This window comes from Amphiura filiformis, chromosome 12 (assembly GCF_039555335.1).
Source record: "Amphiura filiformis chromosome 12, Afil_fr2py, whole genome shotgun sequence".
NCBI lineage: Eukaryota > Metazoa > Echinodermata > Ophiuroidea > Amphilepidida > Amphiuridae > Amphiura > Amphiura filiformis.
The window spans coordinates 13,004,128-13,141,460 of NC_092639.1; the positions used below are offsets into that span (position 1 = coordinate 13,004,128).

The window sequence follows — 137,333 nt, forward strand, 5'->3', positions numbered from 1 at the left end:
CAGGGATACTAGTCCACTTTTGACAAAAAGCCAGAAAAACAGCATGAAAACGACCAGAATGGCCCTAAAACGGGCCAAAATTAAAAGAAATTGCGTAAATCTGGACTACAAAAAAGAGATAATCAAGGGCACAACACAATGGCGTCGCCGGGGCTCAAACCCGCAACCTTCCGATCAAAGCATGTTCCGCTTGGCCACCATGCTCCAATTAAGAATCCGTGGCAGATCAGATCTTCAAACACATAATAGCACAAAAAAACAAATTGTGTGTCATTTTCAAGTTTATGTTCTCATATTTACAGGTACAGCATAATCTCATATCGCATAAAGTAAATTGTTGACATGTTCTTGCATCGGGTTATATTGGTAAACAAATTAACATTTACAATTTTACACATCTAACAATAAGACATTTGGCTTACACTCTGAATAGTTTTGAAGAGAAAAAAATATTAGGCCTGCTTTTTTCAAAGTATTATGACACCCTGCCTTAGAACTTGGGAGGCTTTTGTCTCATGTCGCTCATCGAGTTAAAATACTGTACCTCTTCTTGATTGTGTGCCATGCGTGGTGGCTTACTTAATATTTAAAGTGTAGGCTTGTTTTTAATGCTATACCGTCAAGATTCTCCTCCTAATAATGCACATGGGCTCCATTATCTTGGGATAACTTTCACGTACAAATAGAGAGCGCCCTCCTCTGTAAAAGAATTAAGGGTCTGTGCACTTAGGGACTGTTCACAAACACTTGTAAGGGGGGGCCTGATGCAAAAAAAAATTATCGCGAACATTTTTCGGGGCCTCCCCTTTACAGACCTCATAAATTTCAGGGCCCCCTTTTTGACATGAAAATTATGGGTCAACCCCATAGAAAAGAATATAAACTCAATTTTCCCAGGAAAATTTTTGGTTATTTTTTCAGGGCCCCTTAGGAGGATCAAAATTTTCAGAGCCCCCCTTTTTGCATCAGGCCCCCTCCCCCCCAACAAGTGTTTGTGAACGGTCCCTTATTTGCTGGTAGGAATTTGACAGGAGGGTACTTTTAGTTTGTACCTAAAATAATATTCTAGTTTGATATGTCAAGGAGCCCACATGCACCTAGGGAATCTTTACAGCTTTTGAAGTTAAATTGTGTTTATTTTCTACTTTTAAAAACGTTACAAAACATAAACACACCGCATGAGGGAGCTATACCATAACATTTTGCGCCCAGACAGGGTGGGCGTGAGACAAAGATTAAAGGGACGTAAAGATCGGTCAATGGAACAAAAACAAATGATGGTACCCTTTTTGGGTTTTGCAGCTCCGAAATTGGAAAGTTCCAGCTCTTAATAAAATTCTGGGCCTTCAATAAAAACATGCCAAAGACAAATAAGGTACACCTCTGTTTAGGTCTCCATGCTTATAGTCCAGGCCCTAGCTAGAACCCGGCCTACACCGGATAGGGCAGAGATTTTGACACTTGATTTGGGTTATTGGACCTTTGAGGTTAAAGAATCACGGAGGTGCTTTTGCGAAAGCGGCTGCGAATTCGAGAAATCAAGATGGCCGCCGGCGGCCATTTTGAAAATTTTAAATTTTAGTTTTCACTCAATATTCATGTGTAATACATCATTCCATAGGTTTTTGCATACAAGGAATCAATTTCTGACATTATTTTTATGATTGAAGGTCAATATAACATGTTTACATTCAAAATGGCCGCCAAATGGTTGCCAAAAGATGGGGTTTTCATTAAAATGTATTTAGAATTCAACATTTTACTGGGTTATTTGATGTTAAAAATAACCATGGGTTGCTGATATTATGGTGACAACAAAGCACAAGTCGTCTATGTCATTTCTGTCATCTCCTGGATATGTTTAAAAATCAAAATGGCTGCCAAAATGGCCGCCAAAATCGTCTTTTTCATTAAAATGTGTTACAGGAGCATTATAAAGTACCAGATTTACAAGGAAATGGTGCCAAACATTGTGTTCTTTTGTATTCAAAGTATCTCTCTGGTAAAGGGGTAACAATATGACATCGGCATCAATTAATATCATCTCATGGGCATGTAAACATTCAAAATGGCCGCCAAAATGGCTGCAAAAACATGATTTTTTCATTAAAATGGTATTTAAAACAGTATTTTAATAGATGTTGTGTTAAATATTTCCATGGAACGCTGATATAATGTTAAAGGGGTATTTCTATCCAAATTTCTTCCTGCTCATGTGTTTTTACATTCATGAAAGAAGCTTAAATCCAAAATTTCATGTAAATCGGACATTCCGTTGGCGAATTATGGACTATAACATATATTTCAATAGTCCATAGGATTGTGTGTTATACTTTCGTTGGCGACAGAATAAAATTCAAAATCGAACATTTTGGCCGGTTTCTCTGGAAAGGGAATGATATATTTGCAAGATTCCTTTTGCACATGATCATTGTGCACCTAGTATATAAGGGGTCCCGTTGGTACGAGCATGTCGGCAAGATCATTTTATGACAGAATGTTAACCATATGCCATGAAGCTGAAGAAATGACATCATCTCCTAGAAAATACTGGTATCTTGTATGTTGGTGTAACAGTCATTTAAAAGAATATATTTTGGTGGCCAAGTTGAATTTTAAACATGCCCAATTGCCCATAAGTCCATGCTGTTTTCCTATTACTGCTATGCTATAATGATTATGTGGGAAAATACTCTCCTCTTATGGCACCATCCCCTTGAAAACCAGATACCTAGTGTTGCTGTAACAGATTTTGATGAAAAAATAATATTTTGGTGGCCATTTTGGGAGTCATTTTTAATTCCTTGAACTTGCCCATGGGATAATTTTGAATGACATATTTTACCCCTCTGCCACAAAGATACTTTTGGATCTCGAAGAAAGCACTCATGTGGCGCCATTTCCTTGAAAATCAGATAAATTACATGTTGTTGAGACATAATATTATCAATTTAAAACTATTTGCATGGTCATTTTGAAAAAAAAAGAAAGGAAAGAAAGCACTATTGTTGCAAATAATACATTAGGTAAATTGTAAGTTGCTGGATATCTTTAATTGAAAACAAATACCTATATTTTTGGGGCCATTTTGGCAGTTTTTTAAATGTCAAGCATGGAAATGGCATAATATTCTATGTTTTTAAAACATGAAGTTTATTGCAGCCATCTTTAATTTGAGCTTTGTTGTTAAAGGGCCATTTCGCGAACCTTTGTCCGACCCCCACTTCACACCAAGCTTTTTGAGATTTTCACCAACAGGACCCCTTATATAGGGAGACCGGGGCAGGTTGGCCCACCTTGTGTTTCTGGGTATTTTTGTAGGTGTTGATATGGAATTATTGGGGTGTTAAAAAGTTATCCATGTCATGTAAAATATACATATAAAATTTTATGATCATACTCCTTTTAGTTCGGATTTATCAAGGAAAACGATTATTTCGCATGTAAAGGGAACTTTTTTGGTTTCAGAAAATATCGCATTTCCTCAACATATTAATACGCTGCACGGTGATAGTTTAATTCTAACATGATTAATTGGAAGGTGTGGGTCTTGCCTAAAATGCCATATAGTTGAAAGCTGTCCATCCTGTTTCTGTTCTGCGGAATTTGATGGAAAAACGAAAAATAGACTATGGGGTACCACCGGTAGGTTGGCCCACTGCGCTGGGACAGGTTGGTCCCCTTTGCGTTTATGGGCAAGAACTATGCATACTTTCTCAATTTTTCACCCATTTCGTGTCAAATGAAGCAAAATACAATTTACACAAAAAATCTATGTTGTCGTCCTATTTGAGCACTTTTTGACTAGAAATACCAATTTTTCAATATCATATTTTTTTTATAATTGGGAATTTGTAAAAAAAAAAGTAATTCATCACTCAGAATAGTTAATAAAAAAAAAAAAAGACAATTATAATTGTTGTCCACAGCCTTTCAATTTCTCGTTATGGGTTTTTTATAAGATGATTGGTTAACGTTATTTCCTTGATTTTAGCTATTTCCTCAAGAATGACCCATGATGGCGCAAAATGAATTTCATTTGTTGACAGATAATGTCTTGGAACTATAATAGGTATTATCTTACTGCAGTTGTAAATTTATAATGTTTCATTGGAAAGAAATATGGCAATAACACACGGTAAATTGTGCATAGAAGCCAACCTGCCCCGTGTGGTGGGCCAACCTTCCCCGTCCTGGTTAATTTTCATTTCGCTCTCTCCTACAACTACCATAAGTCACAGAGCCATATAAATTCGTTAGCATTTACCTAGAGTTAACAGTTCTCAAGTATCAAATTGAGAGCCTCCTAACCCACAAACTGAGCTCTCCAGACGAGTGGGAAAAAAGGGGGCCAACCTGCCCCGGTCTCCCTTACTAGGTGCATAATGATCATGTGCAAAAGGAATCTTGCAAATTTATTTTATAAATTTATAATTTATATCTAGAGAAACCGGCCGAAATGTTCGATTTTGAATTTCATTCTGTCGCCAACACAATCCTATGGACCATTGAAATATATGTTATAGCCCACAATTCGCCAACTGAATGTCCGATTTGGATTTAAGTTTCTTTCATGAATGTAAAAACACATGAGCAGGAAGAAATTTGGATAGAAATACCACTTTAACATTATATCAGCGTTCCATGAAAATATTTAACACAACATCTATTAAAATGCTGTTTTAAATAACATTTTAATGAAAAAAATCTTGTTTTTGGAGCCATTTTGGCGGCCATTTTGAATGTTTACATGCCCATGAGATAATATTAATTGATGCCGATGTCATATTGTTACCCCTTTACCAGAGAGATACTTTGAATACAAAAGAACACAATGTTTGACACCATTTCCTTGTCAATCTGGTACTTTATATGCTCCTGTAACACATTTTAATGAAAAAGACTATTTTGGCGGCCATTTTGATTTTCAAAACATATCCAGGAGATGATAGAAATGACATAGACGACTTGTGCTTTGTTGTCACCATAATATCAGCAACCCATGGTTATTTTTAACATCAAGTAACTTAAAATGTTGAATTCTAAATACATTTTAATGAAAACCCCATCTTTTGGCAACCATTTGGCGGCCATTTTGAATGTAAAATGTTATACTGACCTTCAATCATAAAAATAATGTCAGAAATTGATTCCTTGTATGCAAAAACCTATAGAATGATGTATTACACATGAATATTGAGTGAAAACTAAAATTTAAAATTTTCAAAATGGCCGCCGGCTGCCATCTTGGATTTCTCGAATTCGCAGCCGCTTTACATAAAAGCACCTCCGTGATTCTTTAACCTCAAAGGTCCAATAACCCAAATCAAGTGTCAAAATCTCTGCCCTATCCGGTGTAGGCCGGGTTCTAGCTAGGGCCAGGACTATTATCCCCTCCCAAGATTTGTGCAGAAATACTACATATTTAGTGTTCCAAAAGATCAAAACTACTTCAGAATGAGCAACTTTATGAGCTTAAAACATCAAGATGTTTAAATCAAAACTTCTAGAATAATTGTGTTGTTTCCCCCTCCTTCATCTAACCCAAACCCTTTAAGGGGTCCCTGAAATTTCCCCCTTTGAAATATTTTAAAATAAAAAAAGTAGGAAGTAATTGCATATGGTCCAGCTGATTTTGCATCATTGCATCACATTTGATCATCAAATCAAGGGTATATAGAATGTCTTATCCGTGATAGCTGCCCCATAAACATTTGGATAATTTATGCATTCTATATTGTACAGATCTAAAAGTATGACACCTGGCAGCTATTGCAGTTAGGGCTTTTTTTCCCTAAACCCCCTGATGGTTACTTCATCTCCTACATACATAATATTTTATGCTAAAATACATGATGAGGGTTTAGGGAAAGGAAGCCCTATCTGCAAAAGCTGCCAGTTGCCATATTTTTAAATTGTGTACAATATAGAATGCAGAAATTGCCTATAAGTCTATAAATGTCTATAAGGCAGCTATTGCAGATAGGATCTTCTGGCACCAATAGCTGGAAGACCCCTATGCTCAGTCGAACCCGTTTCAATATTTTCATTAATGCAGATGCATAATACTTTACTATTCCAGTGGCCCTAGGAGTCATTATACACTATATTCAAGTGACATGTTGGGACCAAATGACCCATTGGAACACTATATGCATGGCAAACTTTCTTCATGGTTTATCTATAATTTAATGTAAATGTTACAATAAATTTATTACCTAATCATAATCTATATATGAAAGAACATAATAATCAATATTTGTTAACAAATTTCAGTAAATAAATAAGTACTTCATGCATGCATACATTCATATAGACATTCAAATACATGGGATACAATTATATCACAACTTGCATATTTTATACATATTTTACTTACTTTAACAAAAAAACAACAACAACAATTTCATGAAAAACATGGATGGATGCATATTGGATAAAAAAACAAAAGCAAAATATTATATTGCTAGAATTGAGCCAACTCAAGTTTGTTTGACTTATAATTGAAAAAACAATGAGATTCATAACATTGTTGATTTTCACCAATTTTAAGCTGAACAAACTCTCAGCAATTGAGAGAAAAATCGCGAGTGATTAAACACTTGTTTAGTTCATGTAATGTGTAAACACAACTATATTCTGATCAGCTCGTAATAGGCAGGACTCATATTGAACAACATGGATTGATACAGAATGGCATACACATTACACACAGCTGGGTGCAGGACCTACCAGAATCATGCTTTGCATATTGACTTTATTGACTCGCGCACTAACAAAAACCGAATAATTCTTGTCTTATTATAAGCTGATCTTAGCATAGGAATGCAACATTTTTAGAAGTTACACCTTAACCCTAACACGCCCGAGTACTACAAAATACTACTTGATAAATGCGCTGTTCGTGCGTGCATCTCACGTGGTGTGATGACGCATAATCGCCTCTAAGTGATATATAGGCACGGTTTCAGCTGGCCAGTGAAGCCCAAGACCCATGGCAAAGTGTCGCCGACCCAATGCCTTGCATGCGAGGGGTCTCGGGTTCGAATCCCACCCAAAGCAAACAACTTCTTTCTTTCTTTTCTCTTTATTCCTTCCTTCTTTCCCTTCACGTCACCAAAAAGCCCCTGGCGGCAGTGTTCGATTTACCTGGATTAGCGTAGCAAAATGCTACTCACAATTTTGTAATTGCTACTCAAATCTGAAAGTGAGTAGCATTTTTTGCTACACATAAAAATATACGAAAATCGATCACTGGCCACTGACTTGAACTGAAAATGGAACATTCAGGATTAGCATGTTGCAAAATGCTACTCACAATTTTGTAATTGCTACTCAAATCTGAAAGTGAGTAGCATTTTTTGCTACACATAAAAATATACGAAAATCGATCACTGGCCACTGACTTGAACTGAAAATGGAACATTCAGGATTAGCATGTTGCAAATTGCTACTCACAATTTTGGAATTGCTACTCAAATCTGAAAGTGAGTAGCATTCTTTGCTACACAAAAAAATATACGAAAATCGATCACTGCCTGGCGGGTTAGGGTTAACAACATTTCATCTTTTAGTCCATATCATATTAGCAGTTACAATAACTGAGAGACAAATCACTTGCAACATGTCATCAAACTCTAGAAGCGATGACTGAAGAGGTTTATAAGGTCTGTCGATTAATCAGGCCAACAAAAAACTTACTTTGTGACAGTTTGCCAGAAACCTTCTGGCTTTCTCAAAGCGATGACATTATTGATCCATCTGCTTGGAGCGGGAATCTTGACAGGACGTCAAGAAGCTCCCTCCAAGCAGATGGATCAATATCATCATCAATTGATGCTTTGAGAATTCTGGCGAAACTATCAGCAGAAATATGCAAGATTTTCCTTTGGTCTTGACAAAGAACTTTCCAATCACCTGGAAGTGATGATTGTCATAGGCTAGTGGCAATTCAGTCATTTCTAGTGTCTATCATTTGTGTTTGCTTTATGTCACTTTCAAGTGCTCTCATTTTCTGACACAATTTGCAGTCTCTGTACTCAAGAATTTAAACTTGCAGAAGTTATGTTCAGCTGTGATAATTAGTACAAATACAAGCTGTATGAAAATGACATGTACCCATCAGTTTTCTGTGATTATTGACAAGACTGCCTCATCAAGATGCAACATAAGATCCACCAATTTTTGTTAGATTACTGTGATAAAAGGTTATAAACTATAAATTCTTGCCATTCCAAGAGGATCCAATGTTGTATTTGGAAGAAGCAGGCTTCTCAATCAACACCAAAACCAATGGGTACCAATCTTTTTGATACAACCTGTAGATAAGTCACAGTCATACCATCCACAATATGCATAATTACACTAGATAAGTTAAGTATAGCTGTCACTTTCAGATGCAAGTATTACTGTATAAAGTGACAAAAAAAACCCCATGTTCTACGAGCGGACAGACCTTTCAAGTAGGGTCGGTCGGCCCGTAAAACAGGTTTTTTGTGTCGCCTAAGTGGTAATTTTTGCAAGCATTATAATTGATAACTTACGAATTTCAAGAAAATATCAACACTCACAAAAGTCTTTTGTGTTGGAAATCGCGCAAATATCTGTATGCAAAAATTATCATGTATACAGTAAATTTTATCCTGCATAATCTTTGCCACATGGCCCTTCTTATTGCACATTGACCTTGCTATAGAAAAATTATTTAATTTGTGTAAATCGTAGAACATTCAACTACGCTTGTTACTCCGCGACTATTTTAATCATGCTATGAGCGTACAACACTACTCTACATGTCCATATTAGCGAGGCTATCTGCGTACAACAGCTTACTACACACAGCCACGCAAAGAGTATGTTCCACGATGTACATGAATTAAATAATTTTTCTATCGTATGATTATATAGTCTACACATATATATATCAATTCTCGCTATTCGCAATAAGGGCGCCGCCAGCGGTTTGCGATGTAATCGTAATGTATCATGGGAAAAGGTCGACATCAAGTCCAGCAATCGAATATTACCATGCTATTACATAGGAACACGTGACAATATTTTTTAGTTTGTCAAAATAAAGGTGTTACACGCGAATCGATACTCAATAATACTTAATAATGTGATTTGAAATGTGCACAATTAATTTTTTCTCTATCGATTTGCGTGTAATACCGTTATATTGACAAACTAAAAATATTGTCACGTGTTCCTATGTAATAGCATGGTAATATTCAGTATTATGCGGACTTGGATGTCGACCTTTTCCCATGATACATCACGATTTTCCCATGATACATCACGATTACATCGCAAACCGCTGGCGGCGCCATTATTGCGAATAGCGAGAATTCATTTGCAGTCTCACCATTGGTATTACCGTATTGGTCCGAGTATAGTCCAACCCGTTTTTTATGTGAAAATTTTTCACAATTGGGGGTGGGATTATACTCAATTTCAAAAATTTTTTTTTTTTTTTTTTTTTTTTTTAAAGTTTATTTTTTCCGGTTTTGGAGTGTCCCTGGACCTAGACCTAGATGCTAGGATCATTCATGGTTGACCTAAAAAATTTAAAAAAAAAAAAAAAAATTCAAGATATTTTGTATTTTTAATATGAAAATTGATACTTTGTTTTCATGTCATACTCTATTAATGATTTCAAAATGCTTTCAAATTCAATACATTTTGAAATCATTAATAGAGTATGACATAAATACAAATTATCAATTTTCATATTAAAAATACAAAATATCTTGAAAATTTTTTTTTTTTTTTTAGGTCAACCATGAATGATCCTAGGTCTAGGTCTAGGTCCATGGACACTCCAAAACCGAAAAAATAAACTTAAAAAAATTTTTTTTTTTTTTTTTTTTACAATTTCTGAAATTTTTCGAAAAATGGGGGGTGGGATTATACTCGAGCGTGGGACTATACTCGGATGAATACGGTAGTTGAAAAGGAAAGCAATTTTTTGCCCTTTGTTGAATCTATTAGGCTAATGAAAGTTGATTCCAAGTTTCCCGTTACCTGCCTGCATCACTTTTCATTTTGGCCAAAACTTTCATTAATTTCATGAAAGTCAATTATCTGACAATTGAGATAAAAATAATCAAAAATTTAAACTTTCAAAATGTCAGACATGCAGTACTGATGATTTCAGCAGTTTGTCTTAGTTGTTCAGGTAGAGGATGTTGTCAATAAGATTTGTCAATAATGAACATTTAAGGGTTCCCTCATCATGATCCTGGTGATTACAAAAGTTGCAAATTTCTTTTCAATTTACTAAAAACAAACTTTTATCTTTTCTCAATCTGTTCCAAAATGTATGTAAAGATAATCTAAAGCATTAATTCCTGTTTTGACATGGTCCTACGTCAACAGTATATAAGTAATAATGAAATACAGTCAAATAATGAATAATGAAAAAGAGTCACCCACAGAATTAGAGAAGGAGAACCAGGACTCCATATACCGCCACATACAATCGTGCCGTCAGCTATGGGGAGAAAATTGGGGGTATTCAGGTCCTTGCCAATGGTGCACAGAGACAAACTCTGCCCACCATCCAAGTCACACTTGCATGACAATGATTGCCTCGAGCGCATTCCCAGGGAAACCGAATACCCCCAATTTTTGCTCCATGCCTGTATCAAGATGGCGAACAAGTCCTGGTTCTCCTTCTCTAATTCTGTGGAGTCACCTCATCATTTGACAAAAATATGTCTGATAGGAAACATCAACTTTGATTAGCCTTATATGAGGAAAGATGCCTCTAATACAATGACATAGTTACTACTGCTGTCACAATATTTTGCCAATGTAGCATGTAAGTGTATGCGGATCACATTAATATGCAATATCAGCATGATTAGTGCTTTCATTTGGCTAATCAGCGAAGTCACACTGCCTGACCCTGCTTTTACTATACCAGTATTTTATAATCAGGGTGTGCATACCACCCATATGCAAAATATCTGAAACATAGATTATAGAATTGTATATCAGCTTCTCAGTTTGTTCCAGTTTCACCACATCAGGGTGTGCATCAGACAGGGTCTAATTCTGCATAAAACCGGGCAACGTTATTTCTATAGATCTGCTGCGCATTTAAATTGCATTGTATTGCATCGTAATTTCATTTGTGTCTATGCTAATTATGTTTACACAACATGAACTCACATGTTTTCAAGCAAATTCGCCGATAATAGGTGATCAAAAGCGATCGGAATGTTACAAAAGTACAGATCGCATTCAGCTTACTTCATATGAGATGATCTTTGGAAAAATACGGCATAATTTGTCTTGGTGTTTGCGGAATGCCATGCAGTAAAATATTAATACGTTGCTGCAATTCATGATTGACAACTAACGATCGGCGTGTGCATCGTATCCTCCACTGTCAATTTCTTCTCCACTCAATAATACTCACAGAAGCTTTGTGTTGATTACGTAATTTGTGGAGGCAAATTGCAATAAGTACAATGAAATAATGAGTAGGGCGGGCTCGGTAGGCGGGTTTCTTCTTCATCTTACGTAACAGTATTGTTCTCCAAAAAACCGGAAGCTTGTCGTTTGGAGCTCTAGCTGAAATACAGCAAGATAATGTAAGATAGTAAATGTAAACCTGTATTTTAGCTAGAGTATCTCGAGCTAGTGTGCATACCAACCATGATGTAAACAATAGATTCCAGAATTGCATTTCAGCTTTTTGGTGGTGGTTTCATGCTGAATGGTTCTAATCGTTCTCCTTCAGGCAAGATGCTATTCAACCTGTCCATCAGTGGTACTAACTGATCAATGTTCATTTGCACCCGTTTCAGTGTGCTTGACATCTTGTTGATTTTACCGATCTGTTCGGCGTATTTGGCAAACGCGAGCGTTATATTTTTACAAACTTCACGAATCCGGGTTATATCATGAATTTAACATTTAACACATGAAATGTTGCTATATGATAACATTGCTAAGGCATGAATTATTGAATTTTGCTAAAATATCAACACACACACTCTTCTGTGTTGGAAATCATGAATATATCACCACGCGAAAATACCACTTATACGAGCCGTACAGTAAGATTTATCCTGCTTAAGCTTTGCCACATGGTCCTTCATATTGCACACTGACCTTGCTAGTATTATTACGTAGTCTACACAATATACAGTTCATTCAGTCTCACCATTTGTATTAGCTGAGAAGGAAAGTAATTTATATGTTATTTGTTAAATCTCTCATATGTGATGTGATCAAGCAAAATCAGTCAGTAGTCAGGTACGTTGATTTTCTGATATAGCCAAACAAAGACAATAGCGTAACTATCAGCAGAAAAATGTAAGTTTTTCCTTTGATCTTCACAATGTAACAATAGATTCCAGAATTGCATTTCAGCTTTTTGGTGGTGGTTTCATGCTGAATGGTTCTAATCGTTCTCCTTCAGGCAAGATGCTATTCAACCTGTCCATCAGTGGTACTAACTGATCAATGTTCATTTGCACCCGTTTCAGTGTGCTTGACATCTCGTTGATTTTACCGATTTGTTCGGCGTATTTGGCAAACTTGCGCTGCCTCTCGGCGAGGCCTGCTGTTATCGATGTCATCTCCGCATCCACCTGCATAATTGACAGAAAGGAATAGTTGCGATCAAAATATCGTAATATAACTTCTTAATACAGACAATACAAATCAGGGTTCAAATTACAATAGTTTTTATAGTAAACAACAATTAAAAGAAACTGACCATACTGTAAAGGTTCACCTAATGGCTTTACAGGCTAGGCTTGTTATCGACACATGATTTCTAATTCAACACTTCGTTGGGGGAAAAAAATACGACAATCGACACGGGTCGAAACTCGTAATGAGATTTAAAATGCTGAAAAAAGTTAATAGATAAGCTTAAAATCACACGGATTTGAGTTATGATTGCTGATTGCCGACTTCCGGTGTAAACATACTTCCTGGTTCGTTCTACTTCCGGGGTCGGGTCAACTTTGGGAGGTAATTTTTGACTTTCCGATGAAAACATGATCGTACGGTAAGCTTATTCGAACAAAATAGCATGGAAATTTTTTTTTTTTTTTTGATATGTGTCGTAAAGTGTCGAAAAAGGACAATTTATTTTGACATGTCGGATTTAGGGTTATATCGACGATAATACGACACATACGACAGTCGATATCAGGCCTACTACAGGCTCCCTTGACATAAGTGGCAATTCAGACACAACCTAAAAGTGCCCTCCCATAAAATTCCCACAAGCAAATAAGGACACAGAACCTTTCATTCTACATGTAGTTAGGATATCAGAGGAGGGAGCTCTCTATTTGCACATGAAATGCAAAGGAGCTCAAGTGCGCCATTAGGCGAATCCTTACGGTATAATAATAATAATGAAGAAGGGGGGTGACAAAATTTGGCTCAACAGGATTCAAACATGCAACCTCTGGGCTATCAAGTTCTAATGATGGACAGCGACCCCAAATACCAGTATTGAATGCTGGTGTGAACCATAAAACCTTGATGCTGTACAGACGATGACCACGCCCACTTTGCAATACAATCCGCAAAGTGGCAGTAGAAGGGATGAGCGAAGATACAGTGTTTACTTATATTTTACTTATAGTATACAGAGAAACTGACCAGGTAAAAATAACAAAGAAGAAGAGGAGCAAAGGATGTTTGGCTAGATATTGGTAAATACATGTAGGATTACCATCCATCAATGGGCTGGATACCTCAGATGGTAGAGCACTGGACTCACAATCCAGAGGTTGCCTGCTCTAATCCTGCTTCAACCAGATCTTCTTTGCCCCCTTCTTCATATGATCTTATTAAGGGCTGGGGTATGAGCGTTTGGACAGTATTTATTGTGGGACATTAGAGCACATCAGACATATCGAATTGCATTCTGAATACGAAGAATGTCATTCTGATATCAAATAATTTTGATTTTTTGAAATTCGCAATTTAATACACATTTTATGGCAAATCATTAAAAATTGATATTTTTGATATTTAACAGTACTTGAGTAAACTTTATAAATCTGATGATTTATACTTAAAGTGTATGTAGGTGGGATGAAAAGCCGACGATCAATTGAAAATTTTGACCTTTCAGTATTGAAGATATGGATTTTTTCCCAAAACACCAAAAAAAATATGGTCTTTTTGGGAAAAAATCCATATCTTCAATATGAAAGGTCAAAATTTTCAATTGACCGTCGGCTTTTCCTCCCTGCTACATACACTTTAAAATATGTCATTAGATTTATATAATTTACCGAGGACTGTTATATATCAAAATTTGAAAAATATCAAATTTTTATAATTTGTCATAAAATTTGTATTATATTGTGATTTTCAAAAATGAAAATTGTTTGATATCAGAAAGACATGCTTCAGTATTCAGAATGCAATTCGACAGGTCTGAGGTGCTCTCATGTCCCACAAAAAATACTGTCAAATAATAAACGCTCATTTTAGATCCCTTAACAATCTGCTTATTTGATAAGAGGGGATCAATTCTCCTTTTCATCAGGATCATGGTGATGAAAGTCCAGCCTGTGTCAATAACACAAGTCAAATTTTACACAAATCCCTCTACATTGGACCAGATACAGGGGTGTGTCAAAATGACTGGTACCCATCGATATCCAGCTAGCATGGCCAAGATGCCCTTATCAAAGTACAGCATAACATCCATCCAATTTGTAGATTTGTGTAATAAAAGGTCATAAATCTATCAATTGTAGTCATCTCAAGAGGATCTAATGTTTAATTGGGAAGAAGTAGGTGTTTCATGAGATGATAAAGCTGATGGGTAGCAATCATTTTGATACCCCCTGTATAAATGTGTAGCATAGTCCCATGCATTACACTCGCACATACCTCTTTTATCCTGCTGGAAAGAACACTCTGATCAAAAGAGACTGCTTCAGCACACTGCTTGAGATGTTGTTGATATCTTAAACACATGAATAACAGTTGACTGAAACAAAATTAAAAACATTTCATTAATACATGGTGGCTGGAAATTTAATGTTTGTGACTTTCTGTAAATTTGCAACTGTTGATGAATGGAAAAGTCAATTTCAACATTCATAAAGTATGTGAAAGTTGATTAATCAGTTAGATTTAGTAAAGCACATGATTTTCCTGCATGTCCCATTGTTTGTTTGTTTGTTTGTTTAAACAGCTGCTCCGTGTGGAGACACACTTGGGTCCTGATGGAACCAGACTCTAACAAAATGCTCAAACCAGGCTAAACAGCATATATTAGCATACTAGCCTATATCGTGTATATGGAAATAGAAGTGAAAAACAGGTTTGAAGACAAGATTTTAGTTCTCAGATAGAGTATACAATGTAGTTTAATATTCATACCCACCCTGTATTTACAGATCTACATTAGTACAATAATCCACATTTGAAAACTAATAAAAGAGAGATCGGATTATCCTATCTACAGATTTGATTTAAAATGGCGTCCTCTTACAAAGAACTAAATTTATGCACTTTCACTGTAGTCTTTAATTTTTGATTATAATTGATTCCATAACACATTGGATTGTCTTAATTTAGATAACCGAGACATGGATCCAAGTTCGGATTCTATGTTGTATATTAATGTATGCACACTTGCATGAGAGATCCGAGAGGATATTCGTATGCGGTTTGATTTCACGGAATCAAATTAAGTGTTCAACATGACCATATATAGCTATACTACTATTGAATTCAGAAGATATAAGTGGTATATTTTGTGAAACACGTATACTTTCCTTAAACATGTTGAAGAAAGTAGTGTTTTTGTTTTGTATCAAGATTCGTTTAAATTAGTTTCACAAGGTGAGACATATTTTGGATATTTTCTTTTATAATTTACCCCTTTGTGGTTCTGATTTTGGACTGGAGGCAGGTTTCTTCCAGGGCCCGTAATTCTTCTAATTTAAAAAGGTTAAAGGTCATTGGACCTCGACAATTGTCTGAAATAGGTAACGGAATTAAGTATTATTGATCTCTTCCTAACTGCATAGAGTGGAGTCAGTGAGCCTGTCAAATGATAATAATACCTGCACAAAATGAAAGTAACTCCAAACAAATGTGGAACATATAACAATAAATAAATAAATGTAGATATTTATATATAGCGCTTTATGCCGTAAACAGCCTCAAAGCGCTTTACATTTATTCCGCCATTATTAGAATATGTCGGAACCACGTTTGCTGCCTACAAATGGCGAGAGTTCATCAGTACAACGACTGTGACTACCCCTAACAGCTTCCCATTGCACCTGGGTGGGTGAGGCAAAGCGTGACAAAGCGCCTTGCCCAAGGCGCAACACGGTGGCGGGGACGGGACTCGAACCCACGCACGTCAAGCAAGCTCTCAGATTATGAGTCCAAGGCCGTAACCACTGAGCCACCGTGCCCTCTAGCTTGTATCCTATATTTTACATCTGAATCATGTGTTCAAAGAGCTACAGCCTGAATTTGAACCAAACTATAATCTGAAACACTATTAAAAAGACCAGTTTGCATCTGACATCACTGTCAATCAAACTCCCCATGACCCCTGACTGGTTAGTAGCGTGTGAAAGGAAGGTTGATTCAACTGGTGCCAATATGAGAAAAAGAATTGCAGAAAATGGCAAACAATTACGGTACTTTTACAAACCAAAAAGTGACTTTTCTACATGTTGGCATTGTTGACAAGTTTGACTGACAGACATCCTCAGATGCAAAATAGTATTTTTGATTATGTCTTTGATTATATGCACTAAATGTAAGGGTTACTGATTGTGTAGCAATCAACCTCCCATCAGACAAGCAATGTGTACTAATTCATATTGTGTACTGATGAGAGTACACATTCTCAAAATTCACTGATAAATGTTACAAAGTAAAAATAAAAACCCACTAACCGGTGTTCCATCTTGTCCATCATGGTAGGATCATCCATGTTAACATTGCCAATGTTAACCATGCCTTTAATGATGGGTAAAAAGGTGGGTATATCTCTCATCTTTTGCAGCTCCGACTCTAAAGCTTGGTCTTCTTGACTGGCACCCTCTGAGACAACAACAATGTTATGTGCTGGGCTGTTCTCTGGTACTTTAGGGGTAGGCTTTCCTGGTGAGGGTTGACTAGGCATATGCTGCTTATCTGATTGGTATATGAAAATAGAAAAAGTCAAAATATTACTGATAGACAGAACAAACAGTTTCAACACTTGTTTGGTTGTACAATTAACTTTGGGTTCATTGTTATTTAAGTATGTCCAAAATTATGCTGGGCTTCATAAAACCATGATCATTCCTAGTGGTATGATATTAACATCATGAAATATCAAAAATGATTTCCTGATTTTGTCAGAGTGGATCACATAAACTGCATGCATGACTGTCTTCTTTAGGGCTCATATTGAAATACCCCTACCTCTACCTCTACCTCTACGTCTACGTAAATACTTGGCAAGGTCCATAAGTTTGGATGTAGTGCCAAGGAAGAGAGAAGGCAGGATTCCCCTCGCTAAGCGCGCGCCTCAGGAAAGCTCGGTCATAAAACGGATTTTAACAAAAGAAGGCTAGCACAGGAAAGCTGCAGGATGGCGCACACCTTCCTGTGTAAGGGAATTTCAATATGAGCCCTTACAGATATTTTTTGTTCGCTAAAGATCCAGGAAACTGTCTTCAAGATTCAGGTATCAGCTTTTTCCATCAAAGATCTGAAAAAGATTGATATGGTCTGCAGACTGTCTACTGGTGAAGAACACCAGACTCCAAATATGAAAGTATCAGCTGCAGGCATTGAAATAAGCCAACATTTTGTTCTTTGTTAAAGTTGATACAGTTGCATTCAAAATAATAAAGGGCCCTCACATATTTTCAAGGGCATTAAAAAAAAGTTCAATGATTTAGAATGCGCTACACACATGCATAAACTCACAAACCTCAGCATACTTTACAAGAATTTGCTGACCACTGTGGCACAAATCACACTATATAAACCATTTAAAAAACCAATAATCAGAGATTTGCAGCTAAAAAGCACACACCAACTATACATACCACAATAAACCATCACAGCCAGGATCAGCTCCCCGAGTTTTCGTATGGATAACCGAGACAAGCAAGTAGTTACATGTAGTTTCCTTGTCCAGGGGAATTTTTAAGTTTGCTCATTTATGCACACGAACGAACAAAGACTGTGTCAGGGCTTAAGCTCATATGGTCTAAATGCCTTACATTGTACCTATTGAGCTAACTTCACTGATTTGGTCTAAGGGCCTGCATTATTTTGAGGACTGATCAGCTTTGAGTATCAACTTACCTTTGAGGACCTGTCTCTCAATAGAGTATGATGTGTAGGGAATGTCTTCACTGGATATTGGTTTCCCATATGGATCAAATCCACTAGAACTGCTCTGTGATTGTCCCATGGTTGGTATACTGGGTCTGGTCTAATCTTCAGAATAACTTAAGTCTGTGTGAACACCACAAAGAAGTCATATTATAATAAAATGAATGCAACATCCAGTCTAGAAGTTGCTTGTAGTTAGCTCGAGATACTCTAGCTAAAATACAGGTTTACATTTACTATCTTACATTATCTTGCTGTATTTCAGCTAGAGCTCCAAACGACAAGCTTCCGGGTTTTTTTGGAGAACAATACTGTTACGTAAGATGAAGAAGAAACCCGCCTGGAGCCCGCCCTACTCATTATTTCATTGTACTTATTGCAATTTGCCTCCACACATTACGTAATCAACACAAAGCTTTTGTGAGGATTAGTGAGTGGATAAGAAATTGACAGTGGAGGATACGAAGGACACGCCGATTGTTAGCTGTCAATCATGAATTGCCGCAACGTATTAATATTTTACTGCATGGCATTCCGCAAACACCAAGACAAATTATGCCGTATTTTTCCAAAGATCATCTCATATGAAGTAAGCTGAATGCGATCTGTACTTTTGTAACATTCCGATCGCTTTTGATCACCTATTATCGGCGAATTTACTTGAAAACATGTGAGTTCATGTTTTGTAAACATAATTAGCATAGACACAAATGAAATTACGATGCAATACAATGCAATTTGAATGCGCAGCAGATCTATAATAGAAATAACATTGCCCAGTTTTATGCAGAATTAGACCCTGTCTGCTTGTAGTAGGGAGGACCAATAATAGAGCAGATAATCCCATGAGACAATACCCTATTCCCCTGCAAAGCCACACAGAGCGCTCTGATAAAACACAGTTTTTAAATTGTTGCTATTTTTTAATTTTTTACTCTATTTCCCGAGAATTTCAGATTACGTAGACAAATATTATATCAACAATTCCCGTTGATATAAACAACTCCTGTTGTGATAGCCCCTGTCGTTTTCTGTCCAGCGATTCGCAAACTTGCCTCAGGACTGCCTTCGAAAATCTGTCCAGAAACTAAGTCCAGCAGCAATTACCTTGGGAAGCCAGGAGACCTTGCAAATTTTAAAGATGGTGCCTAGCGCGGATGTAAACATTCAAACTTTGACACGCCCTTTTGCATACATCCGGGATACCTACCTAGCTCTCTGCCAGCGTTCCAGAAATTTTTGTATCTTGCTGTATGCCGAAGTTACAAATTATTTACTTGATTTTGAAGCCGTTTGATCGAATTTGAAAGTTTCTAAGTAGTATGATATTCAGTAATATTATCGTCAATTAAATGTGAAGTTTCAGTCCATTTCGATTTAGTTTACACCCAGAACGATGCGCTCAAACATTCATAGTATACCCCATTTTCTAACTTTCTCAGCAGAGCTATGTCAAAATTCATTTTTTTTTTTTTTTGCATTTGAAATTTTGTTTATGCTAATTTAACAACCCAATAGTCCAAAATACTTGGAAAAAAATATTGGAAATTTTTTTTTTTCTGATTTTTGGAGTGTCCCAAGTCGGCCATCTTGGATTTTTATGTATAAATTTTGCTTAATTCTGCTATTTTGAGGCCCGATATGTAATATGCGTGCATGTTGTTGGTGTCCCCTCCCCTAAAAAGGATCTCGCGACCAAGTGAGAAGAGGGAGGAATGGTGTGGCACTTCATGTAAGTTCATGTAAGTTCTTGTCTCATGAATCACGATATATAGAAATTTCAAAAATTCACAATACATCAACCATTTGACCAATTTTAACCATTCAAACCAATATTCTAGTTGTCACCAGTTCTTTCATTCACACTTAGTATGAAAGGAGTAGGATAAGAAGATTAAAATTTTGATGGTCCTCCCTACTTGTAGTACCGGTACGGTACCGTACATGTAGTTAAGATTAGTCCTGCCAGCAAGACTTCAGTCTTTATCATAAACATAATGACATCTACGGACCTGAAGTCTTGCAGCGGTACATAGGGATGCACTGTACGTTTAAGAAATCCAAACTTCAAGCATCAAGAAATATACCCTGTATTTGTCAGTTTTACCTCAGAGATGCTGTAGACCTTCTCTACACAGTGTAGAAACATCACAAGTAGAATGCTGCTCAATATAATAAATCCAAATCATGAAAATCAAGACATTTTGCAGAGCAATATTTTGATCACTTTTGCACTAAGTAAATTACTCCCAGGAAGATTGCAGGTTTTACCAACTCAAGGAATTTTGAACCCACCCAAAAGATGAGATCAATGATGATCAATTACCTCAACTTTGTGAGTATAGACTAGTACAGTGGGATTAAAATCATCCACGCACGCCCAAACCCTGGTACAATGGGATTAAAATCATCAGTGCATGCCCAAACTGTCCTTGAGAGAGTTCCTCAGCTACATCCTTAGTCTAGAGCCCAAAATGAGCCCACATATTGTGATGTTTCTTATTTGTGGAATAGATAGCAGTAGAGTGAACTGTAACTCTAGGTATGACAAGTTACAGTTACTGGAACTAAGTTAAGATGTGATCTAAACTTCAGAATAAATCAAGTCTGTGTGAACACCACAAAGTAATTATTAGTCAGGCAAAACTTGGCTTGTGAGTTTAAAGTCGGGTATGACTAACATGTTTTGCTTTAATATTGACATCTGAGGTGTATTGAGAAAGAATATTTACGGATGCCCAGTGGGTACCCTTTAATCCACCCAATTGGGCAGTCACAACACTAGTTTGAACTTAATTCTGACCATCACTTGGCTTGTGGGATTCGTCTATATACGAATATAAAATCCAATACTGTGTACCCTGGACCAGATTGGCTCAGGAGCCTCGGACCTTCGTACAGAGAAGGCCAGTAGAAATCGTAGTGACGGAGGTGCGAGTACCTCGGGCTAAATTGTCAAATGTCAACACATCAACTACCATCACTCAGATAGGTATAATACAAAAAAATTGAACTTTTTTTGATTCTCATCAAAGTAATCTCATATTAAAGAGCTAAATGAAAGAAAACTGATGAGGCATAAATGAATGTCATACGACATGTGGTTGCGGAGATATGCTAATTTGAATGTCTCAATTTTTCAGCCAATTTCCTGTACAAACTTTTTGTGCATGCACATATTAAAATGCTTATAGGCCTATACTGTGCATTGTTTGTGAGTACACAATTTTAAGAAACAAGCACTTGCTATTTACCGGTACTGAACTGTAAATGTAATCCTAGATTGATTGAATTTGTATTGATGTGAACATAAGGGCCTATCATTTTCTTTGGAAGGGGGGGCTCCCAAATATACAGGGGGGGCCATAATTTTTTGGAAAGAAAAATAGGGGGGGTCATAAAATTTTGATGACCAAAATGTAGGGAGTCGCAAGATGACCACAGATAGTGTGTTTATCTTATTCAAAAAGACTGAATACAATTTTAGCCTCTTCAGGGGTACATGTAAGGTGTATCAGTGGGTGGTGGGGAGGGGTCATAAAATTTTGTTGCGAAATAGGGGGGGTTGCAATTTTATTGATGCTGACTTTTTGTAAATTTGGGAGCCCCGCAGCAAATGATAGCCCCCTAATATACAAATGAACATGACTTTTTGTATGAGTAACATTTTGTTTTATTTCTGTTTTCTGATGCAGATTCCAGCTTTGACAGAGGATGGAAACCAGGGACTGTCTTTTGGAATTTGCAGGAGAGCATTAAATAGCTCTTCTAGAGCCTTCAAGAGCTGTTTAGAACATTTACAATAAAATGTAACGAGAGAATGGTCAACTAAGGAAAGCTAAAAATCACTCTCCTATATATCCGATTTAAGGAGAGCAGTAGAGAGCGATTGCTCTCGCTCTCCTCAAAAGGCAGTCCCTGGGAAACCACAGTGAGGGCCAACAGCAAATGCAAAAATAAAGAAAAACTTATTCAAAAAGATGAAATTTGTGTTGAAGTGTCTATTTATTTTTTTTGTCATTGAAAAACTCACGGTTTTGATACTACCCACCCAAGTACACCTTTCACTGATACAAGAGGGGGGGTAATTTGTTTGAGGGGGCCCCCTTTAAAATGTTTAATTATTATAAGCACTAGCTGATGCATTCACCCCTCCCCAGGAAAATGTTTTTGAGCAGGCACCCTTTGGAGCACTGGCTGGCGATGCTCCCTATTCAAGATCATTGTGGAAACTCGAGGGCCAGTTCACTTGATCATCAGAATGGGGTCACTCCTACTCAAGTTATGAACCCCCCACCCCTTCCCCCAGCTTAAGTTTTGTCTTTGAGCAGGCACCCTTTGGAGTACTGGCTGGCGATGCTCCCTATTCAAGATCATTGCGGAAACTCGAGGGCCAGTTCACTTGATCATCAGAATGGGGTCACTCCTGCACAAGTATGAACCCCCTGCCCCTTCCCCCAGCTTAAGTTTTGTCTTTGAGCAGGCACCCTTTGGAGCACTGGCTGGCGTGGCGCATGCTCCCTATTCCAAGATCATTATGAAACTCGAGGGCCAGTTCACTTGATTATCAGAATGGGGTCACTCCTGCTCAAGTATGAACCCCCCTGCCCCCTTCCCCCAGCTTGAGTTTTGTCTTTGAGCAGGCACCCTTTGGAGCACTGGCTGGCGCATGCTCCCTATTCGAAGATCATTGCGGAAACTCGAGAGCCAGTTCACTTGATCATCAGAATGGGGTCACTCCTGCTCAAGTATGAACCCCCCCACCCCTTCCCCAGCGTAAGTTTTGTCTTTGAGCAGGCACCCTTTGGAGCACTGGCTGGCGCATGCTCCCTATTCCAAAGATCATTGCGGAAACTCGAGGGCCAGTTCACTTGATCATCAGAATGGGGTCACATCTGCTCAAGTTAACCCCCCATGACGTAGCATCATAGGAGTACGTCCCCCCCCCCCCAATCAATTTGAACATTTAGAAAATCAAATAGGAAAATGGCCAAAAAACGGCCTGTGCCCCCAACCCCGGCCATCATACCCGATGTGCCCACAGTCATTCATGCATCTATCATAGCAAAAATCTGCTAGCGCTATGCATGATGGGATAGGAATAGGAATAGGAAAGGTCCAAATTTGCTTCTTCACCCGACTCAGAATGAGAATCTATCCCAGCATCCACAGCATGAGCCCATTCAATTAGTATACGCAAACCATGCCGGGTTAAACATGTTCACTCACTGGCAAAAGTCGCCAATTGCAGTACTACACAAAGTCCCCAGTTCACTCACTTTTTGCGCAAGGCATCCATCCAATCTCATCAAACCAAACATTTGTATGTACAAGAAACTACCTTTTTTCACCGCGTGCTCCATTTAACTTACCGCTCAACTCCGTTATTTACATATTTGGAGAGTAATTTCCGAAAAAAATTAGATCGAAATCGTCACTTTCAAACCCACTAGAAAGTCGCCAAAATTTGCCGCGACCACGTGCAAATCATCTGACCTCTTCCGGGTTATGATCAAGTTCAACCTTTTGACTTGACCTTGTAAGCTTTGGAACTGTTTTTAACTCGATCTAATTCCCCCCAAATTTTTTTCAAAAACATCGCCGTAAAATTTACTACCGGTAATGAATTTCCAAAATGGCGCCGGGTGCGCGATTTCCCTATGCTGAGAGAGGCTGAATATTGCGCATGCTCAGGTAAGGAATGCTCACATACCTAACTCAGACAGTACGGGTGCATACTTTGGCTGAATTGAGCACTGAAGAGTAAAAACAAAGAAGAAGTAGAAGAGTTTATACTCAGGCTGAGGCAAATTATGAAATGAAAGAAAAAAATTCCATTAACATTTATTCCTGTCATTTCAGCAACACAACACAAACACTCATGCACTACAAAATAAACATGTTAAATGTTCACTTTAAACTTACACTATAGACAGCAATGATGTGAGCATTTGTTTGATCTTCAGATTGTCCACTTCTGGGGCATCCTTACTACTATATGAGGTTCATGGTTTTTACCTCAAATATTTGATTTTTGAATATAAAAAAAGGAAAATATTATGTGTACTATTTTCACTCTGGATTTTTTTTGATGGGCTACAAGCTGGCGTTAGTGATTTTATAGCCTGAAGTATTTCTGAAAAGAAACTCGACCAAAAACAGTAGAATTCAACATTAAAGTCTATTTTTGCTATTTGATTCGACAGTTGTAATCTTTTTTTTATTTATTAAAAAATTTATTGACTTAAAATGTGGTTTAACTTAAGGCCTGATACAAAAGAAATCTCCAAGATTTTTCACTTTCAGAAGTCCTGGATTAATTGTTTTGACCCCTGACCTTGTTGTTATTGCGTTCGGTCCAGGGAATTCCCGAATTTTTAGTAGCTTATGAAATCCACCTTTTGCGTGATACTGAGGTGCTTTGAAGAAAAGTCTTTTTCGTCACTGTAAAGAAGGTACATGTATATTATATTTTTTGTTTTGATTTCGTTTACAATTCATGATCATGTCAATTATCATGCACGAGTTGTCTGACTGAGTGGCATTAGTACTGGCAATTTTTTTTGGTAATTAAAGCTTACGTTACGCCTTTGCCCCCACACGCCATGCATCCTTAGCCTTGACAGTATATGAACCTTCTGAACCTTCTGAAGTTGTAGTCAGCAGGGCGAAAACCGCAAATCGCTAACTATATGGTTGTTCTATTTTGTGCATCTAATTTTATATTTTGTACAATTGTACAGCTATCTACCTAGCTAGGCTATGACGTTTGGAAGTTACCTGTTTATCAAAGTGTCCACACCACAGTCTGGGCTAGTCGGGATTATGCACTTTCAGTTTCTCACGCGTTTGAACGGGAATTGGATTGCGTACTCTTTCGATGTCTAGTGAGCAAATTTCTTCAATATTTTGAGAAAATGATGTCAAATTTTCTATTCTATATTGTTTGGTAATAATGTCTTTTGCCAATAGTTTGTTTAAAGTTGTAATTTTGTGGTTTTGATCGCAAAGATCGGATATTTTCGTTCCGATTCAATTCTGAACCCTTCATAAGGGTGCCGATTTCGCAGAACTTTGACGATAATTTTGCCTTTTTGACACTAAAATGCATTCGATCCTTAATTTTGTTTCAACCGAGTCTTAAATTAGCAAGCACAATAAGGTTGGTACCACTTTTATATATACATTGATAAAATTTTTAAGATTTTTTTTCAAGTTTCTAACTGGCGCAAATCGTTAAGTGTGTATTTCCCATTGACATCCAAAATGGGAAATACGAGTCTGATGGACATAGGAACGGCGTCCATGAGACTCAGCGAGTCTAGTCTGGGCACAGAAAACTGGTCATTGGAATCGCTATAGCATCTTTGATGAAGAAAACTAAAAATATCTTCATCATTTCATGGCGGAACAGGTCGAAAACCTCACCTCGATCATAATATCAACCCGACGCATGTCATAACAAAGCCATTAGGCCAAGGAAAGTCGATTTTGAGTTTCCCGTCACCCGTCCTCTCTTCATTTTCTGACCTCACTTGAATTCATTATTGTGATTTTCCAAAAATACCGATAAAAAATGGTTATATTTGCAAAACAAATTATGAATATCCCTTTATTTTTTGTGGAAAAATCAAAATCAAAACATACATTTTGCTGTCAACCTTGCAGACTCTTTTTACTTTTGAATCTCATTTGGGCTATAAACATCCATCTTCAAGTGAGTGAGCGGCAAATTACAACACATTTTACATGCGTGTTGGTCATATAATGAAAGGCAGAAAAATAATGAATAATGAATAATGAAAAAGTTACGTCACTTGTTTTCAGAAATTATGTGGCAGGAAACTCAAAATTGATTGTTAGTGGCCTTATATTCATTATGTAAATGTCAGTGATTGTCTCCATTGTTCGTGCACCTGGGAAACGAGATGTCAAGCTGAATTTATACTCGATCGCTATATCATGATATCACCATGTGAAATCACCTTTCGAAAACCTCAACATGGTTCTTAAGAATCAAGGCCACTGACTGGCTTAGCAATTGTCCTAGTGGTTAAAATTTAAACCAATCAGGTTAGACGTACATTCGATTTTCGGAGTCCCATTAATTGTTTTTATAAAACCAAAGAAGTCTAGAAGATTGTCGTGTTCATTGATTGGCTTATGATAGCGGAAACTGGTTTATGCAACCAATCACAAAACGGGTTATGGCTTATGTCGGAATTCAGTATATCCGGTCCGCTGAGCATGCGTGGGAATAACTTTTCTGCAAAATGATCGATTGGTATAAATTCAGCTTCAGATTGACGCTACACGTTTGCCCACCTGTGATTTACTGAACCATGTTTGATGTTACTTTGTAAATTTTGCAATTCTTGGCAATGCAGGGTCAGAATTTTGTTTCACAGTGCGAGAATCAATCTTGATTCTTGCAGAATAAATTTGCGGGAATCATTTGATTCTCGCAAATCAACTTCTGTGTAAACTATAAACGTTTGCGTGAATCAAAGTTAAATCTGTTTACGAGAATCTTTGCGAGAATCGATTCTTGCCAAAATTCTGACCCTGCAATGGGATTCCATGAAATTGCCAATATTGTAAGTAAATCTGAAGGATCGGTAATAATGAATATATGTTTTATTTTGTCGGAAGTGCAAGTTGAAGTTAGCGGTTTTGGGTGATCCTGACTTATAGACCACCCTCGTTTTATACTAGGACTTAATTTTTACTTTTGCATCAAGGTTTAGTTTTTCATCATGGTTAAAAAGTTGCCAGACACTTTGAAGTCAATGGTCCTAAATGGCTTCGTGGTTGGATTTAATTAATTGTCACATTGATGTGCTTTGTATTTTTTTTTCTCTCTATCATTTGTTTTTGTATTCTAATGATCAATGCCGAATAAATAAGAAACAAACAAATTACCGTACACATGGCACATCTAGCAGAAGATTTTAGTTTTATTTCATAAGCATAAAGCATTTCTATATAAAATTTGTTGATTTCATTTGTGAAATATATGCATCAGGAGAAATGCTTTGTCAAACATAGTAGCAAAATTAGGCTATTCCATTTAAAATCCACACTACCCCTGTGGAAGATTTTGGAAATATCTTCCTCTGGGGATAATGAATTTCAAATGGAATGAACAAAGGCAATGAAACTCACCCTCCTTCAGTGAAAGATTCAGGTTGAATCTTTCTTAGATGGTGTACCGGTATGAAATTCAAATTAAATTGAGCTGCCTGATTCCATTTGAAATTCATACTTCCCCTGTGGAAGATATTTCCAAAGTCTTCCACAGGGGTAGTGTGGATTTTAAATGGAAAAGCCCATTGTGTGAGTGGAAGAACAACTTGTGAACCAGTCATTTTAGAATGAATTGAAGATCGAAAGTGCTATTGCAAAACTTGCTTGGTCCGCACCATCATGTTGCTCTCACATTTCTTTTAGCCTTGTACATTATTCTACCTTGATAATTGGTAAATGATGTATCAATGTACATTTATTCACTAAATCTTTTTCATTTTGACCTCTTATATGCAGCATTGTGTGCCATCTTCAATACCTTATGCCCCTAGAGTAGTGTGAACTCCTGTAACCATGGCCGCCAAAACTGGTTTTGTAGAAAATAAAGACAAGCGACGAAATAAACGCGTACAGGGTGGCTGGTCAAGTGGAGGGGGAGGACAGAGTCGAGGAGGTAGAGGAGCAGGAAGAGGAGGTCCAGGTCAAGGAAGAGAAGGACTAGGAAGAGGAAATGGTGGAACTAAAAAAGATTTGCCACACATAAGTGCCTATGGACAATTTCAACAATGTCCACCATCCGAAACACAACAAAGGAGCTATCAACAACCAATGTATAATAGTACAGGCTATGATGTGGACTATAGGGGGATTGGCCAGCCAAACGATGTTGGTAGGTCTGGCTTTGTATATCAAACTCCTCAAGAAGTGTTCATAGAAAAGGTAGAATTACCCAAGGAGAAAGAATTGAGGTAAGCATTATCTGAATTACATTTTGAATAAACATGAGTGCTCATTGTAACTATTGTTTGATCAGTTGGTAATCGACGGGTATTGTTAGGTTTTTACCACTGCGCCAAAAAAAATGGACCCAAGCTAAGAGTGATATAGTTGGCCTGTATGGTCTATAATGTGTGTGTTGAAGAAAGTAGACAAAGTATAGGACTTGAATGAATAATTTGTGATGTTTCTGGTGAGATGTCACAAGGATATTCTTGAAATAGAATATGTGACATGATCAAGGGGAATGAGTCACATGTCGGCCCTGGTCGAAAAAATGAGTTTTACACATGTTTCTAAAGCGGACATTTAGGGCTTTCAGAAACTGAAAACCCCATGTTGATACGAATTTCTTTTGTGAAGTTACGTCAATTTATCAATCGCTGAAAACAATATAAAACAAAAGAATTTTAACACTTTCTTTGCCAATATCTCAAAATCAATATTAGCGACATCCGACTCATTTCCCTTGATCGTGTCACATATAGTGATATCCATTTTGACAGTTTCACCGTTAGTGACATATAAATGTATATTACTTTGGACAAGTATCATGCATTGTTACAAATGAAGGTTACTGGGTTAAATAAATGCAAGTTATTTATTCCAGAGGTATTTTATATTTGTCCTGTATACATGTAGGTGACATATATTGTAATGTGTCAAATTCTTTTACCTCTCTTATGCATCATATGTATACACATTAACTTTCACAAATGTGTAGATAATTTAATAAATTTCTGTATTTATTTTGATACATGTCTCATTACAGCAAAGATAATCAATACACATTGAGCTGTACAGATGATCATGGCGAATCTAGGTAGGCACATATATACTCTATTTTATAAAATACACTATACATGTACTTTGTTTCGCCTCAAATTTGGTAGTGGCATTAGTGCTTGTAAGAGTGCACACCACAATTACTGCAGAAAATGGCAACCACTCAAATGCAATTTTCTCAGCTCTTTTTTTTTTGCTTGAAATTTACATTTTCTGTTTCTAGGTAGAAGTTGATGCAGGCTGCGTCAGTACCACATCAATGAGCATTAATTGAATGTACTCATTGTGTTAGATAGCATTATTAGGCATAAAACTAATTGTTGTATTGGTGTAACACAACCTACCCTTAAAATAGGCCATAGGCATGCCCTAGACTTTTAAAAATTTGTGGCCTAAACAAAATCACACCATGGTGCTAAGGCTGAAACAAGGGAACTATATAAACAACATAATGGCAGCGCAACATTTTCTCTGTCAATGCTCGGAAAATACTAATGTTAAAGTCATTTTAATGCAATGAAATACGGTGGTCAATGATTGTTGATGTTGTGCAAGATGTCTATACAGGGATTCAAATTTGAGGAGAACCAAAGAACCGGTTCTCCTGAAGGTTCTCGCTGGATTACAACTAGGAGAACCAAAAGTGGTTCTCGTAAGCTTCCAAGTCTCAGATCGCATATTATGTTATATTTTATCTTTCTGCAACGGAAATATGATTTAATCTAAAAATATAATTCTGAAATGTTAGGGAAAAGGTAAAGTTTTCTTCATTTTTATTTAGCTGTAAATTTTTTATTGTATGATCACGAACGGGAATCCATGGCCCATGCCTGCATGTACTTTTAATGTTTATATTACTCGACCATCCCATAATAATAGATGTGATCTCGCTAGCGTAGTAATGAAATAGTCTCCTTTGTTTGTAGAATTAACAGGATTAACTACCATAGCAATTGATGAATACAACTTTTGAATATATTGCCCTGCGCTACAATGTTCACGCGAACCGAAGGTTCTCGCAAAAGCCCTTTGCGAGAACCTAAACAGGTTCCCGCAATTGATTTAAAAAAACAAAAACGTTCCAGCACCTCTATGAACACATGTGGTGGAAAATTTAATGTTTGAACGAGCTTTAAAATACACCCTTACCTACCTACCCTACTTATGTTCATTCTGTTATGTCAATACATCAATTTATTATTTTGGGCCTTATATCCTCTCATTATTTATGAAATTAGTAGGCAAAATTGCATCTCCTTCTTATATTCTCTCATTTTAGAATACGGCTATTCAGTAAGTTTATAGCAGAGGATGAGGCTGCCTGGATATTTCAGAAGCTAGAGGCAGAAGTCAACTGGAACAGGAGGATGATTAAAAACCAAGTGGTGAGTGTGTATTTGAATGTATGACTGGTTATCATCATGAATAAACAAAAATTCTACATACAGATGCATCTGAGCACTGGTGGTAAGCACTTGTCTTCCGAGGTGAACATCATGTAGTTGTGCTTGTTCAAACAAATATAAAGGATAGGTTTTCACAGGCAAGCGATGCATGCAAGTACATCTTTTAGGGTGTCAAAAAGAAAGGTTTGTTCGACAAGACCTGGAACATGAAGCATCAAAAAATCAATCTGTATTCAATTTGTTTGCATTAATTTTTTTTACAGGGGGTGAATATGCTGAGCCCAGAAAAACTTTCTGGTTTGGAGAGCTTCCGTATTCATATTCTAAAGTCACTATGGCATCTTGTAATGAGGTATGATGATAATGTTTAGTAGTTGCTCACCCATAGACCAGTATATGCTGGAAGGGGGAGGGGAGGGGAGAGTGGAAATGTCGGTACCAGGATGTTTGGTAGACTCTGATAGCATTTTGTAGCTCTTAGGGCTCTTAGCTATGGCATCTTTTAATGAGGTATGATGATAATGTTAATAGTGGTCCACCCATCGAAGAGTATTATGCTAGTGGAGGAGGGGGAGTAGAAATGTAGGTACGGGGATGTGTGGTAGACTTTTATGGATCTTAGCTATGGCATCTTTTAATGAGGTATGATGATAATGTAACTAGGAATAGAGAGTAGAAATGTAAGTATAAGGGTGTGTGGTACGACTTGGATAGCATTTTCTGGCTCTTAGCTGTGGCATCTTGTAATGAGGTATGATGAGAATGTTAATAGTGGTCCACCCATCAAAGGGTATTATGCTGGTGGGGAGGGGAGTAGAAATGTAGGTATGAGGATGTGTGGTAGACTCTGATAGCATTTTCTGGCTCTTAGCTGTGGCATCTTCTAGTGAGGTATGATGATAATATAATATAAATAGTGGTCCACCCATCAAAGAGTATATATGCTGGTGGGGGAGGGGGGAGTAGAAATGTAGGTACGAGGATGTGTGGTAGACTTGGATAGCATTATAAAATAAATAAATAAATGTAGATATTTATATAGCATTTTCTGGCTCTTAGTTATGGCATCTTGTAATGAGGTATGATGATAATGTTAGTATGGTCCACCCATCAAACAGTATAGGCTGGAGTGGGAGGGGAGAGTAGAAATGTAGGTACAAGGATGTTTGGTAGACTCTGATAGCATTTTCTGGCGCTTAGCTGTGACATCTTGTAATGAGGTATGATGATAATGTTAATAGTGGTCCACCCATCGAAGAGTAAATTGTGAAGTGGGAGGCGGAGAGTTGAAATGTAGGTACCAGGATGTGTGGTAGACTCTGATAGCATTTTCTAGCTCTTAGCTATGGCATCTTGTTATGAGGTATGATGATAATATGATAATGTTAGTCATGGGGGGTAATGGTCCACCTATCCAATAGTATATATGCTGGAATGGGGGGGGGGGGGAAGTAGAAATGTAGGTACAAGGATGTGTGGTAGACTCTGAAAGCATTTTCTGGCTCTTACATGTAGCTATACCTCACAGCATTTCAGAAAACTGGTTTAGCTTTTCTACATTTTAAACATTTCTATATTTCAAAAAATCTTTAAACTTTGCTTTCCATATTTGCTTGTTTTTCATATTTATTTAAAGATTTATCTTAGAAAAAAATAGATGCAATTTGATATAAAACCAAACTGATATTTTTGTTTTGTTTACCTCTGCACAGTGGCACCCAATACTGTTAGATCTAAAACAGCGCATAGAATCCAACACTGGGAAGACATTCAACTCTGTGCTGTGTAATCTCTATGAAGGTTGCAAGGACGGGGTACAGTGGCATAGCGATGATGAGTACTCACTGGGAGATAAACCTACTATTGCATCCGTCTCACTTGGAGCAACAAGGAGGTTTCAATTGAGGGACAAGAATGGACAGGTATGTTTAAATCATTCAGCATCCAATGTGCATTAGGGAACAAACCAAAAGATCGATGACGTCCTATAAACGAAACTAGTTTCGTTTAGGGGAGGGGTAAAAATACTCGATTACGTTTGTACAAAAACATCGGTCAGAAGAATGTGTCTTTATTATTATTATGTCAAAATTTTCAACATTTCATTATTACGTTTCTGGTAGGGAGGGAGGGAGTTGGCTGAGAAACGAAACTAGTTACGTTTATAGGACGTCATCGATCTTTTGGTTTGTTCCCTTAGGGCTCATATTGAAATACCCTACCACGTTTTCACACAGAAAGAAGGCAGGATTCCCCTCGCTAAGCGCGCGCCTCAGGAAAGCTCGGTCATAAAACGGATGGATTATATGCATCAGTGATACACCCTGCCCAGGATTTTAACAAAGAAGGCTAGCACAGGAAAGCTGCAGGATGGCGCACACCTTCCTGTGTAAGGGAATTTCAATATGAGCCCTTAGTTGCTTTTATTTCAGTCCTAAACCTGAGACGAATATACCTAAAGGTATATTCGTCTCAGTCCTAAACCACCTCATATGTGGTTCTGATAAGCAACTCTTCTATCTAACAGTATGATCATGTATTTATATTTTGATCAGCTCGTAATCTGCGGGAAATTTTAAGCTTTTACCACTACTTCGAAAAAATAGATCCACATTAAGAATGATATATAGTTGACCTGTTTGGTCTTTATTGTGTGTGTTAAATAAAGCAGGCAAAGTATAGGACTTGAATTGATAGTTTGTGATACTTCCGATGAGTTGTCACAAGACAATTCTAAAAATATTGATAATTATATGCGATGTTATAAGCTTGATTACGAGCTGATCACACTGTGTATGTCAATTTTGTTCATTCCTTACATGATGAGCCTTGTTCACCCAATTTACGTTCTAATAGATGTATGGTATGTTAAATTGTGTGTTGATCAATATATTATACTTACCATAAAAACTCGATAGAGTTAGCATATGTGCTTACTATCGAGTGCTTTTGAGAACATGAAATTGTACGCTTTACCAACTAAGCTATTGGGCTTGAGACATAAATTTGCAGGTTTACTTGTTCATATATAGCTATGTGTATCGATGATTTGCTCAAAACCCTTTACGTTTTTGTGGATGGGGCACTTCATGTTTGCATGTTTTAAAAGTGCTCAATAATAAACACATCTGCTTACTATCAAGTTTTTATGCTATATCATTTCAGTTTGCTGATAATCCTGAGCGAGGAGAGTATGTTATTCATCTTACTAGTGGTAGTTTACTCATGATGATGGGAGCAACACAAGATGACTGGCATGTAAGCATACATGATCCACAACATGCTCATCTATCAGGGCACATTTCTTTAACCCCAATACAGTGCACATTCATTGAATGGCCTTTGTAAATTTGGGTACACAAACTCATACTCTGCAATTTGAGGTCAAATTTTGCTCTATGATTGTTTAATTGAGGTTATTGAACTATGGCACTGGGATGAGGCCATTGTGGTCCATAGTGATAGAGGTTTTGAACTCAATATAATAATAGCACTGTAGACATGGACATTTTGCACATGGTACATAACACTGAATTTGAGGCTATATAATATTTTCCTACACTGCAAGGCCATAAAGCAGTGTAAATTCACTTCGACAATGTTCTTGTAGTCCATTTTATAAAAATAAATGAAAATATTCCTTTTGATTTGTGGATACTGAATTTTATGGCATAAAACATTTCGAATATTGCCCTGATATTTAGTGGCAACGAAAAAAGTTCCCCTAAAATGTTACCATTGACCGGTGTTGATGTGATTGATGTCATCGCCAGTTAATAGTCCCTTGTTATGGGAACTTTTTGCCCTGCTTAACATCGCAACCTCAGTGGATCACTCTGATACTGATACAGGCTGTATCAAAATGATTGGTACCCATCAATTTTCAGTGATATGAACATGACTGCCACATCAAAATGCAACATAGGATCAACATAATTTGTTGATTAATGTGATAAACAGGCATATAACTTTAAGTTATGGTCATTTCAAAAAGATCCTATGTTGCATTTTGAAAAAGCAATAACCATAATTATTATTTATATCAGGCTTTTGAGCGATACAATAAAACTGTATATTGTACAATATTTGCAAAATACCGGATGCAATACAATATTTTTTTAATATCGTACGCGTATCTCGTATGCGTCACACGTTACCATGGTGACAGCACTAACACGCGTCATGATACAACAGCACAACAATACAGACACCGTAACGGCTCACAGGAGATTTCGTACTGTATAAACAAGTAAAATCACAAACTTAGTTCGCGGCAATTCTGGATGATGATTAAACCTTAGGAAATATAATCCACATCTACAAATAAACCTATATAGTTTATATATAATTATTCCGAAATTGTCTTTGGAGAGTAAAGAGCAGAAAACAAGAAGGTCAAAAGGTAAGCCTACATTACAATACACATTGGTTAAACCCGGTGGCTAGGTAAGCTTAAATTTTAATTTTACCGCCTAACAAAAGCCTGATATAAATAATAATAATAATATTGAATGGCTTATTTTCGTGTGATACAAGAATATATTGCACTCGATAGAAAAAATATTGCACTCGTCTTCGACTCGATCATGCAATATTTTTCTATCTCGTGCAATATATTCTTGTATCACACTCAAAGCCATTATCAATATTATATAAATACTGATGGGTACCAATCACTTTGATACAGCCTGTACTTGAAGATCAGATTGTCTGCTCCTTCCATACTTTGTAAGGCTCTTAAGCTGAATTTATACTCAACCGCTTTTGCAGAAAAGCGATTTTCATGCATGCTCAATGTTTACTTACATTTCCAGAGCGTCAAGCCGATCAATCGATTCAAATCGCGGAGGCAAAAACGACGTCGCTTTTGCAAGTTGAAGAAATCCCAACTTCCCAGCGATATCGCTTGACACGTGAATGCGTCAACCAATCATATACAACCAACTGGATCTATTATTTTGCTAATTAATTTACCTTTCTCGATTTTTAACTTTTGATGATGAATTAATTCAAAGCAATAATTATTGACAGCAACTGATGTTTTAAAAATGTATTTTGTGGCATTTAGAATATTTTAATTGTCGTCTGCAATCGCTATCGCCGTGATAAGTATAAATGCAAAAGCGACGGGCGATGCATCGCAAAATTCGGCGATTTCAAATCGCTTTTTCAAAAGCGATTAATCGCATCGCTCGGCGATCGAGTATAAATTCAGCTTTACAGTATGAATATTTTCATACTTCATAGGAAACAAATACCGTAAAACCTCCTCTACGGGTTGATAATCAGTCCGTGTAAGAGATGGATATTACTTCCAGGGCAAAGTTGGTTGGGTCGCAATTTTTTAAGCCACAGATGACAACATTGCATTGGTATTGGTACAAAAACACGGAAAGAAAGCAGGATTAAATATAAGAAGAAACGTTACGATAATGGCCGAATCTGAAAATATACAAGAGATTGTCGATGGAGCGATGACAGCAATATGAGGTACATAAGACAAATATTGACTGCTTTATTCAGGTCATGGACGTCATGGTTAAAATTATAGGCCTGTGGTTATCTCAAAACCATGCTATGACTGGGCTGCGCCTCGGGTCATAGCATGATTTTGAGATCACTTTGGGCACTTTTTTACCATGACCCTCATAGCAGTCAATAGTTGTATATTATGAAATCTGATATAACCTTGATAAGATTATAGCAACACAGAAATGACATTGACCTGTATTTTTTAAACTTCCTTACAGCATCGGGTGCCCAAAGAGTATCATGACAGAGGGCCTAGAATCAACCTGACCTTTCGTACCATTTATCCCGATGATCGTCGTGACCCAGTCTACCCTGAGGAGGAGTGGTGATACAAGGTGTGTAATGGACAATGGGATTTGAGCCTCCCTTGGTAAAAATTTAATTGATATTATGTCACCTACATGTATCGTGTGTCTCATCTGAATTTGAGAGTAACGCCATGTTGGATTTCGCTATGGCAGATTTGAATCATGTGCTCTAACCTAATCCCGCAGGGCATATACACATGTGTAGAAGGGCAATTTGTCAGTACGCTGGTGACACAACTGCGTAAACGCACTGATTTGAATCTGCTACTAAACAAACAATTGTTGTTTAAGGGATCATCCGGGATAGTGGCATTTGCACTGTATTTTTTGTGGGACCTGAGAGCACATCAGACACACCAAATTGCAAATTCTGAATACGAGGAATGTCCTTCTGATATCAAATTTTTGATATATTGAAATTTGCAATATGATGCAAATTTTATGGCAAATCATTGAAAATTGGTAGTTAGCCAAACAATGGTTGGCTTTTCCTCCCAGTTACATACACTTTAATACATATCATTAGATTCATAAAGTTAACTTTGAGGACTGTTAAATGTCCATTTTTAAAAATTTGCTATAAAATTTGTATTATATCGCAAATTTCAAAAATCAAAATCATTTGATTTCAGAAGGACATACTCGTATTCAGAAAGCAATTTGGTGTGTTTAATGTGCTCCCAGGTACCAAAAAAAATACTGTGCAAACGTCGCTATCCGATCCCTTAAGTTTTTTAATTTGTTGACATTTTAAAACTGAGATTGAAATGTTTCCATTTTTTTATATAGGGGGTACTAGGTTTTGTGTGCATTTCTTTTAGAGAGGGCACTAGGTGATCCACAGCCTCATCCCCAACTCAATCGGAGCAAATTAAGATTTTTACACCATCAGTTACCTAGTACTACACTAATATTTGTATTCATAAACTTTCTTGCAGATTCAGTTGTTGACAAAGATATTGTCCAATTTGTATTTTCCGTCTGTTGACAGATAGAAATTACAGCAAAGTAGCCTATGGGGGGGCCTTAAAATATGTAATAACCCATAACTTTGCAAATTTAATGTCTAAATCAACTGAAAGTTTAGAAATTGGCTTTTTTACACATATATCTGTTGAATCCAACCCTAAAAAGAAGATGCTAAAATCATAAATTGCCCCTTTAATGGAGCTTAAGAGAGATACAGGTGCCTTTTTATTTTAGCCGCAAATTAAGGTCCGTTCATACTACCACCGCATTTGTGATGCGTTGTTTTGCGATGCGGTGTGTTGCCGCACTGCATCGTACTGCAAACTACTGCATTGCGATATCGCAATAAAGTTAAATACATTTTTACTTGGAAATGCGATGAGTTGCGTTGAGTTGCGGCAAAAAGTAATCGATATATATCGGCATCGCAAAGCAACGCATCACAAATGTGGTGGTAGTATGAACGGACCTTTTGTGTCAAATTGTCGCAGCAAGTGGATCTTTTTGCCGACGTTTCCTGTTGTAAATGCACACTTCTCAATGGTATCCTTACATTTTAAAGAAAACAATCACAAGTTAATGATATTAGCAAAGGCCTAATGGAAGATCCAAGGAGGTTGTTGCTATTGAACTTAAAAACCAACTACCAAAGTATTTGTGTTCCCACCATGTAAAATTATTTAAAATAATGTACGCCACCCACGAGCTGTGCTTTATTCCGTGAGTATGCACTGTTTTCAAAATAGTCAGAGGGTGAAAATTAAGGCCATAATATGTATGCAGTGGCATGGCTAGGGGTCGTGGCACCTGGGTTGAACTGAACTGAACTGACACTATGTATGATATGATCCCATATACTCAGGCCAAAGTCAGCAAATTGTGAATTTCAAATTAGCAAAACTAAGGAGGAAAATGTAGAAAACATTAAGGAAAAGATTTTCACAGTAACTGAGCTGGCAATATCGTGTTTCAACATTACAAAGCTTACTATATGAGCAATCAATCATACTTCAAAGATAGCTGAAGTATCACTATTGCCAACTTTGTCCTGATTGGATAAGATTGTGTCACATGTGTAAAGAATTTGACAGGGTCTTCAACACAATTCGGGACATTGTGTATTGGTTTGGCTGTTCTGAAGTTTGTATATACAAGACTGGGTATTAAAATAGATTATAGTCTTCCTACTAAATTATTAATAATCGATAATATGTATGCAAAATGTTGATTTTGATAAAATTCCAATTTTTAAATATAAATGTGAACAGCTGCCATGCCATAGAGCCTGTAATGGCTCAAATTGGGTGATGAAAATTTTATTTAAATTAATATCTCCAAACTGGAGTCATTACGGAATCAGAAATTATACCGTAAACGTTTGCCTAATGGTGCACCTGGGCTCCATTGCCTTGGGGTAAATTTCATGTACAAATAGAGAGCTCCCTCCTCTAAAAACCCCAACAAGAATTAAGGGTATGTGCCCTTATTTGCTGGTGGGATTTTTATGGGAGGGCACTTTAGTTTGTGTCTAAAATTCCAGTTATGTCAAGGGAGCCCATAGCGCCATTAGGCGAACGTTTACGGTATGTAATGTGGAATATGATGTACTGAAACGTTGTCTGCTGAATGAACAAGTTGTTATTGTATATGAAAATATTTTAAAATATGAGAAGATTTATAAAGTTGTTTAAATGTATTAAATCGTCAAACCTCAACTTATGTTTATTTACTTTTTATTAACTTAATGTTATAAAATATTAATAGAACAGGGAGTGTTTTAAAGAATAATCATGTACACTGTTAGACTCTCACTTATATTTTAATTAAGAAACAAATAAACAAAATGTTCTCGCTATTTTCCCCTATTTATCTGTCTTTGCATGTGTCTGTCTGTCTGTCTGTCTGTGTGTCGGGGTGTCTGTCTGTTGGGGTGTCGGTGGGGTGTCTGTCTGTCTTACTCCCCTTTAATTGATAACATTTGCCCAATGTAAACACGTATGCTTAAAATGTGATGAAATCAGTTAATTCAACAGCAACATCTATATGTTATGATTCTTAGGGCCAATTTCTTGAAGCATGGCTAGTGGTTAGGCTTCCTAGGCTATCAGGCATAAGCCCAATTAGTCCTATATACCATCATACATCACCTAGAAAAATTAAATCAATAAAATAGGTCCACATTGGTAGGGCTATAATAGCCTGCTGGCTTAGGAAGCCTGGCTACTTTTAGCAAAGTTTTGAGAACTCTGGCCTAAGGTCTGCAGTATGAGGAAATATTAATTGATGTAACACAAAGAGAACAAATGGTACATTTTGTCTCTCTTAAGGGGTGGGGTGTGAACGTTTGGACAGTATTTATTGTGGGACATTAGAGCACATCAGACATATCAAATTGCATTCTGAATACTGAAGAATGTCCTTCTGATATCAAATAATTTTGATTTTTGAAATTCGCAATGTAATACACATTTTATGGCAAATCATTAAAATTGATATTTTTGATATTTAACAGTACTTGAAGTAAACTTTATAAATCTGATGATTTATACTTAAAGTGTATGTAGGTGGGATGAAAAGCCGACGATCAATTGAAAATTTTGACCTTTCATTATTGAAGATATGGATTTTTTTCCCAAAACACACAAAAAATAGGTCTTTTGGGGAAAAAAATCCATATCTTCAATATAAAAGGTCAAAATTTTCAATTGATCGTCGGCTTTTCCTCCCAGCTACATACACTTTAAGAATATATCATTGGATTTATAAAATTTATTTCGAGGACTGTTATATATCAAAAAGTTGAAAATATCAAATTTTAATAATTTGTCATAAAATTTGTATTATATCGTGAATTTCAAAAATGAAAATTATTTGATATCAGAAAGACATGCTTCAGTATTCAGAATGCAATTCGACACGTCTGAGGTGCTCTCATGTCCCACAAAAATACTGTCGAAACGCTCATAAACGCTCATTCTACATGTAGATCCCTTAAGAAATTGTGGCAATATAATTGTAAATGTAATAATTGTAATAACTTTGCTTCTGAAGCTTTAATTTGTAAATACATATTTTTATTCTCTGTACTTATATTTGATACTGAAAATAGTAACATTTTATGTAATTTTGGAAAGTCTATTTTGAGGGCTCAGTACCACAAGATCTGAACTTGTAGTTTTAACAAAAAGATTTTAGTGTGAAATTAAACTGGCAGTCTAATCTACCCGAAATCTGCAAACTGTTACCTCCAGTAATATTTACAAAAAAGGAACAACATGTATGTTAACAAGCTCACAATGTATGTCTCCTTATACTTCTGCTTCTACACGGATTCTCATCAAAGCCTGTTTAGCATTGGGACGAGGCCTATTTTTACAATAGTGTGGTATTGAGCCCTCAATGTCAATTTGAAACTCTGAAGCAAAGGCTGATTTAGCTGTAAGTAATTACTATAAAAAAGTGGTGAGAAATTTTTTTTTCGAACAAATCATTGTACTATCTATGTGGTGGTCTTAAAACACAGATGTGATTATACAATGGACAACCGGTTTTAATATGGTTCAAGAATCAAACCCTACTGGGTTTTAAATAAACAGGCTGATTTCTTGAAACCCGTTTACACAGAGCCTGAAGTCAACTTTAGTCAACTTTGAACTAAACTTCATTTGTGTGTAAACTGAGTCGCCCCGTTTTGAGCTTGACTTCTGAAGGCGACTTCAAATGACGACCCAGAGCTACATTTGTTGAATTTAAAGTTGACATTTGCAGTGTAAACGAACATGTAATTAGAAGTCGACTTCGTTTGAAGCATGAGCAAGTGATGGCATAAAAGTTGAATTCACAATTTATTTTGAAGTCAACTGCCGTGTAAACACCCCATCAAGAAATAATTTATGCTAATCCTTAGTTGCAATCGCAATAATTGGTGAAAGTACATGTACTTAGACTATTAGAAGCGATCTGTAGCATTTCAAGTGATGGAAAGTAGCAAATTCCTTATCACAGCTTGAGTGTAAAATTTATCTTGAATCTCCAGTACAAATATAATATATGCATGTAGTCAAAGGTGCAATAAAATGTAAAAGAAATAAACTCATAAATGTTTTATGATATGATTTTGTTCTTGTTTGTTCATTATGATTATCTTTTTAGTTGTTTTAGAAATAATTTACACTTCCACAGCATGGTAAATTGTGACACGATCATCAAGGGAAATGAGTCTGATGTCATTAATATTGATTTTGAGATATTTATATAATATTGAATGGCTTTGAGTGTGATACAAGAATATGAGTGCAATATATTCTTGTATCACACGTAAATAAGCCATTCAATATTATTATTATTATTTATATCTGGCTTTCTCTCTGCAGTAAAATGAAAAAACCTAAGCTTACCTTTTGACCTTCTTGTTTTCTGCTCTTTCCTTCCCCAAAGACAAATTCAGAAAATATACAGGTTTATTTGTAGATGTGGAATATATTTCCTAGGTTATTCATCATCCAGAATTGCCACAAATTAGTTTGTGATTTTACTTGTTTATAAAATCTCCTGTGCCGGTGGCCGTGTTGTTGTATTGTGATGCGTGTTGGTGATATCCGAGACGTGACCATGGTTGTGCGCGATAGCAAACGCGATCCTCGTACAATATTATAAACAATATTGTATTGCATCCGGGTATTTTGTAAAAACTATACAATATCTAGTTTTGTTGTATCGCTCGAAAGCCTGATATAAATAATAATGGTAATTCTTGTTTTTCTATTGTTTTCAGCGATTGATAAATTGATGTAACTATGCAAAGAAAAGTTGTATCAACATGGGGTTTTCAGTTTCTGAAAGCCTAAATGTCCTCTTTAGAAACATAATTTTGTAAAATATATTTTCAACCAGGATCGACATGTAACTCATTCCCCTTGATCATGTTACAGTTATACTACTGCTGTGGCTGTTCCAAGGAGGATATTTCGACTGCTAAGAGCCAGAAGTGAATAAGTGCAATAGCTGCCCTGTGAACATTTAGCAATTTACATACAGTGTAATGTACTCATCTACATATGGCAGCCATTGCACTTACCCACTTCTGGCACTGAGCAGTTGAGTTACTCCAAATTGTAGAAAATAAGAAATTTGATGATTTTCATCTTTATAGGCCAAAAAATGACAAATCTTTGGAATATTTTCCCCTCTAAAAATGTTTGCCCCAAACAAAAAAACCCAATCCTGATTTGCTCAGGGTGGGAGGCTGTATCAAAATGATTGGTACCCATTCAGTTGTTGGTGTTGGCAAAATGAGCCACTGTTGGTTCTTTGTTTTAGAAATAATTTACACTTCCACAGACAAAAAAACCCAATCCTGATTTGCTCAGGGTGGGAGGCTGTATCAAAATGATTGGTACCCATTCAGTTGTTGGTGTTGGCAAAATGAGCCACTGTTGGTTCTTTTTAGCCCAATTTTGACAATTCAACCACCCCCACATTTTCAAAACGGTGTGACGGAGCTGCCCCATTCTCCACTTGACGTTACACCAGATGGGTAGGCCCTATCTTTCTTTTTTTCTTAATCTTTCCAGGAATATACAGTGTGCAAAACAATTACGGTACCAGTTACTTACCCCTGTATCCTACATAAAGATATGTCATTATTAGAACCAGCAGCGAATATCAGCATCTTTTAGCTCGGATTTAAGACCTCGCTTGTTGAAATTGTTCAGACAATAAAGGCACAATGATCCAAAAACCCAAGGATGATGCAAATTCAAAAGTTGTATCTTGCTCCATTGTATGCTGTATTGATTTGTACAAAGTTTGTACAAAGTGTTCTCAAACAGAACTAGCACATCAAAACTAGCGTTGTGCTTTCATTGATTAGTACAACTTTTGATTTTGTTTCTTCCTTAGGTTTTTGATCAAGGGGGGGGGGGTACTTGGTACAAATGACCATATGGATACATGCCACAAATATGACCACAATAGCATTTTCAGCCTTTTGATATATCAATGACCCCTTTTTCTAGGCCAATTTTGGTATATGAATGGATCCTTTTTTCAAAAATTTTCAGAAAAAAACCTAATTTTGTCTCACTGTAGACAACATTTTTGAAATTTCCCCAATATATAGACGAAAATGTGTAAAAATTAAGACAATTTGTGTTAAATTTGGCTGAAAATTTGGAATGTTAGTGTTATCAATGGGTCCAAATTTCTTGACAAAGATCGATCACACCCCTACCCAAACCAAACTTGAGTTTGCAGGCTATGTTAGCACATCTAAGATCCTCCAGATGAGCAAATCAATTGGACTTCAATTGATTTAAAGTTGCAAAATAAATTCCCATCCGCTTATTCGTATCAGTCAACAACAGAAAATCCCAGAACCTAAAAAATTTGTCACACACATCATCTGGTTCTATGTGCAAATTTCAACATGGTTTCTAATAATCTGCTATTTGTCAGTTTGTGAAAATATCAAGATAAAAGATGACACAGCCACACACTATAATCTATTCATTTCAAATTTGATATATAACAATTTATTCTCATTCACTTGGTTTGGTTGTACAAGTAACCCAGAGGTTGTGTTCACCTGAACATTGCTTGCTATATATATGAAATATTGAAATAGTAAAAATTTAACAATAAACACTTTATATTTTTATTGGATTATGTAACACTTTATTATCACCCATTTGAAATATTGCAAAAATAGAAACTGAACAATAAATACTGCCATAATTTAATTTGTTTACAAAAGGTCTGTTCAGTAGGCACTAACAATTCGAGGGGTCAATGACACAAAGACGTAACTCCATTTTGGCCATTCTGAGAAAAATGAGTTTAAAGGCAATGGTCCACATTGACTTATGTAGTTAAGTCTATGTTACACTGGCCATTGATTTCAATGGTGTGCTAAATGGGGTCACTTTTATGTGTTTATCGGAAAGTGCTCATGTTTCTGAAAATTTTGATATCAATATCTCAATTTTGCAAAAATGGGAGTTACGTCCTTGTGTCACTGACCCCTTGATGTAACAATTTATTCTCATTCATTTGGTTTGGCTGTACAAGTAACCCAACGGTTGTGTTCACCTGAACATTGATCGCTATATACATATAGAAATATTGAAACACTTCATATTTTTATTGGATTATATAAAAATTAATTATAATCCATTGAAATATTGCAAAAATAGAAATTGAACAATAAATACTGCCATAATTTAATTTGTTTACACAAGGTCTATTCAGTTTGCACTATAAACAATCATCATATTCAATTTTTTGCTTTTTTCCTAATTGCAGGAAGGAAGTTATGTATATCTTCCACTCCTTGGACCTCCATTTTCAGTTACAAGCAAAGAAAAAAAAACTTGGCAAACCTTGATAATATGTTGGAATTCTTCATTGCCACTCGGATACTTCAGTGAAATTAGAATACAACTATGTTTAATGAGAAGTACAAACTTTCCCCTTCCCTTCCCGCTCAATAAATGTTGGGGAGACTGGAGAGCCCAATGGCAAAAGTGCTTTCATCAACATTGAGAGGGGGTGGCGATTTACCTTTAGTATGCCAATATTATTTTTCTTGATTTTAGCTTCAGTTTTTTTATGCCTTCCATTTTGCACTTTCTACAATTTTTGCACTATAAAGTACTATAATTAAAGACAGAGATAAAAAGATTTTATCGCGTCTGATGTCACTGTCAATTACGATCCTTGATTGGTTTACACAGGCGCCTAAAAGGAGCCTTCTACAAGGCAAAAAGCAGCTTTTCTAGGCATTGTTGACATGGTGCCTTCGCGAAAGAAAGTTTCCAACTATAAAGACCTAACTTTTGAGATGGTTTGCATGTTTGAAGGTGCAAAATTAACAATAAGGCGGCCAGTTATACCACCGCGTTCCAGCAAGTCATCATCACGACACTTGTAAACAAACCGTGCTCGAATTTGATTGACAGATGACATCAGACGCGATAAATTCTTTTTATCTCTGTCTTTAACATATTTGCCAAGTCATATTTACTAGTATGAGAAAAATGGAGAAAAAAAATGGCTACCCTATATTCAGCGTTTTTCTATTGAACATACGGTATAATGAAGAATCATTCCGGTTAGAGATTAAACTGGAATATTCCTGCTCACCGTGATTTTCTACTGCGCTAAATATCGGGTAAATACTTTTCGAAGCTTCAGTATTCCACTACGGCTAACCGGAATACGGGGGCTGTGGTTTTCTATTGACGAAAGCCGGCTCTTCTTTCCGGAAAAAATCCTAGTTTTGGGAAGGATAAATGCCGGCGAAATAGCGGAGAAAATTTAGTTGGCATTCACGGGCAAATACCGGAGGATGGCATTTTCGACTGGCATTTTTTAATCCCCAAACCGGATAAAAGCTGGCTTTTAAGGTTATACAAGTTGAATAAAACATTGAAATATGAACTGTTCCATTAAATTGAATAGAACAGTCCATACTTCCCCTCATGAAAATATTCTTACCATTGTACCCATAAACATTCAATATTTGTATTATATATTGATAACAACCAGGCATATTTTTATTTTCATTTTGACTGTTGATTCTTGGTGACATCTTTAAACATAATTTATTGTCACAATTAAACAGGAATCCAATAAAACCTAAACAATACAAGTAAAAAGCTAACATCCTACGTTAAATCCATAATATGTGACCCGCTCTGACGAAACCCGCCATAAGTCGCGGGAAAGGGGTGAAAAACCTTGCAGATTTCGTTTTTCAGTTTTTATTATTTTTTGATTCCTTAATATGTTTACTTTAACCTACCATTGAAAACAAAATATTCTTTTATGTCTAAAGCACCCAAATCTAGCATTGTGTGTGCCAAAACAAGTCCTTAAACATGTCATTTTACAACTTTAAAGCCATTTTTCTTGCATTTGCCTTTTCTTTATGTGTCGCTTCCCCCTTCCCCCGTTGAAAAACCGTAGAATGAGGATCACATGTCCCAGAAACATAATTTTGGTGTCAAATGAAAGCTGAAGACCTATACTAAATGGTGACATCAAAAACTCAGTTTTCAAAATTAGTGACTTATGTCTTTGTGGGAGCGGATCACATATGTGATTTGCTAAAAGAATATATAAATGTTAGTTTTTACCAATCCCATTGTCCCCTTTCAATTTCAAGCCAAACAAATGAGGTAAAATGATAAAAATTGCTTTTTCATTCCAGCACCTACAATGCGTGGTACTAGCTCGCCGAATGTATTACATGTATTATTGAGCTGAGCTTCACAAAGCTGGGATGTACAAATAAGATGCAAGACAAATAGCGATATGTACAAAGTTTATACATCACTGATTCAATGATACATGTTCACATGAGCTAACATACACTTGACGTGTTAGCCATCATTCGAGCAATGAATAAAACGGGAGATATCTGGAATGTCACTGTAATTAAAGCACTTCAGACGTAGTCTTTCACGTGGTATTTAAGTACACCATTGGGCATTACAATCATGTAAATAGTAAGAAACACTGAGGGTGCCTCTGTGGAGCAAATCACATATTATGGCTTTATGAATTGCACTAGGCTACATAATATTTACATCCAAATAAATATTTATATATGTACAGTAACTAATAATAATAGAGTTGTGGCCTTAAGTGGATTGCAGAAGAAGTTTTTGTTGTGGGCTCTTCCAGTTAAAATCCATACACCCCTATGGAAGATACAACCTTAATCTCCCACACAGGGAGTGTGAATTTCAAATGGAGTCACCCATTCAAGTAACCCCATTTGAAATTCACACTCCCTGTGTAGAAGATTGAAGTCATGTCTTTCATATGGGGTGTATGGATTTCAAGTGGAATGGCCCAATAAACAATTTTGTACTAAAATACATGCTAAAATTGCACTAAAAAGGGACACTTAATGCTCTGCATACTAGCCATAGGCTTCTACATAAAAAGTCACAAGTTTTGAGATATTTTCTCAAACTATCAAGAGCTATCTTAAGAACCACTGAACCAATACTAGGCTTGTTTGTACTCATTTTAATGCATTTTTAATGCTGAATCCAAATATGGTCATGAAAATTTACAATTCTGAAATTTTTGAATTTTTGAAAAATAAAACAAAAAACTTGTCATCTACAGTTGACACCCGTGTGGAAAGAGTTAAACAAGTGCAAGTTAGAAGAGTACGGAGCTAATTAGCTTGAATATGGCACACTTCTAGTACATTATTAATTGAGGCATAAAATAGTTAAACATGCTTGCATATGATATTATTACGCCTTTTACATATTCATGAGCCAATGGTGCCAATTGATTGGTCAGCTGCGTACAACAAAAATAGGTTCGCCTACCACAAACTGACCTATACTTTAAAATAGACTATTAGCCGATAATATTTTCTGTATTATACTTCATTAATATATTCTTGTTCATTGATTGGTTAAAAGTAGATTACATGACCAAAAATAGTTTTCAGGGTTGGCGATTTGTTTGATTTAAATCGATTTTTTTTTAAATTCCAAGACCTGCTATACCTCATTTCAATATATTTTCAATGTCCCGAATGAGCCGTAAATAGTACCTCCAAGTCACAAATAGTACTTTTGACCATGTGACGGAACAGTTCACGCACACGCAACTTCCATAGCATGATTCTTGCACTGCTGTAATTGGTTATCCCAATTTTAGCCTATTCAATTTTTTTGAATAGCAAAATATAGGTTGTGCTTAAATTGGTTGTGCTGTTCACTCAGGATAGAAGCCGGGGAGTCTGAATGTCGAATAACTTTCTTTTAACCAATCAATGATCAAAGAATATATTAAAGGGGCATTTCGTGATCCACAGCCTCATCCCCCCACTTTTCTCAAAAAAAGTTGAGATTTTCATATCACTGGAAACCTCTGGCTACATAATGTTTATGTACAAAATATTTCTTGCAGATTAATTCGTTTTGCAAAGATATCGTGAAATTTGAATTTCGTTCTGGTGCACCAGAACGAAATTACAACGCATTGTCTATGGAGCAGTGTAATACACATAATCATGCATAACTCGCATAAACGCAAAATCGGAATCAACTGAAATTTTGGGAATAGGCTTTTTTCGTGGATATGTACTGAAAATGTCATAAAAAGAGGATGCTAGGATCATGAAATACTCCTTTAATGAAGTATATAAAACAAATATTGCCTTTTTTCAAGCTTGAGATCAATTGTACTGTTGATCTCATCTTGGGCCCATAGTTTTAACCAGATATAATAAGATTATACTCATGGCAGTATATATTTGTATACTATTGTTGAAAGTCTTTATCATATTTTTAAGAATTCTTAAAAATATATATATTTTAAAAATATAAGTTTTCTTTTAAGAAAACATCTTGCACTGAAATGATAAAAGGCACTGTCTTTTGTTGCATCAAATATTGGATTAATATTTGGTCTTGCTTAAGTCACACACACATGGAATGTATTAAAATAAACACTGATTTCCCTGAAATTTTGCTGCAAATTATCAAATAGTTACTTGTTTTGTCAACACCAACAACATTAATTAACAAAATGCAGGGTTGCCAAAAATCTCAGCCCAAATCACGGGCAAATAATCATATCTGAGGGACCCTCTATCTGGCAGCATACATGAATCAACATTCACTGGAATTGGAACAGATTATAATTCAAAATCTAAAAATTGCAACTTTACACTTGGGTTGTTGTGCATGGACGATCATGTCAAACATTCACATCTACTCTCTATTCACAAATTTGAGACAGCTGAATAAAATGATGAAAGGCACTTTTATTGCATTAAATATTGGACCAATTGTGATGTGATCAAGCAAAATGAGTCTGATGTCAATCAAAATCAAAATTTAGTTTTCAATTATATTACATAAGTCATTCTCAGAGCTTTATTTTACTGAAAACCCAGTTATAATTTGGGTTACGGTTCCAGAGATATGACCATTTTAGTGTTGCTCAGAACAATAAAATAAAAAGGAAGTTGAATATTATTATTGGCTATATCTCAAAATCAATATGCCCGACATCCGACTCATTTTGCTTGATTGCATCACAATTGGTCTTGCTTAAATCACACACATGGGATGTATTAAAACAAACACTTAATTTGCTGAAAATTTACTGTTGAATTGATTTGGTCACAAGTTTTAAAAAATTATGTCAAACACCCTAAAATATGGGGAAATCTTATCACAAAACTGCTTACTTAATAAGATTATACTCTTATTTAAAATAGATGACTATATTTACACACACTTAGAATTCTGAAAGACAGTTACGCCGCCAAACTAGTGGAAAATCTGCTTTCTTAACAATACATGGTTATTAAATAAGATCATTATACTCTTATTTCTAAAAATAGATTATACTTTACACACACTGAAATCTTTTAAAATTGACTGCTCAGTGCCAGAAGTGGGTAACTGTAGTAGCTGCCCTGTAAACATTTGACATGGCAGCTACACATGGCAGCTATTGCACTTGCCCACTTCTGGCACTGAGCACGCAAAATCTACTGTATGAATGATAAATCCCTGCATTAGACTCACGCATATACATTTGTACAATCAAAATGTAAATAAACGCATCCCAAAAAGAAAGTATCCAGTTTGATTTTGGTCCATAAGTCAAAGATGGGGTCTTAAATCAAGACCTACCAAAAGTATGTTACCGATAAATTTATTCCGCACATTTTGATACCTCATTTGTCTAAATCGATGCAGAATTGATAACACAATGATCTTTTGAATGCAATCGCCTCAATTTTAAAAGTTGCAGTAAATTTCTATTGATTTGGTCCTGCTACTCAACATGCTCAATATGAGCAGCGATAGATCAAGGCCAGGGCGCATCAGACGTCTCGCTAAAAGCATGCGCTGTAGATGTCTGGCTAGCAGTCATTGATGCAGCAGGAGGACATACCAGATATCGACTGTGAAGAGTGAATGGTAAAACATTGAAGGAGTAAAAGAGCACATGAAGCAGTCTTATACCCCGGTGTCGTCACTCAACATTGACTATGTGTACGCATGATCGTTCCCAATTTCGCGAAAAAAGGGGTTATTTTTAAACTATGTTCGCGAACATTTTATGTTCGCGATGTTTAAAAAATAGGGCTGTTTTTGACGACGGTGTACTCGAAATTAAAAAATAGGGTACGGTATATTTTTGTGGATCATGATAATGTTGAAATCCCAAGAAATCTTACCATTTCTCGCTCAATTTACTCCCGGATTTCACAGTGGTGAAACTTTTTTGCCTTCCTAATATCCCGGCCTAAATATTCAGCAACACGCTCGACTCGGTTTTATTTGTTTCATGGTTTGTTTACACCACCTACGTCACTGGGGACTTACCTAGTTTGGCCGCTGATTCCATGGGACTTTTTTCATCGGCTTTATTAATGACGTGCCCGGCCTCCGGAGCCTTGACAAACTGGGTACCCACAAACCGGGCCACAAACTTTTCGAAATGGCACCTGATCATAAAGGAATCGTTCCTTCTGAACCTTCTGAAGTTGTAGTCAGCAGGGCGAAAACCGCAAATCGCTAACTATTTGGTGACCGGTAAGCTGGAGGTTTTTCTTGAAAATATCTAAAGATGGGGCTGATAGTGGTTTGAGTGAGGGAATTCGTGGCAATTGCCAGAGTTCGTAATTTTTGTCAGTGCAGTTTATGTATTGGTCACATTCAAGCTTTATTTTGCAAAAAAAAAAATCGAGAGGAAAGATTACATTGTTGATAACTGATCATAAAAAACACATGATGCATCCTATTGCATGTATTTGTATATATTTTTCTGTTATTTTCCTCATTTATATATTAAAAGGACAACAGAGTTCTCCTCAGAAAAGACAATGAATCAGAACAAGTGTTTTTGTGTGTGTTCTTGAAATGTTAAAAAAGGGGTACTTTTGTAAAAGTGTACTTGAAATGCAAAAAATAGGGTATTTTGTAAGGCTAATTTGTACCCGTTTTGTGTAAAATAGGGGTAAAAATTACGAAAATGTTCTTGAAACCGCGCAAAATAGGGGGGTATTTTTGACTTAGGGAACGATCATGCGTTACGCCTTTGAATGTTAAGTGACGACACCGGGTCTTATACCGTCTGTTATTGTATACCTTTATGAAGAATCTTGAGAAGCAGAAAAACCACATCAATAGGGATTACTGCAACTTTTAAAATTGAGGTGATTGCATTTAAAAGGTCACTGTGTCATCAATTCTGCATCGATTTGGACAAATGAGGTATCAAACTGTGCGGAATAAATTCATATGTACCATGCTTTTTGTAGGTCTTGATCTAAGACCCCATCTTTGATTTATGGTCCAAAATCAAACTGGATACTTTCTTTTTGGGATGCATTTATAATGTTTACATCAGAGTGGCAACTTTTCTGCTTTTTAAATGTAAAATGCTGTGTTTTTTTCCGTTGCTAGGGAAATCTGACCATTCAATTTATGTTCTGGAAACACCAAACCCAGGCACCCAACAACCAATATGGTGTCTTTTGTTACTATTGAGATTGTAATAGGAAATAAAAATGACAAAATTATGACCACTAATACTTGAAGTGTTTTATGTAAATTTTGATAATTTGTTATAAAAGATATTAGAAAATGTGTTTTCCAAATATCAGAATGCATAACCTTAATACAAGTCTTTGTACTTGTTTGATTGTCACAGTATATGAAAAATGCCCTAAAAATGTATGATTTTTGGTCCTTATTTCCAAAAATTGATCATATATCAAAATTTGACTAATATTGCCAGTTAGAACTAACAGGATTTAGTTGCGTTTCATTTCGCAAAACAGGATATTTTTTAATCCCAAAAAATAAGTGCTGTATTTTTCTAGAATAAGGAGTAATAAATGCAACCATATGATGTGCAAAGATCTAGATGATTTCTTGACACTCTGCACCATAATCTAGTAACCTACAACACTACAGTGCATGAGGTCCGGGAAGAGAGCATGGCCTAATAGTTAGTGCATGAGGTCTCAGGCTCAATTCCCGGTGGTGCAGATTTGCTGGGATATTGACTTGAGGAAAAAATGTTTGAAATAAATTGGCAACCTCTGTAGATTAAATTCGGACTTTCTCCATGGTTCATTTAGAATTGGGTTAAAAAATCATGAAAACACATGGGAACCAATGGAGAACAGTGCCAGTGCATTGATTGGTCACCCCAGGTTAAATAATAAATAAATAAATAAATAAAGTACCCCGTCTTTCCGAGGGGATATTAAGCCGTTGGTCCTGTGTACAGAGAGCCATACCTGTACATGTACATGTATCTTGCAGCAAGTTTAGAAAAGAGTAGGGTGTTTACCCTTAACTGTTCCCAACCAGTACCAGTGTTCAAATGGACCCCAATGGAAATAAGCTTTCTTGGGTTATCCAGAGAATAAATAAAAATAAAATAACCAAAAAATCATAGCGACATGCCTGCTTGGAATACATGTACACTGCAACACATGGTACGTATCTCTTGCACCATCACAGGATATGACTTGCTTGAGCTGTTATTGGGTTATTCCAGTTGAAATGCACACTCCCCCTGTGGAAGATTTTGAAAATATCTTCCACAGAGGGAGTATGTATTTCAAATGTAATTGGTCAAAGTCAATCATTTTGAAACCCATACTCCCCCTGTATTTTGGCTTTACAAATATCTTCCACAACTGGAGTGAGTATTTCATATGCAAGCTACCCAACTGTCTATTCTATTCAAAATTGATACTCCCTCTGTGGCAGACTTCAATATAAATCTTCCACAGGGTTAGTGTGGGTTTTAAACGGAACAGCCCGTTGGCCATTCCTTGAAACGAAAACAGGTGTCTGTTGTCAATTCCCTTCCTGTGATGCTGTGTCACCTGTGTCTTTTGGCTCCTTGTTCCTCGTCATGTTAGCTACCATGATGCTAAAAAGTGAATTAGAATCGGCAAGAAGATTGGATGGGGTGTCAAATTCTGCAATCTGTGGAAAGATGATAAGAACAAAAAAGAAAGTTAATACAAATTGTAACAGTAAGCCTGCCGCGGATGTGTTACATTGCATCACCAAAGTTGTGACTAAACATTTTTTTTCAGCTGGGTGGTTCAATTTCCTGCGGTGCCACATATGAGTTTGGTTGCCGATCCATGCTTGTCCTTGCAGGTTTTTCTCCGGGTGCTCCGGTTTTCCTCCTGCATCTAAAAATGGACCTCTTCCCATATCCCTGTCCCATCATATCCGGATGGCATCCCTTGAATTTAGTTGCCTCTGAGCACTATTGGGCTTAGCCTGGCTTCGGCCGAATGTTATAAATAAATAAAAAGATATCGTATGCGTTAAATTGCATTATGGAATTAGCCCAGAACAGAAATCTGTTACTGAAGGATTATACAGCTTTATTCCATAAGCTGCTTTTAATGGAGTCCCTCACACTATCTAACTCATGAATATCTTACACAAAGGAAACACCTGTGGTTGACCTACGGTAAAGTTTGTAGCAAAGTTATTGGCTTGCTTTGGTTTGCTTAGAAAGCCATGGATCTCCCCGTCAGTCCGAAACACCGTCAGTCCGAACCGGCGAACCGCTGCTAGTCCACATTTTTAGGGTTAGGGTAAGGGTTAGGTTTAGGGTTAGGGTTAGGTTAAGAATTGGGTTTAGGGTTAGCGTTAGGTAAGCTTAAAATTCAGACTAGCAGTGGTTCGGACTGATGGGGTTTCATACTGACGGGGTGTACCCATGGCTTCCAAGAATGCCAAGATGTCATATCATAGGCGTGCAAATTAAAGTTGTGCTGTAACATTTCCATAAAAAATAAGATTTTTATTTCTTTTCCACAAAATGTTAGTTTTTACTATAGCCAATATGTCCCCTTTTAATTTTAAGCCGAACAACTGAGGTAAAGCAAAGAAAATCGAAATGTAATTCCAACGCATATGTCGCCAATGTGTGTCACTCCTCGATCATGACTGAAAGTTTTGACAAAACTTTATTCAAATCAGCACATTATACATACATACATACACATCCCCACCCGCCTACATATACAGACTGACTGTAAAGTCTCTTTCTAAATAAAGTTCAGGCCAGACAAAAAAGGATGTTTTTGAAGTAGAATAATTTAGCTACCAACAAACCTTTCCATCATCGATGACCATAATTTTGTCTGAATCTAGTACTGTCTGCAGCCTGTGTGCTATAGTCAGCAGTGTACAGTCACTGAAAGCCTCTCGTATTGTTGATTGCACTAAACTGTCAGTCTCTGTGTCTATTGCAGCTGTGGCCTCATCTAACATTAAAATCTGTGAATAAGATCAGCATAAAGATACAAAAATAAGCATGTGGGCCATTCCCATACAACTTGGAACATGTGGGTCATTCCCCACAAACTTGGAACATGTGGGCCAATCCCAAACAATTTGGAACATGTGGGCTTCTTCTTCTTAGCGTGTCCAAGCGCAGGGTCATATGCACCCGAGCCAATAGTTGACGCAGTTACAAGCAGAATCGTTGAATTCAGCTACAATGCTGGCCATAAGTGTTGGGACGGTTTGATAGGGTAATGTAAATAAGCCCCCCACTCCCCCGATCAATGTTGAATTCGACTTTTTTGGTCACACGCGCCTAGTGGCACCCAACATTGATTGGTGGGGAAGGGGGAGGGTTGGGGTGTTAGGAAAGTGTTTAGGCTTGACACCAAAGAAACCTCCACTTTATCACGTTAATAATAACGGAAATAAGGTCATACTATAGTGTACGTTTTCCATAAGTGTCCCAACACATTTTGGCCATGGTTGTATTTGAAAAGTTGAAAAAAAATAGTCCCAAACAAAAATGTTTGGTAGACTCATAACCGGTGCGATCTTACCTTTCCGATGTTGATTAAGATACTTCTTGCATCGATCCCGAGATGCGGAAAAAACCAATAGTCATTTTGTCCCACATAAATGAATAAATAACAAAAAACCCCCGATCCCCCGAGTGGACTCACCCATCCGGTGACGTCACACACGATAATCATCCCTTATCCGACTTGGGCAGCCCCTACTCGCCAAACTTGTAGGGGCGGCGGGGTCGGATAATCAATATCGAAAGGTAAGATCGCACGGTTATGAGTCTACCAAACATTTTTGTTTGGGACTAGACTCAGTACACCGGTCGATCTTACCGCTTCGATGTTGATTAAGATACTTCTTGCATCAACATCTGAAAGATCGATCTAGCAAGTAACCGACGGATGGAGGTACAAGATTGGCCAGCATCTGATAAGGATCGGGAGTGGGTAGCATGGTAATCGCGAGGTCAAACTATTTCCCCCCCCTCACGGCCGGAAACAGAAAGACTACGTGAACAGACAAAAACCCTGAACTGAAAGTGCAGTGGTTAAGAATAGAAACACTGGTTCTTACCATGTTGGAATTCTGATTGTCCATAAAACACCTGATACCCAACCACCATGTTATCTCCCAAGAACAGCCCTGGTGAACTTATCGCCTGGTCGTTGGTTTACGTTTTTGTAGTAAACCGTGGAAAAGGACGACGGGTTCTTCCAGGACACAGCCTGACAAATCTCTTCAATGGGGACCCCCCTATGGTAGGCCCACGATGATGAGATAGATCTGGTTGAGTGGGCCTTGGGGCGAAGCGCTCTTTGTCGCCCGAGTCCACCAACACCTGGACCAGCCACCGTGCCAGAGTCTGCTTAGCGGCTGGACCGTGCGGTTCTGCGTGGGTGATAAATAAGCGGTCATGAGCCCCTCTTAAGGTTTGTGTTCGCCAAGGTAGTGCTGTAGCGCCTCACCGGGCACCACAACCTGTCTTCGGCTATTGACTAACCCTGCCCAATACTGGGTAGGAAGAGGGCGAGTGTCGGAATGTACTTGCCGCTCATTTTTTGCAAGGAAATCCGGGCGAAGAAACAGCGTCGCTCCGTTGTTAGTAAATACGGAGGCTGACTTCGAGACTGCGTGCAACTCCGAGCAGCGCCGTCCCGAAGCCAACGCCAGAAGAAAGGCCGCCTTAAGAGTGGCGTATTTAAGGGTCGCTTTTGACAGGGGCTCAAAGGGGACCCTTAATATACTCCAAGACTGTGTTGAGGTCCCATGGAGGACCACCTTCCTTTCGGCGGCGCTCGTTGAACATACCGTCGAGAAGAAGACTTAGGGACCCATCTGAATTGATAGTCGACCCGTCTTCAAATCCCGATGAATCGAGAGAATGGCTGACTTGTAGTTGGCTATCGTTGCCTGCTGAAGTCCTGACCTGAACTTTTCTGTCAGAAAATCTGCCACTAGAGGCACAGGGGCTCTAGTGGGAGATGTATTTCTCTCATCGCACCATGCGTAGTAGGGAGCCAAGCGCTGACTATCGTCACGGAGGGTAGACTCGCGTCTACCCCCGGCGATGAGAGAAGCAGCGTCTGATGAAAAGCCTCCCTCCGCCGCACATTCCCTGATAAGGGCCATGCAGCTAACTGCAGGTGCTCTAGTGGTAGACTTGGTACCTCTCCTCCGGGCATCCGGAGTAGATTTGGTAACTCGGGGAGTACTCGCGGCTGTGCCGCTAGTAGATCCACCATCGGTCGAAACCACAGGTGTTTCGGCCAGAACGGTGCTATCAGAATGACGTTGCAATCCTCCCTCCCGATCTTGGTCACCACCCTTGCAAGCAGTGAGATCGGGGGGAAAGCGTAAGCAGTCATTCCTCCCCAGTCTACGGACAGAGCGTCCACGGCGAATGCCTGTGGGTCTGCGACCCTCGAGCAGTACACCGGCAGCTGATGATTTCGATGAGATGCGAACAAATCTATCGAGGGTGGTACATCACCTCGAAGATCGTCTGGGCGACCTGCGGAGCAAGGGACCATTCTGTAGGTCCCGACACCTTTCCTCGTGACAGATCGTCCGCGAGGATGTTGGTGACTCCCGCTATGTGCATCGCTCTCAACGTAATCTGCCTGGCCTTGCACCACCCTATCAGGCGTAGTGCGTGCAGGCACAACCGTGGTGACCTGGTGCCCCCTTGTCTGTTGAGGTAGGCCACCACGGTTGTGTTGTCTGTTTGGACAACGATATGAGATCCACGATCACCTTCTCGAAATGCTGGAGAGTTCTCTCCACTGCCCAAAGTTCGAGAAGGTTGATATGGAACTCCGTCTCCGTGGCCGACCATAGGGCCGAGACTGAGTCCCGTGGCTGTGGCCCCCCAGCCCAGCTTTGTGGCGTCGGTCGTCACTACGTGGCGCACCGCTGGTGCAGGAAACCTGACACCTTGAGTCAAATTGGGCTGATGGGTCCACCACCAGAGTTCCTCTCGCGCGATCTCCGACATCGAACCGCGAGGGATATTGGGTGACGACTGGGCCTGTAAAAGGCTAGAAGGTGTAGTTGTATAGGCCTCATGTGAAAGCGGCAGTGCGGCACGAGGTCTACCATACTGGCCATAAGGCCCAAAACCTTCATCCATGCCACAGCGGGTGCCCCTCTGACTCGGCCAAGAGTCGGGCACACCTCGCCATGTTCGTCACCCTCTCGGGTGAGGGCGCCGCGATCCCTCCTTGAGGTTGATCTGGGCCCCTAAGAATAGTGGTGTCTCATGTCGGGACCAAATTGGATTTCTTGGCGTTGATCAGAAATCCCAGGTCCCGCACCGTCACGGACTACTAACTCCACGAGACACTGTGTCTCCAGCGGGTGCGTCCGTAAATGAACCAATCGCCCAGGTAGCAACACATGTTGACTCCCCTGCGCTTCAGGTACGCTGCCACCGCCCTGACCAGGAGTGTAAACACTCTGGGGGCGGTGGCAGGCATCGAAACTGGTAAGTTTGACCCTGTACCTTGAAGCGTAGAAACCTCTGATCTTGAGGTGCGATCGGAACATGCAGATATGCGTCCGAGAGATCTAGCGATGCCGCCCACATACCCTTGATGGGGCAGGCTAGCACCGAAGCGAGAGTCTCCATTCTGAACCTCTTGGGCCTGATGAACTCGTTCAACGGCTTGAGGTTCAGAATGGGCCTCAATCGCCGGTCTTCTTTGGAGCCAGAAAAAAAGTGCTCCAAAACCCCTTGGTGAAAGGGGGGTAGACCGGGACAATCGCTTGCTTCGTGAGAAGCTGAGTGACCTCCGACAGTAGTGCCCGACGCTGGGGGCCGTCTGGCGGCACTACGTCGTGGACCTCTGAATCGTGCAGGCGCACGAGGGTGGCTGGTAAATTCCAGCCTGTAACCCCACTGACCACTGACAATACCCAGGCGCCCGGTGAGATGGCATGCCATCTCTGGGCGTAATGCACAGCGGCCGCCCACAGGGGAATCCCCTGTGGAAGTCAAACCTGCCGGCATGGACTGTCGACCGCCGTGCCCTCAGGACCGATCTGGTTTGCCACCCTTAGAAGAACGGCTCTTCTTAGGGGGCTTGCCATCCGGTCCAGCACTACTCTTGCGCTTCCCAGTTTTTTTGGGAGGTGCTGGAGTAGCCTCGGGCTCGGGTGTAGTCTGTGGTGCGCGTCCTGCTGAAGCCGGAGCTGGCGCTGAAGAACGCTTAGAAGACTTCTTCTTCTTGTGCTTCTTCTTCGCCTTACTGCCCTTCCCTTGGTCAGGGCAGCCTCTGACTTCTTCAGAGTGCTCTCATTGGTGGCCTTCTTTGCCCGGTCCTCTACCGTAGCTAAAAGGCCTGTCCAAAGAGTAGCCCCTGTCCCACCGAGTCTGACTTCTTCATTGCTTCAGCAAAGTCGGAGCCATAAGTTGACTGGAGGGACAGACAGGCATTCTCCGGCGGCGAGATGACATCCTATGGGCTAGGCCCATAGAACTCTCGTTGAGGTTAGCTGTTAGCACCGCTAACAGATTAACCTCATGGAAGAAAGTTCGGCGTTGCCCGTGGTCGTTCGCTACCTTCCTACCGAGGTGCTCGGCAAGCGTGGTAGCGACGCTAGAGACTCTGATAACCGAGCGTGCTCGCTTATCGATGAGCTTTAGCTCCTCCTCCCACTGGGGGGAGAACGACCCGTGCGCCTTGGCCGCAAGCGGCAGGCGCTTGGCAACGTCTGGATCCATGTCAGGGACCCTGAGGTAGGTTTCGTAGTCCTCCTGCGAAACACGCAGTGGAAGCGTGCAAGCACGCGGCGTCGAAGCTCCAGCGAGCCTGACAGCCCACTGAAACCTACCCTTGAGGTCCGCCGGGAATGCAAGTGCGAGGCGACCCTTGTGTGGACGCGCTAGCTGGGCATCCTACTGAAAAGATGCCCTGGTCCTCCTGAACGGACTCCTCCTGAGAGAAAGCCAGGCCCAAACCTTGGGCCACACGGCTCATCACCTCAGCGGTGTCCGCAGGCAGACCATTGCTAGTGAGTTCCTCACGGGGCAGCGGGGGAAGCATACCTGCCAACATTGAAAACCTAGAAAACAGAGTACATGATAACGTGAGGGGCTAAGGCGGCGCAGTAGTATCGCCTCTGACAGCGGGGGGTCCAGGGGCCCGCCTAAGGGCCCCTGGTGGGGTCCAGGGGCAAAGCCCCGGTGGGGGTTGAGGGGGCGAAGCCCCCCAAAGCTAGAGGGCTTCTACACTGTAAAAACCCTTATAACCCCCTTCACAGAAGACACATTTTATAGAAAACAACAATAAAGAACACAGTGAAAATGAAGCCCTAGGCTTTATACACTTTGAGGAGGGATTTATACTCCATATCTAGCAACAATTTCAACACATATTTGATGACTACAACCTTTGAAAAAAATGTGAACAAACATTCTAGGACCTGTTTTTATGAGTTTGAAAAATATGCTTCCTTCACACAGAAAATGTGCTTTTAAAAATGCAGTTTCCTATACTTTTGTACATAACGATCATTCGTTGAAGCAATTTTTTGGCTGTACAACAAGGCCTATGTGACTGATAGGACATTGATATGATGCACAATACAAAGGTGAAAATTTAAAAAAAATCATTTTTTCTTAATTTTTTCAAAGTTTTTGGCAACTTGAGACCCTCTAGACCTATTCTGAAGGTTTGCATTTGAGGAGGGATTTATACTCCATATCTGGCAACAATTTCAACACATATTTGATGACTGCAACCTTTGAAAAAATGTGAAGACATTCTAGGACCTGTTTTTACAAGTTTGAAAAATATGCTTCCTTCACATAGAAAATGTGCTTTTAAAAATGCAGTTTCCTATACTTTTGTACATAATGATCATTCATTGAAGCGATTTTTTGGCTTTATAACAAGGGCTACTTGACTGATAGGACACTGATATGATGCACAATACAAAGTTAGAAATTCAGAAAAAAAAACATTTAAAAAAACATGTCAAATTTTTTGTTGACTTTGGAGAACCACTAGACGTATTCTGAAGTGCTAGGATCATTCACAGTTAATTTGAAAAAATTGGAAAAAAATTACAAATAAATTACAGTTTGTTATCTTTAATATGAAACCACTAACTAATGTCAGCATTTACCTCTTCATCTATCACATTATTATACATGCATTGGTTTTCCATGCATTTATAATATGTGCTAGATGAAGAGGTAAACATTAGTTAGTGGTTTGCATATTAAGGATAACAAACTGTAATTTTGTTGTAATTTTTTTCCAATTGTTTTCAAATTAACTGTGAATGATCCTAGCACTTCAGAATAGGTCCAGTGGTTCTCTAAAGTCACCGAAAACTTTGGAAAAGAAATAAAATAAAAATTATTAAAAAAAAAAAAAAATTTTTTATTTTTTTTTAAATTTTTCCAGAAAATCAGAGTACTCCGATTTTCGGGGTTTAAAACTCGGGAAATCGGAGTGACTCCGCGAAAATCGGAGTAGTTGGCAGGTATGGGGAAGGATACCTGAAGCTACCTGCACAGCCTCATCAGACTGTGAGTCGCTACTGGTTTCATCTTCCGACTCCTTTCCCTCGCCTTCAGACTCTGACTCACTCTCTGATGAGGAAGAGATCTGACGACGGGCATCTGAAGGTGGACAGGGAGGTGTCGCCACCGTGTGGCTAGCCAACTGAACACCAGCAGAAGAGGGAGTACTCCGCCAGACCCGAGATGCTAGCCATAGCACCCCGGGATCCATGACGCTCTCGCTGCTGTCGCCTAGCCATAGCAGCGCGCGGCCTACCCTGAGCTGTATCAGGGTTAGCCACTCGCCGCCCAGCCTGGGTAACAGCTGGTGGTACTGCTTGCCCATCGCTAGGCGGCACTTGCCACGGTGCTAGACCGTGGAAGAAACCACCCTGAGGCGGATACCACTGGGTATACCCTGTCGGTAGCTGACCCTGAAAGGATCCGCCACCAGGGAAACCCCATGGAACGGCAGTACCAGTACCGCCTCCCCCCCCCTGTTGCCACAGAGACTGTGGTAACCAGGACGCAGTACTGCGGTACCTGCGTGGTTGTAGCGTAGGTGCCCGGTAGGCCTCCCGGCTGCGTACCACCGTACCCATGCCTCACCGCGTTCCCCGCTAGAGGATCAAGCCGTGTGTATGGGTACCCCGCTATACTGGCTGTCCCTTAGCTAAAAGGAGCTTGCCTAGTATCACGGGTAGCTGAGCGTGTATACCCCCGATCAGTCACCTCGCTACCTGAATAGGTAGTATCAATCAATGGAGCCATGCTCCGCTGAATAGATAGTGATCGATCATAAGAGGGTAATCGACCCATTGACTGTAATGGATCACCCACGCTCTGCTGGCTCTCGAGGACATAAGTGGGTTGTTGATCAGCCAGGCTGTTCAAACTACCTACCCTAACCTCTTGAGCCTCGCCCAAGGTCGCTGTGTGTGGCGGACCCCTCGCGGCAGCTATGGGCGCGTGCATAGTGGCTACCACTGAAGTCGAGCCGTAGCTCGTCTCGGTAGCTGCCACCGTTTGCACCTTGGGTCGCTGTCCCGTGAGAGACTGCGAGCCCATCCCCGGTATAGCCGCTAGCCAGTCCCGGAGGACAGCCGGCAGCCATTCAAGGCCCAGGGCATCACTCGGCGGTCCCGCCATGGAACGCTGCCGTGTGACAACCCCAGTTGGTTCTGCTAAGACTACACCCGGCGTTAGCCCGGTATCGTCTCTGCTAAACCCATGCGCGTTTTCATTCGACCCTTGCGGGGAACGAAAGGCGTGCTGCGTGCCGTGGATCAACCCAGGCAAGCCCGGGGTTCCACTGGCACGCTGCGTGCTACAGACCGGCCGAGGCAAGCCCGGAGGTCCGTTCGCACGCTGTATGCTAGGATTCAACCCAGGCAAGCCGGGTACCCTTGGCATACTGTCCGTCGCCGGCTACTTCGCTGGTGCTAGACCCCGATTCGTTTCGCCAGCAATAGGCGGGTGTCCACCTGCGAGAAACTTCGCTAGAGATCTCACTGGTAGACTGGTACTCGCCTGTTAGGGCAAGTACCGCCCTGCTGCCTGCTACTAGCTTAGGCGTTATGTCAGTGCTTTCGCTGGCTGCTAGGCCTTCGGGCTCGCTAGCAGTCCCGGAGGGTCCGCCTGCTTGCCGGGACCGGAGCCCCAGAGGTTACCTTAGCGTGGCCCTTGCCGCCGGCGCTAGTACCTACCATATCAATCTTACCTGTAGGCTTCTGTTTCTTGGTCTTCGTTTTCTGTCTGTGTCGAAGACCCAAACGAGCGCTACTTTCTAAATCCTCGAAGTGGATGTCCGATAAGCCTATGCAAAAAGAAGCACACTTATTCGATTTAGAGCAATCCCTGTGGGTGTAGCAGAGTGGATGCGGGTCCCACTCTGCCACAAGGGAAGGGCATGATTGACAAGGCCTGGACATTGTAGTAATCGGGAGCGTATAGCACTACCCCGAACACAAGCTCAAGCCCAATAAACAGACCCACACGCACAGTGGCTGTCGCTGATGTAGTGGTATGATATAAAAATATATGCACAAAGGGATGAAAAAACTGAAAACCTTTTGCTATAGATTTGTCAGGCTGGTCCCTTCGGAAACCCACCGAACTCTTAGCAGTAACTCGTCATCAGACGCGTACTGAAAGATATAACGATAGAGCACACCATAAACATAGCGATAATCACTCACCATACATGTATACACAGTACTGTACAAACATCTATTGTAACTTACTAGTCTGCTATAGTTGTTTTACGTGAGAACAAAAATAAAATGGCGTCCCCTAGCAGAAATTCTATACAGCAAGAAGTGTATCAAAAGTGTATCAAAGTGTATTAAAACTGTATCAAACAGCAATTTAATACAGTTTTGATATACAAAGGGTGTATTGAAAATGTATCAACTGAAAATATAAGGTATCAAAACTGTATCAAATACCACCTAACTGTATCAAAAATGTATCAAAAGTGTATCAAATTTGAACTTAGTTAATTTTGGCCATGCTTGTGGTGTATCAAAAGTGTATCAAATTGAACTTTGCAGTTTTTTAGTGTATGTAAAGTGTATCAAAGTGAACTTTTTGGTGCTAGATGTATATCAAAAGTGTATCAAATTGGACTTAGTCGAATTCTGGCTGCATACAGTGTATCAAAAGTGTATTAAATTGGACTTTGCCTGTTTTTTAGTGTATGTAAAGTGTATCAAATTGAACTTAGTTAATTTTTGGTGTCTAGAGGTATATCAAAAGTGTATCAAATTGGACTTAGTCAAATTCTGGCTGCATACAGTGTATCAAAAGTGTATTAAATTGGACTTTGCCTGTTTTTAGTGTATCAAAAGCGTATTAAATTGGACTTAGTTTATTTTGGGTGGCTAGAGGTATATCAAAAGTGTATCAAATTGGGCTTTCATAAACTGACCTTTTGTAGTGTATCAAAACTGTATCAATAACTGATCACATGTCTAGATAATGACTCATCATTTTCAAATTTGCCCATGTGGCATGTATGCAGTTAACACCAGGATTTGCATTTGGAAATGTACTGTATTTTAGAGCAAATTATGGTGTTTTATTTATCATGATGAAGATACAAACATGCTTGTAGACTGCACATTAGGTTACAATGTAGTTGTAATCAGGGACTGTGATTAAAGAGGAAATATCTGACTTTGTTCTGATAAGGTAAGCTTACTATATAGTATATATAGGGCCTCAATGTATATGTATTAAGCATGAATATAGCACATGCCTGTATAGTAGATGTTATTGGTAGCCTTTTTGTCTCTTTATTGAGGGTAACAACTTCAGTGACAAGCACTGCATTCCAAGCAGGCCCTCTGATATATGTATGTTCCATTTTGGTTGGGTTTTGCTTCTTTTTTGCAAGACTTTCTCACACGTTTATCCTATTGCATTGTAATTTTGAACGTTGATAGGGGAAAGTGCATTGAGCTGCTCCGTGATGGGGGAAAGTGCTAGAGGTCAGCATTAGCAGTAGAGGGCAGTGTTGAATTTGAGCTTGATTAGACTAATTTCAAAATTTGACCTTTGACCCCTTCACTTTGGGGTCATTAATGTTTGCAAATATGTTTAGATCATGTAAGGATAATTCTTCTTGAATTTGAGCTTGATTGGACCAATTTTGAAATTTGAAAAACTATCAAAAGTGTATAAAAAACTGTATCAAAAGTGTATCAAAACTGTATCAAAAGTGTATAAAAAACTGTATCAAAAGTGTATCAAAAAACTATCAAAAGTGTATAAAAACTGTATCAAAAGTGTATCAAAAACAATATCAAAAGTGTATCAAATGGCATGTATCAAAAATAGGGAGGTCCGGTCCCGCTGGCCAGCATTAGAATTGGATACGCTGATTTGATACAGTGACATATTTGATACAATTTTGATATAATGATATGATATAATTAAATGTGTATAAAATGAAAGGATAAGAATTCCAATGCTAATTTGATACAGTTTAAATGGGAACGCTGATTTCATACAGTGACATATTTGATACACTTTTGATATAATTATGTATGAAATGTGTATGAAATGAAAGGATAAAAATTTGAGCGCTAATTTGATACAGTTTAAATTGGAACGCTGATTTGATACAGTAACATATTCGATACACTTCTGATATAAATTATGTATGAAATGTGTATGAAATGAAAGGATAAAAATTTGAACGCTAATTTGATACAGTTTAAATTGGAACGCTGATTTGATACAGTAACATATTCTATACACTTTTGATATAAATTATGTATGAAATGTGTATGAAATGAAAGGATAAAAATTTCAACGCTAATTTGATACAGTTTAAATTGGAACCCTGATTTGATACAGTTACATATTTCATACACTTTTGATATAATTATGTATGAAATGTGTATGAAATGAAAGGATAAAATTTGAGCGCTAATTTGATACAGTTTAAATTGGGCAGCTGATTTGATATAGTTACATATTTCATACACTTTTGATATAATTATGTATGAAATGTGTATGAAATGAAAGGATAAAAATTTCAACGCTAATTTGATACAGTTTAAATTGGAACCCTCACTTGATACAGTAACATATTCGATACACTTTTGATATAAATTATGTATGAAATGTGCATGAAATGAAAGGATAAAAATTTGAACGCTAATTTGATACAGTTTAAATTGGAACCCTGATTTGATACAGTAACATATTCGATACACTTTTGATATAAATTATGTATAAAAATTTCAACGCTAATTTGATACAGTTTAAATTGGAACCCTGATTTGATACAGTGACATATTTCATACACTTTTGATATAATTATATTTCATACTTTTGATATAATATGTATGAAATGTGTATGAAATGAAAGGATAAAAAAATTTGATACAGTTTAAATTGGAACCCTCACGCAGTAATTTGATACAGTTTGAAAATTGGATAAAAATTTGAGCGCTGATTTGATACAGTTTAAATTGGAGATTTTACATATTTCGATACACTTTTGATATAATTATGTATGAAATAATTTGTATTAAATGAAAGGATAAAAATTTCATACACTTTTGATAAATTTGATACAGTTTGAAATTGGAACCCTCATTTGATACAGTAACATATTCAGATACACTTTTGATATAAATTATGTATGAAATGTGTATGAAATGAAAGGATAAAAATTGAGCATAAATTTGATACAGTTTAAATTGGAACCCTCATTTGATACAGTAACATATTCGATACACTTTTGATATAAATGATGTATGAAATGTGTATAAAATGAAAATATAAAAATTTGAACGCAAATTTAATAGTTTAAATTGGAACCCTCATTTGATACAGTAACATATTGATACACTTTTGATATAAATTATGTATGAAATGTGTATGAAATGAAAGGATAAAAATTTGAATGTTAATTTGATAGTTTAAATTGGAACACTGATTTGATACAGTTAATACACTTTGGATATAATTATGTATGAAATATGTATGAAATGAAAGGATAAAAATTTGAGCATAAATTTGATACAGTTTAAATTGGAACCCTCATTTGATACAGTAACATATTCGATACACTTTTGATATAAATTATGTATGAAATGTGTATGAAATGAAAGGATAAAAATTTGAGCATAAATTTGATACAGTTTAAATTGGAACCCTCATTTGATACAGTAACATATTCGATACACTTTTGATATAAATGATGTATGAAATGTGTATGAAATGAAAGGATAAAAATTTGAGCATAAATTTGATACAGTTTAAATTGGAACCCTCATTTGATACAGTAACATATTCGATACACTTTTGATATAAATTATGTATGAAATGTGTATGAAATGAAAGGATAAAAATTTGAATGTTAATTTGATAGTTTAAATTGGAGCGCTGATTTGATACAGTTACATATTTCATACACTTTTGATATAATTATGTATGAAATATGTATGAAATGAAAGGATAAAAATTTGAGCATAAATTTGATACAGTTTAAATTGGAACCCTCATTTGATACAGTAACATATTCGATACACTTTTGATATAAATTATGTATGAAATGTGTATGAAATGAAAGGATAAAAATTTGAACATAAATTTGATACAGTTTAAATTGGAACCCTCATTTGATACAGTAACATATTCGATACACTTTTGATATAAATTATGTATGAAATGTGTATGAAATGAAAGGATAAAAATTTGAGCATAAATTTGATGCAGTTTAAATTGGAACCCTCATTTGATACAGTAACATATTCAATACACTTTTGATATAAATGATGTATGAAATGTGTATGAAATGAAAAGATAAAAATTTCAACGAAAATTTGATACAGTTTAAATTGGAACCCTCATTTGATACAGTAACATATTCGATACACTTTTGATATAAATTATGTATGAAATGTGTATGAAATGAAAGGATAAAAATTTCAATGCCAATTTGATACAGTTTAAATTGGAACCCTCATTTGATACAGTAACATATTCGATACACTTTTGATATAAATGATGTATGAAATGTGTATGAAATGAAAGGATAAAAATTTGAGCGCTAATTTGATACAGTTTAAATTGGAACCCTCATTTGATACAGTAACATATTCAATACAAGTTTGATATAAATTATGAATGAAATGTGTATGAAATGAAAGGATAAAAACTTCAATGCTAATTTGATACAGTTTAAATTGGAACCCTCATTTGATACAGTAACATATTTAATAAAATTTTGATATAAATTATGTATGAAATGTGTATGAAATGAAAGGATAAAAATTTGACGCTAATTTGATACAGTTTAAATTGGAACCCTGATTTGATACAGTTACTTATTTGATACACTTTTGATATAATTATGTATCAAATATGTATGAAATGAAAGGATACATTTCATTTGATACTTTTTTTATACATTATCTTGGCATTTGATACACTTTTGATATGTATAAAATGTGTATGCAATGTTAATTTGATACAGTTTTGATACATAAAAGTGTATGAAATGAGGGTTCAATTCAAAGCCTTTTATTTCATACATTTTTCATACGTATCAAAAGTGGTGTATCAAAAGTGTATCAAATTTCAGCCAGGGTCCTAAGGGCGGCCATTTTGAAAACGTGTGTCCCGTATACGAACGGAAACACTCATACAAGCTAAGTTTTTGGATCGTTTTTGTCACTTTTCTAGCCGAAAAATGTCGACAAAACTATCTCCCTAGCGTACTATACTGGTTGGTTTTTACCTCAGGTGTAACAAACAAACTGTATATCCCGTCCTCTGGTTCGTAATGATACTCAGTGTTCGTAAAGAAAAAATCCACACGTCTATCTCATCTAGAAACCGAGGAGGATAAGGATGATTATCGTGTGTGACGTCACCGGATGGGTGAGTCCACTCGGGGATCGGGGTTTTTGTTATTTATTCATTTATGTGGGACAAAATGACTATTGGTTTTTTCCGCATCTCGGGATCGATGCAAGAAGTATCTTAATCAACATCGGAAACGGTAAGATCGACCGGTGTACTGAGTCTCATCTAATTTCAGTTTTTTGCTTATAACTCAAACAGTAAATATGATATTGACACCAAATTTGGAGCAGTTAGAGATCTTATCATGTGGCTTTACCAAAAATTTTTGGATGGCTACATTTGAAATTTAGGGACTGGTCACTTAAAATGTCTTAAAACGATATTTTGGCCCTGTCTAAGTTCACTATTCGTCACTTTAACTGTCAAAAACTTGGGTTTTAAAATGGAAAATTATTGTTTCCACCAATTAAAATGTTACATTACAGCTATAGAAGAAAATAAAAGTTATCACAACATCTCGTGATCAAAAAACAAATAAAGGAATCGAACCCATGCACACTTGTTTTCCCAATTTACGCAGTCTACCACAAATGAAGCAACAAAATACAGAAAAAAGAAGGGCGGACATTGGCAAAATTAATAGAGCACGAATATGATATGATGAAGGATATTGTAAAATAATAACAAAAAAGAAAAGAAAAAGATATATAAATAAATTCAGGGGCTCGAACCCGTGTCCACTGTGCCTGTGGCAGATGCCGTATCCATTGCACCACAGAGCTGTATTACTTTAACAGGCTTAAACTGTAATATAATGCTATTCAAGATGCATGTATATAAATATACGCTCTACTGACGATAAACACTCAAACAAATCACACTTTTACGGCATTTGTTTCATTAACTGAATATTTATCATATAGCAGGTGTTGGCTGACATTTGTGCTCCACATATATTTCAGTTTTGGGCGGGGTAAAATGATTTTGGGACAAAAAGCGAGCGATATACGTTTGTAAAAAGAAAAAGAAAGTAATATTATATTAAAATTCTTTACTCTTTAAAGGCGTGTATACCGTCGATTTTGTCCCGTAGTCATTTATCCCGGACAAAAACTGAACTAAATGTGGAGCACAATGTCAGCCAACACCTGCTATATGATAAATATTCAGTTAATGAAACAAATGCCGTAAAAGTGTATTTTTTGGACTGTATATCGTGTGTAGAGCGTATATTTATATACATGCATGTTGAATAGCATTATATTATAGTTTAAGCCTGTTGAAGTTACACAGCTCTGTGGCGCAATGGATACTGCATCTGCCACAGGCGAGTGGACACGGGTTCGAGCCCCTGAATTTATTTACATTTCTTTTTCTTTTCTTTTTGTTATTATTTTACAATATCCTTCATCATATTATATTCGTCGTTCTATTAATTTTTGCCAATGTCCATTCTTCTTTTTTTTCTGTATGTCTACCTATATTTTACTTTCTATACTTACTATAAGTTTCTTTGAAAGCGCTTTAATAAATTTCAGTCATAAAATGTAATTTAAGCCTACTCCTGCCGACTATGATTATATTTACGCGATCTACTCGTTGCAAATACCACATACGTTTTTGATGCAAACGATGAAAATGATTAAAGTTTTGTTTTTTTCTTCTAAAAATTAGCTTTTTTTTTAATTTTAAGTATTTTTTTCCCAAAATCACTCTTTTAAAAGACTTCAATCAATTCCTGTCAACAAATATCATGTATTTCTGGTGATTAAATCACTACTCTTTCAAAATAAAAGCGTCATTTTACGCAAAATAACGTAGTTGGCATAGGCTAATAATGTTCAGAACGCACTGTAAAATACATGATATTGCGTATAAAACGTGACCGTATCCCTAAATCACATGAGGAAAATGCAATAATTTTTATATAAGTGAAAAGATAAATAGTTTCTCCGTTTTCATGTAAAATTTGATGAAAATCCAAGCTATGGTTGAGGAGATATGGGCCAAAACACACATTTTAAAATTAGATTTTTGTACCTTAGAGACAATGCTGGCCATAAGTGTTGGGACGGTTTGATAGGGTAATGTAAATAAGCCCCCACTCCCCGATCAATGTTGAATTCGACTTTTTTTTTTTGGTCACACGCGCCTAGTGGCACCCAACATTGATTGGTGGGGAGGGGGGTGGGGTTGGGTGTTAGGAAAGTGTTTAGGCTTGACACCAAAGAAACCTCCACTTTATCACGTTAATAATAACGGAAATAAGGTCATACTATAGTGTACGTTTTCCATAAGTGTCCCAACACATTTTGGCCATGGTTGTAGGTCCTCATGTGTGCAGTGTTACCCCGGGCCATCTGTGGACAGACCAACAGGTGTTCCAGTCTGTGGAATCCCAAACATCTTGGAACATGTGAGCTATTCTCAACAACTTGGAACAACATGTGGGTCATTCCCAAACAACTTGCAAAATGTGGGCCAATCCCACAAAACTTGGAACATGTGGGCCATTCCCAAACAATGTGGGCCATCCCACAAAACTTGGAACAAAAAATAGCATGTCTTAAAGCTGCTACACATGTCTGTTTTGCGGTGCACATTTTGTCTTGAAGATTTTTCCAAGTCCTTTCGCTAGGGGGGGGGGGGGTAAGAATTCTGTAAAAAATTAGTTAAAATATCCATCCAAGTTGATCTTTTCAGGTTGGAATTTTCAATAATTCACACTAATGTTATAGGGAGGGCGGGAGGGACGGTCAGACAGGTCAGCCACCTAATGAAAGCACTTTCCTTTATGGGACATCATCAAACTTTTGGGTTGTTCCTTAAGTTGCCATGGCTCTCTTGCCAATAATGGTCAAATTAAAGCACCAGAAACCACACAAAACAAAAAAATTCACCCTAAATCTTTTGACACCTATAATTTCAAATGTTATTAATTATAGTCAGGCTCAGTAAAACATACCTTGCTTTTACGTAGCACTGCTCTAGCCATACAGAGTAACTGTCTCTCTCCGACTGAGAAATTGTCACCATTCTCTACCACAGGTGCTTCTAGCTGGTTATCTAACTTGCTTACCTTAAAACAACAAATGGTATAAAGATAAAGATTTTGACATCACCATCAATATCTTGTTTTTCCACCACAAGCAGCATACCACTTTAATGGCATGTTGTCTTGGTCCCAGCCGGTTTGTGTTCCTCCGTCACTAAACAAACCGTCAGGTGACAATCAGTGAAATGACGATCGCTGATTGGTTTATGAATTTCTAAATAAAACTGTTTTCAATTGGCTTTAGGACGTGACTTGTGTAAGTGACACTAAACATCATAGGCCCTCCGCTATTTGTAGATACCGCAAACGCAAAATATACGCTAGCTTAGCAGCCACTGAGGCACCAACCGTCTGATATCGCCTTTCATGTCAGCGACTCGCAGCGCATAATCACCTACATCGTGTGGATTTATGTAACCGCATCCATCAACCGCTGCATGCACCAAAGTCCAGTGCTGACTGACAGCAAATTTTTATCTTAACATCTTATGATGATGATGATTGGCCAATCAGAAAAGACATTTGTTGCCAGACGGTTTGTTCAGTGACGAAGTAGCACAAATCGGCTGGGACCGAAACTAAGTGGCATGACTCTGAAAACCAGTGTTGTCGCTTTTGTTCATTGCTCAAAAATTGAACCCTGTTGACTTGCAGTTAACTCCCAGCGATTTGCCGCATTGTGCAAAGCAGTGCATGATGTGATCAATGTATTGGCAAAATGCTGCTGGTCAACGCTGGTGTTGCTTGCCAGACAGCATAGTGATGTAAAATTATCATCAGAGCCGCAAATGACATGATACTCCAAAACCAGCAGTTTTTGTTAAAATTAAGAGTAAAAACAGGTCACTAAGGTGATGGTGCCTCCACCTTTAAGGTGGTACCACCACACCCCTTGATAAATTTGCGACTATTTTTGCATTTTTCTCAAAAACTAATAAAACACTGGTAACAAAAGTTATGTATATTATAGGGGCAAGGAATCCAGTTACTACAATGGAATTTCAGTGACTCAAGACAAGTAGTTATCGATTTATTTATCAAATATTAGTTTTCACTCATTTTTTACTGTAACTCCACAACTGTTGCCTGTGCTGAAATAAAATTTTCAGTGCAGTAGTTGTAGTCCTTGCTCCTATAATATACATATGTGAGCCGTCACATCAAAACATACCTCTTCGGGGCTTTTATAGTTTCAAGATATGAAGTAAAATGTCTTTGAAATTATAAAGGAAATAAAAGAAAATTTGAACCTTGTCTTTTATCACATCCTGTGATGTGTAAGGCAAACATTCAGTAATGAGGTATCATTTTAAAGCTTAATTTTAACACTTTCTGATAAAGTTGAAATCTCACTTTTGAAAAAAAGCCTCCAAGAGGTATGTTTTGATGTGGCGGCTCACATATCTTACTTGTCACCAATGCACTATAATTTTACCACCTTAAGGTTATTAATTATTTTAAACTGTTGTGATTTGGTAGTTCGCAGCATTTTACGAATGGTAGTGAGCTTTGGCAAAAACGGCATTGCTCAATTCATAGCGAGCGTGTAGAAGAATTAAAATATCACAGATATACTTTTATAGGTGCTGCGGTTCTTGAGTTAAGTTGTGAAGAGGGCTGAAACAACAACACTTTTGTAAAACATACATAACTCATTAACAACAATAAATTAAGCAAGTTTGCAGAGTATACGATTTGTAGAATGAACTTTTGCAAAACATCAAGATATTAATTTTCAATAATATATTGATCTAGATAATGAAAATCGATTTTAAAGTTGCTTCGACCAACAATACCTCGTCTACCCTTAAATAACTTAATAATCTTACCATATCTTTCATATATGTTTTCTCTAAGGCACTCCATATTTCTTCATCACTATACTGCATAAATGGGTCCAAGTTGTACCTGCATTATGTTAAAATAACAATTAAAAAATTAAAATAAATGTAGATATTTATATAGCGCTTTATGCCGTAAACAGCCTAAAAGTGCTTTACATTTATTCCGCCGTCATTAGAATATGTCGGAACCATGTTTGCAGCCTACAATTGGCGCAGGGTTCATCAGTACAACGACAGTGACAACCCCTAACAGCTTCCCATTGCACCTGGGTGGGGTGAGGCAAGCCAGGCAAAGCGCCTTACCCATGCACATCAAGCAAGCTCTCAGATTATGAGTCCAAGGCCGTAACCACTGAGCCACCGTGCCCCACACCATCATATTCATCCTTCTTTTTATATCCATTTTGATCATCAACATTGTCATCTCGTTGTAACTTGTGCAAAATTTGATTACAATTTTCAACCACAAAGGATATACTGCCCTACGACTGCTCCATTATTGGCAATCCTGGGACCCCTACTTCACCCCATCAGAAAATTATACAATTACACAAGCATGCAAAACATATCAATTTCAAATTACTCGCTCATCTGAATAACAAAATGCACTTCACCCAATGGCTCCCCTCCCCCAACTCTCATTAATGTTAAAGTGTCATTCCTTGCCAAGTTTGTCCAACAAGTGCCCCCACATCACCTCACCTTGTTTGTCTTCCTGTTATCAGCAATTCCTGGACCCCTATTATTTTCCCATACACCTGTTTTTCTTTTATTAGCAATCCTGCCCCCAGGGGCATAGCCAGCATTCTTGATAAGTGGAGTAGGGTGGAGTGGGCAAAATAAAAATATGCATTATTGTGACTCAATATTATCGGTAGAATATATACTTATAACTGGCTTTTTTCAGAGATGGTACAAAAATTTGGTATTTTGCACTATTTTGGCCCATGATCGGGTTGACTTTGGGTGGGAAACTGGCTCCATGCCCCTTTCCTTTGCCTTCCTGATTTTATCTTTCATTTTTTGTCAGAGGAGTACTCTCCTCTTTCATTGTCTGTCAGGGGGTACTCTGTTGGCTATGCAACTGACTAGTCCCTCCCTATTATCTTACCTAATAGTTCCAATGAACAACACAGGATCTTGTGGTATAATGGCTAGTTTTGAGCGTAGATCATAGAGACCGATGGCGCTGATATCGATATCATCAATCATGATTTTACCAGACGCTTTCTCTACTAGTCTGAATAGGCTCACACCCAAGGAAGATTTGCCTGTATAGGATATACATAGAAGCATTATGTAACACAATTTGATCAAACAAGACCTAATAAAATTAAGGTTCCGTCAAAATTTCACAATATTATATGCCTTCAGTGGTTGCTAGGGAGAGGCCAAAATATGCAGTGTATCATGGGAAAAAGTTAACATCCAAAGCCCCTGTAATATGAATACAACACCATACCATATATCATTGTGTGTTTAAATGTCAATATATTGATATTACACACGAATTCACACTAAAACAGTAATTTACAATTATAGAAGATCCTTTCTACAACTCTTTCAACATCATTAATATCGATCACACTCTCATGAAAATCCAATAGTGGCTAGAACGCTGATGTCGATCTTTGAGGTAAAAAATTGGACTGGCAAAAAGCAACCAATGACCGCACATGGTTTTACGAATTGCGAGAATTAAGGTAAAAGCAAAAATAAGAAGCATATACAGTAAAATTCATGTAAAGTGGATGTTGTTGTGTCACAGGTCAAAGTTGAGTTCAACCTCTGAGGGATCTTCTTGATTATTGAACAGTAGGCTCCTACCAAGTTGTGATGTAGCCCGCCTCCCTTGTTAAGTGAAGGCTCCTACCGTTTCACATAAATAGCTGCCTTGACTCCTCTCTCAAACCATCTGCTCTCTTGGTCTAATATTTTGACATCCTTATTATTGATGAAGGAATGATTAGTGTGTGTAAACCGCAGAGTATCTGCAACCAGTCTTAGCTCTCCTATGCTGGTACATACGCTTCACTATAGAGTTTGTTTGTTCTCCCCTTTGTATAGGTCATCACATCCACTGCACTGTCATTACACTACATTGCGTACACAATGTTGCTATGTTTGTCTTTTGGTTGTTTGTCCTTGGGGTGGATAAGCTGAATTTATTTGACAGATCACATGCACCAAAGGGATGCGAGTACCTTCCTCGCAATACTACATCCAGTAAACAGTCTTAAATCCCACATAGGAACAAGAGCAAATTAAATCACATGGATTTGAACTGCAACCCCTTCTACATGTATTCATTTTACTTACCAGAGCCAGTTCTCCCAACAATTCCAATCTTTTCTTTGGGTTTTGCTTCAAACGAAATCCCTCGTAAAACTAACGGCAAATTATCACGGTATCTCATCTTCAATTTCTCAAACTTCATATGACCTTCTTTGGGCCAGTCTGCTGGGGGTTCATGACCTTTGACCTTTGCTGGTGCTTCTGATGTTAAATTCTGAAAAAAACCACATACAAAACAGTGATAAAAGCATTGGAAAGTAGCACCTAGACTGTGTTAGTCCATTACTTCAGCTGAATTCATCAGGTTATAAGTGGTGTATTAGGTGGAGCACTTTGAATAAAGAACTTTTCGATAAAATCGGGTTTGAAGAAATGTCAATATAAAATTGAGTTGTGTAAATTAAATCACTATTATATTTTATGTATACATTATATTTTGTACTTGATGTGAAATTTCTGTGAAATTTTAAGCTTGATTATCACAACATCATACGAAAAACACTCTAAAAACGTATGATCTTGGCCCTTATATGTTGTATTTCCAAAAATTAAATTATTGCCAGTTAAAAACTATTTGAAGGATTAGGATTTAGCTATATTTAATCCAAAAAAATTAGTGCTGTATTTTTGCAGAACTGGGAGTAGTGTGCACACATTTACAAATGCAGGTTGTACTAAACTGTCCTCAGTACAATACGGAATATTGTACAATTACAAAAACTTCTTCAGCAATCAAACTATGGCCACAAGTCTACACATACCTTAATATAATCTACAATTCTTTCTACTGATGCAAAATGTGCGTCTACTTCTGTAGTCAATCGGATGGTGTACTGGAATAAGCCAAGAAGCTACAGAAACAAACAAAGGAAGCAGATAATCAGACATTTGAGTCCTGCAGTCACCTATCTTGAAAAGTCTAGGGGCCAGGAACTTAATAGCTCTGTCTCGCATCATTTCAGTAGTAAGTGTCTTAAGTAAATTGCAAGGTGACAGTGTGGCCAGGCTCAGTCTTGTTTGATCCTCACTTGTTGCCTGGGTAGATTCCTCCTGAGTTTCTGATCCCGAGGGCTGCAGCCCAAGGTCCGAAGCACAATGTTTAGATATTTCACAATACCCGAAAAATAACTGATGCAAAGTCATTATATCATTCATAACCATCACTTTTGCTTTTTCTAATTCAAGTTTCATCACATTTTCTTCTTTTAAATTTGAAAACAGAACATAATTTTAACTGTATCTTTCGCTTTCCCTGTAACAAACGAATAGCTTATTACGGAAATACTGCTAGCGACCAATAACACTAGCACACAATCATGCGATATCCAAATATGGCAGCCAGAGTAAATTGTTCGAATGCATAACACGTCACAGGCGCGGATCCAGGCATGGGCACACCGGCCCGCCCCCCTTTCGAGGGTCCTTTTTTTAAATTTTTTTTACAATTTTGTATGAAAAAATAAATATAACGCGCCCTGTTTTGCTTTTCATTTTTACATCAACGGCCTCCCATGCCAGTGACGGATCCATGCAGGGGCACACCGGACCGTGCCCTTTCATGGTCCATGAATTGGCTTTAATTCGCCTTTATTGTTAATTTTTTCCAAATACTGAGGGTCGCATCCTCCCTCAGAGACCCTCCCTCAGCGTATGGATAAAGAAGTCAGTAGGCTTCTTTTTTAGACCAGGTGCTTGGATCCAGTGTAATATTTAAAAGTTTGCAAATTGAGTTCGGGACCTTTTTGTTTTAAGCAATGATAAAAGTGTAAAAATGATGCACCAACTTGAATGACTTAAGACCTTCATTTTGCAAAATTTCTGAGGGGAGATAAACAGGGGACCGTTTTCACTTCTGCTTTGGACAGCTGTACACTTTATGTTTTAACATGTTTAAGCAAGAATTAGGCCTACAGTAATAGTGAATAATGGTCTATGAGTGGCTTCAATTCAATCGTGCCTTCATTTTCATGTTGCCATTTGCACCGTTCTGCTTTGGACACCAGGCCCTTTATTTTTCAAGCATTAATTGACACAATATTGAAAATTTGTTGACGAATGACTTCAAATAATAGTAGTATTAAAATTTTCCACCAAATAGTTTCAATTGGACCTTCATTTTTCAAAATTTTCCAACTTCTCAGAAGGGAACATTCCCCATCTGCGTATGCATAAAGAAGAGCTAAGAAGTTGCCATTTTCACTTCTGCTTTGGACACCTGACCTTTTATGTTTAAAGCAATAATTTACACATTAATAGTGAAAAATTGTCGACGAATAACTTCAATTGGCTTTCATTTCACAAATTTTCGGCTTTTACAAATTAAAACTTTACACAATAATAGTGCCAAATTGGTCCACCAAGTACTCCTCAAGAGGGCACATCCCCTCAGCTCAGACACCCCCTGCGTATGCATAAAGAAGTGAACCTTTTTCGCTTGTTTTGGACACCCGAATAAAGCAATAATTTAAACTTCTCGGCAAATGACTTCAATTTTCTCAAATTTCGGCTTTTTCAAATTAAAATTTTACACAAAAATAGTGCCAAAATAGTCCACCAAATGGCTTCAATTATGTCTTTATTTTGCAAAAGTCTCTCACTTCTGAGGGTGGCACATCCCCCTCAGACACCCCCTGTGTATGCATAAAGAAAAATAACCTTTTCGCTTCTGACACCCAACCATTTATGTTTAAAGCAATAATTTACACGATAATAGTGAAAGCTTGTCGACAAATGACTTCAACTTTGGACCGTCATTTCGCAAATTTTCGGCTTGTTCAAATAAAAATTTTACACAATAATAATGCCAAAATGGTCCACCAAATAGCTTCACTTAGGTCTTCATTTTGCAAAAGTTTCTCACTTCTGAGGGGGGCACATCCCCCCTCAGACACCCCCCTGCGTCGCGCAAGCGCGACGTACGTCGCTGTCGCGCCGATGATTCTAAGTTTGTGCCCCCCCTTTTCAAAAATCCTGGATCCGCCACTGACACGTCACGCAGCACGGTAATTTGAAAAGCGTATTTTTAGCTACATCACGAGATGCAGTCATTATACTTTTTCAATAATCTGCATTTAAAAGTTACTATCTGTGATTGGATTAAAAATGTCGCGTATATTCATGAGGTTATGAATGATTGGTAAGAATCCACACTGACAGCAGTCTTTTCAATTGGGAGATTATTCATGCATGGTTGACAATGCGTAGCATTTTATAAAGCAACTATACAAAACACTTCAAATTTTAATCAATCATTAATTTCTTGATCACAAGTGAGGTATAATTCCATGTACAGCTTACAACATTCTATACACATGTAACATTTTCATTAATTGAATTTAATCGAGCCTAATCGAAAGGCTAAAAAAACACAGGCATAAAAACACACACCCACTATATAGATACACACTTACCAAGAGCGTAAGACAGCCAGTCCTGCTGATGCTGGAGGTATATGACCATGAGTAAACACACAACACACAATGAAACAGTCATCCGTCATCAGTAGATTGGTTATAAAGTCTAATCAAAAAGCCATCCATGCAACACACAAAATACACACCACTTACCGATGAAGCATATGACAATGCCAGTCCTGCTGATGCTGGAGGTATATGACCATGAGTAAACACACAACACACAATGAAACAGTCATCCGTCATCAGTAGATTGGTTATAAAGTCTAATCAAAAAGCCATTTATGCAACACACAAAATACACACCACTTACCGATGAAGCATATGACAATGCCAGTCCTGCTGATGCTGGAGGTATATGACCATGAGTAAACACCACACACAATGCAACAGTCATCCGTCATCAGAAGATTGGTTATAAAGTCTAATCAAAAAGCCATTTATGCAACACACAAAATACACACCACTTACCGATGTAGCATATGACAATGCCAGTCCTGCTGATGCTGGCGGTATATGACCATGAGTAAACACCACACACAATGCAACAGTCATCCGTCATCAGTAGATTGGTTATAAAGTCTAATCAAAAAGCCATTTATGCAACACACAAAATACACCCCACTTACCGATGAAGCATATGACAATGCCAGTCCTGCTGATGCTGGAGGTATATGACCATGAGTAAACACCACACACAATGCAACAGTCACTGTTAGTAGCGATGTAAGAACGTCTAATCGAAAAGCCAGCCATCTATTAGCTATGTAAAACATAACCTTAGGTACAGTGTTCTCGTCAAGCAGTCTATGAAACCTAAAACGTGATATAATCAGAACAACATGCTGTCAGTTCATGCTTGCACCAATGGGCTATTCCATTTGAAATCGATACCCCTGTGGAAGATTTAAGTCTTCCACATTGGGCTGTTCCAGTTGATCAAAAAATATATGGGCTATTCCTGTTGAAATCCATACACCCCCTATGGAAGACAAGACCTTGATATATCCCACACAGGGGTGGAGTCACCCATTCAGGTAACTTCATTTGATATTCACACTCCCTGTGTGAAAGATTAAGGTCATGTCTTCCACAGAGGGTGTATGGATGTCAACTGGAATAACCACACCACTAAATGAAATAATCCAGCAGATGGCGTGAGAGCTTGATATGTAGCCTACTCAGTATAATAAGTAAGTGTACCCAAGCAAAAAAGGTATGAACAAACTAATAAGCAAAGAAAACCAAAATGACAAAAAAACATGAGCCACATGCCAATCCCACACATGTGTGCACCCCCCCTATTTAACACCAGCAACAACAGACCTCAACCCACCCTTGAGTTTGTACTATTTGTACACTCTCCAAGTGACCCAACAACCCCCAGATGCGGGCATTGCTTATGATACTTTAAATTTGCTGATAATGATCTAAACACTGCATGCTGCATGTGTGACCCCTTTTCCACACAAAATATCCATGTCTATGGCCTTCATTGCCAGTGTTTATTGTACATCTCATATATACATTTCTCATGATTTCTGTCATCTGATTGGTTAAAATGGGCGTCACAAGACATTTGTTATTTCTACCATTTTCTGTTTTCAAGGTAAAAATGAACAAGATTGACATATCACAGGATGATAGTAACCCCACCCCCAACCTACTATCACACAGTGATTGTTTATGTTACTGGGAAACTCTTACGCAGGCTAACAATTTCAATGTGTAACGTAATATAAATATAACATGAAAGAGGACAGTGTGTGCATGCAAGAGATGAGTACTGCACATCTCAATCTGGGAACACGAATCATGGCTGACTCACAAAATGAAATACACTGCAGCACAATTGACTAGTAAATCTCATTTTAGCCTGGTAACGGATGAGGATTTGTTTGAAATTATTATAGAAGGAGCAAATAGTGCTAACACCTCGGCATTTTGAAATTGCTAAATGTCTTCGAGCAATATTTGAAGCAAACAGGCTATAAAAACAGGCTACAAAAACAGGCTACACGTCTCACAGCATTATTGGAGAGGTTACAACATTTTCACGGCAAGCTTATTAGTTGTTCACTGTTTAGTGTGTGTACTGCGTGTATGAGCATTCAATCAACAAAACAAATCAAGCAATGCCGGCCTAGCCTTGACAAGGCCTACCCTACTGATGCCTAGCTAGGCCTATGCCTCTTGGTCTATGTCCTTGCAGGTTTAATTGGCCTAGTCTTATACTTTCCAACTTTACTACTAGGGTTAGGCCTGAATAAAAAATGCTTCGAACCAATCAGCTGCTGAAAAAAATGTATGTAGTGTATAAAACAAATATAGATTGCTCTATATTCGGGAGATGGTGAGAACTGTTTCCCTTTGGTGATCTTGAGACCATGGGTCTACTCTTTCCCCTCGACCTGACGGTCTCAGGAAACAGTAGACCATGATCTCAAGATCACCGCGGGGAAACAGTTTTCACCATCTCCCTCATGAACAGTCTCTATTTGTATACTAACACACACCCCTGTGTGTGTTCACTAGCAACCACGGACATTGTGTATTGCTATCCAATCGCGGATGTGTGTATGGTGTTTTCATCACCTAACCGTGGATTAAAATGGAAGATTTTTTAAGTATGATACAAAAGCGGAATTTTACCCATCAACTGCTGACCGTATTTTTTACATGAATGGTCCGCAGGTTTGAGCAAAAGGGAATGTCCACGGTGGAATGTGATCAATATTCTGTGTCCGCGTCTGGCAGCAAACACATACGCATCCACCCCCACCCCCACACCCCCACCCCCACAAACCCCTGCATCCCATGCTTACTTCTGCATGAATAAGACTATCTATATGAATAAACACACAGACATCAAAAAGCAAACATCCCTCATTCTTACTTTCTCATAAATTGATCAGATTTTCCATACGCATGAACAGTTGATAAGCTTTGTACTGTCGTCATAAGATGAGCAAACCATGGTGAGCGTGATATGTTATCTACACGCTTTATGTGAGTGATGGTGCGGTTGAAAAGCGCTATCAATATGAGAAAGAATGACACCAAGAATGCTACAGCGATGAGAAACCATGGAAATACCATGGCAACGAGTCCGATGGTGAAAAGCATGAGCAGCATGTTTTGAGTCCAGGATTCCAAGTAGAATGGAAGGCGCACATCAACTGCAAGATAATGAATACAAGATAACTGATTGATTGACTGATTGATTGATATAAATGACACTGGTTATTAAAGAACTTTTTGGAACTCTTTGGTCACTCTTGACACATAAATGGAGTTTTGATTGTCTGATTTACCCATGTCATGAAACATTGGTCAGCCATTTAAAATCCACACTACCCCTGTGGAAGATTTTGAAAATATCTTACACACGGGGAGTATGAATTTCAAATGGAACAGCTCATTAACCAATTCTATTTTAATCTCACCCTCCTCCTGTGGAAGATTCAAATTCAAGGTTTTTATGCAGATTTGTTGTATTGCTAATTGACCTATTGATTATCTATTGATTGATCAGTTGATTAATTGACTGATTTGATTGATTCTCACCTTCATCCATATCTTTAAAAACCTGTTCAATATCCTATAAAATAAGTGTGGTATTGATTGATTGATTGATCAAATCTTGCCTTCCTCCCAGATGGTGCGGTATTGATTGATGGATTGATCGATCAATTCTTACCTTCATCCATATCTTTAGAGAACCTATTCAATATCCTCCCAGATGGAGTGGTATCAAAGAAACTCATCGGACAGGAAACTACTTTGTTGAAGACCTCGTCATGGAGATGAGTTGTTGCACGTAGAGTTGTCTGAAATTTGAAAGCACAACAAGAACTATAAAACACATCTGAAAATGAGCTCATTAATATTCATTAATATGCAAAAAAGTTGATGCCACATTATACATGTACATGAATCCGACAAGCGTAGGTTTGGCCCTCTAGTGGTGACTGGTACAGAGGGATGTTACAGAGCACCCATGGATATTTTGATACATCTATAGATCTGAGTTGTCTAAGATACTATTCATTACGACTAACCTTTGTGAATACTACTGATTTAAAGAGAGTAATCAGTATGAGGGCTGGTACAGAGCACCCATAGATAATCTGATATATCCATAGATCTGGGTTGTCTAAGATAAATTCCTCATGACTAACCTTTGTGAATACTACTGATTTAAAGAGAGTAATCAATATGAGGGCTGGTACAGAGCACCCATAGATAATCTGATATATCCATAGATCTGGGTTGTCTAAGATACTACTATGACTAACCTTTGTGAATACTACTGATTTAAAGAGAGTAATCAGTATGAGGGCTGGTACAGAGCACCCATAGATAATCTGATACATCCATAGATCTGAGTTGTCCAAGATACTACTACTCATCATGACTAACCTTTGTGAATACTACTGATTTAAAGAGAGTAATCAGTATGAGGGCTGGTACAGAGCACCCATAGATAATCTGATACATCCATAGATCTGGGTTGTCTAAGATACTACCAGGATCCACAGATGTGCTATTCGTAGCAAAAAAAAAAAAAAAATAGCATATTAAATGAATCACTTTATAATCCATGTTTGGGATAGGTATCTCAATCATAACGTGATGTGATCTCTCTATCATCGCGGATATAGACTTTAAACAAATAAAATTGTAACTTTATTTTTCAGTTTTCCTGTAAACTATAGTAGCTATGCTGCTGAAATATCCCCTGAATTTATTATTCACAGTTTAATTAAATATTGAGCCTCATCAGAGCAATTTTGACATTTCTTGACCCCTACATGAACTTTGAACTCAAGGGACATATGCTTTGCTTTTAACATGATCCCTTCCTATTTGGGTTTATATCCACCAACTTTGAGCCCAATCGATTTACATGGGCAACGCCATCAGTATTAGTATTAGTATAGACGTAAATCCCTCCTTTCTACAGGAGCACCATCAGGATTTTGAACCAGACTTTTAGTTATTTTCACTGAAAATTCACTTCTAATAAACGCCCCCCTTTTGGAAAAATGCAACGCCCCGGGGCGTTTAGTACAGACAATATGGTATTATGCGAAAATTTAATCAAATTAGCACATACATATGATACATACACATACAGACAGAAATAGTGATTGCATAGTCCAGGTGAGACAAAAATTGAATAGACGATGGGGGACATACCACTTGCAACCAATTATACAAGCGCTAAATCATACAATGTACAAATACAGCAGTCAGAATGTGCATAAATGATTTGAGTGCATAAAACATCACATGACATGGTCATTTTGCTTATTTTGTACTACGTCACGAGATGCAGTCATTATAAGATTTCAGTAACCAGCATTTGCGTCCACATATTAATAAACACTACCGTAAAGATTCGCCTAATGGCGTTATGGGCTCACTTGACATAAGTGGAATTTTAGGCACAACCTAAGAGTGCCCTCCCGTTAAATTCCCACCAGCAAATAAGGGCACGGAACCTTAATTCGTGTTGGATTTCAGAGGAGAAAGCTCTCTATTTGTACATGAAATTTATCCCAAGGCAAAAGAGCCCAAGTGTGCCATTAGGCGAATCTTTACAGTATATGATTGGATCGCATGCATCAAGTTTATTCATGATGTTATGAATTCTTTATTACTTACCCCATCACCTTGTTGGAACCAATAACTGAGCCACCAGTTGCTAAATATATTACCAAATGTAACCAACAAGAAGAGTATAAGCATGAAGAAAGTGAGGATAAACCCACCACATGCCCTGATATAGTTAAGCACCGTCTCAAATCGGCTCACTCCGGCTTCTACGGATTCAGCCTCAATTAGACCACCTGTGATAATGAATCACAAGAACAAGAATGAAAGCTAGGAAATAAGGGTAGGTTCATAATGGAAAATTCCACACACAGGGCAGAAACATGACCAAGTCAGGAATCCTACTCGGGGGGAGGGGGGTGTACTCAGTACAAAAGAACAGATGGGGATGTGCCGCAAACATGAGTTACATTTCAGCCCATTATCATGACCCATTATTACAGGCCAATTTTGCAACAAATTTCATTAATGGGCAAAATGGGAAACTGAACTGATGAGGACTTGGAATGCCATGAAGTAAAACACTGTATATATCCTGGCTACAGGTCCATAACAAGGATTTATTTGGGAGGGGGCCTGATTTCGAAAAAGTGAACTTTTTTTCCAAACTTAAGACCTTTTTGAACTGGGGGCAGATTTTGAAAAAGTGGACATTTTTGGTCAATTTGGACCTGTTTTGACCAAAAGGCATAAAAAACCCATCTCCCTCCCTTGGTTTTGGGCCTGCCTGGCTATAATAGTCTATGTGCAAGGGACAGATTCTCAGCGGCCCCACTACATTTTGTTGGTTGATTGCCATTCAATACTTTGACTTCATGAGGCCTAAAAAAATTGTTTGATTGGTGTAACATTTAAAAAGAAATTAGGGTAGGTAGGTAGGTATGTAGGGATTTTTATTTTTTTTTACTTTTAAAGCTGAAATTGCGTTTGGTAAAGGCCTTGGAAACAATTTTCTTCTTTTTAAAAATTCAATTCAATTTTTATTATAATTATTATCATTTTTTTGTTGAAAAAAGTCAGGATCTGGCCTACTTTAAGGGTCGGTCGGGTTACACCAATCAAACAAATTTTTTAGGCCTCACTCCCAAGTTTTTACCATCCCAATGACACTTGTATTATAGAACACAATATGTTATGACCATTCCCCCCCAAGACTAGACTATGCCATAGTCGATGCATTTTCCTTGGTGTTCAGGGCAGACTCCTTGACCTGCGTATCAAGGCCTCATATATAGATCTCGGTGAGAGATTTTGTGCGAGAGATAGAATTATATCCAATGCAGTAGTCACATGGATCATTCTTTTACACAGGAATTAATTTGAGGGATTATGAGAGACATTCCTTCAACATGGAAGAATCAAACCTGCATGCCAGGAAGCTTTCACACATTTTCAAACTGCCGTATTTTACTGGACTGTACTGAAGTGCAGTGTGCTGTACCAAGGGACAATATGGAACATCAGAAGTGCACATATTCAAACTTTATCACGTAATACACTTAAAGCCTTTGTTGGAGTTGCTCAAATGCAGCAGTTACTTATGTTAGTGAACTATATGGTGGATGCACATCTGACAAGCAAATTGTGCTGCATTGTGGCATTCTAGATCTGTTGAAACCAGGCGATTTGGTTCTTGCTGACAAAGGTTTCTTGATATATTATCTCATGCCAGCAGGCCGTTTCAGTTAATCTACCTACATCTGAAAGTCAACTCTTACCAGGAGTTTCAAACTTCGAATCTTTGCTGCAACAGTGCAGTCAGTGCATGGACCATCACCTGTAAACTTGCAAAGGGTCTGGATGGATGTTACACCAGCATGCTAAGAACTGTTCTGAATGTGCATTGGAAGGAACATAATGTCAAATGCAGACCTATATGGAGATCTTCCAAAAAAAAGACACGTACAAGATCAGGGAAAGAAGAACCCGGTTTGCTGGCCACTGTTCCAGAAGTGAGGAGCCAGCATAAAAAATGGTTAATTGGATACCCAAGCATGGGAAGCGGAAACCTGGAAGACCTGCTCTGACCTACATTGACATTTCGAGAGATGACACTGGACTGGAGGCAGCCGACTTCAGGACAGCAATGGAGGACAGGAAGTTGTGGAAAGCCATCACAGTTCGAGGACATCACTTGAATTAAGCAAGTAAGCAAGCACCTCCATTTTTGGTGAACCCCCAATTTACTGAGCAGGGAGCCAAGTTTACGATTCAGATTGCCAAGGCACGGATACATGTTGAACGTGTGATTGGAAAAATTAAGAGCTTTTCCATTTTGAACTTCATTCCGAGTTATCTTTGTGGGATGAGTTCACAGGTCTTTCAGGTCTGCTCTGCTCTAGTTAACTTGCAGAACCCTATCATGGCAGAAGTGGCATCAAAACTTGAAGACATTGAGGCTTGATAAAACTGGTTTTGATTTGAAATGCATAATGACTGTACTCCCCATTCCAGAAAAATACAGCACTAATTTTTTGGGATAAAAAATATATTATCCTGTTTTGCCAAATGAAACATAGCTAAATCCTATTCCTTTAGTTAGTCCTAACTAGCAATAGAAGTAAAATTTTAATATTTGGCCAATTTTTGGAAATAAGGGCCAAAAACATGCGTTTTTAGGTTGTTTTTCGTATGCTGTGACAATCAAGCTCAAAGACTTGTACTAAGACTAATTTAAGTTTATGCATTCTAGTTTTTGGAAAAGACATGTTTCATTTTTATAACCCATTATTTAATTATAGTAACACAAAAAAGTGGGAATTAGAGCAAAATTGCTCAAGATTTTGAATGCTTAGACTTGTTCCAAGTCTTTGATTTTTGTGACTCGATTGTCAGAAAACATAACAAAAATGCATGTTTTTGGCTCCTTTTTCAAGAAATTGGTCAAATATTAAAATTTTACTTTTATTGCCAGTTAGGACTATCTAAAGGATTAGGATTTAGCTATGTTTTATTTTGCAGAACTTGATCATATTTTTTTAATCCCACAAAATTAGTGCTGTATTTATCTGGAATGGGTAGTAGGTCCTAACAAAACTGTGCCTGTATCAAATGCCATTCAAATAAAGAGAAACATTCTTTCATATTGGGGTGTATGGACCAAATGTGTAGATTATACAAATATTGAATGTTTATGAGTTCAATGGTAAGAATATTTCCAAGAAAGTTTGTATGAATTATATAATGTATAATGTAGATACTAAAACCAAACCTTGTGTATGTGTATTGTGTTTTTAGCCATCTATTGTCTCATATAATACATGTGATATCACTATTACAATGAGGCGAAGTCAAGCTGTTTGACGCCAAAAACATTGATGTCGTCCGTGTTATATAAGACGATAGATGCACAACAGCGGCTAAAAACAATACCTCTAACGTTTGACAACAAAGACGTCAAGATTTTAGATCGTGAAAGTAGATGGTTTGAGAGAGGAGTCAAGGAAGCGAAAGGAAGCGAAAAAAGGAGCAAGGGATGCGTCCTACCTCACAACTTGGCAGGGGGCTATTGTTCAGCAATCAAGAAGATCCCTGAGGTTTGGCTCATCTTGACCTGTGACACAACATCCGCATCACAGCTTAACAAATTTTTGTCGCGCTAACATCAGTGGGCCTGATGATGCATCTGAGATAGGATGTGAAATATTGCCACTCATCAAAATGTAAGTCCAGTAGATCTGATTATAATCTCAAGTTCATTGCTGTTATTACCTGGATGAATGATAATCTTCATAATTGTATTTGACATGGCATACAGTTCCCAAAATGTCCTGTAAAATATATATCCTGTACAATGTAGGCAAATTGGGCTATTCCATTTAAAATCCACACTACCCCTGTGGAAGATTTAGCTAATGTCTTCCACGGAGGGAGTATGAGTTTCGAATAGAATCAACAATTGGGTAGCTTCCATTCCTGTTGTGGAAGGTGAAGCTAAAGTCACAATACAGAGGGAGTGCAAGTTTCAAAATGATTAATCCTGACCAATTACATTTGAAAAACATACTCCCCCTATGGAACATATTTCCAAAATCTTCCACAGGTGTAGTATGGATTTCAACTGGAATAGCCCAAATGCACCACACTAACCTTCATATTCCAGTTCTTCAACCATTGATATATCAGACAAAGACCTTAGAAAGTCTGGTCTTACATCCTTCTTACTCCCGATCTCATCCATTGATGAAGTCAAGCTATGACGACTTGCCCCACCAAGACTTGTCTGTGATTCAAGTTTGCCCTAGTGTCCATCAACTCGTCATCTTTCTGTTCGTCTTCGTCTTCATCCATGTGGAATGTACGAATTAGATTTGCATATTCTCCATCTTCGGACATCAGTTCATCGTGTTTACCCTCCTCGGATATTCTACCATCGCGCATCAGAATGACATAGTCGCAGTCGGCCAAGTACTGCAAGAATGAGTTGTGCGTTTAGATATTTATATATTTAAAAAAGAATGAGTTGTACGTTTAGATATTTAGAATCATGTTATCAATTGGAAAGATGGCCAAGTCCTCCAGAGGGAATGTGCTAGTGCTAGTTATTCCGTTTATTTTCCTACATGTTTAACGCATCAGTGATGTGTGCGTTCAACGTATTAACACGCATTGATCCAGCCCCATCTGGCGGCAAGATTTCATGAATAATACGAAAGATGGGTGCACCTCACAGCGGTGCACCTCATAAAACCGGAATTTCTAACAGAATATGTTAGTACCAATGGCTCCGTACATAACGTAAAATTCGCTAAGTCAACGGCCCACACATGTCAGAAACTATGCAATTATTTCGACGTATTAGTGTTAAATAATGAATGTTTTGAGCAAGTTTCATGTAAATTATTAAGGTCGTCTCCAGATTTTGTTACTTTCAACTGTTGATTAGCAACTGAAAAATGGAAAATTGAAGGTTTAAAATGACTTGCGTCTTACACGTTTACCACAATTGCTAAACGTTTAACGGATCATGCATGCGTTTAACGGTACATGCGTTTAACGTTCCCATGCCTATTATAAACCACTCTTTAAATATGCCTAATAAACTTACCTGTAGTTGATGAGTGACAAATACAACTGATTTTCCATTTCCTTGTACTGCATCTTTGATGCAATGTCTAAAGATGTGCTGTCCTACGTGAGTATCTACTGCACTTAAAGGATCGTCTAATAGGTACACATCTGCTTCAGAGTAAAGTGCCCTCGCCATGCTCACACGTTGCTTCTGGCCACCACTAAGATTGATACCCCTTTCACCAATCTGGACACAAATATAAATTATGATTTTGATTCTGCTCTGTGTAAATGGTACTTCAGTCGCCATTAACAATTAATAACTATACTGGTACACACACTACAACAATCAATTAATTACTCAATCAGTTAGCCAATCAATTACCATATCAATCAATCACTCAACCAATGAATAAATCAGTCACTCAACCAATCAGTCACACAATGACTACACTCACACTTTCTAATTCCCCCCTTCCACCAATCAAGCAAGCGATAGGACAAGATCAATGATCAATGGATCGATCAATCGATCAATCAATCAATCAATCAATCAATCAATCAATCAATCAATCAATCATTCTTACCTCAGTTTCATCACCCTGTGCTAAGTTGTCTAAATCCTCCTGCAAGCCACAAGACTCAATTGCTTTAGCATATCTCTCCTCGTCATAACCATCCCCAAATAAGATGTTTTCTTTTACAGTTGCATTGAATATGCATGCTTGTTGTGAGACATATGCTATGGAACCTTCCAATGCTATGGTGCCGTTCATTTTCACCATACGGCCTAGCAGGGCGGAGATTAATGAGCTTTTACCACTGCCGACACTGCCACAAATACCTACAAGAGAACCCTGAATTTAAAAAAAAAAAAGAAAATACATAGTATTTGATGGATCTTTGAAACTTAGAAATAGAAGTACTGAATTTTATCTTCCATTTGGGCTCATTCAGCCATGAAGTCATGGACATCTTTCACTTTCACACAACACTTAGCAAACAGTCATATAATTCCTAATTATTCTGCTGGTCATAAGGAATCATTTTGGCTGCTAAGGAGACTAACATACAATGTCATCATCCAATAATATACAAACCTTTTCAACAACCAAATTCACATCAAAAAGACATGCGATCAAACGTGAGCTGTCATCGAGCAAAATCTCCATTTCTCCGTTTGTCCGCTGTTGCTGATTATCTTTCCCTTCCTCCTGCTGCTGCTGTAAACTCACAGTGCTGGACTCTGATGAGCTAGTACTGTCTTTATCCCATGCAAATGTGGCCTTGCTGATCTCTATGGCATTCTCTGGGTTGTTAGGCTTGTTTTGAATGGGCTCCATTTCTTCCATTAGCAATAATTCCTGCATAATAAGGCACATAAAGAAAATTCACAATGTCAGATTTGAAAAGTAGGTACAATTCGGTTTACCCTGCACATTCTGTGTTTTCAATACAATTCTAGTTTACTCTGCGCACTATATTTTTTAGGGTTAGGGTTGGGGTTAGGTTTAGGGCTATACTTGTGTGCAGGGTATACCAGAATTATTCCGAAAAGTATAAGTAATTCAAACAGCCTAGCCCCAAGTAGTATGACTCCACCATATTTGGATGTCGCTCATGGAGGGCAAATTAGTCTATCATCTCCGGATTATTTTGTGATGTGCTGATAACATTTGATAACATGCTTGTAGAGGTGTGTATATATATGTAGTGCGTTGTATGTGTAGACTAAGCTTCGTGTAAACCTAAATCAATTGCAGTAAACCTTTGACAAGCGCATATTTTAAGCATACATCGCGTATTTACTGCGTTGGACGCACTTGTCTCTGATTGGCTGCTGAGGCGATCTGCTGTTGCCGAGTGAAAATTTATAAATGAATTGTGCGCCGTGCAGCGTTGTTAGCTCGAATTTGCAACATCCACGGTATTGGCGCTCGTCAAAGGTTTACTGCAAAATAGTATAGTGCGTAATACTCACACGCGCTTGCAGTACCTGCGACTGAAGACATAAAAGTTATAAACAAGTTTCTTTCATTTTAGAATAAGGGTTGTTTTTATGACAGTAACTTAATTTTTGTTCAAAAAATACATGTAGTATAAAGTTATTATGGTTAATAAAATAATATTTAACTGACTAAAAGAATGAGAAAAAACAATATAAATTCTTGCTTTCACTATCTCTACCATGTGACAGATGGCAGACAGGTCCAATATTTTATCCGGGGGCCCTCAACTTAAATTTTGGTTGGGAACTAAGAATTGATTTTGGGGCAAAATATGGACTTGATGAACTAAAATTTCAACATTTTTGTGGGGATCTGTGAACTAAAATTATATACCCGTACCACCTTTACATGTGAGTGACCCCCCCCCCAAGATTTTATCAAAGTATGTTGGCATCCATTATACTCAAAATATTGGATCTCCTGTTCCCTATCAAACAGTAGAGGATGGTAAAAACAAAAATTCTGATTCAATGTTTACCTTAACCCGTGGCACAGCCACCAGTGTTTCTGCAATTGCCTTGGCAGCAAAAGGTGTTCCGACTATAACAATACGAATAGCATTCAATAAGGCCAGGTAGGTGAAAGCCTGTAATAAATCAATAAGAGAAGCATCAGTGTTTGAATCAGAAAACAAATCTTAGTGATTTACACTAGTAACTCGAAACATCTGATTAAAGCCATATTATAACGTTTGACGTGGAGGACGCCCTCAAAAAAAGGATTGTAGGCGCTAGCGTCCCAAAAGCAACCATTTTTCCAAATTTTTTATGCTTTTTCAATTTTTTGGCGCCCTTTTTCTTTGATAATTCCTTTTGCCGCCCCCTTCGTTTTTGCCGCCCCTGTTTTTGCCGCCCTTCTTCTTCCGCCGCCCTTCGTTTTTGCCGCCCCTACTTTGACCCGAGGCTGGGCGCCTAAACCCCAAAAATACGCGCATGATACACATACACACACACCCGAGGATTGTACCGTATTACAACCGTGGGAGTAACATCATGGGCGCTAATAGTAAATTCAATTTTCTATGCTTTACTTCACTTGTTCGGCTCAAAATTAAAAGGGGACATATCTGACAGTTAATGCTAACATTTTATGGAAAATAAATACTAATCTATTTTTACAGAAATGATATAATATGGCTTTAAGAGCAAAGTGTCTGCATGGGTATTAACCTTTTGTCCTCTCTCAATTCAGACCCTTGTTCAGACGGTAATAGGATTCAAGATTTTAAATCTCTCGTAACCACTTGAAAACCTTTGTTAAACAGGCAATCAACTATCTAAATAAGGGTATAAATCGTGTTCACAAGGGCAGATATACCGTATTGGTCCGAGTCTAGTCCCACCCGTTTTTTAGGTGAACTTTTTCACAATTGGGGGTGGGATTATACTCAATTTCAAAAAAAAAAATTTAATTTTTTTTTGGTTTTGGAGTGTCCCTGGACCTAGACCTGAATGCTAGGATCATTCATGGTTGACCTAAAAAAAAAAAAAAAATCAAGATATTTTGTATTTTAAATATGAAAATTGATAATTTGTATTCATGTCATACTCTATTAATGATTTCAAAATGCATTCAAATTCAATGTTAGAGTATGACATGAAAACAAAGTATCAATTTTCATATTAAAAATACAAAATATCTGGAAATTTTTTAAAAAAATTTCAAGATATTTTTTTACAATTTCTGGAATTTTTAGAAAAATGGGGGGTGGGACTATACTCGAATGTGGGACTATACTCGGACGAATACGGTAAGTCACTTATTAAGGGACATATCGCTATTGGCGACGCAGGGTCCGGTAATAAGTGACTTATGTCTGACCATGTGGACACAACTTATACAAGAGTCTGAATATTGAGACCCTTATTCAGACACTTATTCATGGATTATAGATTTTAAATCTTATAACCACTAGAAAACCTTTGTTAAACACTTGTAGGCAATCAACTGTCTTAATAAGAGTCTGAATAAGGGTATGAATTGATAGGAGGACAAAGGCCCATTCATCTTGGATTCCTTATTCCATGGAATACATTTTGCTCTTAGTCAGACATTTGGATTTACTAGTGTTATAGTACTAGCAGTCGCCAGTCTTTCGCAGTCACCACTTGAGCGGCGTTCATGAGGGAACACAAAGCCCATACATGTCGCTCCTTAACAGGGCACTCATGTCAATCAGAGTAAAGGAGTGCCATTCTTTTCAGGTTACTTTTCCGAACCCAGGCTACTTTTTGTACATTACAATGCATATAGCCCGTAGTAGTATAGCCGGCCTTTTTAACAATATATGTACTGTACGGAATAAAGCATAGTATCAACACATCTGTCAATAGCCTCAGATTGAGCATGTTATGAGAATACATTATTTCTGTTTTGCATTACCACAAGCCATAATCAATGGCATGATCCAACAAACACACAAATACGCAAACAAACAAACCAACCTGTGGTACGTCTATGTCATAGCCCAATGATGTATGAAGGATGATGGTAAATGTTGCACTCATGATAGGCACAACAGGTAGTGTACCAGTGCTTATGCTTTGTATATAGCCAACCTTCTCTAGAGCACTGCGTTCTTCATTGCGTATAGCTGTAAATTGAAGGAATTTACAATTATTGTTGTAACATTATTATGCAAATCAAGCCACAAACTTAGGCAGTGGAAGAACAGACCAAAGGGGTCTCCCCGTCAGTCCAAAACACCATAAATCCAAACCCCTGTCAGTCCGAAAACCTGTTAGGGTTAGGGTAGGGTAAGGGTTAGCGTAATGCTGGTTTCATACTTTCTGCCGCTTGCCGTTGAGCGGCATGACACTTCATCATTTGTTCTCATACGTTAGAGTGGCACCGCTCCGAGTTGAGCAGAGAAGTGATCGATATATCGGCTTGCCGTTGGTCACCGCTAGCATTTCTGGTGGGACTGCGTAGTAAAGCAAAATCATCTTCAGAGCGGCAAAGCGGCAGGAAAGTATGAAATCAGCATAAGGGTAAGGTTAGGGTAAGGGTTAACCCTAACCCTAACCCTAACAGGTTTTCGGACTGACAGGGGTTCGGATTGATGGTGTTTTGGACTGACAGGGTGTCCCCGTTTCCAAATCAGCCTGATTTTAAACTTTTCAGTAAAACAACATCAATTAGCTGCTACTTTGTATTATACCGTAAAAAGGTGATAGCTGGGGCGTTTATCACATATTTATCACATGTAGTTAGAATTCTGTGTTTTAGCCTTCCTAAAACAATGACAAACGATCAATATTTCCATTTAAAAATGGATTAACTTGGATTATTTTTCGAAGGCGATGTGCATATGCGGCCCGAGCTTCCGAACCCATACCCATTTCTAAGGGCAATTTTTCCGAAAATAGGGACCCATATCTAAGGATATGAGCTTGAAAGTAGTAAAATCAACATGTTCTCTCACATGTTTTTCACATAGCACAGAAAATTTAAAAAGGAGACCCATGTCTAAGGATTTCTTCTTCAAAACATAGACCCATGTCTAAGGATTTTTCATGGAAAACCTACCCATTTGGGTGGCACATCCCTGTATAGCGTTTGTACATGAGTACCCCCCGGTTTTGAGCAAGTATCGCTCAAATGCATTTAGCATACATTTGAGGTCTATTGCAGCAGCAAATGTCCTCATTTGCAGGCAAGTCCGCAGTTTAGAATGAAAAATCTTATATGTGTCCTTGTTTGCAGGCAAACACTGAGGCATACACCCCTACACACAATGGGTCAAACGGAAAAGTGATTACCGTATTGTTTGTAATAAACGCTCCCCCTCTAATAAACGCCCCCCCCTCCAATGTTTCTGTGAAAAATTGACAAAAATGCGAACATTTCCATGACATATCGTGTAGGTAAGCTTAAAACTTGCATCAGTCATGTCAGTCACGATCGCTAAATTGAATGGACAAAACCTATTATGACTCAACTCTCATCCATTTCATTGCCTAATTATGGTAGAATTTCACTAATTCCATGCACTTACAGGTGTAATGTTGTTGTATTCCCCACGAAAATATCATTTTCTGTGGGCGCCGCCATCATGTATAGTGTAAATCCCTCCTTTTAATAGGAGCACCATCGGGAAATTGAACACAATTTTTAAGCTTTTATCACTGACAATTCACTTCCAATAAACGCCCCCCTTTTGGAAAAATGCAACGCCCCCGGGGCGTTTATTACAAACAATACGGTATATAATCTCCTGCCCTATCAGGCGAAACAAAAAGGTCACGTCATGATCATAATTAATTATGGGGTTGTGATCTTACCTCCTATTTGCTTTGTAAATGGATTCTCCCAAGCGTACATCTTGATAAGCTTAATGCAAGTGATAACTTCACTCATGAGACGTACGCGTTTATCCGTGATTTTAATGCAGTGTTGACGGAAGTGAGTTATCAGTTTGGACAAGAGCACCTGTATAAATAAACACAAACAAACCAATTAACAAAATATTGACTCGATTCGGACTCAACTCAACATTTTAGGACTTGGGCAACTTGATTTGAGTCTCAAATCACAAAAGTGAGTTAGGCCTATTTGCCCAAGAGCACCTCACACCAACATCGCCTGGCTAATAATTATTTGGTGCAGCAGAGACACTAAAATGAATACACGGGATCGATGCACATGAATTGCTATGCACGATTTTGATATCAGACGAAAATCTTCGGATACCGGGTTAGAAAATGGTGAATATCTCCCGTAAATGATTTCGTATAAAGAAACCAGATGTGGTTCCTTGCACATGAATATATATTTTGAACAGATATGATAGTCGTTAGCTTGCGCTTTGAGACAGTAGCTTGCGCCTTGAGTCAAAAACTGACAATAATTCATAATAATTCTGATTTATATGTGCCGAATTATATAGCGCAGTGTATAGGCCAATCGTGAAGGTTGTCTAAAAGAATATGACCTATGGCATACCATGCTTGACTGACACACAGCGAGGTGAGTCACCAAGCTAATCGGGGCTATTGTCAGTAGCCTTAGTCAGATGTCCTTCGGCCTATTATATTTAACAGGTTGATATGTATAATGGCCATGTGTGGCGGTGGATTCAATCTACCATGGCGATTTCTGCCATGAAGATATCGGAGCGATGACACTGTGCACCTGTATATGAATAAACCAACGCTATTATACCCAAAGAGTACCCATTCAAAATTGCACCATACGTAACATTATGGTAAATCCGTCATCTTGCTTTGTTGCACAAGGAGGGCAGATGATGTACTGCTGGTATTTATTGGCAAAAGCCCAAACTCAAATGATAAGTAACATCAAATCTAAAACTTTTATTCTCATGACCTTATGTTTGCCAGATTTATGCTTTTGTGAAGGTACAACTCAACCAGTTAAAGGGAGGACAGTTTTTATGGTCTACTTAGGTAATGCTTTGCTGTCTTCGATAATGGTTCATGTACGCTATAGCGTTCGATAGGAACAAGCGAACAGTATACGAGTTTGCTGATATCTATCGGAGCGTTCAGCAGAGCAGCAGGATTATAAGCGCGGTCGATGGTAAAACCAAAATCAATTTCCTTTGTGTTCAGTAAGTACATAACGACCCACTCATCAACTACTCAAGTGGTCATTAAATAAGCATGTCTCGGGTCGTGTCTGCGCTCAATAGAAAATAAATAATGTGTGTTTACATAAAGTGGTGTAATTAGGTTTCAAGGGGTTGTTAATTCAAGCATGGTCGTAAAATTGATTCGATCGATATTTTGGTCAATGCGTTGTATCAGAGCAGAGTTGTCAATTGAGCGGAGCCTAAAATAGTTTGCTATACAGGCTTTAATGGGTTTGGGCTTTGATAAAAGCCACGTGCCTCTCCGATACAATGCGCTATCGAAGACAGCAAAGCATTGCTGAGCTCAGTAGACCATAAAAACTGTCCTCCCTAAGTCATGGTCTCAACTACAGCTAATATTTGTTATTAGACCACATAATGTAATGCGATCAAGTAAAATCAGTCGGAACTTGGAAATATTGATTTTGAGATATAGCCAAACAAAGGAAATATTTCCTTTTGTTTCCTCTTGTTTTGGAAACTCTTTAATTGCTCAAATCTTTGGAACTGGTTGGTCAATTTCAACAGGGTTTTCTGCAAAATGCAGCTTTGTAAATGCTTTTTACTATCCTATAAGAAAAGTTAATATTTCCGAGTTCCGACTGATTTTGCTTGATCGCATCACATATACTTGACTTTAGTTGTGCAAGTGTTTTGTATTTTAACCAGGCAAATTTGTCCCACTTGTGGAAGGCTCAAAACCCTACCACTGGTAACCATGGTAACTTGGTCTGGTTTCTACTGTTTGGAACAAAAGCACACCGGTTCTGCCAGAGTGCCAGCAGTGCACCAATGGTTGGGTTTTGAAGCCACCCCTTACCTGTAGCGGATAGAACATGATATAGCATACTGTCCCAAGAACCGCTGTCCATCCAAGGATTACATAAGAAGCAATGACCCCAAACAGACATATGACAGGGCCATAGATCCCCAAAGGTAGGAACATGCGAGATCAAACACTCTTTGGCTGTCGTTTGTACACAGATTAATGAGCTGAAATGGCAACAAAAAAAAGAAGAAAAAAAGTAGTATAGTGGCTTACACACAAGCAATATGCTTGTTGATGTTGATCCACAAGCCTCATCATACTTTGCAGGTTATCGCTGACCACTATAATGTCCCCACATCATTCCATAAACCATTAAACAACAACGGCTTTGCTGCTTAGAAGCGCATACCCTAGACATATATTTATTGTTGAGTCCAAGTGCTGATTATATTGGACTCATTAACTCTGTACAAAGTATAGGAAGGAATATTCTAAGAACATACTAATTATTGCAATAGGATTTGAACTGTTGACGGACAGATACATAGCCACCCGGACACACCCCCCCCCATGGACTGACGGACACAAAACTTGTGATACCATAAGATCTTTTCCTTCATACTACCTAAAAAACAGTGTATTTTGGGGTGGCGCATATGCACATTATAGTACTGAGTCCCCCTGTCCCCTGTTAAATATCATATCTAATACATGACATAGCTTACCTCACCGACAGATTTACCCTTTAAACTCCGCAGTCGTAGAATCTTATGATAAACCATCGCCACCAAAGCTGCCCGTACCCTTCCAGCCAGACGTGTACTCAAGTAGAACGACAAACCGATACAAGCAGAAGCTGTAACTTGGAGACACATGAATGCTACAACTAATAAGGAGCCGTAAACGAAGTCGGGCTCGGGTAATTGTGTGAAGGCTATGAGTCTACGCATTACGACGGTCTGAAATGAAGGGATTGACAACAATTTAATTTACAAAAATAATGGATTGACAAAAAGTTATTTAAACTCATGGGCATGTGCACTACGGGTTAAATTATTGGCTTTGTAAGAACAAGTTTGATTGGTTGCAGAGAAGCCTACCGTATTTCCTCGAATAAACGCCCCCGGGGAGCGTTGCATTTTCCAAACGGGGGGTTATTAGAGGTCATTTTTATCACAACAATTCCCGTTAAAATCATTAGGTAAGCTTAATAGTCATGCTAAAATGACGAACTATGAACTAGAAACACTGACTTTTGGTTCACTTCCGGGTTTCCGATGCAGATTTTCGCCAATTATTGCTGCTATTATCGACCATTTGAGCAACTTGGTAATCTCACTACACAAGATAGCATGGAAATATTGGCATTTCTGAAACATCTTGGTTGAAAAGGGGGCGTTTACTTGAGGGGGGCGACTATTCGAGGAGGAAATACGGTATATCATGTATTGAGCCAATCAGAGATATGGTAAGAATGGTCTGTAGGACTGAAGGGTATTACTTAAAATTGCTAAAATTAATCAAGTATTTAAAAGCTCTTTTTTGATTGGTTGGTTAATGAACCAATCAGGGGCTCCGAAAGGTAATCGAGTATAGACCATGAATCTCCGCATTATCAGTCTAAAATCAATCTATTGACAACAAGTTATTTAAAAACAGATACCTGCCTTGGCGTTGTTTTTTATCGATAGTTTTTAATTTTAATCATATTTTATATAGATTGTTGGTGTACCAGAATGCAATTTGCACAGGCTACTACATGTAGTTTTTTTTTTGGCCTCATACAATACACTTTTATTTATCCAAATTAGCAAGAGGTACACAATAATTGTGTGAATGTAAACTACACATCCAATTTCTCACTGGATGTACTCTGGAGCTACTCCGGATTACCCCCAGGGCTACTCTGTAGCAGTGCACTGTAACGCGAGTCAAAAATCCGTGGACTACTCTTATCCGGTTTTCCACGGTGTACCTCCCGTAGAGACAGACTATAGCGGAGTACCTCTAGAGGTACTCTGTAAAAAAAATGCGTGATGATCTGTTGCCAGATTTAATGCTATTTTCTCAATTTAGCTTTATTGTATGCTTTTATTAGGATATATTAGGGATTTTTGTTCTTTCTTTCTTTCTTTTATTATTTTTCAAATAATATGTTAATAATATAATAATAGAAAATAATAAACAAGTAAATAGGCCTACCATAAATACATAAACAAGTTCAGAAATAAGCAAGTAAGTAAAATTAATGATCTAAATAATTGACTAAATAAATTTATCAATGAATAAACAAGTAAATAAATAGATAACTAAATTAACAAGTAAAAACTACACAAATAAGAAAGTAAATAAGTAAACATGTGCATTATTTAGGCCTAAATAAAAAAAATGAATAGTACTCGTAGGCCTAGGCCTATGTAAAATAATCAATAATAGAATGATAATGATTGTCATTAACTTGGTTGTTATTTAGCTTTTTAATTTGATTACCTGTTTGCTTACTTGTTTTTTCATTTGTTTGAGTAGGCCTGCATTTTGTATGTTTTTAAGCATATTTCTTTGCATATTATACTTGAATGATTGGTCATTTTATAGCTAATATTTATTTTAGGACCCCACTTTTATTCAGTTATTTTTAACGCTTTTATTAAATTTATTATTAATTTTATATTTATTATTTCTTTATATGTATTATATTTTACTTATTTACTTTTTAATTGTTTAGTAAGTTATTTAAATATTTACTTTTTAATTGACCAATCATTCAAGTATAATAAGCAAAGAAAAAATGTTTAAAAAACAAACAAAATCGGCCTACTCAAACAAACGAAAAAAACACATATCAAATAGGTAAGTGAAAGTAAAAGATGAATAACAACCAAGTAAAAAAAATATGAAAACTGCGATGCGAATAACATCAATGAAAGATGAAAGACTAGTAGGGCCTAACCAAAACATGTAAAATATCAAAACTGCCTAGGCCTACGACTTGCAACAGTAAAGTAATGTGGTGCAAAATGTTAGGAAAACGGCGTGAAAACAAGAAATTCAAGAAGTATAAATTATGAATAAATTTTAACTGTGGGCCTAATATAATAATAAACTTGGGTAATAAACAAACAACATGGGAAAGTAGAACCGCGAACCGCAGTATGCACACTTTCTTTAAAATACAGAAAAACAACGTCACGCAAACATCTCAAGTTTAGCAAAACTAAAAACATAACAAGAAATACAAAATTAAATAATGATTAAAAATGATTTTAAAAACAAATTGAGAAGAAGTCGTACTGTCGTTAAACAAAAGAACAAGTTTCTACAAAGGAAACAAACAACCACTAAATAGAAACAAACAAAATGTCTCCGTGACATCGACAACGGTGATTCTCGCTCCGTGTGGCTGAAAAGCGATTCATGGCGCCCAATGCAAGCGTGCAAACATGGTCAATCAATTAATCAAAACAACAAACGTTCGCTTTGCTAAAAATAGCTGAAAGTGCACGCGCACTAGTACGCTGGCCGATTACGCGTTCGGGCGAGTTGTTTACCGCTGCCGGTCAATAACCCGTTTGGCTGCGGTTGTACACGGAGCTGACTTCGTGTTACTCCAGGGTTGGCTCATGGCTGACAGCTATCAGATGTACTTCAGAGTAGCTTCTTAAGAGTACCTTTGGAGTAGCTCCGATATGGCGTATCCAGAAGTTGGCACTAGTGTTGCACCGGAGTTGGCTTCTAGACAGACAATGGATGGAGTAACAGCGAAGTAGCTCTGATATAGTGTATCCACTATGGGGTTTGCTAAGGTGTAGCTACTTCGGAGTAGCTTGAGAGTAGCTCTATTAAGGTGTAGCTTCAGGGCTACACCAGGTGTAGCCACAAAGGTAATCTGCCGAGGGGGTAAACCGTGAATGAGAATCTGGATGTGTATGTAATGTTAGTAGCACTCTAAACCTATTAAAGCTTAGCTTAGCTTGGAGATTTTGCCCCTGTGAAAACATTTTTGGCAAGCCAAGAGGGAGGGCAAGCATTTGTTGGCATGCTGTTTGGAAATTTTACCCAACTGACTCATATTAATTATTGCACCGCTCCCAATTGAAACTCACCGTCGCAACACATGTGGCGTAAACTGATTTTTCACAATTTTCCGTTTCACATAATGTAAAGATTTAGAGGTAGCTATATCCTACAATAGTCATTCCTTTTAAACTTAAACTTCAATTTCAATGAAAACGGGCCATTGGGAGATAACAGAGGAGTAACAACTCACTCATTAGTAGTATATCCTTCAAACAAGTTTTTTTCTGAAAGTATTTTGTCCTTCACATACGCCACTATGTGTTGCAACTGATTATATAATACATGTACCGTACGTATTCGTCCGAGTATAGTTCCACGTTCAAGTACAGTCCCATCCCCATTTTTCGAAAAATTCCAGAAATTGTAAAATATATATATATTTAATATATATTTATATATATGTTTGGGGTTTTTTTTTTGGGGGGGGGGGGTTCTGGAGTGTCCCTGAACCTCTAGCTCAATGCTAGGATCATTCATGGTTGACTTATTTAAAAAAAATTGTTTGTGTTTTTAATCTGCAAAGTGATAATTTGTATTCATGTCATATTCTATTGATGATTTCAAAATACATTGAATTTGTATCCATTTTGAAATCATTATTAAATAGAGTATGACATGAACACAAATTATCACTATGCATATCAAAAACACATTTTTTATTCTTTAAATAAGTCAACCATGAATGATCCTAGCATTTAGCTCTACATTGTAGGTCCAGGGACACTCCAAAACTTAAAAATGAATAACTTTTTTTTTTTTGAAATTGGAGTATAATCTCATCCCCCAATTTTTAAAAATGTTCACCTAAAAAGAGGTGGGACTATACTGGGACGAGTACAGTACTTGTGTTGAGTTACATGCATGAATTCACTTTGGTGTGGTGGGTATAAAAAATTAAGAAATGTTACATTTGAAATGCACATGAATTAATGTATAATGGGTATGTGTGTAAATATGTTATAGTTCTTACAACATTGTAGGCATAATTGTAAGTATAAAGCAACATTGTGGGCATTTTTCGATTTGTGGGAGTACTCCCACAATGTGGACGTCTCCAAATGGCATTTTATGGCCTCTAGAGTGGGTAGGGGTAGGTTTTAACTATACCCCCAAAGTGACACACTGTGTATGCCACAATTGGCCAGTATCATCATACTCCCACAATGTTTGTTCATACCTATTTATACCCCCACAATGTCATGTTGTACCAACAAACATACAACATATGTACCTCTTATATGTAGGGGTGGTATGTATAAACTTCCATGGATATTTCTATATTGTTTATTGTGCTTGTGTTTTGATTTGCTAGTAGTCACTTAGTACTGACTAACCCTACTACATCCAAACAGTGGCATAATGGCATAACCAAGCTGAGACCATAACCATAACCACCCATGAGAAGTATCTCCCCCCCCTCTTTTCCCCCTATAGGATGCTGACCACCCTGATATCTAATATCTTTTTTGTGCATTTCAGCCCATTTTTGACCATTTTTGTCACCCCCTTCAAAATTGCCCCACCCCTTTGTCCCCCTGAATAAATCCTGGCTATGTCACATGGATTGGTTGTAGTAGCGTGATGGCTTTGAGTGAGGTTCAGGAAAGTTAGAAATAAAAAAGGAAACAGAAAAACGCACACCCCACACACCCCTGTTTGTAAATACCAAAAAAACAAGAACCTCATTTTGCATATGATTTAATTGTATCTATCCGAGGACACATACACCTGATTTCAATTGACACACCATGGACCTTACACGACCAACAACTTCCTTAACCAACCACACCTGTCCTGAAGCCCCAAACGTGGACCACTTTTAAATGCATTTTACATAATTTGCATTGTCCTTGGTTATAGCCAGCAACCGTTGACATCCATGGTTGCGGGTGTGTGTGTGTGTATACAAATGCAGATCCACGTTTGCAGGGAATTACATGTGCGCACACCCCCCGCACACCCCCCACCCACAGAGAGTACTCACGGAAGAGATCATAGCTGAACAGAATCCTATTGTCATGACAATGGTACTATAGATGAGGCTGCTTTGCATGATATTTAACAGGGCACTGAACAGTGGCGCGTCTTTACTTCCATGCTTGCTTAGTAAATGAGCCCATCTTGTCTCAAGCCTAAAATGAAATGAACAAAAATCAATCTACACAAATCAGTGTTTGCTAACTATCCCATGATTTCTTTTATAGTCTTCTTGATCCCATATGATTCCTTTTTCTGATCCGTCTATGAATGTAGCAGCTGTCAAATTCACTTTTGGTAGCTATAAAGCAAACTAAAACAATACCAGCTGTCTGAGCTATGATTCAAAACATGTACATACACAACAAAGGAAAATAAGCAGTGTCAGTGGCAATGACGATAATAGCGATTTTGCAAGAGAATCATTTTTTTGTTCCAATATTTACTTATGCAGGAAGATGAACCATGCAGAAGATATGCTCTCTACATCCCATTACATGGTAAAAGAAGACCTGGAAGGCAAAGAACATCCTACTTGTTTTATGTGCTAAAACTGTTGGGGGACTTCAACAACTTTTTACTACCAGATGCCATGATTACCACTTTGGCTTCAAATCGTAGTACATGGAGAAACTTTGTGGGCGTGCCTGCTTCATAGCCGAATGAAATGAATGAAATAAAATGAATGAATGAATTTACTTATTTATCATTTTTAACATTTTGGAAATAATTCTGGAATACACTGCGCATAAGTATACATGTAACCCTAATCCTAACCCACACTAATTATAACCTTAACCCTAATCCTAACCCACCCTAATTATAACCCTAACCCTAAACCCTAATTATAATCCTAACCCTAATCCCATAATCCTAACCCTACATGTAAAACATGGTGCGCAGTATATACCAGAATTATACCAACATTTCATTAATGTAAAATAGCCTAAAATGTGCACATTTAGGTTTTTTTCATACTCCATTAATAACTTAATTTTGCCCAAAATGTCACTTACATCATTCTTGCACCTACATGACAAAATGATGAAAACAGTTTGAGTACAACAAATCCAAAATGTGATGCGATCAAGCAAAATCAGTCGGAACTCAGAAATATTAAATTTTCACTTTCTTATAGGATAGTAAAAAGCATTTACAAAGCTAGATTTTGCAGAAAACCCCATTGAAATTGAACAACCAGTTCCAAAGATATGAGCAATTGATGAGTTTCCAAAACAAAAGGAAACAAAGGGGAATAGGTCCTTTGTTGGGCTATATCTCAGAATCTATATTGCTGAGTTCCGACTGATTTTGCTTGATCGCGTCACTAATGTGTGATTAAAAAAGACACAACAACCAATGTTTCGGGAGCTTAAAACATTCCTTTCACAAGATACAAAACACTAGACCAATGCATGATACCAGAACACTTTCCACAATTAAACTACATGTACACACTATAAGTAAAGGAGATGATCCTGTATAAACAGTGATCGGAGTACCCATCTCTTTTTAATTGGCGATTGGGCCAGACTCCTCCATGTAATGTTGCTATAGGGGGATCACTACACCTCCTCTACAGCGAGTCTGTTACCTTCCCAGCATTTAAGAATGCCGGTACCCATTTATACATTTGGGGGAGAGGAGTAATCGAGATAAACTGCCTTACTCAAGGGCACAACACGATGGCATCGCCGGGGACCGAACCCACAACCTTCCGATTATGAGTCAGAGCCCATTCCGCCCAGCCACCCTCATGAAGTAAACCACTCAGATGACTTGGCTGCCGTTTGTTAAGCGGTGATGAACAATGGTGAAACATGATTGAATCCCTAATTATGTTATGTTTACCGGGGTGTACATGTATGAGTCTATGACGTTTACTATTAAGTAAATTTAGTAAATGAATATTTCCAAAAAACCCAAGAAAAACCCAAATATGAATATATGATCAGTAAATACATGTGGACATTTATAAGATGCCAGTTTACCAGTGCAAGATGAAGAATCAGAAGTGCAACTTTGTTAAGTTTACCCTTTGACCTCTGCAGAATGACCTCTTACCCTTTGACATACTCACAGCCATTAATAATCTTAATGATGTTCCCGCACCATTCACTATAGCTGCACAACACGCACTTGATTGCATATCCTTAAGTAAAACCCGCATGACGGATGCCTCATCCCGCCCGCATTCAGCTAATTCTTTCTGCCATAGTGTATTGAGCCTTGAGAAATAATAATACATTTCACTAGCAAAAACATTTAGGGTCATTTAATATAAATTTAAAAAGTGAAGTGATTTATAGTGCGCCACGCTCAGGCACAACGTTGATCCACAAGCCTCAGCACACTTTACAGGTTGTCGCTGACCACTACGGCCCACATCATAACTCTAAACTCCACAAACTTCAGCAGATTGAAACGACTTCTGGTGTCCCAGACATGCATGTACATGTGCCTGTAACTTGTAATATCAATTTGCCAAAACAAAAGAAAGATTTTGTAATCAAAGAGCTTATGATCCATGTTGCCCCGGTGGGGTCACTCCCTGGCAGGGGGGACACGTAGGACCGTTACCACAAGTACAAATTAACCTCTTTCGCAGTCGATTTCAAGGACAAATCATGAAATTTTACCCCCTTTTTTACTCCAGAACAAGGACAAAATGGTACTCTGAAACACCCCTATTTTTTAGATTCCAAGGACACATGTGCATTCTCACAATAAAATAAATTATAAATGTTTTACAAACCTGTGACCATTCTTCTTGGCTGAGTCTTTTTGTGAAGTAACTGTTAGATCCTCAGTCTTCAGGGTTCCTTTCCATGCCTTGATAAACAGTGGCGTAACCCATGAAAAAGTGAGGATTGAAAACCAGCTAGCTTTGTCTATTGGAGGCCTGCAACATTCAAATTTATTTAGACATTACATATTTTAAATGGGCTATTCCAGTTGAAATCCATACACCCCCTATGAAAAATGTGACCTTAATCTTCCATGCACACAGGGGTTATAGACACTTCATTAATCTATTGAGCAGCTTCAATGCAATAACCGATCAACTTCATTATTATGTCTTCAGAATCTTGCATCCTATACCTAGCTGTCCGGTAAATTTGTGTATCGGTTAGCCTGGAGCTACAGGGTTTTTCATATCTGTAACCTCTTCATAGAGTGCATAGTTCATATACTTTATGTGCACAAGTCGCCATGTATTTCTCTTTTCGTATGATTTTTACATTTTTTGTAAATTGTGACATGCCATAACCAAAAATCAACATTTTTGACAAAAAATCACCTTTTAGACCAAAAATCACATTTTTGACCGTAAATCACATTTTTGACCAAAAATCACATTTTAAACAAAATCATATTTTTGAGCAGAAATCACATTTTGACCAAAAATCTTGTTTTTGACAACAAAAAAAAGATTCTGAAGACATAATAATGATAAAATTGGATGGATACTTTCGCATGATACCTGAATTTGTCAATCTCGCTAGAGTTTTCAAATATCACGCTCGACTTCGTCTCGCATATTTGTAAACTCTAGCTCGACCGAGAAATTCAGGTATCACACTCAATCTGTCCAATTTTATATCAAACTTGGTATGGGGATTGGATATGGTGGTCTGATGTGCTGTATAGTTTTGTGTTATATGTTATTTGCATATTTATATGAGCTTATTTGCATATTTTGCCGACATTGTCATAAATTCACTCTGCAGCTTAAATGCAATAACCAATCAACTTGCAACATGGTATTGTGATAGTATATGGTGGCCTGATGTGCTGTATAGGTTTGTGGCATGTTATTTGCATATTTATGAATATTAATGAAACAAATTTTGGCTAAATAATATTCAGCATCTAGTAACTAGTAGTTTCACGCCTCACGGCGATCGTCAGACTATTGCGCTGTTGTTGTTATGATTCTTGATTACGGAACCAAAAAAATATACGCAAAGTAGGCCTACGCGGATAGGCCTACGCATAAAGACAGCGTGGATATGAAACATGTATACATAAAGTATACCCACGCGGATAGGTGTGAATTTCGTGCGAAAATTTAATGGTACCGCAAATCAAAAATCAAAACAACAACTTAATTGAGCCTACTTCATTTTTTCTTGCGTGGCGACATTTTGAGATAAGTTCGGATCTCTTGTTTAAGAGGGTTTCTTCAGATATTTTGAGGATATAAAGTTTTCTTCTAGACAAAGATTGCATTGACCGGATTCGCGTCTCTTGGTGTTTGATTGTTTAACTATTTCCCAGATAATTTCATAATTTGAATTAGGCCTACTTCTTTTAAGGTTCCAAACATGTTTTGAAAGTTCAGTTTCTTTTTCATATTTTTCGTGCCTGAAGGACTTTGTATGGTTGTGGAATCTATCTTTGAACGGTCCTCCTGAAAGTCCTACATGTATGTATACTTTAGATTCCACATCAGATGTTACAGTAGCTTTGTACACTATTGCTTCAGTCAAGCATTCTCCACGGAGGGGACAATTTGCTTTGATTCTACAGTTGCATTTCTTTGCGGTTTCGGTTTGTTTATGAGTCCTTACTTTGATGACCTTATTATTGTGCGACTTGATTATTGACCTCATATTTTTCATGCAACTATAACTAACCTTGGTATTATTGCGATTAAATATCTTGTGCAACTTGTGCCCTTGGGGAAAATGCTCAAAATAACTGTGGAGACAAACCTGAAATCAGTGAACTACCTCGACATAAACATGAACTTGGCAACCGGCGTGCACCAACCGTACAAGAAACCAGATAATGAGCCAATGTACATTAACAAGCAGTCCAACCATCCTCCACAAATCATCAAGCACATCCCCGCTGCCATAGAAAAGAGAATCAACAGGCTATCATCGAACCAAAGAACAAATGAAAAAGCTGCACCATGTTACAACGAAGCACTGAAATCCAGCGGATACTGACGGACCATAAAATTCAACAGCAACAAAGAAGACAACAGAAAAACGAGAAAGAAGAAGAACCGCTCAAGGAAGATAATATGGTTTAACCCGCCTTACAGTAAGAACGTAAAAACAAATGTCAGCGGAACATTCATCAAACTGATAAACAAGCATTTTCCCCGAGGGCACAAGTTGCACAAGATATTTAATCGCAATAATACCAAGGTTAGTTACAGTTGCATGAAAATATGAGGTCAATAATCAAGTCGCACAATAATAAGGTCATCAAAGTAAGGACTCATAAACAAACCGAAACCGCAAAGAAATGCAACTGTAGAATCAAAGCAAATTGTCCCCTCCGTAGAGAATGCTTGACTGAAGCAATAGTGTACAAAGCTACTGTAACATCTGATGTGGAATCTAAAGTATAGACCACTTGACAAGTGACGTCATTGCCCGGCAGTATGCGCACGCATTATGGTACTTTCCATTGTTCTTTGCCCTGCAGTGTGCGTGCGCATCGTAGTCTGCTCAGGGCATGTGTATTTTAAATCTCCCACCACATTTCATATACATGTAGTACAAGAAAGCCATTGAACAGTGAAGCGGTTCGTTCGGGCATATCGACAGACCAATCCCTCGCCTTTGTTGATAAACAATAATGTAAAGTGGTCTATACATAGGACTTTCAGGAGGACCGTTCAAAGATAGATTCCGCATTCCGCAACCATACAAAGTCCTTCAGGCACGAAAAATATGAAAAAGAAACTGAATTTTCAAAACATGTTTGGAACCTTAAAAGAAGTAGGCCTAATTCAAATTATGAAATTATCTGGGAAATAGTTAAACAATCAAACACCAAGAGATGTGAATCCGGTCAATGCAATCTTTGTCTAGAAGAAAAACTTTATATCCTCAAAATGTCTGAAGAAACCCTCTTAAACAAGAGATCCGAACTTATCTCAAAATGTCGCCACGCAAGAAAAAAGAAGTAGGCTCAATTAAGTTGTTGTTTTGATTTTTGATTTGCGGTACCATTAAATTTTCGCGCGAAATTCACATCTATTTCGCGTAGGCCTATCCGCGTGGGTATACTTTGTGTATGTTTCATATCCACGCGTCTTTATGCGTAGGCCTATCCGCGTAGGCCTACTTTGCGTATATTTTTTCGGTTCCGTAATCAGGAATCATAACAACAACAGCGCAATAGTCTGACGATCGCCGTGAAACTACTAGTTACTAGATGCTGAATATTATTTAGCCAAAATTTGTTTTATTAAATTAGCTCTACCTTGTTAAAAATTGGTATTGAGCACTGTGAAACGACTATCGAGTGACTATTTATGTTATGAATATTAATGAGTATATTGCTTATTATTTGTATTTACACACCTTTGTGTTGGGGCCACCTTAATTATGAACCATCTAGTTTTAGTTTGTAAACATACCTTGTATCCGTTTTCCTTTTCTTTTTCTTTCGTGAATTGATTTTGGTATAAGTTGGGGCATACACAGCATATGTAGCTTCCTGGTACGATCCATGTGAGTCTCTTCTTCTGTTGTCATGGTTACCTTTCCTGCTGTAGTCATTGTTATGATTGGTGTCACCATTTAAAGGCATTGGCTTGGTTGAATTCATTGTTTACATGTACACTGCAAAATATAAATGTTCAACACCGGTACTGTAAAGGAGACAAAAAAACTTGTTCTACAGGCTCAACCAACCCAATTTTTCAGTTTTTGATAATTTTGTTGTTTTGTTTTATTTACTGTATGCACATAAAATTAGCTTTTTTTTTGGGGGGTATCAGGCCCGTCATGCAGGATTTTTTTGGGGTGCTGATTTTGATAAAGTGGACCTTTTTTCCAAGGGGTGGGGCGATTTTGAGAAAAGTGGACTTTCTTCCCAAAATTTGGACCATTTTTGGACAAAAAGGCATAAAAAACATGATTTTTTTGCTCGCTATGCTCGCATATTGTGATATTTTGGGACTTTTGCAAATTTGGGCACCCCCTGCGTACGGGCCTGGGGGGTATTTCGTCTCAGGTTTGATGAACTTGCTGTATGAACATGTTTGTAAAGTCAACCACTTTGGGCAAAAAGTTTATTTATTTTGACTGACACAAAAGCCAGCACAGTGAGAGAAATTATATATTTACGCATCACAAGAAATACGTCCCTTATAACTTATAACTTAGAAAGTGTTGTGTGAAAATGAAAGATGTTCACGACTTCATGGCTAATGAGCCCATATGGAAGACAAAAACTGCCCGTCACAAAAGTTGATTCATGACTTGTTACTAATGGAAAAACACATTTGGTTGAGTGCAGTTTAAAATCCCCAACAAGTGAACATTTATTCTAATGTGTAATCATTCATGATCATTCAGCCATGTAAATATCATTCCAGGTGTAAGGTGGCCAGTCCCATTCCTTGTCCCAAATACACCAAGCATAGGCCTACTTTGTGACTTTTGAAAAGGTGCCAATTTGCTGGGATATTGACTTGGAAAAAAAAAAGTCTGAAATTAATTGGCAACATCTGTAGATTAAATTCAGACTTCCGCCCTCTCCGGTGTCGTCACTTAACATTCAAAGGCGTAACACATGATCGTTCCTAAGTCAAAATACCCCCCTATTTTATGCGGTTTCAAGAACATTTTAAGTCATTTTTACCCCTATTTTACAGCTAAAACGGGTACAAATTAGCCTAAAAAATACCCCTATTTTTGCATTTCAAGTACACTTTTACAAAAGTACCCTTTTTTTAACATTTCAAGAACACACACAAAAACACTTGTTCTGATTCATTGTCTTTTCTGAGGAGAACTCTGTTGTCCTTTTAATACATAAATGAGGAAAATAACAGAAAAATATATACAAATACATCCAATAGGATGCATCATGTGTTTTTTATGATAGAGTTATCAACAATGTAATCTTTCCTCCGGTTTTTTTTTGGTTTTTTTGCAAAATAAAGCTTGAATGTGACCAATACATAAACTGACTGACAAAAATTACGAACTCTGGCATTTGCCACGAATTCCCTCACTCAAACCACTATATCAGCCCCATATTTAGATATTTTCAAGAAAAACCTCTAGCTTGCCGGTCACCAAATAGTTAGCAATTTGCGGTTTTCGCCCTGCTGACTACAACTTCAGAAGGTTCAGAAGGAACAATTCCTTTATGATCAGGTGCCATTTCGAAGAGTTTGTGGCCCGGTTTGTGGCCCAGTTTGTGGGTATCCAGTTTGTCAAGGTTCCGGAGTCCGGAGGCCGGGCGCGTCATTAATAAAGCCGATGAAAAAAGTCCCATGGAATCAGCGGCCAAACTGGGTAAGTCCCCAGTCACGTAATCGGCCGGGATATTAGGAAGGCAAAAAAGTTTCACAAAAGTGAAATCCGGGAGTAAATTAAGCGAGAAATGGTCAGATTTCTTGTGATTTCATCATTATCATGATTCACAAAAATATACCCTATTTTTTAATTTCGAGTACACCGTCGTCAAAAACAACCCTATTTTTTAAACATCGCGAACATAAAATGTTCGCGAACATAGTTTAAAAATAACCCCTTTTTTCGCGAAATTGGGAACGATCATGCGTACACATAGTCAATGTTAAGTGACGACACCGGGCGCCCTCTCCCCGTGGTTCATTTAGAATTGGGTAAATAAATCATGAAAGTACTCCGTCCTTCGGAGGGGACATTAAGCCGACGGTCCCATGTGCAGAGAGCCATACCTGTACATGTATTTCGCAGCCACTTTCGAAAAGAGTAGGGTGTTAACCCCTGACTGTTCCCAACCCGTCCCTGTGTTCAAATGGACCCCAATGGAAATAAGCTTCAATTCTTGGGTTATCCAGGGTTGTCAAAATCCGAACAAATAAAAAAAAAAGGTAGTTCTTGTCTTCCATTTGGGCTCATTCAGCCATAAAGTCATGGACATCTTTCACACAACACTTTATAGTAAACAGGCCAATAACCAGGATTTATTTGGGGGCGGATTTTGAAAAAGTGGACTTTTTCTCCAAAATGTTGACCTTTTTTGACCAAAATGGCATTAAAAACCCGACATTTTTTTGGGTTAAATAAGGGGACTTTTGGGGCATTTTGGGATGAAGCCCCCACCCCCGTCCCCTGGTTACAGGCATTTTAGTACACAATCATATAATTATTTTTAACAAGTTTTATTGGTACAAAATTTTACCTTACGATATCTTATGATGAAATGTTGAGAGGGGGACTTAATTCTTGTGATGTGGTTATTTCCAAAAAAAATTATAATTTGTTTACAAATTTTGGTGAGTTATCTATAGTCATTTATCAAAAAAAACAAAAAAACGCCTGAACAACCGACCATACCCGAATAGATGAGGTAAAACGGCAAAAGGAAATCACTACCGTACCTAATTCAGCACATTTTTTATTTCACATTGATGCATGTCGCTCTGTTGATCATGACCGAGGTTGATATTTTTATGTGTTACGACCTTCAAGCATGCCATATACGTACAAAGTGAACATCGTTACGCATTAGACAAATATATCGATCGTTATAATTAAATGATGTACTCCGTCATTTTTCTCAAAATCTCAGATTTTTTCACAACTATACAGTCTCACCTAAATCACTAATTAATTGCAGCTCATACATTGTATATCGCCAATGCGTGTTACTCTGTCGATCGCCACTGAAGTGGGTCCATTTGATGTGTTATAAGTCTTGACCTTCCAGCATACATACAATGTTATGAACAGTTAGTCCTTTGAATAATATTTTGATCGTAATAATTTAATGACATACTCCATCGTGTTCCTTCCTGGTTGAGTGTGCATTGTACAAACATTTACAGTGGCTGAGCACATACATACTATAGTATAGGCCTATGTATAATGTGTAGGAAGAAAGGAAATCTGGGCCAAAAGAAATAATCGACCAACAATACTGAACCTATTCAATGCTAAACTATAATAAAATTCCTTTAAAAAGGAATGGGCGCCCAATGGAAGCTTTGATGTGATGTGCTGAAATGTATAACCGTTTGGATACAATTTTCTTCTTTTTTAAACAAATGTAACATTAGCATAGTAATCAAAGAAAAATTAGTCAATGTAAAGCATATGTATTGCAGTGGGAGAGGTGTAAAATTGTACTGCACAGATTGGTTTCAATGTAAAAAGGAATACTAGATTGTTAGGTAAAAACTAATGGTATATGTTGGGGGGTATTTATTTATTTATTTATTTATTTATTTATTTCAGGTATATTTGATTAAACACTCAAATAGCAGCCAAAATGGCTGAATTGCTTGGTGAATTACAATCAAATTTATAAATAGGCAAATAATAAAATACATAAAAAGAAACTTGAATTATTGCATGGTACATACTCAATGAAATTTTTTTAAAGTACAATCAAAGAATTAAAGGACAAAAATAATATAGTTGTAGCTCATACTTAATCGTACTCAACCCAACACCATATCTCAAACACACCCCCCACACACACCCTTTACCACCATACACCCCCTCCCATACCCATACACACCCACAAACATCCAGTCATCCAATGATGCACTCCCACACTTATCATTGCACAAAAACACAACCTAATAAAATGTGACGGCATAATAAAAAGATATGATTATGACAATATGACAGGAGAAGGAATTGAGGGCTTGATCTACCAAATCACACCAGCCCTCTCCCATCCATCCATTCACACACAAAATGATTCAAACTAAATCACTAGATGGACAGGAGAACACTAAGCATGATTCAGGAGTTTATAGCCATGTATGGAGCTGGGCTTTCCTTGTATCTTTTGGTTTTTCACCTGTAACTCTTGACTTTAGGGATAGGATAGGATAGGATAGGATAGGATAGGATAGGATACAATGTAGGAAGCTTTATTTCACCACAGAGGCCCAAATCAACAAAGTTGTTCTTCCTTGGGGCCGTGGACATAACATAACATACAAAATATTAATAAACAAAGTACAAATAAAATTTACATCATCATAAAATTGATAGATTTAAACAACAGTTAAAAATATGTGCGGTTTTTAATAGCTTGTCTATTCAAAAGCGTTTTTGTCACCATGGGGTCTCCCTGTTGGTTTTGTTTTGGCTGGGTTTTTTTTCTCGATGTTCGGGGGGAGTAAGGCAGGTTGTATTAATTGCCCCAGCTCAAGCCATATCAGTAACGTCACCCTTGTGAGGTAGTAACTGCGGCGGGGCTATTCCCCTTCTTGATTGGCTGCCTTACGACCTTGCCAGGCTCGGTCCAATCAGATCTCTTGTTAGTGAGCGTCTGGTACTTCGCGGTTTTTTCCCTTTCCATCTCATTCACTTTTTCGGCTGGAGCGGTTAGGTTCGTTTGAAAATAAAATTTGTCTGAAGTGATCAAGTTCGCCTTTTAGAGCTGAATCAGTCGAACTTAGACTGAATTATAAACGGTCAAGTTCGTTGGACTAGCGTTGTTCTGATGGGTTGAAAGAGGAAGTTACTGCACCGGCGAAGCAGCCGGACTCGGCGAAAAAAGGAAAATCTACAAGGAATACAGAAGATGACACATCGTGAACTGTGTTGGAAATTCCAAGATGGCCTCGGATAGCAGTAGCATGCATGTCTAGTGCCGGTGCGGTGCCTGCAGCAGCGCGGGGGCAGAGCCGATGCCTGATGTCAGGGTCGGTGTCGATGCTGCAAATGCTATGATGCTGCCTCCCACCTCAGGGGCCGCACCGGCCCTCCAGTAGTCGGCGTTTCAGCCACTAGAGGCCAAGATATTCACCCCGGTGAGTTTAAACAGTTTCGTAGTTCATTAAGCCCTCCTGTAGTTACTGAAAGGTGAATTCAAATTGGCCATCAAACCGCATCAACTTAAAGTAAAGAATGCAAAAACTGGGACCATTTTGTCATAGCCCTTTCCGTAGCAAAGTTACATATTGTCGGGGATCGTCTTTTATCAAAACTATTTCAGTCATTATTTTATAATGCATTATTTAAAAACAAAAACAAAACAAAAACAAAAAACAGCATAGTCTTATGATAGCGCAGTTTGTCTCTACGTGTAGGCCAAATGGCTATCAAAATTCCTCTAAAATTCCACGTGCGATTGCTCATGAAAAATATTTAGGTCAAGTGAAGTATATGCAACATGTTTAGGTAGCCTTTCATGGACATGCCTGAGCAATCTTTTCTTTTTAAACTTCTTGTAAATATCAGGCTAAGATAAATCGCCTATCCGACTCGACTCCCGGGGCAATTAAAAATACTGCCGGGCAAGCTAATTCATCAGGCCTCTGCCGATCGGAAAATGGGGAAATTATTGTTCAAAGACGGCATTTTGACCCGCTGGCTTTACTTTTGTAACGTGGACAAGCAAACAAAATTTATTTCCGCACTAATTTCCACTGAAAATGTTATGGAGCGCGGGCTATTCCTAAAAGCATACATGCTAGACATGAGTGGACATCACCTGTTCAGACCGTGGGAATCCACCATATCAAAATAATGTTTTTAAATATTAATGAGGTCAAATCGTTTTTCATTTACCCCGAAACACGTACAGGGTATATCGCAGTGTTCATTATTGTTGGTACCGTACAAGCACATGTTTACTCTTTAATTATTAATGAGGTCGATCTGATGACGCGATGCTTTTTCCCTGACCCCGAAACATGTGCACGCAGTGTATATCGTATGTAGAATACGACCGCATGTGTACATCACTTATGAATTATTCAGCGCACGTGGGTTTTTCGGGCCGGCGCTGCTCGCCTGGGAGAAGAGTGTCACCTAATTTGCATAGAACATTATATCAGGATTATCAGCCCGTCGAATTTTTCCCGCGCGGCCACCGCACTCGGAGGTTGCTTGCAAAATTATTCATCACAAAAAACAAGATGATAATGAAATAATAATTTAGAGATAAACAGAGAAATAAATAATAGAGTAAAATTATTAACAATTACAAAATGAGGAAATATATATATTAATAAATAAAGATATGAAAGAAAGTCAAGAAATTTACAAAAAATTAAAATAGACAAGAAGGAAAAAGAAAACATGATGACAAGAAAGGATGAAATGAACAATCTTTATGATAGAAAAAACAAATGAAAATTTAAAAAAAAAAAAAAAAAAAAAAAAAATATTATAACATCAACAAAAACAAAAAAAACAAAAATAAAGTAAAATAAAGTAAATAGAATTAACACAGTACATATATACATGTATAGTTAACAATAAATAAAGGACAATAGATGGGTGAACAAATAGTTAAGAGACAAAAGGAAGGGAAAGGAAAAAAATAAATAAATAAATAAATAAAAAGTTTTTATATAACAACCAAATAAAATAGTAGTTAAATAAAGTAATAGAATTAAAACAGTACATATAGTGAAGAGAAAGAAAAAATAAATAAATAAACAAATATAAAAAAAAAAAAAAAAAAAAAATTAAAATTAAATACAGGAACAAACCAAAATTGGTTTAGTTCAAAAATAAAGACAGGACAATAAAAAGCAATAAGTTCAATATTAAGAATTTAAGTTATCAAAGGCAGGAACAAACCTAAAATGGTTTATTTCAAGCAGGACATTAATTAAAGACTGGAACAAACAAAAATGGGTTTCGTTCAATCGGACATTACTCAGTTAGCTCAATTAAGGCATAATTACAGGAACAAATCAAGACTAGTTTACTTAAATAAATACAGAATAAGTTCAATATTAATGTTATTTATTTATGACAAAAAACAACAACAACTTGGTTTAGCTTAATCAGGACATTAACTTAAGACAGGAACACACCACAACTTGGTTAGTTCAATCAAGACATGCTAATAAAAAGTAATACAGTTCAATCAAGGATACTCAATACAATATTAAAAATTCATTTAATTAATTTAATCAAAATTGGTGTAGTTCATCAAATCATTTAATATGGTAATAAGAATTAAAAGTTAAATATTATAAACCAAAAAATTAGTTAAGTTCAAGCACAACATATTCAAAGACAGGGAAAAACCAAAACGGGGTTAGTCAATCAACCCACGATATTAAGAAGCGTTCAGTTCAATATTAAAAACTAATTTAGAAAGGATGGAAAACAAACAAACAAAACAAAAACAAATTGGTTTTATAGTTCATTCAAGGCAGAGTGATAGACAGAGACAAACAAGAACTGGTTTAGTTCTTAAATCAAGACAAGTTTAGAAGAAGTAATAAGTTCAGCGTTAGTATTAAATTATTTAATCAAACAGAGTTTCAATCGAGACAGAATTTAAAAGCATGAACAAACCATAACCGGGACCATAACTGGTTTAGTTGAATCCAAACATAATAGAAAGTAATAAGTGCAAAATGAAAAGAATCAATTTAACTAGGCAATTGAAGACAGGAAAAAGCAAAATTGGGAGTTAATATCATAGACGTAATTAAAGACAGGAACAAAACAAAACCTGGCTTAGTTCAATCAAGACACGATAACAGAAAGTAATAAGTTCAATAGTAAGAATCACTTTAATTACCGTAAGACAGTACTGAACAAGCCAAAATTTGTGTAGTTCAATCAAGGCATAATTTATGATAGGAACAAACCTAACCGGTTTCGTTCAATCAAGATGACAATAAAAAGTAATAAGTTAACATGCAGAATTAAATTATTTAATCAAATAGAGTTTCAATCAAGACAGAAATTTAAAAGCATGAACAAACCATAACTGGTTTAGTTCAATCAAAACATAATAGAAAGTAATAAGTGCAAAATGAAAAGGTTCAAATTAACTAGGCAATTAAAAACAGGAACAAACAAAATTAGTTGAGGTAATATAGACGCAATTAAAGACAGGAACAAAACAAAACCTGGTTTAGTTCAATCAAGACACGATAACAGAAAGTAATAAGGTCAATAGTAAGAATCATTTTAATTACCGTAAGTAAGACAGTACGGAACAAGCCAAAATGTGTTTAGTTCAATCAAGGCATAAGTTATGTCAGGAACAAACCTAACTCGGTTTCGTTCAATCAAGATGATGATAAAAAGTAATAAGTTAACATGCAGAATTAATTTAGTTAATTAAAAACATGACACAGGGTCGACACCCTATACTATTAACATAAACTTAATACTCTGGCGCTGCATGTTGCGGCGGGCAAATGGTATTTCACCGAACGCAAGAAAGGGAGTTCGGTCTGATTGGCTAGCAGTCGATCGCTAGATCGCTCAGCGGTGAGCGACAAACTCAAAATGGAGCGATGTATTCAATTCGATTGAAATTAATATTCTATTATTGATGCAGATAAAGAATGTGGCATAGCATGTATTGTTTAGACTTGTGATTTAATTTTCTAATATACGTGTTCCCTTATAGAATTGGAATTCCCAACAGTGGTATACATTAAATGTTTATTTTGACGATCCAATTCGTTGCTTATAAAACGTAGTAAAATATACCCGCAGCAAACAGCAGACCCGCTAATTATTCTTACATTTCCAGTTAGTGTATTTAAAATAAACCTGGGATTTACCTGACAACAAATCAAATTTTCTTGGAATAGCAATATCATACTGTTTATCAGAGTTAAGAAGGAAAATAAGAAATAAATACATACCATAGCGTAAGTTAAGTTGCATTTGCTGCTGATATTTCTCTTTATTCTGTTCTGTGTCCCACCTTTTATTACAACAGGTCACCAGACGTGGACGGTGGGTGATAGCCGAGTATATTAGGCAGGAGAGCGCAACCCTCCACTCCCTGGCGCTGGACAGGTTCTCATGGGATGGGGCTTGGCGGCACAAGAGTCAATACATTTAGGAAAGAGTTGAAAAAAAGTGAATGGAAGGTCTGCTCCTCCTATGCTATAAGACACATTGAGAAAATGACATTTTCACACCCCAAGAAACTATGTCAGGCGGTTGACCGTCAAAGGAACTTCGGCAGATTACCCCATACATGCGTAGGGTCGCATGACCGGTTTATTGTCACGCTATTCTGGTTCTGCAAAGTCCTTTTGACGATCAAAAGTGGTGACAACAGAGTCATTTCACAAGGCCATCACGCATCATGTCCGTTCCGGGTGAAAGGCGGTGTCCATCCTCAATAAGGTTTTCGCCAGTGTCGCGACCAGGTGAAAGTTTTGCCAGCTCTATACAAACTCTTAGTCTAGACTGGTAGTCTAGTGGCCGTTTCATTTCATAAATAAACATTTTACATGAGTTGCACGGTAATTATAAGGGCAGCACTTTTCGAGCCTCAGTTTGCATTTTCTCATCCCATTGTCGGCCTGCAAAAGGCCCGGTTTCGGGTTTCATGTAAATGTAAAATGGTTTCACGGTTGGAAAGGCCGGGCTGTGCTTCTAATATAGTTACCGTTCAATTGGATAAGGTATATCAGTAATTGGTTATAAGTAGTTGGTTAAACGGCTTGTTGGCATGCCTCGTTCAAATTCAATTCAAAAGATGTGCAAAAGCGTCTAGCAGAAGGCCAGGGAAAACATGTCAGCGTTGTTGTGGGGCATTGGCTCACTTAAGGAAAACTAAAGCAAATTCTAAACCAATCAGCAATTTCAGGGGATATCGTTCAAAAGCGTTAGTCTCGTTGTGGCGGTGCATTTTTCATGTTAACATCAACTTGCAGAATGGATTGATGTTGTTTTGTCCTGTTCTTAGTCCACTTACGTTCTGGTTGGATGGCAATGAAAAGCCAAGTGAAAATGAAAGAGTGTTCGGTAAGGCATTTTCATTGAATTCAATTAAAAATAGGCACATACGCTCTTGTGCGTAGGGTAACTAAGAGCAAATGACAGGAATCACAAAAAAGTGGTTTTGCATTTCGTTGGAAAAAAAAAATTAAAAAAAAAAAAAAAAGGTTTTGGGAACAGGATTCCAAAAATGGTTTCCGTTCAGAGTTCGCTATTGCCGGTGAAGATGGTAATTAAAAGCAGGTAGCTTTTTAAAAAAAGACCAACCAAAAAATGGGTTTCTGTTGTTGCGGTGACATAGTTCACTTCAACATTAATAGTTGAGTGCGAAAAAAGGGTTCGCTTATTATGTTATTATTCAGTGGAAATCAAAGCGAGGTTCACAAAAGGTCAGCTAAAACATGCTTGCGTTATTGGCATGGTCAAGCATGTTTATTGTGTTGACGGCAATTTAAAAGCCAGACAGCTTGGTCACAAAAATCATTCCAAATGGATGTTGTTTGGGTGACTGTGTTCACTCAATAGGCAATTCAAATGCCCACCCAACCCGCCCCACATGAGTTTTACAAAAAAAAAAAAAAGGGGCGGGGGGTTGGCAAGGGTTCAGTATGGAACCCTTGGGTGGCATGTTTTTCAGGGGGATCAGGGTCTGGACCGTGTCTTTTTTGGTAGTTTCAATGGTCGTGTCCGGAAAATATTTGGAGGTGTGTTGCCCCAAGTGGGATCCACCATCAAAATCATCAAATAATATGTCCAGAATCCGTTCCCACCTTTCATAATCTCTGTAGATAGTCCTACTTGTTCGTGCATCAGTGTGGTGCTCTGACCGTTCCAGCTAATTCCGCAAAAAATAAATGTTAATTGGGTGGTATCATAAATTGGCTGTGTGATGAGTTATTTTTCTCTCTGTGCATGTAGCCTAAGACCCTCTGAGGACAAGTGCGGTTTTTAATAGCTTGTCTATTCAAAAGCGTTTTTGTCACCATGGGGTCTCCCTGTTGGTTTTGTTTTGGCTGGGTTTTTTCTCGATGTTCGGGGAGTAAGGCAGGTTGTATTAATTGCCCCAGCTCAAGCCATATCAGTAACGTCACCCTTGTGAGGTAGTAACTGCGGCGGGGCTATTCCCCTTCTTGATTGGCTGCCTTACGACCTTGCCAGGCTCGGTCCAATCAGATCTCTTGTTAGTGAGCGTCTGGTACTTCGCGGTTTTTTCCCTTTCCATCTCATTCACTTTTTCGGCTGGAGCGGTTAGGTTCGTTTGAAAATCCCGCCCAACCCACCCAGTTTTGTAGCTGGGGGAGGGTTTGGTGGGTCGTGCCCCAGACCTGTGGTGTTTGGGGGTAGCTGGCCAGGTCTGTGCGCAGTCCCGTTCGGATGTGGGGTGGGCTGGCAAGATATCTTGCAGCCGTGTGCTCAGCCGGGTATGGCATGTTTTTCAGGGGATCAGGGTCTGGACCGTGTCTTTTTGGTAGTTTCAATGGTCGTGTCCGGAAAATATTTGGAGGTGTGTTGCCCCAAGTGGGATCCACCATCAAAATCATCAAATAATATGTCCAGAATCCGTTCCCACCTTTCATAATCTCTGTAGATAGTCCTACTTGTTCGTGCATCAGTGTGGTGCTCTGACCGTTCCAGCTAATTCCGCAAAAAATAAATGTTAATTGGGTGGTATCATAAATTGGCTGTGTGATGAGTTATTTTTCTCTCTGTGCATGTAGCCTAAGACCCTCTGAGGACAAACACTTTTAGCATTATTTTTGAAAATATGTAAGGTCATGGATTTTTGAATAGTTTCATCTAAATTGTTCCAGATGATTCCACCTCTATATGATAAACTACGTTTCTTATAATCTGTCCTCGGTTGAGGGATCTTAACATTAAATTTACTCTGGCGTAAGTTGTAATGATTCTCTGGAATTGAGAATATGTGAGTTAAGTACGGAGGTGACAAGTTATTCAAAATCTTATATGTTAAAACAGAACAATTGTACTGCTGCCTATTAGAAACTGGTTTCCAACCAAGTTGATCAAGAACGATGTTACTAGATGTGTCCCATTTAGCATTACAAATTATACGTGCAGCCCTGTTTTGGATAATTTGTAGACGGCTTTCTTAGGGTCATTGAGGATGAAAGTCAGTGGAAGGGAACCATCTGGAGAACTTGTCAGACTCAGATGCATGTGCTTTGGAGGCAAACTGGAACAGAATTATTCTATTCAGAATATAGCTTCTATATATAGTATTCTTATGGAATTGTTTTCCAAACAGGGGTATGATTGACTGCATTGGTAAAGAAGACAAGAATAAAAAAAATCAATGTGGAGGAGCAGGCGGATGTGGAGCAGACGGACGCAGGCGTGTGCAATAGGGCCTACACATGTATGTGAAAATTCACATGTCAGCATGTCAAAACTACTGGTTACTTTTTCAAATCTAGTGAGGGTATGACGTATTGAAAGCTTTGAACTAAAACTAAAGCTTTGAACCAAGACAAGGGGTTCATTATATATGTTAAGAAATGAGGTACATTCTAGCGGTACCTCTTTTCTTATCATAAATAACGTACAATTTGTCTTGGGTCACTGAAATTCCAGTGTAGTACATGTAACTGGATTCATTGCCCCTATAATATATATTAACAGTGTGTTATTATTTTTTGAAATAATGCAAAAATAGTCAAATTTATCAAGGGGTGTAGTACCACCAGGGTTATAGGTTCCATTTTTTTCATTTTTAATGAAATCCTAGTTGAATTTCAGTATTCTTAGCAACATGCTAATGTACATTTCTCTTCTTGATATTCATTTCCTCAATAATGGAATAACCATCTCGGTTATTACTCATGGACCTTCATGTCATGGACCTTCACAATGTAATTAACATACGCACAATTATTTTAAATAGTCTATTTGAAGCATTAATGTATTGAGAACAAATCCTCTAAATCTGATGACATTCTTGCATAAAATAAAAAAATTTCAGTCATTTTTGTAATTGAGGTCCGATTTGAGAAAACGCATTTACATTGTATATTGACCTCTAATAATTAACATCATTTATAACCTTAAGGGGTACGTACTACACCCCTGGCCAATTTTGTGTCTATTTTTGCATTTTTCTCAAAAATTATAGTGCATTGGTGACAAGTAAGATATGTATATTATAGGGGCAAGGACTACAACTATTGCACTGAAAATTCAGCAACTCAAGGCAAGTAGTTATTGATTAATTGATCAAATATTGGTTTTCCCTCATTTTTTACTGTAACTCCACTACATGTACAACTGTTGTCTGTGCTGAAATAAAATTTCCAGTGCAGTAGTTGTAGTCCTTGCCCCAATAATATACATATCTTACTTGTCACCAATGCTCTATAATGTTTGAGAAAAATGCAAAAATAGGCAAAAAAATCGGGCAGGGGTGTAGTACCCCCTTTTAATTAAGCATTATCTCAAAAATTAAGCATGTGTTAAGGTTAAAAATGAGGTTAATTATTAGAGGTTGTCAATATACATTGTACAACATATCAAAAAATACATGTTTTGTCATACTTTCAGTGTCAGGGATATGTATACATTTGAACTTGGTTTATTTATGTACAAGCATGAAAATGGATTTTTACCAAGTATTTTTGATGATTTGTTTGTAAAACAGTCTAAAATCCATGACTTAATAGTTACATGTAGGTGAAAAAGTTCAATGTGGTGACCACTCTCTGGCTAGTAAGATTTGACGATTGATTCCACTTCTATGGACCATTTAGAAAAAAAATAGCCTCCATGTCCCTCGCGAAAATCCCGGCGTTTTTCGCTAGAGGCCAAAATCCAAAATGGCCGCCGCCACCATTTTGAAAATTTAAGTTTTGAACCAGAGCACCTATAATCATGCACAAAGACACTTTTTCGGATATGTCGAGTACAAGGATTCCGATTTTGACATTAGTTTGACATTACGGCATCATTTTCACCCAGAAATCCAAGATGGTGGCCAGCACCATCTTGAAAAATTTAGTTTTGAACCAGAGGACCTAAAATCGTGTACAACGACACTTTTTTGGATAAGTAGACTACAAGGATTTCAAATTTGACATTACTTTGACATTACGGCCTCATTTTGATCCAGAAATCCAAGATGGTGGCCGCCGGCGCCATCTTGAAAAAAAAAAGTTTTGAACCAGAGTAGCTAAAATCGTGTACAAAGACACTTTTTCCGTAAATCGACCCCAAGAAATCCGAATCTGACATTAATTTGACGTTATAACATAATTTTTGCCCAGAAATCCAAGATGGCCCCCATTTGGTAGAGCGTAAATGTGATTTTTGAATGAGAGCAGAAGCATAAGTGTGTCATTTCCGCCTTATCTGGAGTTCATGTCCCTTATATGGGGTTAAACTGCCTTATCTTGGGTTTACATCCCTTATCTAGGGATAAGGCGCCTTATCTGTGGTTTAGACGGCCTTATCCTGGGTTTACGTTCCTTACCTGTGGCTAAGATGCCTTAACCTTAGCATATCGCAGTCTACACCCAGATAAGGCATCTAAACCCCAGATAATGCGCCGTAACCCCAGATAAGGAACGTAGACCCCCGATAAAGCAGTCCAAACCCCAAATAAGGCGCCTTAACCCTAAATAAGGAACATAAACCCCAGATAAGGCATCTAAACCCCACATAAGGTACCTTAACTCTAGATAAGGGTCGTTAACCCCAGATAAGGGTCGTAAACCTCAGATAAGACATCTAAACCCAAGATAAGGCGCCTTAACCCCAGATAAGAGACGTAAACTCAGATATGGCAGTCTAAACCCCAGACTCCAAACAGTCAAAGTCTCAGCATCACCCGATGAGTATGTGAGAAAAAAATGTTGACTTGACTTTATCGACTGACCCAAAAATCTGAAAAGTCACATTTTTAAGTGTCATATTTTACTTAAAAAGTTACCTTTTTCAGAGTCTAGGTTAGCAGCGACGTAGCTTGCGACACCATCACGGCGTCTTCATTCAGCGTAGTGTTTACAATCCTCCGGTCACATGACCACCCGAACACTACGCTGAATGAAGACGCCGTGATGGTGTCGCAAGCTACGTCGCTGCTAACAAGACTCTGAAAAAGGTAACTTTTTAAGCAAATGTCAAGAATGACAGAGTCCAATATCAGTATCCATGCTGCTGTAGGTCACGCGTTTTGAGCTCGCCTCCCAAAAAGGGTGGTGCTGTTACGCTTTTTGGTATCAAGCTGTTGTAATTCTTTCTTATTTTAAAAACTACAAAAGCTATCCCAACATATTTGGTATCATTTTAAAGCTATATCAATATGCCATATGCCTGCAAAGTGACATTGGTCTAGCTTATACTAAAATGTAGATATAGCTATTTGAAGTTTGAAGGCCAGGGGTGGTGCAGGAAGCGGCGCCACAGGAAGCGGCGCCGCCTGTACAAACTCAATGGGGGCATTTTATTTTAAGCCCTCAAATATGAAATTTGAATTTTTTTGTTATTAATTTGTGGTGCATTATCACTTTTTGGGTATTAAAATAAGCTTACTTTACTCTCCTTCAAGGTTCACTGTTTTAGCCTTTCTTTAGGTCAGACTAAAGGGACTTTTAATCAAGATACATCACACGACCTCATGCTTGTCTCCTATCTTTTACACACAATTTTGTAAAACACTAACATTTTCATTACGGCGACGTATCAGCCCGGATAAATTGCCACATATCTTCAGAGGTATTCATCCTAGGGTAACAAAAGTATACATTTTTGTAAAGCAGTTGAACCACAGAATTCAAATATGCTAACCAAATTTATATAGGATGTAATCCAAATAAGTATCAGTACATAGTAGTTCATTAATATTAAGCAAAATCTAGTTCATATTTCAACAATTTTTGATTGCTCGGATTTAAATTTTGTAAATCATAAACCTCAAACAATTGTATTTTGCTCTAAGAGTCCACCCCTGGACTGTAAGAAAATAGCATTACAACTGATATAGGGTCACTACAGAAAAATACATGACATGAAAACCTTGTATACCTTGAAACACAAAATGTTACCCATTTTTGTATATTTAACTTGAGCACCTTATACATTTTTGTACCTAGTGTTCATTTTGAGTTAATATTTGAATTCTCTGAGAAATTCCCTGCAAGAACATGTATACTTTTGCTATGCTAGGGGGTATACTTCAGAAAATATGAATAATGAAAGCAAAATTCATGCCGTGAAACCAAAATCGCCTATGTAACGCAAAAGGAGGCGAGTATAAAACACATGACCTGTAATATTTTAGTTTATTAACAAAATATGTGTTTTATTTAAGTTTAACTGCGGTATAAATTCATAAAATTGTCAAAATTTGGCAGTGTAAACAGACCCCGTCAGCTGTGTACAATGTAGACCTATGTGTAATACGTCTAAGGGTTATTCATAGCACGGGGATTTAAACATGGCTTATTCTGTCATTCCTGTGAGAGCCATGAAAGTTAGTATATGGTCATTTTCACGGTAAAGGGTGTAACTTTGGATTTTTAACATTTTGATCCGTAGTTTTCTAATAAAGCCACAGAATTCCATGATTTTTGGCCACATAAGTCATCTAGTTAGCAGCTACCTTGGGTAGCATAATCATCTTCGGGAGTTACTGCGTTCAGTTTTAGCAGGCTTAAATGTACCTAATATTGCCATTTTGAAAAACTGTAAAAAACAGTAACATTTTGTAAAACCCTGTGTTTTCTTCAGTTAGTTCATGGATAATTTTTCTTATCCTGAAAGTACGGTCATATGTTCAGTAAACACTGCCACATTAGATTTAATTGTGAACAGCCCTGTATTTTTGAGAACCGGACTTGATATTTGTCGTTTCGAGGCTTCATTTTCCGTTAACAATTGTTAACAAACTTTGTGGGTATAGCTTTGGTTCATAATTCTTGGTTATTTCTTCACTTCTTCTTGATTCATAACAGTTGATATCTTAACTTGAAATGGGTAACAAAAATTAGTTGATTTGCAAGCTTTTAAAATTTTTATAAAATCTTGACTTCAAAGAGCCGTTTTTCCGTTAACTTTTTTGAAGCCTCCGAAACAAACTGTTCAGCAAGCTTGGGCAAATATAAATAAAAGAGCTCATCCAATCTATTTATCAAAATGTAGCAAAGTAGATCCTCAAGTCACTTGTTTTTAAATCATGGAGATATATATCACCGTTTGAAAATGGGACCCAATACAAACTTTCCGTTAACAATTGAAGCCTCCGAAACAAATGAAGCCTCCGAAACAACAGTAAGCTTAATTATCATCTATGCATATCTAAATTGGTATGTTCCATATTGATATCTGCATTGTAATTGTTGCATGATATGTGCAGAATGTCATAAATTTAAAAAAAATTGATATTATGGTTAATGCTTGAAAAATATACTGATATCCAAGAAAGCCCGTTTCGGAGGCTTCACATGCAAATAACACCATACTTAACAAATGGGTGAAAAATTACCATGTTATAAATCTACAATATCTGCCGCATAGAATCATTGATTCAATACACACAAGAAAATAACAGCTTAGATGATCCCAACAGTGTTGTTTTCAAGAAAACTACTTCTGCAATGTTTAACCATTGTTAACATGAAGCCTCGAAACAAAAAAAAAAAATGACTTGCTGTGATAATTTAATTTTTGTCACAACTGAAATTCAATACTTAGAAGCAAAGCATGAAAATTGGTAAATGTGATATTTTTTACCTATTTTTTCATGTCAACTTGTAGTAGTTAGCCAAATACGCTCTTCCGATCTACCGCGGAGAGGGCGAGCATTATGAAGCCTCCGAAACACAAATCGCTTGAATTGCCAATTCTAAAAATAACTCCAATTTCTGTGAAACTTGGCTGGGAGGTTCCTTTCATCAAGTAGTATTTGTACATGAAGTTAGACATTTAAATTATTTTAGGAACCCAATTAAAACTTAAAAAATATGTTTAAGGTTGGGAAATTTCCATTGCAAATGACCCTTGATGTTAAAAATTTTCAAAATTGCAATTACAAACATAGCAAAACATGGTATAAAATTTAACTTATATCTGTTGACTTACTTTGGAATGGGATTTCACATGTATTCCAGCTTTCATGTCATAATTTTCTGAGCTTATGTAAAATACATTTTTTCTTAGATTTTAACCAAAATGTTATGGAAATGTCAAATTTTTTATCAGAAATCAAAAGGTTTAAGCCTTGAAACACTATTTTACTCGAATTTAAGTTGCTTCTATGCATGATTACAGTAAACAGAAACATATTTAAGTGGTTTGAAATTTTGACCCTAAAAATCAAAAGTTACACCCTTTACTGTGAAAATGACCATATACTAGTCGGTGTTATGCACTTTCAGTTTTCCATGCGTTTGAATGGGAATTATTTTGCCTACTCGCCACAAGTTTAGGGAGCACATTTCTTCAATATTTTGACAAGTTGACATCAAATGTTCAGTATGTTAATCTATTCTATATTGTTTGGCAATAATACGTGTCATAAACATAAACTCTTCCAATACGCTAAAGGTGACAACTCTACATATTTGAACTCTCCAAATTACCCCCTCCCCACTTCAAAATACAACCGTCCCATTACATTGACAGCACACCATATCCCAACTTTACAAACAAAACTTTCCAATACTAGTATGCTCAAGGTGACAACTTGCACCATATTGGAACTCTTACCAAATGACAACTCACCATAGTTGGATTTTCCAATTGACAACTCACCATATTGGAACTCTCCAAATGACAACTCACCAAATAACCCTACCCCCACTTCATAACACCCCAAAAATATTAGTAACACTTATCACCTATTCTCTGGATCAATAAATAGCCCAACCGTCCCTGCATGCATGTAATGTTTAGCCTCGTAAAATAGCCTCAAATTATTAGCCTTGTCTTAGCCTCTAAATATTGCGAGGCTTAACTAATTTAAATAATTAGGCTAATTTTCAGGCTAAGGCGAGGCTAAGATGAGGCTAAGACAACGCTAATTATTCTGAGGCTAATATTCTGAGGCTAATATTCCGAGGATAATATTTTGAGGCTAATAATGTGAGGCTAATGATACGAGGCTAATTATTTGAGGCTAATTATGCTAATTATTTGAGGCTAATTATTTGAGGCTTATCTAATTTAAATTATTAGGCTAATTTTCAGGCTAAGGTGAGGCTAAGACAAGGCTAAGACGAGGCTAAGGATATTAAGGCTATTCACGAGGCTTATTTTCTGAGGTTAAGTTGAGGCTTAGATAAGGCCTCGACCTTTGGTAAGGGAATGTCTTTTGCCAATAGTACGTCCAAAGTTGTAATTTTGTGTTTTTGATCGCAAAGATCAGATATTTTTATTCCCGATTCCAATTCTGCACTCTTCGCAAGGGTGGAGAATTCGGCGATAATTTTGCCTTTTTGGACACTAAAATGCATTCGAACCTTAGTTTTGTTTCAACCGAGTCTTGATTTAGCAAGCACAATAAGGTGGGTACCAATTTTATTAATTTTGAAGAAATTTTTCGAATATCTGACCTGCGCAAACCGTTGGTGTGTATTTTCGATAGACAGACAAAATGGTGTGAGCCAGTCCTTAGGTACGGTATGTATCGTAGAAGAACAACAAGGTGAAAGTGGAGAAGATCCAGAGAAGTGCTGCTCGCTTTGTCAAGTCAAACTATGAACGCACCAAGGGGACGGTAACAACTCTCTTGAAAGACCTTGGGTGGCAGTCGCTGGAGGACCGCAGAAGATCTGCACGTCTGACCCTGTTGTATAAGATCATCAACGATGAGGTGGACATCCCCAGTGACCGTTACCTAACGCCAGTTACCCGACTTTCTCGCCGCTGCAACTCCAGAAGTTTTATCCAACATCAGACCAGACTCCAAAGTCACAAGTATTCATTAATATTCTTCCCACGAACAATACCTCAGTGGAATAACCTCAAAGAAAACATAATCCAAGCTCCAAGTAACCAAGCATTCAAAGCACACCTACATGCTCAGTAAACACGCTTAACCCCCGCACAAGCTTGGCTGTCATACCCAGACGTTCTGGGTCCTGCCAATATCAGAGTTGAAGTTGAAGTTGAAGTCGTAGGACTGGCGAGCGAGTCTAGTTTTATACACTGATAAACTTAAATTGTGTTCGCGATCAATTCCTGCATTGATTTGAATCACATCATTTTCCACATCATTTTTGATAAATACTGAAGATGTATATAAGCTCCCGAAATAGCAATCCGCATTTTCCGATCTAGGGTGGATTGGCTCATCACTGATTTTTATGGCATTTCGCGTAAACACAAAGATAAGACACACAAAGTTTTATCGCGTATGTACACGAAAGCACACAACGCTTGCGTGATTGTTACTAAAGTAATAGTTAGACACGTCAGCACGGTTGAATAATTGGCCCTCATGAATATGCGAGAATTCACAGCATACATTAATGCACAGGGACTTTGACTGTTGGAAAATAATAGTATGTGCATATATACGTACCTGTATGTCATGCCTGTCATGCATGTACATGTCCCGGGTACATGTAGTACCTGTTGTTGTGCAAGCCAGAGTACTATGACAGTCAGAGTGAAACAATTTTTGTCACTTCACTTGACATCAATTATAAATGACTGTATTCTTCACAACGGCGCACGCACTCTTCTGTAGAAACCAAGTGCGAAGACTGAAAACTGTACACACTTTCACAATTTTCAACCGAGTTTCATCATATAAATTTATGCCTATTCATTGCCCAAGGTTGCAATGAATCAATTAGTGAATGCATGCACAAACAATTATACTGGGAGACGATTGGTGACAAGCTGTTCATAAATCTGAATTTATAGGGCGCATACCACTAAATAAATGTCCCATTGAAATACATAAATAAGTTTGTTTTTCTACCCCATGTAACAATAAAGATTAAATTTTTATTTGAATTTGATTTTTCGTGACAAGTTAAAAGGGCATTTCGTGATCCACAGCATCACCCCCCACTTTTCTCAAAAAAGTTGAGATTTTTATATCACTGAAAACCTGGGGGGAGGGGGCACTCAACTTTGGAAGTGACGGTATGTGCCTGCCAATAGGCCCCCTCTTTTGAAATCGACTATACCCGATGACCCCCTTTTTTAAAAGTCATACCCGATGACCCTCCTTTTTTTAGTTGCGGCTCCAATAACCCCTTTTTTTTGCTTGCGGCTTACCCAATGACCCCCTTCTAGAATAGCATCATCAAAATGCCACAAAATAATGCCGAAACTTTCAAATTCTCTTATTTCAACAAATTTGTATTGGAAATTTGGAAAATTTTAAACAAGAAAATAGAATTTTGCTCCATTCTTTCAAAAATTTTCTACCCGATGACCCCTTTTTTGAAATCTTATACCCGGTATCCAATGACCCCCTTATTTCAAAGTATTATACCCAGTGACCCCCTTTTTTATTTTGTTTGTACCCAATGACCCCACTTTTTTAAATAACGTTTTGTACATGATAGGCCCCTAGTCGCGACTCCGGTAGGCACATACCCGTCACTTCTAAATATTGATTAAAGCCATATTATAACATTTGCTGTTGAGGACGCCCTCACTGATTTTTTAAAATTCATTTTTTTACACGATTATATTGTACTTTATTAAACCAATATACCCTGCAAAAATCAAGACTCTAGGTGCTGTAGTTTTGTCAAAATCCGAGATTTTGAATAAAGCGCCGGAACCCGGCGTCTTATTATTACGATGGAATTATTAGTCGAACGCATACACAGTGTTCATAACACACAGTACGTAGGCCTACACGGCGTATGGGGCGGTGATCTACACAACAAAAGGTCGTACCATAACATGACCGAAGGAGTGGTACGTATTGGCGACATACGCGCTGGTAGTAAATTCCAATTTTCTTTGCTTTGCCGTAGTTGTTCGGCTCAAAAATAAAAGGGGCTATATCTGACAGTAAAAACTAACATTTTATGTCAAAGAATTGCTAATCTATTTTGTATGATAATGTTATAATATTGCTTTAACAATTACTAATTATTGATTGACATGACAATCCCCTCACAATAGACTAAGACCCTTCGGAGCGAGTGAAGGGTTTGAAAATTATTTCCGCTGCATTTTTATTGATAAAAATTGAGATTATCTTGATTGATTATCGATAATCGATATCGGATATTGATTATCTATTATTGATTGACGGGACCGGGGCAACCCCTCCCAAAAGAAATAGACACTTCGCAAAGAAGCGACCCGACGGGTTTGAAAATCATTCCCCCATCATTTTAATGATTTTTGAAAAGTAGGACTAATCTTGATTGATTATATTGACTGAATATTGATTGATTATCGATAATCCATTAGTAAGGCCTAATAGGCCTAGTCTATTTTCGCATGTTTTATAAGTTTGATATGTTTATGTTCTAATTATTTCATATAAAATAAAAGTACCGGTAAGTTTATTTTAACTTTTCATAAAATCAATTACCTTTTAGGCCACATGTCACAGGGGAAAAGTTACCTGAATTAATTTTGCAGCATTTTTAATAATATAGGCCCCCTAATGTTTAAGTTCCCCAAAGCTGTGCAACATTGTTTTGACCGCATTGAGCTGGAGCTGTATTGGAAAATTGACAATTTTGTGAAATCTGTGGCCCCTTTACGCAGCATGTGCGCAGGGTGAAGTAATTTTGAAAACTTTTGAGTGTCTTTTTAGCAACTTAACGCAATTTTGAAAAAATGTTAAGCACTTTTGTGAAATTTCGAATAACTTTATGCGATTTTCAGAAACTTACCACAATTCCGAGAAAGTTGAAAGCAATTTTGTGAAACTATGAGGGGCTGTGCATGAGCCCCCCGGGGGGGGGGGTAAAATTTTCATATGGCTTGCCAAAAATCGCTTGCCCACTCTCTCGACCCGCCAAAAATTGCTTGCCCCCCTCTCACCAAAAAATCTTTTCCCCCCCCCCCCCCCCTTTGAACATGCCAAATTTTTGGGATCCCAATTGGTCTATGTTGCGAGCGCAGCGAGCAGGAAAATTAGCATATTTAAGCGTTTCCGTACGTATAATATTCAACCAAGACTCACAAATTTAAAGGACAAATTAGATATTTGGAGACAAAGAGATCTAACACTTAGAGGAAAGGTCTTATTAGTAAAAAGTATTGGTATTTCACAAATGACTTATTTAATGTCCACAGATTATGTGAGTGGAAATGTGTTATCTGATGTTCAAAAGATACTGTATAACTTCTTATGGAGTGGAAAACCAGAAAAAATCAAACGTTCTGTTTTAATTGCACCAAAAGAAAGCGGAGGAATAGAGATGGTAAATATATTCAATACAGACAAAGCATTAAAGATAATGTGGCTAAAAAGATTATTGAGTGAAGGTTATGCACCGTGGAAAGACGTCCCAAATTATTTCTTTAATAGAATGGGAGGTCTGGAGTTCCTGTTACAATGTAATGTTGATGATTCTGTTTTTCCTGCAAATTTCCCCCAGTTTTACAAAGAAGTCATTTTAAGCTGGCAAAGTTTTAAACAATGTAATAACAAAGAAACAATCAATTTGGAAGATGTATTGCATAGGCCTATGCCACTGAGTTATAATAAGCTGTTTTCAAAAGATGTAAACAAGTCTCTTAATAGAGCTCGAACAAGACTAATAAAGATTAAAGATATATTAGATGATAAAGGTTCATTTTATTCATACGATAAGCTTTGTGAAAAATATGGACGATGTATTGATTTTGTAACATATTACGGTGTTATAAATAGTTTACCAAGGGAATGGAAATTAGAAATACAGAAACTTTCTGAAACAGATATGGGAAAACTAAAAAGTATTGAAAAAAACATTTCGTTAGAAGTAAAGAAGTTAACAACTCGTGATGTATCTAAACAATTTAACATGTCACAATCAACAAAACCAGTAAATCAGAATTATTATGATCGTTTGTTTGATCATTTGGGTAATCTAAATTGGGAATACATTTGGACATTACCTTTTCAAATTACCACTGAAGAAAGAATGAGATTTTTTCAATACAAAATCCTTCATCGAATTATTCAAAGCAATAGTTATTTAAAGCTTATTAATCTGAAAGAGAACGAAAATTGTCATTTATGTCAAAATAAAGAAACAATTGATCACATGTTCTGGGAATGCCATCAAATAAACTCTTTTTGGAAGGAGATAGAGACATGGTTAAATGGAAAGATACAGACTCGAATACATCTATGTTACAAAGATATAATTTTGGGACTGGAAGGACATTCCAGGTTCAAAGTGCTTAACTATATTATTCTGAGTGCTAAGTATTATTTATTTAGGAACAGGTTTTCAAATGAGAAACCATATATCGCCAAGTTCTCACAATTTTTAAGTAAAAAAATCGAAGAAGAAAAAGCTTGTTTTCAGAGAATAAATAAATTGAATATCTTTCGTATGAAATGGGAAGGTTTTGTGTAAGAAAATAATGTAACAACAAAGTAATTATATATAAATATAACATATTAATTATTATTGTCTTTCTCATGTGCCCACGGACAAACAAAGTATTTAAACGAATTTAAAAATATGCATAATATTGTATTGTACTAGTGATATAAGAGATGCTTTTGTATTTGTGTGTGTTGTTTTTTATTCTTTCTATCTTTTATTTATTTTTTCTCAAGTTATTTGTCTTTTGTCCTGTTTAATCTAAAAGCAAAATGAATAAAAAAAAAATAAAAATAAAAAAAAAAAAAAAAAAAAATGTGGCCTGGGCGGTGCAGCATTATCAATTCTGTGTGCCTTCTGGTGATGAAAGTCAAAATCATTTGAAAAGGTAAAAACAAACTTCATTATAACCAAAATTAATGAGTGATTTGTGTACTTTTATTTTTGCGCACTCTGCGCACACTTGTTTAAAAAACTGGGAACGGCGCCATTAATTTATCCTTAGCCCTGGGTGCCACAACCCTTAGCTACGCCACTGTTTCCCCTATAATGGGGCCCAGGGGCGTAGCCAGCCCTCTTTGCCAGGGTGGGCAAGGCTAAAAAAATTTCCACCAAGTTAATAAATAAATAGAGCACAGCGAGTGGAGCGACCACTGGCGTGGGGTCGAGGGGTCCGCTTTAGGCCCCCTGGTGGGTTTGGGGCATTTTTATACCATGAGGGGAAGCCTCATTGCATACATTTGTAACGATTTTATGTGAACATTTTGCCATGTAAAACATGTAAAGTTTTGATTTTAGAATTATCTGAAAGGGCCAGGTTTGGGACCCCTATCGCCCCCGGAAGTTCATGGATTTTGAGCATTTTTATACCATGAGGGGAAGCCTCAAGTTTTGTTTGAGAAGTATCTGAAAGGGCCCGCCTTAGGGCCCCTGGTGGGGGTCCAAGCTCATGGGGTTTGGGCATTTTTATACCATGAGGGGAAGCCTCATTGCATACATTTGTAACGATTTTTGTGAACATTTTGCATGTAAAGAATGTAAAGTTTTGATTTGAGAAGTATCTGAAAGGGCCCAGGGGGAGAAGCCCCCGGAAGCTCATGGGGTTTGGGCATTTTTATACCATGAGGAGAAGCCTCCTTGCATACATTTGTAACGTTTTTATGTGAAAGTTTTGATTTTAGAATTATCTGAAAGGAAACAAAAATGAATTTACAATGTAAGAACAATTAAAATAAATAAAACTGATTATTCTTAATTCACTATTACATTCACTTGAATTATTTCCCCCTTCTCCCCTTCATTCTCTTTCCTTCTTCTTTACATTCTTCAATTTCTTCCCCTTTCTCTCATTCCTTCCCCCTTCCATTAAATTACTTTCCAATTACTTCCCCTTCAGTTCCTTAAGTTTCCATTCTTTCTCTAGCCGTCTTCTTCATATTCTTCAGTTTCATCCCCTTTCTCTCATTCCTTCCCCCTTCCATTACACTCACTTAAATTACTTCCCCTCAAATCAATTTCCGTTCCCTTCTTTAAATTCCTGGTCCTTCTTCATATTTTTCAATTTCTTCCCCTTTCTTACACTCCTTCCCCCTGTGTAGGCCTATGCATTGCTTCCCCACAATAAACATGCAAGTTGTTGTTTTTTCCTCTTCTTCCCTCTTTCGTTCCCCTTTCCCTATTCCTTCCCCCATCCCTCTTAGGCTTCCCTTTTGTTTTTTCATTTCCCCTTTTTTTTTTTATTTATTCAGGATTCCTCTCTGTTGCTTTTCTTCCCTCTGGACCATTTCTTTCCCCATTCCCTCTTCCTTTTCTCTTCTTTCCTTTCCCCTTCTTTCTTTTTTCCTTTCTTTTCCCCTTCTTTCCTTTCTTTTTCCCTTCTTTTCTTTTTTCTTCCCCCTTTCCTTTCTCTTTTTTCCCTTCTCGCTCCAAAATTTCCCCCCCAGATTTTCCAGGGTGGGCGAGCCCCGG

The 137,333-nt window shown here is 37.7% G+C and overlaps 3 protein-coding genes across 3 annotated transcripts; 1 reads left to right on the plus strand and 2 right to left on the minus strand.

The window, feature by feature from the left end:
* Nucleotides 1-11,795: 11,795 nt before the first annotated feature.
* LOC140165812 (BLOC-1-related complex subunit 5-like) lies at nucleotides 11,796-24,474 on the minus strand. The gene is made up of 5 exons (XM_072189135.1): nucleotides 24,283-24,474; nucleotides 18,328-18,480; nucleotides 16,920-17,160; nucleotides 14,884-14,983; nucleotides 11,796-12,605 (listed from the first exon to the last, which is right to left on the minus strand). Exons 2-5 carry the CDS (start codon nucleotides 18,434-18,436, stop codon nucleotides 12,381-12,383), a joined length of 675 nt encoding a protein of 224 aa, XP_072045236.1. The 5' UTR covers nucleotides 18,437-18,480; nucleotides 24,283-24,474; the 3' UTR covers nucleotides 11,796-12,380.
* Nucleotides 24,475-24,678: 204 nt separating this feature from the next.
* LOC140165813 (uncharacterized) lies at nucleotides 24,679-32,442 on the plus strand. Its single transcript, XM_072189136.1, has 6 exons — nucleotides 24,679-24,812; nucleotides 27,901-28,352; nucleotides 29,153-29,203; nucleotides 30,446-30,551; nucleotides 30,836-30,924; nucleotides 32,285-32,442. Exons 2-6 carry the CDS (start codon nucleotides 27,958-27,960, stop codon nucleotides 32,301-32,303), a joined length of 660 nt encoding a protein of 219 aa, XP_072045237.1. The 5' UTR covers nucleotides 24,679-24,812; nucleotides 27,901-27,957; the 3' UTR covers nucleotides 32,304-32,442.
* Nucleotides 32,443-52,231: 19,789 nt separating this feature from the next.
* On the minus strand, nucleotides 52,232-114,093 carry LOC140166635 (ATP-binding cassette sub-family C member 5-like). The gene is given in 27 exon segments (XM_072190135.1): nucleotides 52,232-53,385; nucleotides 54,538-54,702; nucleotides 71,538-71,651; nucleotides 73,457-73,535; nucleotides 74,583-74,742; nucleotides 75,791-75,980; nucleotides 76,528-76,617; nucleotides 79,809-79,995; nucleotides 82,076-82,358; nucleotides 82,880-83,009; nucleotides 83,241-83,612; nucleotides 84,850-85,034; nucleotides 86,137-86,233; nucleotides 88,993-89,208; nucleotides 89,846-90,055; nucleotides 90,396-90,665; nucleotides 90,909-91,172; nucleotides 92,296-92,403; nucleotides 94,262-94,410; nucleotides 96,101-96,248; nucleotides 98,231-98,358; nucleotides 98,361-98,403; nucleotides 98,905-99,138; nucleotides 104,241-104,388; nucleotides 106,989-107,135; nucleotides 110,619-110,823; nucleotides 113,800-114,093. Coding segments are annotated over 26 exon segments (4,440 nt in total). The 5' UTR covers nucleotides 110,810-110,823; nucleotides 113,800-114,093; the 3' UTR covers nucleotides 52,232-53,253.
* Between the last annotated feature and the right edge of the window lie 23,240 nt (nucleotides 114,094-137,333).

Excerpts from the sequence above, each read along its gene's own strand:
- LOC140165812 (XM_072189135.1), bottom strand. The coding sequence starts at position 18,436 with ATGGGACAATCACAGAGCAGTTCTAGTGGATTTGATCCATATGGGAAA. Across the intron at positions 17,161-18,327 it reads TGAGAGACAGGTCCTCAAAG|ATAAGCAGCATATGCCTAGT; the intron begins GTAAGTTGATAC and ends TATACCAATCAG. Across the intron at positions 14,984-16,919 it reads ATGGACAAGATGGAACACCG|TCAACTGTTATTCATGTGTT; the intron begins GTTAGTGGGTTT and ends ATTTTGTTTCAG.
- LOC140165813 (XM_072189136.1), top strand. The coding sequence starts at position 27,958 with ATGGCCGCCAAAACTGGTTTTGTAGAAAATAAAGACAAGCGACGAAAT. Across the intron at positions 29,204-30,445 it reads GATGATCATGGCGAATCTAG|AATACGGCTATTCAGTAAGT; the intron begins GTAGGCACATAT and ends CTCTCATTTTAG. Across the intron at positions 30,552-30,835 it reads GGATGATTAAAAACCAAGTG|GGGGTGAATATGCTGAGCCC; the intron begins GTGAGTGTGTAT and ends TTTTTTTTACAG.